Consider the following 144,179-nt stretch of genomic DNA (forward strand, 5'->3'; position numbering starts at 1 on the left):
TTGTGACTGAGGGAAGATATCTCTGTGAGGTGGTAGCTTTTACTTTACATTTGAAGCTGTCAACTCATCAGCTGATTCAATGGCCACTGAACTCCTGCCTCAGCCTAACAGACGTGATCCTCAAGCAGTGAGGACCTTATGGACGAGCACTGAGGACCCTATGGACGAGCGCGTAAAATCAAAAGGTGAGCTCAAATATATTCTTAATGATCTCTAAATAAGGTCATAATTACTTGAATTGGGTCCCCCGCCGCTGAGTGTCAGGTCTGCTCAGCGCTGACGGACCCAACATCGGGGAAAGGTGCGTGGCGGCGGGTTCACAGCGGGGTCCCGACCCGCTGGGGGGAAAAAAACACTTTCTCACCCGACCCGCCACCGATTGTGCCCGCTGAACCCCTTGAAAAATCTCAGCCTGTGATATGGCAATCCTGCATGCTATGACCCAGTTGCTTCTAAGATCGTAGTCCTCGACAAAGGACTAATGATCTGGCTTGGCAGCACTCCTGTAGTTTGTGATTTTTAAATATATACATAAAGGCTGGTAATGCCTGTGAATTACAAAGAAGACAGCGTGGTGATGGAATTCTGGCTTGTGAAAAGGCAAACTGGAGAACATTGTGGAGTGCAGTAATTCTATTCTTTAACCTGGCAGTTTATTTAAACAATCCAAATTTTTTTTTTTTTTTTTTTTGTCACCACACAAGGTTCCTTTGTTAAACAAGACGATTGTGGTACATAAGACACCTCCAGACAATTTGAATTACCTGAAATAACTTCAGTGGATACATTTTCTTGCCTAGAAATGGGCCTTGAAATTTGATGGTGCTGTGTACCTTTTTAGGTGCAAAGCGGGTGCCTAAGCATCCAATATGGCGGGCAGAGCATGCACGGTATTATGCGCTGCCCACCATAATGATTACGGCGGAAAAAAGGTGTCGGGGCCTTTTAAAATAAGAAAATCTGATGCCTTGTACTGTGTACTTGTCGCTCTCCGAACTGAATTCATAAGTAACCATTTAGTGTCAGATTCTGAATATGCTACTAGAATTTTGATTTCACAATCCAGTGATGTACAATCCAGATCATCTGCCTTGTAAACAATAGTATTTTTGCATGAGGTTCCAATGCAGGGATGTCAAATGCAATTGATATGGTGGGCCTGATGAGATATCCTGGCACTTGGAGTGGGCCACATTCAGCAAATGTTACTAAAATAGAAATACCTGGCACCTCTTAACCATTGCATCAACATTTGGAGCCAATGGCCTAGAAATTCAGTTGGTAGCGCCAGCGATTAACGCCTAAAGAGCCCGAGAATTGGGGCATTACCCAATTTTCGGGCGGGCGCAGTGAATATAGTGCCACCTCCCATATTGAGTATCCTTTTAGCGCCGGTGCTAACTCTTTGCGCGCGCCCGCGGGCGCAGGCAGATCATGACGTCATTTCAGTGTGCAACGCCTTTTTGGCGCCCCGGACCGGATATTTGGTGGCGCCCGCAACCTTTCCGCCTGGCGCTATTCGTGACAGTTGGATGGAGCGTTCCCAGGCCCTTCTCGGACTCGGGGGGGGGGGGGGGGGCGCTATTTAAAGGGGACAGCACTAGTATAAAAGCTGCAGCCATTTGGGCTGGCCATTCTGATCGTTGCTGGAGAGAGTTGCTGACCTTCTGTTGGACAGTACTTTTCTCATTGAGACTTTGGAGGCACTGGCACTGGCAGCTTGAGGGCCCGTCTCCCGAGCTGGTGATGCAGTATCTGAAAGCAGGGATGTGGAAGAGTGGCTTTAGCAAAAGGACAGCTTGGCAGCAAGGGATGCCAGATTGCGGCAAGGCTATGACATGGGTCCACAGTGAGAAAGCATGCTGGCGGGGGGAACAAGTGGAAGGAGACAGTTGTAAAAGGTGAGAACCTTACCATCGCTGTCGACAATGGGGTCGGCAGCTGCAGTGACTACAGGACCACTCGGACGTCCTCCAAGAATCTGGTGGACTTTCTCCTCGAGATCCGTGAGAGTGACCACTTGTGGAGGTCCTCCACCAGTGCGAAGCTGGTCTTTGCCAATCCTCGCCAGCTTGGACTGCAGGGGAAAGGAGGGGAAGTTATGTTACCTGATGCCCTGAGTGATCATCTCATGCCCCCCATGGTGGAAGAGCCCTTACATGATGCCCTGAGTGATCATCTCATGCCCCCCATGGTGCAAGAGCCCTTACATGACACCTTGAGTCAAATGTGCATGTGTGTGCCCAGAAAGGGCCATGGGTGCTTGCTGGCAGATGGCCAATGGGGCACAGGCCACCCTGTAGCCATAAAGTCAGGTGCAAATGAAGGGATGCTGAAGTTTGCAGAAACAACACCCACCCTCACAACCCGAGTGAGGTCGTTGAATTTCTTTCTGCATTGGACAGGGCTACTGGTCACCATGCTGCTGGAGTTGACCCTCTGGCATACATCCCTCCAAGCTCGTCGGTAGTCCTTATGATTTGGCCTCCTGCCATTGTCTGGGTAGAGAACATCTCGCCGGAGCTCCACTGCGGCCACCAATTGCTCCAGAGCCTCATTGGTGAAGCGCTCTGCTCTCTGTCTCACCTTCTCCATCTGGTCCAAGTTTTTAGCGCCAGAGAAGGGCCTGCGCCGATTCTGAGGCCTGCAAGGCGCAGAGTGTGGATGCTGAAGCTGACTGACCCACCCCTTTAAGAGCTGGCCGGCGCCTGGAAGTCTCGTGGTCATCGGTAATTGAGAGCACCTGCGCTGCGCCCGTCCGCTCCGATATTGGGTTGCGCCGGAAGTTTAGCGCCTTAGGAGTCCCGTGTAACGCCTGAATTCGCGCCTCAATCACCTTTAGGGGCGATGCAACCCAATATCGCGCCAGGTGGCGATAAGTTGCGTCTGGCTATAAACTTTGCGCTGTGCCAATTCTAACGCCCCAAGCGGGGCTATACCCAATTTCTAGGCCAATGACTCTTCTGAGATTATCCTGAGTATCAAGAACATGATTTAGACTTGTTGATATTCATGGTGGAGAAAATTTGTTCACACATGCAAGTGATCACAAACATGGAAAGGATTCATTATTCATTATACAAAGGACTTCAGTTTGGGATAATTTGGTGTCGGATATTGATGAAACTTGCTCACACCAGTATCAGAAAACTCGTCCTTCAAAAGAGTATCGCACGCTGCAGTTCAATAACTTCTATTTGGAGTTTTTCTGGTATATCATGCACATTGCCAAAAAAATGGTGTGCTAAGAATTGAAAACTCTCCTTCATGATCCCTGAAGTCCGAGAATCGTTCGTGAAATTCAACACAAGCACAAAGAGCTGAATAGCCTCGGCAATGCTTAAATATCTATATTACGTAAGTGCACGTGTTCTCAGAACTCTTGTCCATAATAAAGGCATCTTTCAAAAAATATCATAAATATACACTTGTCCTGAGCCACCACATCTGCAATTACTAATAAATTTATGTCATTTTGGAGTGCATAACAAACAGAACCTTCTTGCAGTGCTGTTCCTCACTGAATGGCTTCTGCTTTGTCTTGCACAGATCTTGCATAGTATTCTATTTCTGCTTTTGTGTATTGAATCAGGTCATCTTATATTTTACTTGATGTCTCTGATAAGAATATTTGAGTGGCTTAGTACTCAGTAATTGTAGTTCAGGCTTGTTGTGAAAGATCTGTGACAGCTGATAACTTGGCTATCTGGCACAGACCATATAAAGATTCTGTCTATTAACTGGCTGTGATAGTAAAGGTGTTTTGAGCCACATTGGAAAGAGAAAAACCTGGAAAGAATTATAAAAATAAAAAAGATAGTTATGGCCGTACCTTTGTTGACCGAGTCAAGAAAGACTTGCTATGAGATCAACTCAAATGTAAAAAAAGTTATGTAGGCCTTTTGCATCTCTCTATGATGCACCACATACTGATAAAGCAGAAAAAAGGTCTGTTCTCTAGACACTAACTCAAGAATAAATCTTTGCCTCCAACTTTACATTCCATTGATTGGCACACTCAGCGAGCAAAGTGTGAAACTCTCGTATCAGTCTCTCGCTCCTCAGACACTACTACAGCTGCTGATGTGCAGGTATTCAGCACTTGTTGTTCATGCAGCTACAAAATTCACAGTATGCTATGTATAAATTTGTGTATCTGCATGAGAGGAAAACTCTGGCATAAGGAAGCTGACGCTGAGCCAGTGGGCAAAAGTTAGGAAGAGTGCCCAAAAGCTTGGCCGAACAGATGAATTTTGAGAAGGTTTTTAAAGGAGGTGAGTGAGGTGGAGCGATGGATAAGTTTAGGAAGAGAATTCCAGAGTAGGAGTCCAGGCGGCTGAGGACTACCCAAATGCTGGGGTGAAGGGGAGGGGGAAAATAGACATTAGACCAGAGTCAGAGGAATGGGGTGTTAGCAGTAGATTGAGTCATAGGGCTGGAGTCGTCTGCAGAGATACAGTGAAATAGTGTCATTTTTCAGGACTATAAGTCAAACTGCAGCCATTTCAAGACAAATTGCCTGTTTACTGTAAATAAATTTGAGCTTAGTCACTATCTCAATTTAATCAAACTATCAGTATGTCAGTAATACTCAAGTCATATGACTGCCCATAGATTGATGTTCTGTCAATGCAAGTAAGCTTTCATCATTAAAAAGATCCACTGCAACACTTTATATTCAAGGTGAGGGTCAGGGTTTTCTTCTACGCACTCACGAGCCTGTGATTTTCCTGTCTGTTCAAATGAAGGAGAGGGAAGTTTCGGGCTGTCAAGTGGACAAGCGGAAACCCCAGCCTAAAAATGTACCTGTCCACATACATGTTAGCTTTGTATTCAGAGCTAGATAAATCAAAGATTGTATGATATTAAATGAATGGATATTTAGATATTTTTGGTGCCAGGAAGTCATTATGTAAAAGGGAAACTCCGTCAACAATGACTTCAGACACAACTTTATAGCTTGTTGGGGGAATCCTGCAGGGATCATTAAACACAATGGGCTGGATTTTGATACTGAGGCGGGCTGGGGTCGTGTAATCCTCATTTCGTGTTAGCCACCTGATTCTAAATCGATGTGGGAGAATGATGCCATTTTAACTTAATTGGCCAGTTGAGTTCCAACGTGTGGGAACCCATGGCCAATGAGTTTTTCCAGTCTGAAAGTTGCTTCCGATGACGTCAAAGAGGTGCTCTTCCCTTCTTCAGGGAGGAAGAAGCCTCCCCAGCAAACTAAGGCTGTGTGGATCCAGGTGGCCCAGGAGGTCAACTCTTTGCCAATAACCCGCAGAACCTGGCTTCAGTGCAGGAAGAGATTTCATGACCTTCTGCGCACTGGAAAAGTGAGTGAATTTCCCATCATCCTCAATCTGATCCCCATTGCCTCTCCTCACCAGCACTCAGCTTTAGCAATCTCTTCCTCCACATCCCACTTGACACTGACATCCATGCACCCTTACCCATTCCCTCTCTCTCTCTAAGGTCACATTCACCTAACTATTCGACTATGCAGCCCTCACACTCCCTATCACTGTGATGCAATTACAACTTACAACACACAGGGAGGGCCCTTGATCTTGCCACCTCACTCCATCTTTGTCTCCTTCTAAGCATCGATGCAATGGATTCGCTACACTCACTCCTTCATTCTCACTCAAACTCCACTTGTCTCCCTCATTGCAGGAAAAGAGAGGTCACAATAAAAGGGAAAGAGCGAGGACAGGAGGAGGGCCACCCTCAGCAGCCCACCTCACCCCCTGGGAGGAGGTGGCCCTGGAGATCGTGGGAGTGGAGGAAGATGTGCAAGTGGGGGACGGACAGACGGGTGCATCACAGCAAGCTGGTGACAGAATAGTTTTCCATCTCTCTCATTGACATTGCATGAGTCGCTGATAATGATTCTGAAGCTCTAACAGATGGACTTATGATCATCTGCAATGTGCATGTAACCTTGGCATCACATCTCTGACTCTTTCCTTTACTCCCCCACAGGACCATCACAAGCACCCGTCCCCACTAGCCAGGAGGAAGAGCCTGAGCATCCAGACTCCTCAGAGGAAGCTGCAACCTCTGAGGGCGCAGCGTCAGCAGAATTCAGCTCACCCAGCACCAGCGCAGACACTCACACCTTGGTGGGACCTTGGCAAGATAGAGTAGTGTTGTCACCTGGCGTATCACAGCTCACAAGTGAGCATCAGCAGATTGTGGAGACAGGGACAGCAGTGGAGAGTCCTAGTCGGAGGGCACAGGATTCTGCCAGCTCGGCTCAGCTGCATGTCGACCCTCTGCCTTTGGGTCCATCCATAAGATCAGTGGTGCTGGAACTCCAGGAATGGATGCAGGAGTCTCTGGCAGGTTTTGTCTCCAGGGTCGCTGCGACTGTGGAGCGAATGGAGGAGTCCATTGCGAACATGAGCAGAGCCTTTGTGGAGTCATTGGCTCATGAACGCATCACCATGGAAAGGATGGAAACCTCCATGGAGGTGATAAGTCGCCAGAATGCAGAAAACATGGTGAGTGTTCTGAATAGAATGACATCTCTGGAGGAGCGATGGTCATCTATTGGACAGAGAAGCCAGACCTTCATGGAAGTCCTTCTGAGTAGGACTGCCAGTGCAGATACGGGTCCCCATGGCCCCCCCCCTGATGTGCAGCAAGGTGCTCTCAAGCCACTTGCAAGCGCTGAGGGGGACCTGACCCAAGAGAGGGAAGTTGGTGGCAGACATCAAGGAAGTGGGGGCTCCTCTCCAAGCGCTCACACTTCCATGCCACTGCAGAGCTCTCGGTTAGAGCCCCACCAGAGTCCCCACCCAACTGAGATCGGCGTCTCAACCCCTCCACAGCCGCAGGAGCAGCAGACTGTTGGCGAGCCCTCACAGGTTCGCAACCCCAGAGGATGCCCGCCAAAGGTGTTGAGACAGGAGCAGCAAGAAAGTGAGCAAGGGGCCTCCACATCTGCTGAAGCCACAGGGGAAGCACCACGTAGGAGCACGTGTAAGAGAAAGATACTGCACAAATAGTCACAAGGGTAGTCACTTGGGTGAAATTTGATGTTTAATATTAAAAAGCCATCAGATGAATAATGTAAATAAAAAATCTGATGGCTACTGCTGCAGTTGTGGCATGTGTCATTTCGCTAATGGGACTTCCACATTGAGGGCTTAAGATTAATTGGTATATGCCTCAGTTGAGGAAGCGCCCAGTGAAGGTGGCGAGAGGGGTTTCCCAGGAGGTCACACTGGAGATGGGTGTCAGGCTCCAAACTTCCACAGCTGTGGTTATGCCTTCTAAAAGTTCCCCCAGACCTGAGACAACAAAGTCCTGCCACCTGCAAATGATGGCTGATCAAATCTCCTATTTAATGGTTGAGCTGCAGCTGATAGTCAGTAATCCAATTGTGCTCCCGCCAGGTTTCACTGTCATGCTTCAGAACAGGCGGGCTTCACGTGGGAAAAGGGTTAAAATCACAAAGGCCTATCAAAATGGCATTATAGATGCAATTTAGTGCTTGTTAAGGGCCTTAAAGGCCTATCCCGCCTCTTGGAGGTGGGACGGAGACGGGACCAGTAGACACTATTTAATGAAAATTGTTTGGAGGCGGGATTGGGACTGCCTGCCAGTTTTTGCAATTTTAACCCCCCACACGCCTCCAATCCCGCCTCAACGGCCCGATGAAAATCGAGCCCATCAATGAGTTGCAGCAGTCTATCGATTTAGAACTGCAACAATAAACCGATTCACGGATTTCTGGGGAAATATCTAACATTCGTTAATTATGATTTTGGTTCAAACTGCCAGGAAGACTTTCAACATCAATGCCTGTAAATTATCCTTATAACCCTTATTCCCATTCCTAATCACATTAACTGCTGGGAGTCAATCCCACATGCCCATTATGCTGGAGGGAGGGAACTGCAATAACATTTCACATACTGTTCCATTTCTTTTCTGGTTGTAAGTGTTACCTGAAGCTGACTTTAGACTTTGCAAAAGAGATTGTTAACTTGAGTTTGACGAATACCTATAATTGCATTGAAATTAATCTTTTATTTGGAAGAGTAAGAGATTTTTTGGGTTTTATGAAGAGAAATTTTCAGGCTGATAACAAAGATAAACAAGTTGTAGCCTATTATTTATTTAATAAAGTATTAATGTTCCTGTGTTTAAGCCTTTTCGCTATTGAGAATTTTATTTTTGTTCATGTTGGTATATTTCAATGATCTTTCTCTAATTGAGGTTTTTTAAAAACCATTTCTAACTTCTGTTCGAGTCATAATTTACTCTGATAAATGAGTCCAAAACTAGGGACCATAGATATAAGATAGCTACTATTAAATCAAATATGGAATTCAGGAGGAACTTCTTTACCCAGAGCGTGGTGAGAATGTGGAACTCACTACCACAAGGAGTAGTTGAGGCGAATAGAATCGATGCATTTAAGGGGAAGCTAGATAAACACATGAGGGAGAAAGGAATAGAAGGTTGTGTTGATAGAGTTAGATGAAGAGGGGTGGGAGGAGGCTCGAGTGGAGCATAAACACCACCATAGACCAGTTGGGCTGAATGGCCTGTTTCTGTGCTGTTAATTCTGTTTAAACAATAAAATTTTGATTGGCGGCCCTGTCTCAAGCTGGGGGGGAGTTCTCCCAGTCTCCTGATCAATATGTATCCTTCAGACAACACCTAAAACAGATTATCTGGTCATTATCACATTACTGTTGGGACTTCGCGGTTTGCAAATTGGCTGCTGCGTTTCTTACAGTAGTGACTACACTTCAAACGTGCTTAATTGGCTGTAAATTGCTTTTGGACGTCCTGAGGCGCTATATAAATGCAAGCTCTTTCTTGTTGCTGCTGTTCCATGTTAATCTCCATACCTCTAGCAGTACTCTCAACATCCCCAGCAGTACCAGTCTTCCTGGCCTCTATCAGTATTACTATTTATTGCACGGTGGTTATTTTGACTGTAGGCTTTTTCTCAGTAAACTCCATATTATCTGCTATAGTTATGTTTTCTTATTTTGCGGTTTCGATGGTGTGAGGGTTAATTTTTTCACAGTGACACCAGTAACTCGAGACATTTTTTACGTGGAGTAGAGGTGAATTTCAAAATGGAATTGTGTTTACCTCTTACTGAATTCAAATGTTTTTATCACTACTTGTTTCACACCTTTTAAATCAACATTCAGTTATTCTAACATTTATCAGAAATTATGATTTTTAGTCTTCGTCAAGTTGATTTACCGTAATGAGGTTGGAGCTCATTAATAAGACTAGAGGAGTGATGAAGAACCAAATCAAAAACGTCTTTTCTCCCCTTGCACCAAAGAAGGTGAAAGTGTTCTCCGTTCTTCATTATCTTGTGATGTCTTGGCTCAGTTCTTGTTCTATAATTTTGTTTTAATTTTCTTTCATTTTGCACTTATGTTTCACACTGCACGTTCATCCATTTGCCTTTTGACTATGCTTCCTCTCTCCCCTTTCCTTCATCCCTTCCCTTCCTTTCCTCCTTCATTTCTTCTTCCTCCCCCCCCTCACCCTTTCTTTCCTTCTTCATTTTTCTTCCTCCTCTCCTGCACTTACTACACTCCATAGGAACTGCCTTTGGGAATGATGATTGTAATTTATGTATGCAATGACTTGCATGTTGTTCAAGACTGCTAACTAGTCTTGGCAAACCTGTATTGTGCTGATAGAAAAGTTCATCCTTTCATACAACAATCCTCTGTAACCAAGGGAAAAAAGTCACCAGCTAAACACAAAAATGACAGACATTGTTAGATATGATATGCTGATGCTAAAATGTGCTAATCTAGACACGATTATTTAAATGCCATTTCCTATAGAAATCGTTTGCCAATCCGAGCAATGCTCAAGTGTTTGTGATCATTATTTTCACTGGGTTAAATTTAGTTTGTGTATTAAATGTACATTTTATTTTTCATATTTCAGTATTTCCCATAATCTAGTTACTGGGAATGTAAAAAAAACATTGAGACTGTTTACATTAATATTTCTGACCTGTATTACACAATAATAAAGCAATATTGCTCAGGCAGCCTCAAGCTGATAGCTAAATTTAAATTTATCCAGTCCTAGAGATACCACTGGAGCCAATGCACAATCCATGAAGAAACTTGGCTTCATGCAAGGCTCATGTTTAAATGCATCTTTAAGGTACGAGATAAACAGAAAATATTGTTAAGAACTGAGGAAATACTTTATATTCCACTTACAGTATTTGGGTTTCATGATTTGTGGGTTATCTGTTCATTATGGGTTTTTTCCCCATTCCTTTTTTATTCTAAATTTACACAAAGAAATGCAAACAATAATAAAACCAATCCAGTCTGACTTTAATCACAATATAAACCAAAAAAGATATCGAGTAAAATTACAATGTGTATAAATATACTGTTTGCATACACCTGCTCCTCCCAACGAGCAGAAGAGACAAAAGAAAAGTTAAAAAATATATATATTTAATTTTACATTTTTAAATCTCCAACAACCATTAAAACATGAAGGAATGAGGCTCCACGCTTCTAGTTCATTTTCAGTGCCAGAGAGGTTGTTTGGCGGTAATTAACACTTATCATGTTGTTAAAAGGATATCTAGACTGGAATGGACAAGATTTAATTTTCTGTGGCGAGTTTAGTTCGTATCTACAGTGCATATATAGCAACTTCGTGCCATTTCAGTGGTGAGGCAGTCAGCGAGATGCCGTTTTCATGAAGTTAATGCTGGAGCGGCGCAACTTGGACAGCAATTTTTGGATATTTGAGTTTAACTGTGTGTCTGCCCCTCGCCAGAAGTTGCTGTACCATTTATACATAAATAATGGCGAGCACCATTAGCCTCACTGTTATTTTGACAGGAAAATCTGGGCTTATATATTCCATTGGCCCGGATTTTGTGGTCAGCGGTGAAGAAACGGTGCTCGCCGTGCACTACGCTTATAGCTGCCCACAGACTTTTTTGTGGGTTTTTGAGCGGCAACTTGCTGTCATTGGGTGGCTGATCCAGCGTGGCGCCCTCTACAGGAGATCTGTGGCGTGAGAGAGCTGGGCATGCAACAGGGAGGCTTTTCAACCAATCACATTGAAGAATCCTCAGAGAAACCAGGAAGTATAAATTCAGATATTTAATTCATTGTAAAATCATGTACAGAAAGCAAAATAAAGAAAGATGGGATTAAGAGAGAGGGATAAAAGAGAAAGAAAAAGTAAAAAAAAAACATTTATTTTAATTTTACATTTTTTTAATTATCCAACAATAATTAAATTCTGAAATAAAACCGCACTTACAAAATTAAATTTTCAGGGCCTGAGGGGTTGTTTGGCAGTAATTAAGACTTATCACGCTGTTAAAAATTCACTTAGACCTGAATGTACCAGCATTCTGGTGTGTTTGTTGGGTACGTACAACAACTTCATGCCCTTACGTGGATTTCAATGCCGAGTCTATTGGCGAGGTGGAGGAGCAGAGTAAATCGGACAGCAACTTCCCGATGTCGGCCTTTAACTATTGCATGTGCGGACTCCGGGAGTTGCTGTCCGATTTACTCCATAATAATGACCGTGAGCGCTGTTCGTCTCACCATTATTCTTAACGCAAAATCCGGGCCAGCAGAAGTTTCTATGTCGACATTTATAATGGAAACTGTCTAGGTAAACTTGTGCAAAAATGACGCCCTCCTGCCAGTGGCACAGTACCTCCACTGGTAGGAAGTTATAATAACAAGTTTACATGCTGAGTTTTCCTTATAAGCACTGACATTAAATACAGAAAAGGTCGAGGGAAAATGACGGCAGGCTTAGGATTGTATGTGTATGTGGTGTGTGTTCCACTATAATTCCCCGAATTGTGGTTATACCAGTCGATGTACTGTGTATATATAGATATAATAATGGGACTCGAGCAGCTCATCTCGGCTTCTTTCTTGTAATTTATCTGCGTACTTGCATCTATCTAATGATCGGATCGTGCATCCAGCTCTTTGGGTTTCGCCAGCAGTGAAGAATATAGCGAGAGGTCGGTGCTGAGTGTTACCTGAGCTCTGTGTGTGTGTGGAGCTCTCTGCCAGTGGGAGGCACTTGGATCACAAATACTCACACTCACCCTCACTCGCAAACCCCCCCAGCGCCGGAGACGGCGGGCTGCTCGCCTCTGCCAGACAAGCCCGACCACACTCTGGCGAGCAGAGAAGGCAGCTTGACCGGGTTCTAATTTCATGTCTGCGCTCATGGACTGGGTTAAAGGGTGACGGCGTTAATTGAGAGCTTCTGTGCAACCAGTCGAAATGATTCACTGTTTCAGCAGATCCAGGTATTGGGACTGTCCAGCCTTTTTTTTTTCATTTTCTCATTGCATTATTTTAGAGCTCTATTTTCATATTTCCTCAAACTTTAGTAAAAATAACTAAAGTGCCTCTTAAAGATGGAAAACATGACAAAGGAAATACACTTGAAAGCAAAAATAATTGGATGTAATTAGTTGGTTTATTTGGAAGATGTTTAATTATGCTTGATATGAAAATGGATGATTTACTCTCCCTTACCAACAAGGGTTGTCGATGATGATGTGCCATGTATTTTGGGAATGATGTGCAGGACTTTATGCTTTAGTTTTCTTGGATTCATTGATTACAATTTGGGTCCTGAGTTCTCTCTGTCCTGACAGCTGCACCTCAGTAAAATCAGTGTAGTGCAGAACCACTCTGCTGTGCCAAGTGTCTCCAAACCTGTAATGTCTGCTGTTGTTGGTGTGAAATTACTAATTCTGTTTAAAAAGGCATTTTCTCTCCCCGCCCCCCCTCGAGTGTTTTTGCTTTACAGATTTAAAAGATCGGGATCTCAAAAAGGAAGCTATTGATGGAATGTTTTCAATTTTCCTCCTGGTGTATTAATTTAACCGAAGGCAGACAGGCAATGTAAGCATCACCTAGCCTGAAGATGTCTGACAAAAAGATCCAGCCGTCAACGTGGTCACAGTTTAAAAATAAATAACATATGGGCATGTATTGCACGTCAAACATTACATAAATACCTTGGGAGCCTGTTCCGTGATTGACATTCAATGCGCAAGAACTTCTTGAGGGTCATCTAGGGGATATTTTCCACTGTATTGTGGTTTATCCACAGATAGTTCATTGCCAGGCACATTAACTTGAAGTTTGACAGACAACCTTTTCCCTCCCCGTGTGCTTAAAACCATCTAGTGCCCACAACTGAATCTGTGGCCTTACGCTCTGGAATTCCCTCCCTAAACCCCTCTTCCTCTTTTTTAAGTCGCTCCTTAAAACCTATCTCTTTGACCGAGCTTTTGGCCACCTGTCCCAATATGTCTTTGTGGCTCGGTGTCACATTTTGCCTGATAACGTTCCTGCAAGTTGTTGTTATTGTTGTGGTCAAAATCTAACCTAGTCATAGAAAAGATAAATCAGGAAGCTCACTGAGATGGGTTATGTTAATCGAGTTTGTACAGTTCTTCGCTCACATTGTTTGATCCTGATAATTGTAAACTTGGATTATGTGCAATGCAGATAATGGCTGTGGCACCTGTTAGAATAGAAAATGTTCTCGTGCAGTATTAGAAAAACAGGTTATATTGTAGAAAATGGTCACACTTAGGCTTAAGCACTTCTCTTGTACGTGGCCTGTGATGTATCTTTAAATAAATAGCCTACATCCCTTGTTATTTTTATTGTTCGAATTATAAAAACAAAATGATCTATGCACAATTAATTTCCAACATTCTCAGACAGTTTTGAGTGGTTCTCCTAAAAGAAACAGGTCAGAATAGTAGATTAATTGAGCACGCTTGGGGATTCCTTAATGAAATGAGCTACGGGTATTTTTGGCGGAGTTTTAGATTATGCAGTTGCCATGTATACTGTGCACCAGGAATGAATTAGACACAAATAAGGATTCTTAGAAGTAATTGAATGAATGGCCAAAAGTAATTTTGATGGATATATAATCTCAGCTCACTGCTGTGACATTGACTGACTAAACATCATTAGTCTGTTTTTTATTGTGCAGTATTGGGAAGGTTCAGATTCGTGAGTGCTTCTTTGAGTTTCTTCTAGCGTTAGCCTTTTAAAATGCAAAAAGGGACATTAATAAAGCAAAAAATATTAGTGTAAATATCCAGATTATATTTGATTATTTATATTTGTCATTATTGGTATTGAATTTAATTATCTTTGTAAAATAAAAATGTGCTTTGGATCTGTCCATTAGCTTACATCTCGGTTATAATGGCTGCTGTCTTTTAATATTGGCTGCATTTTATTAATATTATGAATTTCAAAAGTTTATTTGACAGCTTTCCAGACTAAAAAAAATGAATCTGCTGTGAATATGTAGCAAATATTTGAATGTGAGCTCCGTTAGTTTTAGAATTATTTTCAGAAAACTCTACTTTGGAGGACTAACGGAAATAATGGGGGGAATTTTATCAATGGGGGCGCGTTGGAGGCGGGGCTGCTGCTTGTCGGGTTTCAGTCCCGCCTCCATTGACGTCTGGCCAACCCACGCTATTTTCCCTTGATTGACCTTGTTAAGCCCGCCTTGCGGGTTTCGCAGGCCAATTAAGGGAACACCGGTGACAGAACGTCAGTGTATGATGTTTCGTCTGTCAATTTTTGACAGATGAATTGTCATCATTTGATAGCTTTGAGAAGCTGTCAAACATTGACATTCTCTGTTGTTTGGTGAGTTCTTGTACTCGAGGCTCACCAAAGCTATTTCCTGAGCAGAAAGCAGATGGCTGTTGCATCGGAGAATGCAGCAGCCATTCTGTCATCACTGCCGTGGAGATGCCGGAGCCTCTGGTTCCCCAACAATTGAAGCCTGCAGGAAGAAACAAAGGTAAGTAAACTTTTTCTAACACACTTCACTCACCTCACATACTTACCTCTCCACACTTGCACCCATTACTCACCTCCACAGCGCACTTTTCGACCCCCCGCAGACCCACTACTCGCTTCGCTGACCCTGGCGGGGTTTCCCAAGGTCAGGAAGCCCGCACCTCTGCTGGAAAACATAGAAGATAGGAGCAGGAGTAGGCCATTCGGCCCTTCGAGCCTGCTCCGCCGTTCAATGAGATCATGACTGATCATCTAAATTCAGTACCCTGTCCCTACCTTCTCCCCATATCCCTTGATTCCTTTAGCCTTAAGAAATATATCCAACTCTTTCTTGAATATATTTAATGAACTGGCCCCCACCGCCCTCTGTGGCAGAGAATTCCACAGGTTCACCACACTCTGGGTGAAGAAATTCCTCCTCATTTCAGTCCTAAATGGCTTACCCCTTATCCTTAGACTATGACCCCTGGTTCTGGACTCCCCGGCCATCCGAAACATCCTTCCTGCATCTAGTCTGTCCAGGCCTGACAGAATTTTATAAGTTTCGATGAGATCCCCTCTCAATCTTCTAAACTCCAGTGAGTATAAGCCCAATCGACACAATCTCTCCTCATACGTCATTCCTGCCATCCCAGGTATCAGCCTGGTGAATCTTCGCTGCACTCCTTCCATGGCAAGAACGTCCTTTCTCAGGGAAGGCGACCAAAACTGCACACAATACTCAAGGTGCGGTCTCACCAAGGCCCTGTACAACTGTAGCAAGACATCCTTGTTCCTGTACTCGAACCCTCTTGCTACGAAGGCCAACATACCATTTGCCTTCTCACCTGCATGCTTACCTTCAGCGACTGGTGCACAAGAACACCCAGGTCTCTTTGCACTTCCCCTTCTCCCAATCTATTGCCATTCAAATAATCTGCCTTCCTGTTTTTGCCACCAAAGTGGATAACCTCACATTTATCCACGTTATAGTGCATTTGCCATGTTTCTGCCCAATCACCCAACCTGTCCAAATCGTACTGGAGTTTCACGACATCCTCCTCACAGCATACCCTCCCACCCTGCAAATTTGGAGATATCACATCCAATTCCCTCGTCTAGATCATTAATATATATTGTGAAGAGCTGGGGTCCTAGGACCGATCCTTGCGGTACCCCACTAGTCACTGCCTGCCACTCGGAAAACGACCCGTTTATTCCAACTCTTTGCTTTCTGTCTGCCAACCAGTTCTCTATCCAAGTCAATACCTTGCCCCCAATCCCATGTGCCTTAATTTTGCACGCTAATCTCTTATGTGGGACCTTATCAAAAGCCTTCTGAAAGTCCAAATACACTACATCCACTGGTTCTCCCTTATCTATTTTACCAGTTACATCCTCAAAAAATTCCAGTAGATTAGTCAAGCATGATTTACCTTTTGTAAATCCATGTTGACTTTGTCCGATCCTGTCACTGCTTTCCAAGTGCTCTGCTATTATATCTTTTATAATGGACTCTAGCATTTTCCCCACTACCGACGTCGGGCTTACCGGTCTATACTTCCCCGCTTTTTCTCTACCACCTTTTTTGAATAGTGGGGTAACATTAGCTACCCTCCAATCCATGGGTACTGTTCCAGAGTCTATCGAGTTCTGGAAGATGACCAGCAATGCATCTACTATTTCTAGGGCCACTTCCTTAAGTATCCTGGGATGTAGATTATCAGGCCCTGGGGATTTATTGGCCTTCAGTCCCATCAATTTTCCTAACACCATTTCCCTACAAATACTGATTTCTTTCAGTTCCACCCTTTCATCAGACCCTATGTTCCCCGGCATCTCTAGGAGGTTATTTGTGTCCTCCTTTGTGAAGACAGAACCAAAATATGTATTTAGTTGGTCTGCCATTTCTTTGTTCCCCATTATAAATTCCCCTGATTCTGACTGCAAGGGACCTACGCTTGACTTCACCAATCTTTTTCTCTTCACATATCTAAAAAAAACTTTTACAGTCAGTTTTTATGTTCTCTGCAAGCTTACTCATATTCTATTTTCCCTTTCTTAATTAATCCCTTTGTCCTCTGTTGAATCCTAAACTGCTCCCAATCCTCAGGATTATTGCTTTTTCTGGCCAATTTATATGTCCTCTCCTTGGATCTTATGCTATCCCTAATTTCCCTTGTTAGCCACGGTTGAGTCACCTTTTTTGTTTTTTTTATGCCAAACTGGGATGAACAAATTCTGTAGTTCATCCATTCGGTCTTTGAATGTTTGCCATTGCCTATCCACCGTCAACCCTCTGAGTGACATTCCCCAATCAATCCTACCCAACTCGCTCCTCAGACCATCGTAGTTTCCTTCATTTAAATTGAGGACCCTAGTCTCTGATTCAACTACTTCATTCTCCATCTTAATGAAGAATTCGATCATCTTATGATCGCTCCGACCCAAGGGGCCTCGTACAACAAGATTGCTAATTAATCCTTTCTCGTTATATAATACCCAGTCTAAGATGGCCTGATCTCTGGTTGGTTCCTCGACATATTGGTCCAGGAAACCGTCCCGTATGCACTCCAGGAATTAGTATTGTTACTAATTTGGTTGGCCCAATCTATATGTAGGTTAAAGTTGCCCATGATGACTGCTGTGCCCTTATTGCACGCTTCTTTAATTTCCCTTTTAATGCCATCCCCAACCTCCGCCTTACTGTTTGGAGGTCTATATACCACTTCCACTAACGTTTTTTTCCCCTTAGTATTCCTCAATTCTACCCATACAGATTCCACATCATCAGAGCTAATATCCTTCATTACAATTGTGTTAGTCCCTTCTTTAACCAGTAATGCTACCCCACCTCCCTTTCCTTTCTGCCTATCTTTCCTGAATATCGAATACCCCTTGATGTTGAGTTCCCAGCCTTGGCCACCCTGGAGCCACGTTTCCGTAATCCCAACCAAATCACATTCATTTACCTCTATTTGCGCAGCCAATTCATCCACCTTATTACAAATGCTCCTCGCATTAAGACACAAAGCCTTCAGGCTTGTTTTTTTAATGCTCTTAGACCTATTAGAATTATTATTTACTGTGGCCATGTTTGATTTAAACCGTTGATTTCTCTGACTGCCACTTTTGTTTTTCTCCTTCCTATCTTTTGCTTTTATCCTTGTTTCCCTTTCCTCTGTCTCCCTCCTCTTAACTGCCTGTTAACTACCTGTAATCCCCTTACCACCTCGAGGAGACGGGACCCGCCTCCTAGGAAGATACCATGGAGGCGGGTTGGGGGCGCAATGGGTACCCGCTCCCGGTTTCTGCCATTTTCCCGGCAGTCCCGCCTCCAAACCTGCCTCCCCAGGGCTGGCAAAATCGCCCCCAATAAAACCAGAAGTTAGAATGTACAGTTTCTGAATGGATGGAATGCTCTTTTGCAGTGTTTACTGTATTGTAACATAATGGCCCGTAATTTCCGATCCCTACGACTGTGTAGGCGCTGTGTACACACCCGTCGGGACCTTGCAAGTGCCAGTTTCAGGCATGCGAAGCACATGCGCTGAAAACCGGCACTTCCGATCTGTCAAGAATCCTCTTGAGAGATCGCATGCCTGCCCTGGAGAAGGGCCTCTGCAGGTGGAGAGTTCCGCTTTCTGCAGAACCTCCGCCCGCTGAAATCCCTTAAAAATCTTACGCCTGGTAAAAGCAGGCGTAAGGCCTGCTTTTACCAGCATAAGTGTTTAAAAAAGTAAAAAATATTTTTTTCCACTAATTTATAATGTAAAAATACTTTGAAAAGAGGTAAGTTTATTTTTAGCCCTGTAAAAAACTTTAATTTTTTCAAAAAATTAAATTTTTGTTTATATGTAACTGATTTAAAAACGTAATTAAAAAAAAATTAATTAATGTTTTGATGTCTTTTTTCAGTGATCCCCATTCATACTTTACCTGTCAAAAGTATGAAGGGGGATTCCCTTCTCCCATTGGCTTGCCTGGCCCACATGATCCCAGGGGTGCTTGCGAACTGCCTGGGATACCTGGGCCTCTGTCTGTGTGTGTGTGTGTGTGTGTGTGTGTGTAGACCTCGGGGGTCCTCAGGTAAGGGCGTAAATTTTTTCCTGATGGGAGGCATCCGCACGCAGGAAGCCTCCTATCGGAAATTACAGGCCAATACATGTAGCCCTGAAACCAGTAGTTTATGTTAAAGGTAAGCCAAAATAAGTTGGTTCCTGAGGCACTCATGCAATCAGCATCATTCAAGAGGTTTATTTTTCTGTAAACCATCAATCCCTGACATGCATCTTTCATAGGTCCAATTAGCTTTTATCTTCCATTTTGACTTGTGTAGCAATCAGCGTACTACAAATGGTCAGCTGACTGACCTAGAATTACAGATTGGTTTTACCATAATGATTTTACCACAAGTTGGAATTAACCAATCAAAATAAAATATTTATTAACTGTTTCAAACCACAATAAAGCTGTGACTCAGAGACTAGCTTCACCAGATTAGGATTATTATTATGCAAAATTGTCCTTTTAATATTTATCATGTTACTGCATTTTCTGTCTTGTATTTGCACATATAATTCCATCTGAAAGAAAACAATGGGATAGAAATTCGGGTCGGAGGTTTCCCGCAGGCGCAAGCCCCCGACCTGCACTTACATAGCGCGCCAGCCGTTGTGCTGTGGGCCCGTGTGGGATTCCGATCCTGGGCCTCCTCCAGCTGCCGGTGTGCAGTGCTTGCGTATCCCAGCGGCGGAGTTAGTTCGCAGCGTCCCCTGGGATCACGTGGGCCATGGGGAACCAATCGGAGCAGGGAATCTCTATTCATAGATTTGACAGGAAGACCTGTCAAATCTATGAAGAGATTGGCCCCAAAACCCAAGTAAAACTTCAAATAATTTTTTTTTTTAAATCACATTTTAAAAATAACTATAAATTACATAAATTAACTATTTTAAACAAAAATTTAAATTTTTGAAAAAATTAATTTAATGTTTTTAATGGGGCTAAAAATAAACTTACGTTTCTTTAAAGTATTTTAAAATGATAAACCTGTGGAAAAAATGTTTTAATTTTACTTAATTAATCTCTTACCTTGTTAAAAGCAGGCCTTGCGACTGCTTTTTTCACGCGCAGCTGCTAGGGACTTACCCGCACGGCGCAACCTGTATATTAAAAAAAAAAAAAAAAATCGGACGCGTTTGACCTCCGAACTCCTTCTTTCTAGGGAACGGAAATTCCGGTTTCCAGTGCATGCACAAAACCGGCACTTTCGTTGGCCCTACGCGTGAGTACACAGCGCGTACTCGCCCGTGGGGACCCGAATTTCTGGCCCTATATTTGCCAAATCATTTTTTTTACATTCCTGTCAAAAATTAAGATTCATAAGATCAAAAGAACAAAGACTAAGACAATAAAAACAAACTTTAAAAAAAAATCATCCATTTATTCAGGGACCTAGGTATGGTAGAGTCAACTTGGCTAGTATTCATTCATTATGTGGAATGTTTGCTACCTTGTAATTTCAGCATCTCTACAAATCCTTCAGGGCTGCCAAAACTAAGGCTGGCAGTCTGAGGCCATGTTGCTTCTTGTCTGACACTGCCTGCCTGACGTGAATGGGCCACTGTGAATTATGGGGAAGGGGGGGGGAAACATTCTACATATGTGGTGGTTTACAGCATGTCCCATTTTCAGAAAATTTTCAGTTGTTCCCAAGTGAGAATACAGAAGCCAAGTTGTATCATGTGCAGTGTGGAGCTTTGCATGTGTAAGAAAGCTGTAACAGTTCTTGTTTGGCAAAGACATGTGCGCAAGATATTTTGGGAATCTAGGCAGAGGTTTCTTATTGTGCGTTTTACATAGAATGACTTGGAATTTGCAGCACAGAAACAGATCATCTGGCCCAACAGGTCTGTGCTCCACATAAACCTTACTTCACCTCACCCTATCAACTTATCCTATTCCGTTCTCCCTCATGCACTTACCTAATTTTCCCTTAAATGCATCTATGTTATTTGTCTCAACCAGTCCATGTGGTAGCAAGTTCCACATTCTAACCACTTTCTGAATAAAGAAGTTTTGCCTGAATTTCTTAATTTATTAGTGACTATCTTATATCTATGGCCCCTAGTTTTTGTCCTTGCTCATAATGGCTGGTTGTATTCTCTATAATGTATAATTGCCCCACATACTGTAATGCACTACACTCTCTATCGGTGGCTTTAAAAGTAGAGGAGAAAACTATAAATTTAGTAGAAGAGGGTAAACAGCTACAGCTTGGAAACAGGAGTGGAGAGTGCAGTAAAATAGTCTGTGGCATGACCTTTTCGGATGTACCTCCTAGGGTTTTTATATTACTTAACATAATAATGCTCTATAAACTAAGACACATACTGTGTTGTCTGACAGGCTGACATGATTACAAGTTGTACATATAAAAGCCTTTCTTTCCTACTTCAGCATCAATTGTGATGAAAATACCTGGTTAACATCTTTCTACCCTCTCTTGCATAGTGGACATGGTTAATCAAGCTAACACATTTTTAATAAATATTTTAAAGGCTGGTGGTAAACAGTCTTGTGCTTCAATAAGGTTGACAGGGAATATGGGCTTGCCACCTCCACTTCCCCATTGCCCAATTGACCATTAATCATTTCTGTATTTAAACTACCTTCAGCACTGTGGCTCCTGCCACCAACCATTATACTGTAATGACAAAGAGCTTTCAGCCTGATGCTCGAGTTAGATCAGCATTAGATCTTTTGGAATAGTCAAACTGGCTCCAGTTTGCCATTTATCCCCCTCATTTGGTTAGAAGACCAATCTCTGGCATCTTCTCAATGTATTAAATTCAATTTTTTTTGTTAATCTTTTGTGCATACATTTACAAATCAAAATCGAGCATTTAAAGAGAGACTTTCAGTGGAGGTGTTATGCATAGGAAATCCATCATTGGAAATGGTAAAAAAGTAGTATATCCAGGCATGCCCAGTAAACAGTAATTGGCACTAAATTATTTTACTGTCAGTGACAAATGCATTTTAGTGCATTCTATTTTATAAATGACAAAATAATTGTAAAGCGCTATACATGTGTCCTTTTGCCAATACAAGCATATATATTTCAGCAAAATAACTTGTCACCTGTTTATATCACGTCTCCTTTCTTGCCGAGAAATATTTACATTAGTAAATTGTAGTAGATAAAATGTTAAAATTTGAAACAATACTTTTATTACAAGAAAATAATTATAATCTATAGATGAAGTACTGTAATATAAAATGTATTTTATTTCAGAATTAATTTATATTTCCATGGCAGTTTGAAGTCATTAAGAAGTTGTTTCATAGAGGATTCTTGTTAATTCTTATACTGATAAAAAACATGTAAAAGCAATCTCTTCCCCATTTAAAAGTTTTCTCCTCTTAGTGCTCCTGCACCATCCCCTGGCCAAAAGGCTGGGCAGGTACTTTGCTACCGGACCTTTGCCAGTGTTGTTTTGTAACTGACTGCTAGGATCTCACATGAGCAGCTTGAGTGAGTCATTCACTATTTTTTCCCCTCTTCTGACTGTGAGGAAGTGCCTGGCATCTGCTTGCTTTGCCGAGTTGAGGCTGGGAACTCATTGTGTGGAGAATCACAGGTGCAAATCTGTCATTCTGTGACAGTGCATTGATAAAAAGTTTGTGGGAATCAGCTTAATTAACTAACTGAAACAGAGTGCGTGTGCATAAAGCTCAGATTGCTGTCCCTCCATCAGATACACTTCAGCACTTATTTAGGTGAATAGCACTAATGAGCTAAACATAACAAGCTACAACCACTGTGATTATGTATCTATTTTTAGAGTTCCTCTGCACATTTAGAATCAGTTGCAGCATTTTGATTAGATTTTGCCTACCTGCAACCACATTATGAACAAAGTGATGCAGTCAGAAACCATGCCATTACTACCCTTTATTGTATTTTTTAAAGTCTTTTATCTTACAACTTTTCTATACTCTAACTGAGCTATCTTCCACTGTAACTTGATCCACATTGTTTGAGTGGTTGGTAGAAAATACTGATGGTTGGCCATGTTAAGATCTATCAAGATCACTGGGACATCCCAGTTGGTAGTCTGGTGAGTGAGCTGGTATCTTTATTCTAATTATCTGTAGGGCAGGATTTTAGGTTACATCCTGAAGATGTTTAGAATTGTCGCACCTCTCCAACACGCCCCTAGGACTTAAGGGTTCTACTTGTACTTGCTCCCATTGGGTCTGCTGTTTAGACTGATTTATCTCAATCTGTTTTTTAGCTTGATGTAGATGGGGACTGTTTATGTTGCTTTATAGATACATCCAACTTGTCATCAGATAGTTATTTTTTTGGCCTCTTCCACATGTGTTGTGTTTGCATTTTCTAGATACACAGGCCCAGAAATTCGGGTCGCAGGCTTCCCACGGGTGCAAGCCTCCGACCTGCACTTATCTAGCGCGCCAGCCGTTGTGCTGTGGGCCCGCGTGGGATTCCGATCCTGGGCCTCCTCCAACTGCCGGTGCGCAGTGCTTGCGTATCCCAGGGCGCAGTTAGTTCGAAGCGTCCCCTGGGATCACGTGGGCCATGGAGAGCCAATGGTAGCAGGGAAATGCCCATTCATAAAATTTACAGGAAGAGTTGTCAAAACTATAATTACTATAAGCCCCAAAACATTACTAAAACTTCAAATAAATTTTTTTTAAATCACATTTTTATAAAATAACTATAAATTACATAAATTTAAATTATTGTTTAAGTTATTTTTTGAAAAAATTAATTACATTTTCTAACAGGGCTAAAAAATAAACTTACCTTTCTTTAAAGTATTTAAAAATAATAAACCTGTGGAAAAAATGTTTTAATTTTAATTAATTCACCACTTACCTTGTTAAAAGCAGGCCTTGTGCCTGCTTTTTAAAAGGGTAACTGCTAGAGACTTACCCTCCCGGAGAAACCTGGAAAAAAATGTAAGTTCCAGGCCACGCGCTGCCTCTCCGGCGTACGCGTTCGATCTCTGAACCCCTTCCTTTAAGGGAACGGAAGTTCCGGTTTCCCGCGCAAGCGCAGTGCATGCACGAAACCGGCACTTTCGTTGGGCCTACGGGTGAGTACCCAGCGCGTACTCACCCGTGGAGACCCGAATTTCTGGGCCACAGTAGTAAATACTGCATACCCTAATTAAAACAAGCATGTTTTGTGCTATTTTGTTGGGAGGGATTGAGCTTGGGGAGATCTCTAGCACAATGAGCAATTAGCGGCTCTGTTCCAGTTGGGTTGATGTGACAGGAATATTTGATTTGTACGTAGTAGAAGTTCTGGATTTGGTTTTCAGCTTTGAGGATCTCACTGGGTTTTCTCAGTGATATTTCAGGTAAAAATGTAGGGTAAGTATCAGTGGATACAGGTTAACAGATGTGCTTTATTGCCTGCCCATGGCATCATGGGCATTAGTCTGTGCTGCATTTGCTGTGGATTTCATGCTATTTTATATCAAATTCTATTCAACATAAATGGATACCAGGAGTTACAGCAGAGGGAACTTTGATTTCCTTTTACATTTCTAGAGAATAAAGATGAGTGTCATAATTTATATCTGCTCCCTGTGTAAACGTATTTGAATTACAACGTCTGATCTGCAGCAGCTTATTAGAGTTGCTTTGGGAACAAGCAACAGCGTGTCTCTTCAACCAATCAGATCGAAAAATCCTTACTGAGTCACGCAGGGGGTGATTTTATCAATGGGGACGTGATGGAGGCGGGAAAGCTGCTTGTCAGGTTTTAGTCCCGCCTCCATCGACGTCTGGCCAACCCACGCTATTTTCCCTTGATTGGCCTTGTTAAGCCCGCCCAATTAAGGGAAAGCCGGTGACAGATGACGTCAGTGAATGACGTTTCATCTGCCAAGATTATTTGACAGATGAATTGGCATCGTTTGACAGCTCTGTGAAGCTGTCACACATGACAATCTGTCATCTAAGTTGAGACCTTGGACACAGGCTCACTTAGAAAGCTTTTCTGAGCAGAAAGCAGAAGACTGCTGCATTTAAGAATGCAGTGGCCATTCTGCTTTCTCTGCCAGTGAGATGAGGCAGCTCCACAACCTAAAGGGATGAAGCCTGGAGGAAGAAGCAAAGGTAAGTAATCTTATTAAAACACTTTAGACTCACCTCACACATTTACCTCTGCACACTGGACATTTTGGCCCCTCTGACCCCTGCAGTCCCATGGCTTGCCTCGCTGACCCTGGCGAGGTTCGGAGCCGTCGGGAAGCCCACACTTTAGGGCTCAAAATAGGGATTAGCCAAAAAACTGCCAATTAACTACCTGTTAGCAGGCAGTTAATTGGCACTAATCTCCATCCTGCCTTGAGATGGGACCCGACGTGGGTCGGGTACCCGCCTCCTGGGAAGATGACACAGAGGCGGGTTAGGGGTGGGATGGGTACCCGCTCCCAGATTCTGCCATTTTCCCAGAGTCCCGCCTCCCCAGGGCTGGGGAAATCACCCCCGCAGAGTCTGAACCAGGAAGTGTAAGTTAGAATAGTTAATTCAATGTAAAATCATGTACAGAAAGCAAAATAAAGAGAGGGAAAGAAAGATGGGATTAAGAGAGAGAGATTAAAGAGACAGAAAGTAAAAAAAAAAAAAAATTTAATTTTTAAGTTTTTAAAATCTCCAACAATAATTAAAATCTGAAGGAATGAAACTCTTCACTTGTAAAAGTAAATTTTCAGTGTGAGAGGTTGTTTGGCAGTTATTAAGACTTAGCACGCTGTTTTAAAAAAAAAAAAAAAAAAAAATCACACACTTGAATGGACATGCCCTAACTTTTTCTGACATGTTTAGTGGGTCTCTAGTGGGTAAGTACCGCAGCTTCACGCCCTTCATGTGTTTGAATGACGAATCCCTCGGCGAGATGCCGGTGTAGCGAAGCTTGTGGGGGAGCAGGACAGCAACTTCCTGATTTCCGCGTTTAGCTGCGCATATGCGGAAGCCGGAAGTTGATTTACTCCTTAATAACGGTGAGCACTGATAGCCTCACTGTTATTCCTACTACAAAATCTGGGCTAATGTGTTGAGCAACCCCTTTATTTTTGGGGGGAGGGAGGAGCCAAAAATGTGCCATTCTTGGAAGTGATATGCATAAGCGAAGTGTTGGTGCTTTTCAGTGTAATGCTCCGAAACAAAAGAATAACAGGTTTGTCAAACATTTACTCATGAAGGCACTGCTCCCTTTAACGTGTTGAAGGTAGTTGATGATATTGTGGAAGAAATTAAATTTCAACTGAACACTGTTCTGAGGTGAGGACAAGGTATTAAAATTGGAAAACTTCAGGCAAAATTAAATTTCTTCTCACAAAGGTGTAAACTACTACCTACCTACATCAGTGAATGCTGGGTTCATGGATTCCTTTGAAAAGCAGCTTCATAGATTTCTGTTGGAGGTGGAGGCAGAGGAGTATAAGCTTAAAATAAGGGCGAGACAATGATAATTGGGTTGATTGTTAGCAACAGCTGGAGACTACCTGGAGTACAGCGCTACAGGCTCTGGGGTACAGCGCTACAGGCTCTGGGGTACAGCGCTACAGGCTCTGGGGTACAGCGCTACAGGCTCTGGGGTACAGCGCTACAGGCTCTGGGGTACAGCGCTACAGGCTCTGGGGTACAGCGCTACAGGCTCTGGGGTACAGCGCTACAGGCTCTGGGGTACAGCGCTACAGGCTCTGGGGTACAGCGCTACAGGCTCTGGGGTACAGCGCTACAGGCTCTGGGGTACAGCGCTACAGGCTCTGGGGTACAGCGCTACAGGCTCTGGGGTACAGCGCTACAGGCTCTGGAGTACTTTGAGAGTAGTCTGTCACTCTCCAGTGTCTCTGTTTGCTCATTTACAGATCTCTGAAGCTGGATTTTGACAGCTTGTTTAACACAGACACTAGTTGTGTTGCTTCTAAAAATCGGATGCCAGCGACTGAAATGTTTAGAAATGTGAAGAATATGCATCATCATCTCAGAAATAAGAGAATTTGCTATCCTATATTTAACAGTAGCTGTTCACCCTCAACATTCTGGCATGTTCCTGTTAAAGAGAGCTTCATAATTAAAATAAGCTTCAGAATGTAATATACTATAACAGCAATGATCATAAAATGATTATTATAATTTCTCTTGGGACATTTAAAACAATTCTGTGAAACAAATGTCCTGCATTATGAAAGCAAGAAGTACATTCAAAATACATTGGAATTCATTGGGTAGAAAGTGGGCCATGTTCCCCTTTTACAGGTGGAAGCAGTTAGTATTGATTCATTCAATTGTAAATTAGGTAAGACTTCTTTCCGAAAAATACATTTTGGGATACAGTATAGGAGTAATTTGAGACATGAGATGCAGTAAGTGTAACATGCGTGGGAGGAATCGGTGACTTTGGAACTAGAGTTCCCAAATCTCTCCTCCACTGGGGGGTTTCTTCACGGCCTGCTGGGTCTGTTGTCGACTAACTGATAATTAGTCAACAACTCCATTATTGTTGTATCATACAACTACCAGGATGGTAGAAGGCAAACTAGATGGACCTGGGTCTTTTTCCGCCTAGCTGTTCCTACGTTGCTATGGTCTTGGTTGGGCGCACGCTGCCTGCACAGTGCCGGGTCCAGACCAAAAACTAAGTAGAAATGGAGAAGTATTTTAAAGTTTTTTCATCTAAGAATTTGTACAACAGCAACAGTTAAAGATAGCTTTTCTACAATACTGAGTCCTTTGCTGACACTATTATTGATAACCAGTCTCTCAACTACAGTCTAAAGCCAGTAGTGTTAATTGATCTGTTGTATTTTAAAATTTAATTATGCAGTGACATTTATATAGACAATTAGGGATGAATAAGTAGGTTAGTTAAAATGGTGAAGAGTAATCTCAGTGCTTAAAAAAAAGTGCTTATATTAACTATTTCAGTGTTGCAATTTTGGTTAAATGCCAAATTTTAATCAGTATGTTAGTAACATTATTATTTAGATTAAGAGTACTTTTCTGACCATCCTACATAATAAATATACATATAATGTGTTTTGATGAGACCAAGGACTCAATTACTTGAAATCATAAATAGCTCTTGCTAATCTACATTGAATGAGAGTGAGTGAATTATAAGTACTTTGTGGTTTCTAAGAATCTTTGTTAATATGCTGTACAAATAGGCAAGTGTGTTAAAGCATGTTCTATCAGTTTAAATCCAGCCACGCACAAGGAAGTGTTCCAGGACCAAACTTTGCACTTCAGTACTGAGTCAATGGCCAGAATTTTCCAGAGGGGTCAGTGGGCACGATCGGTGGCGGGTCGGGTAGGAAAGTGTGTTTTTTTTGACAACGGGTCGGGAACCCACTATCAACCCGCCGCCACGCACCTTTCCCAATGTCGGGTCTGTCAACGCTGAGCAGACCTGACCGGCAGCGGCCCTAATTAAAATGATTAGCATCCAGATGCTTAACTGCCTTTTTTCAATTACCTTTTGTCTTTAACTTCATGACCACGGGATCCCCGCTGTGCGCAGACCATGGCTGTCTAGCTGAGGCATGAGTTCAGTGGCCATTGCTCCAGCTGATTACTTGACAGCTTCAAATGTACAGTAACAGCTCCCACCTGACTGATATTCACTTTTCTCAGGCAGAAGCTTTTTCTCACTCCATTTCCAGCACACATTCTGCAGGCTTTCCACTTTCCACTCTCCAACCACTCTCACCTCATTGGAAGAACTCTTTCACCATTGACAATGTTTCTGTCATCTCTACTTCACCTGCCATCTATTCCATCAACATGGGTGCCCTTTATACTGTCTCACCTTGGTCCTCAGAATCCCACCACTATGAGCCCCAACACCAGCAGCACCAACAACAACACCAACCTTCTCTGCAATCAACTGATTCTGCACAGAACACAGGGCATCAGCACCTAAGCACATTGCTGCCCGGGAGACCATGGCCAGATTTACTTCACTTGACGCTGTACACCCTGGCTGCCACATGATGTGCCAGGTTGGCAGCACCCCGCACCAACACCATAAAGCAACCCTACAATGACTAAGCTAGTACTTTCACACTCGCCACCATTGCTGGAAGTACTGTTATATCTCACCATTCACACAAATTTGTCCAAGAATGCAGAGTGTTGAAAATAAAGGTTTCAATGTTTGACACCACATTAACAGAAACTTTACATGAACATTGCATAAAACACCCAAGAGCCTACCGTGAGGTGTTAGTTGGTATGATTGCACTAGGATGAGGGTGAGTGTGAGGGGTGGCTAGTGATAGGGGTAAGCCATTTAGGACTGAGATGAGGAGGAATTTCTTCACCCAGAGTGTGGAGAACCTATGGAATTCTCTACCACAGAAGGCAGTTGAGGCCAATTCATTAAATATATTCAAGAAGGAGTTAGATATATTTCTTAAGGCTAAAGGGATCAAGGGATATGGGGAGAAGGCAGGGACAGGGTACTGAATTTGGATGATCAGCCATGATCTCATTAAATGGCGGAACAGGCTCGAGGGGCCAAATGGCCTACTCCTGCTCCTAGCTTCTATGTTTCTATGTGAGATGGGGATGTGATAATATAGATAGAGAGGGATGGGTGGAGGTGCAAGGTAAGTTGGTGTGAGTAAGGATGTGCAGGAGTAGGGTAGGGAAGGCAGAGTGACGTGATGAGAGGCACAGCAGGATGAGGTTGAGTGTGGCTTTGTACTAATGTTTTGTGATCTACTGAGAACATTGAAAGGTTTGCAGCACTGCACCCAGGTCCTCCTGACTACATCCCTGCTTGTGCCCTCCTCTGCAATGTGCTACCAGGCTGTGTTGATGTCCTGGGTAGGTATCTTCCACCCATGGGAAGGTAAGAGGACTTCCCTGCGTGCATTGGAGAGCCTGGGTGCAGCCCTCTGCCTTTGCACAGTGATTGTCAGTGTCTGCAGCACCTCGATGCTGTAGAACACTGATAGCACAAATGTTAAAATTAATTTGGACATGGTCCTTTTAAGGAAACCGACTGATGACGCGTCATCAAATAACGTCACCAGACCTGCTTCCTCTAATTGGCTGGGAAATGCGCTGGGCGGGCTTAACGAGCCCAATCAAGGGAAATTCATTTCACAGAGCGGGATGGAGCCAGCAGGGTTGGGACCCGCCATGGAGCTGCCGAGGTGAGCAAACTCCCGGCCAATGCTGCTTTGTCAGAGGTGCTCAATTTCCTTTCTGCCTGTTTCGGTGGATGTAAAAGATCCCAAGGTACCATTCAAAGAAGAGCAGTGGCATTCTCCTGGTGTCCTGACCAATATTTAATTCCAACCAACTACATCAAAAACAGATTAAGTGGTCATTTATTTCATGACTGTTTGTGGGATCTCCCTGTGCACAGATTGGTCTAATTGATGGTAACAAATCATCTAAGGCAGCACAGGCTGTTTTCACAAGGAAGGAAACAATTCTGTATCATCACTAATTAATTGAGCAACTAGCTACCCCAAAGCAGTCCAATGGTTTCAAGTATTACTGTGTTTTACAATTACTTGTTTAATGTTACACAGAATATAAATCTATGTGATTCATGGGGTAGGACATTGATCTTTATCCTCATAGATTGAGCTCCCAATTACGGCAGGGTCGTTAAGGACAGGACTTGATTGGAGGCTAATGCATTTTTCTACAAAAAGGGTGAGTCGAACTGGACTCCTCTTGCCTATGTATACAATCACTGATAAACTTCAGTATCATTGGCAGGGAGGAGGATGCCTACTTGCCCAGCCACTCACTAATTGCAACAGTACTTAAGAGGAGGAGAAAATGTATTTTAAAACCACAATGTGCATTTATAAATTGAAATTTCAGTACAATAATGAAATAAAAAATCTCTTTATTTAGGATAGGATTAAGAAAGAAAGAATGTAGCTTGAAACATCCAGTGAAAATCTTGATTTCTGAAATTACACGGAACTTCTAGATCTTTATCTAAAATTTGAATGTTTACCTCTTTGAATTTTGTACCTATGTTATGTTATTTATGATCAGGTTTGGAGACATTTGCAGATGCATGGTGGTTTGACGTATCTATAGGATCAAAAATGCATTTAAATAAATGTGTGAATTCAAGCAAAAAAATCTCTTGACTGGTCAGAGGTGCTGTGTTTATCTGTATCTCCTGCACTCGGGAGCTGTTCTTTCAGAACCAGCTGAAGTCAAAAATGGTGCATTCAATTTGCTTATCAGCTGTTTTCTCAAAGTTTAGGAGCATAATTCAGCACACTAAACGCTGGTGGAAAGATCCTTTGAAAAGCATTCAAGAAAAATAGTTCCATATCAATGGTTAGGCACTTATGGTGATGAGTAAATAATGTTCAATGTTGATCAGTTGTTTGATTTTATTCTTGTGCAAAATATGTGTCTGAACTGGTATAGTCTTAAATGCAGTACATCATAAAAAACCTTGCTTGAATGGATTATTCTGAATGACCAGTGACATACCATTTTTGTGATTCATTATCTATTTTTGACTCAATTAAGGTGTTGACTAATAATTGTTAGCTCTGTGACATTCGAACACACATTGAGAATATCACTCACATTCCACGTTTTTAAGAATTTCTATTTTTTCCCCTTGTTAATTCTTGAGAGTGACGCCCCCTCCGCCCTCCACCACCACCATCATCCGCGAATAAAGAAGTGATAAGTGATGTGCCGCCAGACCTGTAGCGCACTATAACTAGTCACTAGGGGATGCACGAGCAGTCCAAAGTGATTTGTGTACCCACATAAAATATGATTCCCTCCTTCCCTGTGGTGTCTCTATTTGCCATTTTGCTAGACAGCCTGGCCAGGATCAAAACCGTATTCTCCCACTCCATGGCCGAGGGTGTTGCATATGGTCCAGTTGTAGAGCTGATATATTTACTCTTGTTAACTTTCTTTTATAGTATTATTGCAAATGTGTAAGCTTGAATATGCTTAATAGATAACCACGTAAAACATGTTGAACTTTGCTGAAATACCATCAGGAATTCTGCATTAATTTCACCCAATATTTAGGCATTTAGCATACCGGACTGTTGAAAATTGAATTCTTCTCGAGCTTGTTCAATTATATTCCAGCTGTGAATTGACTTGAGGTTGGAACAAAAGCAGCATTTATCTATTTTTAGGAAGCCTTTATATAATATGCAGAACCCAGAGAGATGAATTACTGCCATTTACAGTAAGTACTCCAGGCTCTTTTCTCTCTTTCTTTATTATATTAGTGACAAACACATATTTTGCATTGTTTTCATCAGGAGAAGCCACTTAATAAATTAATCGGATGAATGCAAGCCACGCTTTAAAACGGAACATTTAGAATAGTAAATGTGTTCACTGGATGAGATATTTAAATTCAGATGCATAATTTCTTTCAAAGCATTTCTCTGACCACTAAATTTGAGATTTTTACCACTTGAGGTTAGTCTGTTTTTGGATTTCAACAATGCAGATTTTTTTCAAGCTCACATATGTTCCTGAGAAAGACTTAACTATTAGCCAAGACACCAGGAAATGAACTATTCTGATAATTATTTTTAGCAGTGTAATAAAGAATTATGTTTTCTTCAATCAATTCATGAACGCAGGTATTGACTTAAATACTCCCTCCCCCCCCATTATTCCATCTGTGACTAGTCACAGAATATGGAGCATAAGAAGCAGTAATGTTATATTGGTGCAGTGGAAGATTATTTCTCTCTCTCTCTTTAGAGGTTGATAATGAGGTGTGCCAACAGAACAATGTGGCTTATTTCCAGCTCTACTTGGCACCTTTCATTGCACTACATTGCTAACAGTAGGCATACTTGATGCAAATTAAAAAAAATATATTCCTTGCCCTGGCAATACTAAGTACAACAAATGCAGATGTTTCCCTTTTCATATCAGCAGAATGAGAAATAATGAATGAACTCCCTATGCAGTATGAATAAACTATCTTTAAAAGTGCAGCCTTACATGTTAAAATGTAAGGACTTGGTGCAGGAGGCAGAAATGACCTGCATAGTGATTAATTCAGATTTAGAGTTTATATTTTTCTTTCCTTTGAATCTGCTTCTAAAAATTACCAACCCACTTACTTTATAAAGTAAAACAAATACAAGGCCAACCAGTAACTCAGTTGAATAGAAGGCCGATTTCAGGATAAATTACATTTTGTACTGCTAAACAATTGTAAATCAAATGAATTGACAATATTTAATCTTTGAGTGCCAAAGGAGAGCAAACATCAAAACTGCACAAATTTTACTTTGTATCCTACAGCTCATGAAGGCCCCTCACAGCATCAAGCAGTATTTGTATTCTATGTACCGTACTGAGGAAACTGACTGAAACGGCCCTGGATTTCGAATACTGGGCAGCATAATAGGTTGGCACAAACTTCTTTCACCTCTGGGACTTAGCCCAGACTGATGTGGTGAAACGAACAAAAGGGTAGATGTGATAGGGTAGAAGACAAGAGTGACTAAATGACAAAAGGGATGATGGTGTACGGCAAAATGAGGTGATGATGAGGCAAGTATAGAAACAAAAGATGAGTCCAGAGGACCTTAATATTCCTCACCTAGATAAGCCAAAAATTCAACAATTATAAATTTTGAAACTGCCCTGGAGTTTTTTCCTCAATTATTTAGTCTTCCTGCAGTACGCCATTACAGTACTACACAGCTATGAATACTGTGTTTTGAGGATATTCTCTTAATGCCATTTTCCTGCAACACTTAGTGCTTCATTTCTGAAAGAATTCACTTGACAATTCTAATCTTCTCCTTTCAAATGGGCTTTCACACGAGCTGGTGACCCTAACATCCAAAAAAGACAGAGAGCTACTGTCTTTTCACTTTAGAAAAGAAAAGAACAGAACTTAGTTCCCAGAAATGAAGTGACTGATTAAACTTGCGCCATATGTAGTTCTGCTCTACTCCACATCTTGTTAGTATAATGTGGAGGTTATTTTAATTTGAATGCAGAATGTATGCAGCATAATGTTTTCTATTGTTTCACTGTCTTTGGCACTCGGGCGGTTAAGAGATGGTGAGACTGCACAGTGGAGGCATGTGGCCTATTTAGATTGTATACATGCAATAATGCTGAATGGCTTTCTCCATGACAACTCCTTTGAACTTCCTTTTAATTCGTTTCATTTTTGGGTACACTGTTAATTTTAAGATGCATTAACATTTTGTTGGGATTCCAAGTGTTACTTCTGCTCAGTGTAATTAGCAGAACAATTCTCATCCAGCTTATGTACACAAAGGTTTAGGCATTTTTAAGGAGGACAATCTGTAAATTCTGATATGAAGATATTATTGGTTTTGGATCTAACAGCATGTTCAATATAAATAGAATAATAATATGAAGAGGCGAATGTGCTTGACAAACCTCACAGAATTCTTTGAGGAGGTAACAGCCATGGTAGATGGGGAGAATACTGTGGATGTAATGCGCTTAGGAGTTAGCCTTGGCCCAGTCACATTACAACAGTGACTACACTTCAAAAGTACTTAATTGGCTGTAAACCACATTATGACCTGAGGTTGTGAAAGATGCTTCATAAATGCAAGTTCTTTCTTTTACATGGACTTTAGGAAAGTGTCTGACCAGGTACCACATGGGATATTACCAGAGAAGATTAGGGGGTATGAAATTAGAGGGAGGATAGCAAATTGGACTAAAAACTTGTCAGAAGGGTGAAAACAGAGTAGGATTTAAGGACAGTTTTTCACGAGGTATAGAATATAAGAGCCAAGAGGTAATGAAGAGCCTATATAAAACGTTAATAAGACATCCCAATAAATATACCTCACAGCAAACACATTTACCAGTTAGAGTAGTGTGTGCAGTACAGAGAAGGATATTGAGGTTTTAGAAAGAGTAGAATTTAAATTCACTAGGATGCTGCTTAGTACAAGGAAATACAAATACAAAAAGACTTAAGAATGTTTTTTCCCCCATTTAGAGCAACACTGATTACAGGGCGTTGTAATAGAAGTGTTTAAAATTTTGAAAGGTTGGGACAGGGTAGATAGAAGCAGACTGTTTCCAGTAGTTGAGGTGTCAAGAATGAGAGGCCGTAGGTACAAGATTAAATGTGAGGGCAGGAGAAACTTCTTCACCCAGAGAGTTGTGACACTCTGGAATTCACTTCCAGGGGTAGTAGTTGAGCCAGAAACTATGTCAACATTCAAGATTAGATTGGATAGGTGGATGGTGGAAAAGGGATTGAAGGGATATGGGAACAGGGTGGGTAAATGTGAGGATGCTATTTGCTCGTGTGGCGGATATACATTGACATGGATTGGTTGCTGTTTCTGTGTTGTAATTTCTATATACCAAGTTGTTTCCATTTTCTCAGCCATGTTAAAGTTGCAGTATCATCCCACAGTTGCCTCCTGCTTGACTGAGGAGAGAAGCGGTGTGAGACCTCCCAGAGGAAGCAGCCCCACACCATTTGAGTTTGACACTCTCTCAAATTAGTTCTGGTTATCGAACTGCTAACATTTCTTGTTGGATTCCGTATTGTGATGATAGGGCTGTCCTATGAGGTGAGATTGAGTAGAATGGGCCTATATTCTCTGGAGTTTAGAAGAATGAGAGGTGATCTCATTGAAACATATAAAATTCTTGGAAGGCTTGTCCGTGTAGATACAGAGAGTCTAGAACTAGGGGTCATAGTCTCAGGAGAAGGAGTCGGCCATTATGGACTGAGATGAGGAGAAATTTCTTCACTCAAAGGGTGGTGAATCTTTGGAGTTCTCTACCCCAGAGGGCTGTAGATGCTCAGTCATTGAGTATATTCAAGACAGAGATTGATAGATTTTTGGAGACTAAGGCTGGAATTTTCCGGGGGCGGAGGGGCGGAGGGGCGGGTGGTCAGCGGGCGGGATTGGTGGCGGGCCGGGTGGGAAATTTGATATTTTTGACAGCGGGGTCAGGAACCCACTGTCAACTCGCTCCCACATGTCTTTTCCGATGTCGGGTCTGTCAGTGCTGAGCAGACCTGACAGGCAGCGGTGGGCGACCCAATTCAGGTAATTAGTGGCTTGTTTAGAGCCACTTATGAATGATTTTCAGCTTACCTTTTGCATTTGACAGCTTGCCCACGGTGTCCACGCTGGTCAAGTTGAGGCGGGGGTTCAGTGGCCATTGAATCAGCTGATGAGTTGACGGCTTCAAATGTAAAGTAAAAGCTCCCACCTTAGAGATATTTTCCCTCAGCCACAAGCTGTTCCTCACTGCATTTTCACAATAGATTCAGCATGCTGCATGTCTTTACACAAGTCTCCATCCAGTCTGACCTCATTACCTCTCTCACCATTGATAGATCGCTTCTGTCATCTCTACTTCACGTGCCATCTATTCCATCAGCATGGGTGCCCTTTATACTCTCTCACCTTGGTCCTCAGAATCCCACCATGATCAGCCCTAACACCAGCAGCACCAGGCACACCAGCAGCACCAACAACAACACCAACCTTCGCCGCAATCACCTGATGCTGCACAGGACAGAGGGCATCAGCACCCGAGCACATAGTTGCCAGGGATGGCCTCACCATGGCCAGATTTACTTCACTTGACGCTGTACACCCTGGCTGCCACATGATGCGCCAGGTTGGCACCACCACACACCAACATCATAAAGCATCCCTACAATGCCCAAGCCATCCCTTTCACACTCATCTCCATTGCGGGGGGTACCGTTATGTCTCACCATTCACTGCAACTCACTAAGCCACTTCCAAAGGTGCACACAAATCTGTCCAAGAAGGCAAAGTGTTGAAAATAAAGGTTTCAATGTTTGACACCACATTAACAGAAACTTTACATGAACATTGCATAAAACACCCAAATGCCTACCCTTATGTGTTGTTAGTTGGTATGATTGCACTAGGATGAGGGTGAGTGTGAGGGGTGGCTAGTGAGATGGGGATGTGATAATATAGATAGAGAGGGATAGGTGGAGGTGCAAGGTAAGTTGGTGTGAGTGATGTGCAGGAGTAGGGTAGGGAAGGCAGTGTGATGGGGATGTGATGAGAGGCACAGCATGTGGCTTTGTACTAACGTTTCGTGATCTACTGAGATCATTGAAACGTTTGCGGCACTGGGAAGGTCTCTTCCGCCCATGGGAAGGGACGAGGACCTCCTTGACTGCTGTGACTCCATAAGCATATGGAGGGAGTCATTTGCGAGCCTGGGTGCAGCCCTGTGCCTCTGTGCAGTGATTGTCAGTGTTTGCAGCACCTCAATGCTGTAGAACACTGATGGCACAAATGTCAAAATAAATTTGGACATGGTCCCTTTAAGGAAACTGGCTGATGACGCGTCATGAAATTACGTCACCAGACCCGCTCCCTCTAATTGGCCGGGAAATGCGTTGGACGGGCTTACCAAGCCCTATTAATGGAAATTCATTTCACAGAACGGGATGGAGCCAGCAGTGGGGTCAGGACCCGCCACTGATGTCGCCTGCCACGGACTGTCAAGATGAGCAAAATCCAGGCCTAAGGGAATCGAGAGATATGGGGATAGTGCAGGAAGGTGGGGTTGAGGTGGAAGATCAGCCATGGTCTCATTGAATGGCGGAGCAGGCTCGAGGGGCTGTATGGCCTACTGCTCCTATTTCTTATGTTCTTAATTCTTTAGTTTTTTAAAAATTCTTTGTTGGCTTAGTTTGAACTATTTATAATTCCTGTTGGATTAGATTGTTGACCTTTTCATTTACATTAACATCAATAAATAAAACTTCTAAGTTTATGCCTGTAAGCCGGTTAGTGCAGTATCAAACCTTGTACAGTAATTGCAAGAGCAATAATATTTTTCAGTCATACAGCTGCACAGCATCACCCTGGAGTAGGGAGAGCAGTAAGAGGAGGTGGACTCGGCAAACAGACAGTCACCCTAATCCGTCGAGTAACCGCTCACTCCCCTGGCACCCAGTAAGCCTTTCAGCCAGCTGCTCTCCTGCTCTGTTAAATCGTTTCCTCAGGACCGGAAATGTTGGACTCCAGATGCTGGTCTGAATGCAGTCTCCTTTTAGATATTTGTAATCCATAGGGAAAGGCAGCGATTGCCACTATTCCCTCTGCATCCCTCATTATTGCCCCACATGACATCCTAGAAATTTCTTCTGCCAGAGATGGAAATAAAAAAAACCACGAGATTTTCATTTGAAATGATGTTTAATTTGGATAAGTGCAGTGTTATGCATGTGGGCAGGGCGAATGCTCAACATTCATACACCCTTCAGGGAAAAGCATTAAAGAAGGTGGAGAAAGAGAGCGATCCAGGCGTTCTAGTGCATAGATTTCTAAAGGTACATGAGCAATGCCGTGAAGCAATAGCTAACAAATAGTGTTGGGGTACATTCATAGGACAGTTGAGTATCAGACGAGGCATACTATTTTGTCCTTGTACAAGACCTTGGTCAGGCCTCAGTTGGAATACTGTGTCCAGTTTTGGTCTCCTCACATGGTGGGTGATATTGAGGCTTTGGAAAAGGTGCAGAGGAGGAGCCACTGGACTAATTCCCAGTCTAAAGCATCTTAGTTATCAAGATAGGCTAAAAGAGTTGGGACTCTATACTTTAGAGAAGCGTAGACTTAGAGGTGATCTGATTGAGATTTATAAGATAAGGGAATAGATTGTGTTCCAGTTGACAGTTTGTTTCAATTAAGATAGGCTAGGGAGGACCAGGAGTCACAATTTTAAGTTGTATAAGGCCAGATCTAGGTTAGATGTCAGGAGGCGGTTCTTTTCCCAGAGAATAGTGGACCTCTGGAACAGGCTGCCGTCTCGTGCGGTGGATGCTGATTCGCTGAAGTCCTTCAAGTGAGAGCTGGACCTGTTACTTGTTGGGGCGGAGATCACCTCTTACAAATATAGGTACTGCAGGGAATGCAGGGCCAGTGTGAGCTCCTGGACTAGTTTTGATCGCCTCGATGGGTCGGAGAGGAATTTCCCAGGTTTTATTTCCCCCAAATTGGCCTGGATTTTTATGTGGTTTTTCGCCTCTCCCAGGAGATCACCTGGCTTCGCGTGGGGCGGGGTGGAGGGCGGGGGGCGGAGCGGGGCGGAGAGCGGGGCGGAGAGCGGGGTGCGGGGCGGGGGGGAGCGCGGGGCGGGGTGGAGAGCGGGGAGCGGGAGCGGGGCGGGGAGTGGGGTGCTGAGTGTACATATTGTGATACACAAGGTATCATTGTGTGGGTCAGGCTGGATGGACCAGAGGGTCTTTTACCTGTCCATCATTATTCGTATAATAAACTCATACATAGTCTAACGAGCATGTGCAATTATATCTCTAATATAAGTGAATTGATCATAAACAACTTGTAACTTCATTGCTCTTAAGGAGCCTAAAATCCTAATCTGGAGTCCTGTGTCATTAATTTATGTACCTGCCCATGCTAAAATGTTTATAACTTCAATCAAACAGTAATAACATTGGCCCAGATTTTGCAGTCAGCGGTGAATGCCCACAGACTTTCTACGGGCTTTTGTACTGGAAGTTGCGGTGATTCGAAAGCCATTTCAACGCAATGCCCTCTACAGGAGATCTGGGACCTGTGTGAACAGAGCAAGCAACTGTGTACCTTCTTAACCAATCAGGCGCATGGGAACACCACCACCTCCAAGTTCCCCTCCAAGTCACGCACCATCCTGACTTGGAAGTATATCGCCGATCCTTCATCGTCGCTGGGTCAAAATCCTGGAACTCCCTACCTAACAGCACTGTGGGAGTACCTTCACCACACGGACTGCAGCGGTTCAAGAAGGCGGCTCACCACCACCTTCTCGAGGGCAACTAGGGATGGGCAATAAATGCTGGTCTTGCCAGCGACGCCCGCATCCCATAAACTAAATATTATTTAAATTGTAGAATGGTTAATGACACGTGCAGAGCCTAAACCAGGAAGTGTCAGTTAGAATATTTAATTCAATGTCAAACCAGGTACAGTAAGCAACATCAGGAGAGGGAAAGAAAAATGAGATTAAGAGAGAGGGATAAAGAGACCGAAAGAAAAAGTAAAAAAAAGTATTTAAATTTTTTATTTTTTAAACTCTCCAATAATAATAAAAATCTGAAGGAATGATACTCGACACATGTAAAAGTTAGTTTTCAGTGCCAGAGAGATTGTTTGGCAGTAATTAAGACTTATCACAACATTAAAAATTCACTTACTTTTGAATGGACAAGCCTTAACTTTTTCTGACAAATTTAGTGGGTATCTCATGGGTAAGTAGAGCAACTTCTTGCGTTTCATGTGTTTTCATATATTTAGTGAAGGCTCTAGCGGAAAAAGTTTGTCTCCTTAGCGCCACCCATTAGCGACAGCCCGTTAATACGGTGTTGGGAGCTGTAATGACAGCTCCTGTCGAATCCAGCAGCGCATGCCAAATTGCCGGGGACTTCAATGCCAGAGAGATCATGACGTCAGTGAGTGTGCAATGCTCACTGAATGCCCGATCTGCCAAATTGCTTCTCGCCACTTACCTCACCGCCTGCAGTAAACACTGACCGGGAGAGCTGGCGTGCAGCACCAGGAAGCCGGCTCCGGGGACGTTATTTAAAGGGATCAGCCCCGATTACTTACACCTGACAGGCTAGTGAAGTTTCAGTGCCTGTGTGTTGGTTCCTGATACTGCAACAGTTTTATTTAGTGATTTGAAGGTTCTTTGGTATCAGGAGTGTTGTGGCAAGTAGAAAAGTGCAAAATTTATTCTTGAAAGATTCAACCTACAACACTTGCTAAAAGTCATGGGGGCTGTACTGGCAGTCCACCTTGCCCTCCAGGATCTACGGCGGAGGGAGCGGAGGCAACGAGGAAGACGGGAACATGCGCGCAGAGGGAGAAGGAAGAAGACGAGGAACAGGAGGGAGGGAGGAGGCAGCGAGACAATTGGCCTTCTGGATGGGCTGTCCATGACCGGCTCATCAGACTCAGATTCACATGAATGAAACCCCAGATCCCCGTAGCTCACCACATCCCCATCATACAATCCCTGTCTCATGGCATATCACAGCATCCTCCTGGGCACAAAGGTGAAATGAGAGAGACCACAAAATATTCCAAACACCATTAATAAATTTATCTATAATATCACATGAATTCTAATAGCTAATGACCCTTGTGCCTGCCATAGTTGAATAGCTGTCATTGTGTGCAAGGTGTGAGATGTGGGTGTGAGTGTTGCTAGGTAGAGATTGTTGGTGGGTGAGTGCTGTGGGTGTGGTACATTGAGCAGTGTGTGAAGCCTGTGGTACAGATGGTGGTATGTAGCATTTGTTGAAGCCTTCACTCACCCTGACCACCCATGTAAGCGCGTTAAACTTCCTCCTGCACTGAGTGTGGGACCTGGGGAGCACAGTGCTGCCTGTGACGTGGTGTGCCACCTTCCTCCACATAGTCCGGCAGACTTGTGGCGAGGGCCTCCTACCAGTTGGTACAGGACAGCCCGCCTTCGCTCCACTGCTAAAATCAATGCCTCCAAAGCTTCCTCGGAAAACCCCAGGGCTCTCTCCCTGGGGCGGCGATCTGCCATCAGCATTTGTAAATAAGTGCTCCTTCTCTTTGTTCTCCTTCTTATGGTTGTTGAGGCAGCTGTATACCCAACAATTCTGAGAATGAGGTGCTGCAGCATCAATGGACCTCCTTTAAGCAGTGAAAAAAACCTCTGTCAATCATTACTTGCGTTTAGACTATACCTGATATTGGTCCATCTTTTCAGTGTAACAGCAATGAGCTTGGGTTTTTAGACCAGATTTATGGCTGCAATCTTTTTAATGAGGAGTGGGGACGAATTTTGCGTGCAGTCTAGACCATTTTCACCTGGTGCTAATTCACCATTTTTAGTCTAAACATTGCCCATTCCTTGGCTATAGCGAATTTCTAGCCAACATATCCTTCCACATTTCCAGCTCCTTGTTTGGATGCTTCAGATTTAGAGAACGTGCCTCGACGACTCGTTGTTTAGTAGCTTTTCATTATATTTTGTGTGAATTCTTCGGCACAATTTTGATTTCTATTAGTATTCGTTTCAAGCTATATTTGGAACCAAGTGCCTGTTTCCCTGTAATAATGTGAGGTACCTGTTTTCATTTCTTCTTCCGTATTTCTATAGACTGGACAGACTGCTCCTTTTCTTGTTGCTGGCACTGAGAACCTAGTGGTTTTGCAGCAACTGGAATCGTTTGAATCAGTGCCAGTTTGATACTGTATTTTAATCTCCATAAAAAAACCACCAATAAATACAGAACAAAAACTCAGAAAATCAGACATTCGGGTATGTGTGGAAGTAATTAAGGGGGTTGGAGTGAGGAGTTGCAGGGCAGTAAATAATTGGAAGGCTAGTATTGCGGATTTTTGGAAATTAGTTGGCACTTAGGGTATAATAGTGAAGAGGAAGGGGTAATGAGTAGTTGAAGGGTAGAGAACGTAATGGAGTAGTGCGTATTTGAGGAAAATCGAGTAGTAAGGAGTTGGATGTGTGGAGCGGGATGCTAAGAACTTGTTCTGGTGTCTGGAGAAAAAGACTGACGAATGGGAGTTAAAGAATGAAAAGGATATTGGGGAAAAGATATTCAAAAAAAGACAGTGGGGAATAGGCCTTTTTTAAAAAAAAAAAAAAAAAAAAAAATATTCTGTAGGACATTGCCGTTTAAAAAAATGGGGGAAAGGCCTTAAAAATGAAGTGCGGTGAACAAGCCTTTAAAAAACAGACAGGGAAGGGAAGAAAACAATGCAACGGGGTTTGAAGAAATAGAGTGGAAAAGAAAATAAGCTTACAATGGAACTTTGAGAAAAAAAGCAGAGACAGAGAAAGAAAAAAAGTTGAAAACATAGCTTAAAAACAGCGCACAACAGTGCTTGAATTAAGAGAACGTGCATTAGGAATGAATTCAACTTCCAGAATTTCATTATTAACTGTCCACCTCCTGGCATTATATATATTTTGGCTAGCTGGGCATTTACATGTAGCTTCACACAAAATGTTAGGAGAACCGGATAGCCAGCACATAAATTAAACAGGCAAGAGTCGATGAATCAGTTGATTCCTGCAGCACAACCCTTTGTTTATTTAATTTTCAGCCTTCGGAGCTTGTGGTTGGACACGATTAATTATTTATTTACATTTCGGCTTCACGTGGTTGAGACTTCAATTCATTTAATACTCACTGAATTGAAAGGTCTGTGTGGGACCATGTAGCCACCACATAAACTGAACTTGTGAGAGTTGACAAATCAATTGATAACCTGCAACACAATCATTTATTTGTTTAATTTTCAGCCAACAAGTCAGGCTTATGTTCAGTTTTCAGCCACTTTTTTTTTAAGGAACTATGTCTGATCAGAAAAAAGAAATAGAGCAGCAGGAGTTTGAAAAATCCCTGGTATTTTGAACTTCCTGTCTTGTTGAGTACAGATAAGGATTCAGTTCATTGAAAATAAACTGACCTGGGAGACGTATTTGGGAGGACCAACCTGGGTGGAATCATCCAATCGCAAGTCCTGCAATGGCAAGAGAACTGTCAGACAAGAGGCGAGACCATTAAAATATGCAAACAGGCTTGAAACTGAAGATGAGCTCAAGATAGCAAATATTCTGAATAATTACTTCCTTCAAGTATTCACAAGGGAGTACATTAACAACATGCCCTCCCCAAAAAAAGAGCAGTGAAGCATAATCCAGGACTTCAATGTAAATATGATGGAAGTCCCAGATAAGTGAAAGGACTTAAAGCAAATAATTCCCCAGAGTTAGATGGTATTTGTCCCAGTGTTGAGACTAGGAAGGAGATTTGAGGCACTGACAATTACTATGAGGGTGTCCGTGGACTGTGGGAGGTACCAGTAGATTGGAAACAGGCTAATATGGCGCACATATTCAAAAAGGATGACAAAACAGACACAGGCAACTACAGACTTATTAGTCTTCAATTCTGTGTAAGATAATGGAATTGATGAGAACTCTTCTTTTTCTAGTAGTATAATGAGGCCTATTATGTTCCACCTGAACAGACGGGTGGCGCACACCTACAACATTCTGACTCACAGGAGAGTGCTACCAACTGAGCCAAGCTGACACTAACATCATTACATGTCCAGTGATTAGACACACAGTATCAAAGCTAGAGTTGGCAAATTTCAAAAGTAAATTTCAGCGAGTTTGAGTTCTGCCCTTTATTAATGTAAGATCTCATTTAATTATTAACCTTATATGGGTGAAGAGGGAGAGTCCATTTAATAAGTATATAATACATAATACAGTAGACATCTAACTCCAAGGGTCATTTCATAGTTATTATTCCATTTATTATTAAGCAACTGCTTTTTATCCTTAAAAAATACTTCTGATCATTATCACCTTTGAGCATTATGACGGGTTCATAGAAAAGCAATATTATGCAGCTTTCAGCTTTGCCTGGGCCTTGGTTTCTGTTCTGTTGCCTGTGTTTCTGTCTCCACTCCTGTCCTTTATTTACATTCTGTCCACACTCCTGATCTCCAGTCTTCAGCCTTGGATTCTGACTGTATGTTTGATCATTTATGACTAACTTCCACACAGTGAACTTGAACCACAGAATTCTGTTCGGTTGAAATTTGGAAAGTTATTCCGTAGGAGATACTGAGTGATTTATTTAGGAGATACTGAGTGATTTATTTTAGTTGAGGTTTAGTATGGTGATATGATCCACTGGAGTTCTAAATCCCTGTGTCATGGCAGGATCCGGATTTGATTCTCCATATGGTGAATTGCCAATCTCGGCTGCACTGTCATAGGGAGGTGTTGAATAGCTACCAGAGAGTTTCTCAATGGGAGTAAAAGAAAATTGGAAAGTCACTCAGCCCTTTGTACATTTTCTACTCACTGTCCATAGTGGTATAGGAAGCAGTTTACATGCCCAACATCTTTGCTTCGGATTGTGCATGGTGGTTGAACAACAGCAGGTAAAAGACAAAACTGTTTTTAAAATAATAGCTTTAGCTGATCTACTGGAAGTCAGTTTGGATCGAGACCTCAAGTATAATGACCGAACCGTTCTAGTACATTTCTCTGATTACACTTCACAGCAATCCCTTTCACCAGAGGAACTAGTAAACCTCGGGGAAATAAGAGGACCCCTAGCTCTTCCTATTTTACTTATAGACTGGGTTGAGTTTGCTGAAAACCTACATCACAACCTCTTCCCCCAACATCACCGTGATTTCCACTCTGCCTACAGGTTTAATCATTTTGAATTCTCAATATTCACATTTTTGTGCAGAAAAACTGGCTCCACCGAAACATTAAAAAAAACAATATTGACTTGCCTTTTGTTGGTGAATTAGGAGTCCTTCAACAGGTGTTAGGTCCTAATTAACATAATTAAGGGGCCTATTGCCTGGGATGCCTTAAAAAGGGCCCCATAAAATTAGCAGTGGGACCAAAGCCTGCCTAGCAGTCCCACGGCTAAATTGGTATGCTTTGCCCCCCCTGTTTTACGCCCAAAAGCTGGCGCAATCTATTCCAATTTCTACCCCAATATTGGAAAACTTTTTCAAAATGAAAGCTCACAACAAACCTGTGCACCAGAAGGAGCACTGAATGTGCCGCTAGCTTCCAGCTGATCAGGTGATGGCAGTTTCCATAATAATGATTTAATCTGTTATTTTCAAGTGGATTTACACAGTGAAATTACATTCTCCGACCAGAAAACTGTTTGCATTCGAGGCTTGATAAGAACAGTATACTGTTTTGTGTAGTGTGTACTAATAGGTTAGGCTGGTACATGATTTCTGGAGTAATTGACTTTGATCAGACTGATTGTAAGCCAAAGCATCTTTTGCATTTGTTGTCTGACTGACTGTAATTTTGTGGTAGACTAACCTCAGAGCATTCTGAGCAATGGGAGTTCCAAATTTGGCAGCTAATTGTTTTCAGTTCCAATAATGAGGAAGTCATCTGCCATGTTGTTTTGTCAGATTGCTGGCCAAAACCCAGTTAGCGAATAATTCATAACACAGCAAGTATGAACCAAAGCCTGTTTTATTTCTTAGGCTGGAATGTTAAAGCATCACTATTCATAAATTAATGGTTTTACAGTCCAAGTAAAGATTAATTAAGCATGCAACTGTACTGAGTGTGGTGCAAGCCACGAGCAAAGGGTTTACTGTGGTGCAGCACACATTGCTTTGCCAGTGACTCTTTTGGCCGTTTTATAGCAGAAGCTGCCTGCGAAAGTGGGAACTATATGAATAATTTATCAACCTGACACTAATGGATCTACAGTTTCAATCTCCTGAGCCAATTTAACTGCAATTAAGAAACTTCCTTAATTAAAGCTGCTTTTGACTACATATATTACCGTTAATAGAGTGCTTTGTGGTTGTGCTTTGCACAAATAATTATACATTTCACCAAAAATATTTTAATGTAAAATGTAGCAGTTACTGAAAGTGCAATTACTGTTTATTCAACCATTTTGGTTAAAATGAATTCCCATGAATTTAGGCTTTAATTGGATATAATTGAGTTGAATTTAAACAGTTTAATGGAATATCAGGCAAAATAATTGTGAGGCCATCTAGGGGTTGATGTTCCTTCTCCCACCTCCCCCATTGCTCAGGTACTGTACAGGGGCAATGCACCCAAAGTGAGCTGCACCAGACCCCTCTGCACCTGAATCTGGTAACCCGAGTTATTTCCATGGCATGGTCGCACTCCTGATGCAGAGCTGCTCTTGGCTGCACTAGTGGAGCAGGAAAGTCAGCTGTTGCTTTGGCAGAACTGCTGTAGTCGGGCCCTTCCGCTGTCCAAAAACAGCAACGAGATGGTCTCCAGCTGATTCTAGCCCGAGTCCTGAAAAAGCGCAGAAGGGATTTACCTGGTGCCAGCCCCTTGCTGATCTTCCAATTGGAGAGGAGCTTGGGGGTAGGGTTCCAAGACCTGCTTCTTCTGATACCCCTCCAAAGGGGTACCTGGGTGGCAAAAGTAAAAGAAAATTGGTGTGGGGTGACGATGCTCCCTCCTGCCTTATTTACATGGTTGAGTAATCCATGGGTCTATTGCACGTGCAGGCACTCTGCCCCCAGCCTTCTTGAAGCTCTGGAAACCCTGGGCCCCCATAAAGGGGGCAGAGACCCAGGGTCATGGATTTTTGTCCACAATTTCTGTCATTAATTCCTGAGGAATAAGCATTCCTCAGGTGCTAGTGACAGGAAATCGGCCCCATAGTTTTAAGTACTGTAGGAATGTCTAATTCCTATCAGAAGACTGAGGTCGACTCAGGCGATCAATAAAAAGATGTTTAATGTAAAACTAACTGAGTTTAACAAACAAATGCACGAGAACTACGAATACAAGTCTAGTCAGTTCGGAGGCTCCACGAGGATTGATAGGGCGGTCCCATGGACGGCGTCATGACGTCATCACGTTTTTCCTGCCGTTGGAGGATCACGTGATTAACGGCATGACGTCATCGCGTTTGCCCGCGCTCTTAAAGGGACCGCGCTCTGTACATGCAAACAACACATACAAAGATACAGGTTCAGGCTGTAGCTGACAGATTGTCAAAGGGAATTATGTACAGTTGTTCAGAGTCCCTTAGTGGCTCTGCCACAGTACCATGATAAATTGGTAGAATTGTAATCTTTTTTTATTAAATATTGGTATGATGCTTGGTAAAACTTGCTTTCCTAATCTTTTTATATTTGTTGTTGATTTTCCGATTGTTAGAATGAAAAGCAACAGAGAATAAAATTACTCATGAATTCAACTTGACAGAAGATTTTTCATTCAGATCACGGCCCATCTGTCACCTCATATTTTGCCTGGGGAGCTGCTTGCCCAGACATTAATAATCGTCAAGAAATCAGTGACACAAACACCTTGATTTATTTCTGTGTTCTTGCTTCATGACCTTTGTGTTGATGTTCTTTACTATTTATAAAGCTGTAAATAGCACCGAAGGTGTGTTTTTTGTCAGGGACAGCTTCTGACTTCTAAAGTAGTTTTATTTATTGTAAGCAAAGCCTAGGTACGTCTATGATTATTACCAGCCCACATTAACACCCATCATCCAGTCATGCTTTCTGACCTACAACCTCTCTCTATTAATTCCTATAGCTTTCTAATGCTGTAGATTGCAAAGTACATCTTGAGCAAAACACACAACAGCATTTTTAAATTTCATTATTATTCCGAGTGAATTGAAGTTTAATGAGACTTCCTTTTAAAATAAAGATATTTTCTCCTGTTTCCTTTTCGAGAGACTCCAGTTACACCACGCAGCATCACTGGCAGGTGACCACGACCCAAATGCCCAGCAGTGCCACTCTGAAATGGCTACTAGCAGATGTACAACAGAGGCTTTCCCTTATTCTTTGTGCCTTGGAGCTCTAATCTGTAACAATTTCAAAATGCCTTCTTGTGGTTAAAATTTTATTTTGTGGTTTAAAAAAAAAATCAGTAATTTAGAGAGCAGTGTCTGCTTTGTGCATTAGAACAATAACAATCCCAGTGCTTACTGCTAAATGAATACTGGATGGCATCTATTTATTTAATATTTCATTTTATTTTCAATTAATTTTGTTTCATGCCCTTCCCCTTTAAGGTTCCCTAAATGGGAGACTAAACAATCTGGTTTTCCCCTTTGAAAATATTTTAAGGCCAGGTAATAGGATGAGAGAGTAAGTGGGCCATAGTAACTCGTGCTACAAATGTTCCTTGTGGAATCAAACCTGAGGCTGCACACTGAGGGGGGCGGGGGGGGGTAATTTTGACTTTAAACAATAGTGTAAAGCCGGCGATATCAGCCGCCCGTTACACATCTCTCCTGATTTTCAATTTCTTTGACATCAGTTGAATTGAAAATCGGGAGAGATACAACTTGAATTTATATAGCACCTTTCATGACATCAGGATATCCCAAAGCGCTTCATGACCAATGAAGTATTTTGAAGTTGCAGTGTACGGTAAAGTGCAAACCAATTTTCAAGGTCCCACAAACGGCACTGAAATAAATGAGCAGAAAACATTTTATTGATAGCATTGGTTGAGGGATAAATGTTGGCCAGGACACCAGGAGAACTCCCTGCTCATCTTTGAATAGTGCCATGGGATCTTCTACGTCCACCTGAGAGGACGGGACCTCTGTTAAATGTCTTATCCCTCCGATAGTGCAGCACTCCCTCAGTACTGCACTGAAGTTTGAGTACTGCATGCTCAAATATCTGGAGTGGGACTTGAACCCATGACTTTCTGATTCAGAGATGAGTGTGCTCCTACTGAGCCAAGGCTGAGTGCTTCATCACTGTTCAGTATCTTCCTTCCACAATGTTTTCCTTCACCAATGGATTTTCTAGTATCAAAGATTTAACATGCAGGACCTCTGAACCAGTCAACCAGAGAGAGAGCACACGAAAAGTGGAGGTAAGTGGCCCAAAGCAGGAGACGCTTTTATACTGTGTGAGATCCGTGCTTATGATACCAGTTACTGATGTATTGATCTTGTGTAGCCTGTGATAATAAAAATGTAAACTTGTGGGATTTGCCATGGCCAATGGCTAGGAGCACTTTTACCATTACGGATTTACTAAAGTAGGTTCAATGCCCTACAGCTACATCTAAAGGTGACTAACTGCCAGTTAGAAACATAGAAGATAGGAGCAGGAGTAGGCCATTCGGCCCCTCGAGCCTGCTCCGCCATTCAATGAGACCATGGCTGATCATCCAAACTCAGTACCCTGTCCCCGCCTTCTCCCCATATCCCTTGATCCCTTTAGCCTTAAGAAATATATCCAACTCCTTCTTGAATATATTTAACGTATTGGCCTCCACTGCCTTCTGTGGTAGAGAATTCTACAGGCTCACCACTCTCTGGGTGAAGTAATTCCTCCTCATCTCTGTCCTAAATGGCTTACCCCTTATCCTTAGCCAGTGACCCCTGGTTCTGGACTTCCCGGCCATCGGGAACATCCTTCCTGCACCTAGTCTGTCTAGTCCTGTTAGAATTTTATAAGTTTCAATGAGATCCCCTCTCATTCTTCTAAACTCCAGCAAGTATAAGCCCAATCGACCCAATCTCTCCTCATACGTCATTCCTGCTATCCCAGGTATCAGTCTGGTGAATCTTCGCTGCACTCCCTCCATGGCAAGAACATCCTTCCTCAGGTAAGGCGACCAAAACTGCACACAATACTCAAGATGTGGTCTCACCAAGGCCCTGTACAACTGCAGCAAGACATCCTTGTTCCTGTACACGAACCCTCTCGCTACGAAGGCCAACATACCATTTGCTTTCTTAACTGCCTGCTGCACCTGCATGCTTATCCTCAGCGACTGGTGCACAAGGACACCCAGGTCTCGTTGCACTTCCCCTTCTCCCAATCTATTGCCGTTCAGATAATCTGCCTTCCTGTTTTTGCCACCAAAGTGGATAACCTCGCATTTATCCACATTATACTGCATCTGCCATGCTTCTGTCCAATCACCCAACCTGAAAACCATATCCTTTCTCAAGGGGTAGTGAAAATTACTTCCTTGTAATAGTTTCATTACCTCTTTCTCCCTTACACATTTTTCAAAAATGTTTCTGTTCTATTTTATGTATATATTTTCTAATTGCCCATATGAGTGTGCTGTACAGTAAGAACATAAGAAATAGACCATTCAGCCCTTCTAGCCTGCTCTGCCATTCAATAAGACCATGGCCGATCTTCTACCTCAACTCCACTTTCCCGCATTATCCCCATATCCCTTGATTCCCTTAGTATCCAAAAATCTAGTGATCTATGTCTTGAATATACTCAACAACTGAGCATCTACAGCCCCCTGGGGCAGAGAATTCCAAAGATTCACAACCCTTTGAATGAAGAAATTTCTCCTCATCTCAGTCCTAAATAGCTGACCCCTTATTCTGAGACTAGACTCCCCTGCCAGGGGAAAAGTCCTCCCAGCATCTAACTTGTCAAGCCCCTTAAAAATGTTATATGTTTCAATGCTATCACCTCTCATTCCTCTAAACTCGGGGGAATATGGGCCTAGTCTACTCAATTTCTCCTCGTAGGACAATCCCTCATCATAATCCTCTCATTCTATTTTCTCTCTCTCTTCCTCAATTTCCTGGTCATCCTTTGCTGAATTGTAAAATCCTCCCAATCCTCAGGTTTACTGCTCTTTTTGGCAACATTATAAACCTCTTCCTTTAATCTAATACTATCTTTAACTTCTCCTGTTAGCCACGGTTGGACCACTTTTCCCGTGGGGTTTTTACTCCTTAAGGGAATGTATATTGGTTGCGAATTATGAATTATTTCTTTAAATATTTGCCATTGTAATTTTGTAACAACAGGAGCCTTTTTCACACAACATCTTCCCTCCTCGGGCCACTTTTTAAAATAGCGGTCGGAGCCTGATGATGTTATCTGAGAACAAGCTGCGTAATTAAAGAAGGACCCCCCTGGTTTCCAGCAGCCTGCTCAAAATTGAAGACTGTAGGAAGGGATGTCGGCGGGTAATGCTGCAAGCCGATTTTAACTGGCCGCCCGCCCGGTTTCCTCTGGATGGCTAAAATTGCCCCTATTCTTTGCTCACTGAAACGAGATAACAGCTCTTTGAGGAGTGCTGCTTTACCATTGACAAAATAATGTGGCAAGTATAACCTTGGATTCAAACAAAACTATAAAAAGAGACTTTGAAAAGTTGTGATACATTGGCCCCGATATTTATGGGGCCGCATGTTCGGAGCAGGGGATGATGTGTTATGGACGGGAAACCCGGAAGTATGGATTTTCCGAATGTTTTTAACTGCAGGATGCCTTTTAAATATAAAGCATAGTTGGTTGGTGGGGTGGGGGAGGGTGGTGGGCGAGATGGCGGTTGCGGTGGGGGGGGACGGTGGGTCGGTGGGTAGAGTGTGGTCGGGGAAGCAACGGGGAGGAGATTTCACGGGGGGGTAGGTGATCGTGGGGGGGAGATTGGAGGTGAGTTGGTGATCGTGGGGGGGGGAGGCGGTAGAGCGTGGTCGAGAAAGCAAGATGGTAGTCACGGGGAGGAGATTGCGTAGGGGTGGTCTGTGATTGCAGTGGGTGGGGGGGTGAGACTGGAGGCGAGTCGATGGGGGGGTGTTGGGCATCAGACAGATCGTGAGGAGGTTTACAGGGTAGCTTGCTGGGCTGGCAGGAAACATGCCTCCTACTTCTGGCCCACAAGCAGTGCTGTAAAAGCACTTATGGATCCAGCCCGTCTCACCTCGTTTTACCTGCCGGGTTTCCCGAGGACAGGGAAACCCGGCCGACTTCAGTTAAAAAATAAAAAGCATGTTAAAATGGAGGCACGCAGCCGCCTTAAAAGCTTTCCATGACCGACCCGCCTCCTGAGAGCGGATTGGTTGCCTCCCCAACACTCCCCCTCCCCTATCCTGCCTCCGATAAAACCAGAAATGGGTGGGTTTGAGGTGGGTTGGGTTCAGGTTTGAAACTTTTAAAATTTTAACTCTCTACCCAACCCAAACCCATCTGTTTTTGGGGGTTAAAATTATCCCCAGTGTGACCACTGACATGAATCTAGAGAGTGACTTATGAGCCTGCTGTGAGCATGTGCCATTGACCAGCAGCAGTAGGAACAGGCTTCACCAGCATGATTATTTATCATTGCATTGCTGAACTGTAGATGCTACGTGAATACTATGATCTTACTTTTATTGTCACTTTCCAAGATGGAACAGATAAAGAAATGGTATAGAGCTTTCGAGCAACATGTGTAGGATAATGGACATCGGGCATACTTCATTTTGTTACAGGTATCCCAGCAAGGGAGCTGATTGTTTACACAGCAGGTCAAGCAGCATCTGTGGAGAGAGAAATAGAGTTAACGTTTCAGATCGATGTCCCTTCGTCAGAACTGAACGTCTGCGCTCTTCCAGTTCTGACGAAGGGTCATCGACCTGAAACGTTAACTCTGTTTCTCTCTCCACAGATGCTGCCTGACCTGCTGAGTATTTCCAGCATTTTCTGTTTTTATTTCAGATTTCCAGCATCCGCAGTATTTTGCTTTTATGTTGTTGTAGCTGGTTGTTTACGGCTGTTTTTAATACCACGCGAGTCCCACTGAATGGGTCTAGTGCAGCCCACTGCAACCCGAAGATAAGCCTGCAAGATTTCTTGGTTGTCAGTCTTAGCAAATTTCAGCAGGTTTACCGTTGGGTTGCAGCTGGCTGTGCGAAACTCATGCATTGAGTTAAAAACCAGTTTAATTACTCTAAAAATTCCAGATCGAGGTTCATTATGATGGTAAAAAAAAATGCATTCTGCTTGTTGGCGGATTGGTTGATGTTTCTGTGTTTTTCAAATCCCTCTATGGCCTCGCCCCCTCCGACTTCTCTGCTCCCCACCAGTTCTGGCGCCTTGCGCATCCCCGATTTCCATCGGCCCATCATTGGCCTTCAGCTGCCTCAACCCTAAGTTCTGGAATTCCCTTCCTAAACCTCTCCGTCTCTCTACCTCTCTGAAAAGACGCTCCTTAAAACCCAGCTCTTTGACCAAGCTGTCCTAATATCTCTATGTGGCTCAGTGTCAAATCATGTTTGATAACGCTCCTGTGAAACACATTGGGACGTTTTACTATGTTAAAGGCGCTATATAAATGCAAGTTGTTGTTATGGAGAGAGCAGACAGTTGGCATTTCGGGGGCCGTATCTTAGAAGCGCACCAGCCTGATACATTGACAGCCTGTTCTCTCCGCAGATGCTGACTGACCACCTTCATGTTTCTAGTTTTTTGCGTGTTGGATTTCTAGCGTTTGCACTATTTTGCTTTTTATTCGGTTGGTATTTCTGATGGACCCAGTCTTTTGAAACAAACATTGTTTTTGAGCTCACCCTAGCCAACATTTTAAACAGTTGCAATTATTCATGTATTTGGGGAGTTGGTCAGAGATGCTAGGTGGGATATATCGCACTTTCAAAAAAAAATATTCTCCTCCTCCCCACCTAAGTAGCAGCAAGCTGTTTAAAATTGCTGAAAGCTGCCCCGAGACTCGTTCCTATATTGTTTTTGAGACAAATGTTGGCTCTATTATTTTTAATGTAATTTTCCCCACTGCCTTACAAAGTCACACTTGCTTCGTTGAACAGGAGAGTGGGCGTATGAATCACGTCTCCCACCTCAGCTTTCAGTGGCTGTGTATTTCTCAACCTGCAGAAGGCATGCCATCATTTCCCTGCAGGGTGAGAAAGTGTCAAAACATTGCTCCAAGAGGTGCAAAGATCCAGCCCAGCTTCGATCTGACAGTACGCATCAGAGTTTAATATTCATTTTCCAAGACATTTTTATTAAATATGAAACATCTTTTCATTCTTATTACTTGACATGACTTTTGCGATCTAGATCTCCAATACAATTATCCTTGTTTATTTGCCCTTAAGGAAAGTGAAGATTGTTCCAAAATAAAAGGGAAGAGCAGTAAGTGAAGTGTAAGGCTTGATAACTGACAAAGATTATGTCAGATACTAGTTAATGCTTTTAATACCAATCCTTTATTTAAACTGTAGTATTTTGCTAGGCAAACATTAAAGAATAAGACGTTGGATTAAAAGAATACAATTTCCAACAAAGTTCATTGAAGGTCCTACAGGGTAATAAATCTTTGTTAACACAACAATGAATTCTGTCCCCTCCATTTCCTTCTTCCCCTATCCCTCTTTTCTTGATGGTAGTGACCGACACTGGACTTTAGTTCAATGCAGTAGCTGGCTGGTGGTGGAAGCAGAATCTTGGGCGTCAGGAGGCCTGAAGGAACAGTCACGGGCACTCGGGTAAGTGGTTGGGAGGAGGGTTGGAAGGGCCTTGCAGTCAGGATCGGGGAGGGTGGGCCTTGGAAGAGGAGGTTAAAATTGCAGTTGAGCCCCAATGTCCTCATCGTAGCTCGATCTGCATATTTAAAGAAGGACCCCACCGCCTTCCAGCGGGTGACCACCTTGTCTGGTCAGAAGAGCAGGTTAAGATCACAACCCTGCGAGAAGGGAGCGGGATTGGTGCAGATAAGTTGCACAGGCCATTCCGCCGGCCGGGCAGGGTTAAAATCGGCTCTCTTATTATGGATTAAAAAAAATGGAATACTGGAAATCTGTAATAAAAACAAAATGCTGAAAATGTTCAAGCTTGATCGACATCTGAGAAAGACTGGTCATCGTTTTAAGATGTAATCAGAACTTAATGTTCAGATGCCTCCTGTTCATTGCCAGCATTTTCTGTTTTTAACTCTGAATCTTTGTCACACCACTTTATTTTTTCTTTTTGCCAATCTTGGCCTAAATATAGCAGGTATTGGAACTGAAAGCAGGAGAATATTTGGTGCCTGGTTTAAAATGACGTATTGTTGCCTTGGCTATTATTTCTGCCTTAAAGTTACTCGTCTATAGCAGGTAATTTGGTGTACAGTTTGGTGCCGAATGCCAGCTGTATGTGTCAACCTTGCCTCAGTGATAATACCTCTGACTCAGAATGTCATGGGTTCAATCCCCATTCCAGAGATTTGAACATATAATCTAGGCTGACACTTCAGCGCAGTGCTGAGTGAGTGCTGCTGTGTCAGGCATCTTGTCCTTTGGATGAAACATTAAACCAAACCCCCATCTACCTCCTCAGGTGGATGCAAAAGATCCCATGGCACTATTTAAGGAAGAGCAGTGGAGTTCTCCTGGTATCCTGGCTAATATTTCTCCCTCAACCAATCACAAAAAATATCATTATCTCTTCATTTATTTCATTGCTGTTGTCAGACCTTGTTGTGCATTGACTAGCTTCCGCATTTACCTACATTACAACAGTGATTATACTTCAAAATACTTCATTGGCTGTGAAATGCTTTGGGCCATCGTGAGGATGTGAAAGGCATTATATAAATGCTGGTTCTGTCTTTATCTTTCTTGTATCTCTTACTGAGGCAATTCCTATTAAAAGTCTTCTGCTGAGTTACCGAACTGGCACCATGAACTGTGAATCTACACACTGAAGCACTCTGTTGTAAAGGAGCTCTTCAATTCCATTTCACTTTGATTGTTACAAAGTGCAATCATGTATTCTCAGTCTGTAGTATATCACCATTATGTGAATAGCAAATCCAGAGGATTCATTTAAACAAGAACTGATGTTTACTACAATACTCACTGGAACCTGTGCTACTTAAAATTATATTAACAATTATTCTGAAGAATTTCAAGCCTTACACTTGGGAGTATTCGCAATTTTTCAGCTCAGTTGCCATCATGCATAAAATTATACTTTTGTTGATAAGGACTCTTTTAGCAGCATGACTATTTCCCAGTAAATATGCAACAATAATGTTTAACACATCGTCGGTGCTTATCACCAGTGAACTTAAAACACGTATCGAGTCAATTATTACAAAGCAGATCACATTAATTTTAGTCCATCATTTCCAATACTTTTAAACCTCCTACACCACCAACAGAAGTCACATTTGAGCCAGGATCTGCCAATTTATGTCAATTTAAAAAATTTGACAGAGCTTCTGATGTGACTCTTGAAACCTTACTAATGCATGATGATTCATCATAAACCCACATAAATTATGTTTTTGCACATTGGTATGTAGTTCACAATGTCCAATACACTTATTAATGTTATGTTATATAAGTGTACTGTTCCGAATGGATAATTAGATAAGTTTGTAATTGCAGCATTTTTTGAGAAGATACTTCATATGTCCAAACTTCTTACGAAAGGACACCAAGAATGGAGTATCACACCTGATAGAAAATGACAGAAACTGTGGGAAAAGACCGCAGCATGGTGAACAGACATCACGCTGTATGAATTAACAACCAGCAGGGAGCAGAAAGTTAGGCACTGGCAGGAGACACGAGATAAGACACCATTTGGTCAAATAACCATATAAAATTTCATGGTGACATGGTCATTACTATACTTTCAACAAAGCAAATTATATAACTGTAATAAATAAAGTATTTATTTGAATCATGTGAAATAAACAATCATTCTGATCACTACAATAACTGCATGCAAAAATTAAAGCATGAACATAAAGGTGCTTTTAAATACATTTTAACAATAACATTCTGTCTGTTACACTCTAATTATTTTCTGTTTGCAGCAGCTGAAGAGAATGTATGCCATTATGTCATTTTTCAACGAGTATATGTAGAACTCCTATAGCATTGCTCACATTGAGTCAGGATTTGCTGTTTTATAACATTATGCCATGTAGGAGACTCCATCTGGGCCACTGATTTACAGTGACCGGATAAGTCGAATTCCATTTTTATTATAAGTGTATTCTGGGATTTTTACTGGTGCTTTTGGGATTCAGTTTCACAATCCTGTCCATTATTCTGTGAATACTGTAAATGAGTCGTCTTGGGGCATTCCTGGGCTTTGGGTGTAATGGGGGCAGTCCTGGGCTTTGGGTGTAATGGGGGCAGTCCTGGGCTTTGGGTGTAATGGGGGCAGTCCCGGGCTTTGGGCGTAATGGGGGCAGTCCTGGGCTTTGGGTGTAATGGGGCATTCCTGGGCTTTGGGTGTAATGGGGGCAGTCCCGGGCTTTGGGCGTAATGGGGGCAGTCCTGGGCTTTGGGTGTAATGGGGGCAGTCCCGGGCTTTGGGGGTAATGGGGGCAGTCCTGGGCTTTGGGTGTAATGGGGGCAGTCCTGGGCTTTGGGTGTAATGGGGGCAGTCCTGGGCTTTGGGTGTAATGGGGGCAGTCCCGGGCTTTGGGCGTAATGGGGGCATTCCTGGGCTTTGGGCGTAATGGGGGCAGTCCCGGGCTTTGGGCATAATGGGGGCAGTCCCGGGCTTTGGGGGTAATGGGTGCAGTCCTGGGCTTTGGGTGTAATGGGGCAGTCCTGGGGTATGATTCGAAGTTTTGGCAGAACTGGGGTTCTGGAGTTTGATAGTACTGCAGTGGGCCGCTGGCAGAGCTGAGCTTTTACACACTGGGGGGTTAAATGTGAATTTTGACTTACCAGTGGATTCCTTAGGAGAGAAGTTCAACTTATTGTCAACTATGTTTCTGGTGTAAAATCAGCTTTAAACCTATGAATTTTGTGTTGTGCTCTGCTGTGCCCAAACTGTGCTGAATGCCATATTGACTCACATGACTTTTAGTCGTCCAGGTTGCCTGCCTGAAAGCAGCAGGGGGCCATAAAAATATTTGTAAAGTAGGATCTTGGGCCTGGTTAACGACCCTTCTGCCAAACTGAACATTAGGAGCCCAGCATTCGTTTAGTCTAAAACCTGCCAATAAATTCTTGGCGGCAAGTTGCAAAAGAGGCTGTACCAGCATTATTTAAAGGGATCCTCAGCTGCATTCAGGTAAATCTCTGGTTAGTAGTTCGTGATAAGCAAGGACAAAAACTAGGGGCCATAAATATAAGATGGTCACTAATAAATCCATAAAGGAATCAGGAGAAACTTCTTTACCCAGAGAGCGTTTTACTAATATAAGGACAAGTTGTTGTTGAGAGTGGTTAGAATGTGGAACTCGCTACCACATTGAGTGGTTGAGGCGACTAGCATAGATGCATTTAAGCGGAAGCGCGATAAGTACATGAGGGAGAAAGGAATAGAAGGATATGCTGATAGGGTGAGATGAAGTAGGGTGGGAGGAGGCTCGTGTGGAGCATAAACACCAGCAATGGTCTGTTTCTGTGCTGTAAATTCTGTATCACTCTATGTAGCTTAATGCACTCTTACACCCTCTCTTTGAAATTTTTTTTAATTTTTTTTTTTATTGTACAGACCAGGGATCAAACCTGGGGCCTTCCTGGTCTGTACCAACAAAATGTGTTTACCAACTGAGCCATTCAGGAAACAGTTATAAAACGTTAGTCAGAGTGCATGCCAGAACTTTGTTTAGACAAATATTTGCATGAAATATCAACATTGAGAGCCAGTCTAACCATCTCTGCCAAACCTTTGCAGCATATGGAAAAAATATATATTTGTATATGTTTTTAAACTGTTAAGTGACAATAGCTAATTTGATACTTAATAAATGATGACAGTTATTGTGCTTTGCTAGAATTATTTTCAAAGCCAAAAATCCCTAGGGAATCCAATTACGTAAAATTATACGGTCTTAAAATGTAATCAATTTATCACAACCAATTATGTTTGGGCACTCTGCTTCCTTTCCCATTAAAGAACACCATTTATAGTTTACCACAGAATTGTTTGCTTCTTGAATAAAAGCTACCAGTGCTTGTGCAGTATAGTATAGAAAACATGGAGTGAGAATAGGCCATTTGGGCCATTAAGCTGTTCCTTTCACAAACCATGAACAGTCTACTATATCCGAGTCACTTAATCTTCTTAAGAGGAAATAAAAGAATAATGGAAAGGGAGAGCCACGGAAGAAAACAGCATAAGAGGAGAAAGAGACTGACAGTGAAGAGAACTGCAGAAGTGACAAAAAAGCAACAAAGGAACATGAAAAGGGAAAACCGAGAAGATAAACAGAATCATAAAAGAGAAACAGCAAGGAAAATGAGTAGGTAGGGAAATAAACTAAGAGTAGACAATGTGTTGATATATTTTAGAAGTTTTATAGCATTGCTCACAGTGAGTGAAGGGATAGTCACGCTGGAGAAGGGGAGATAAAGCAGGGTAGCAGGATAATGAGTCACAGATTCAGGGTAGTGAAGGACAAAACTTAGGACAAATGTCAGGAAGTATCTGCTTATACAAGGGGCGATTAACAGTTGAGATAAGCAGCCAAAGAGAGTAGTTGAAGCCAAGACACTTGATCCCCTGCCCTGCTTTGCTTTACTATTGAATCTGTGTGAGGAATTGTTCGCGCATAAGTCGCCAGACCTGCTGTGAGTATAGCCTCCCACACAGTGCTTCTTGTTTCCCAGCTGCTCCTGCTCTTGCCAATCTTCTTGGCTGTGCTCCCTCTTGTCCTCCAGCCCCCAAGGCAGCCCTGCCAGACCATCCATGACTGCAGTGAAACTGTTCGAAAGCAGCCAAAAGCAGTGTCGTGTTATTATGTTCATAAATAAATAGACGTTTTCATTATGAACAGCTAGCTTGAGCTAGTCATTTATTCAGCCATGTGGACTAGTGTACAGGCATCCATCTTGACTACTGCCTTGTGGGTAGCCCACTATTAAACATATAGCTCCACCTAGTGTACCATTCTAGAATGACAGGTTACTGATCATTACAGTGTAGCAGCAGCAAAAACTTCTTCGCAAAATTTAGAATTAGGTTTTACAAGTCAGAAAATAGTGTTACTGGTGGGGTTAGGGTTAGGGTTTAGTCTTCCCAATGTTTAACTGGAGGAAACTGCAGCTCATCCAAGACTAAAGGCTCGATTTTCATTGTGCCGTGGAGTCGGGTTTGGAGGCGTACGGGGGTTAAAAACCCCAAAATCGGGGGTCCCGACCCCATTCCGCCTCCATGCCAGTTTCAAAGGAGGCGGGTACCTGCCCCGCACTGGGACCCGCCTCCCCAAGGCGGGAAGGGATTAGTGCCAATTAACTGCCTGTTAACAGGCAGTTTTTAGCCTAATCCCTATTTTGAAGGTTGAACTGTGGGATTACCGACGGCTCCAAACCACGCCAAGTTAGAGTCGTCGGGTTGGAGGGGTCGAGATGTCTGTGTTCAGTTGAGTGATGTGTGCATGAGTGCAAAGGTAAGTGTGTTTGGTGTGTCTAAAATGATTAAAGAAGTTTAAATGACCTTTTCTTACCTTTTCAGCCTTCCTTCCTTTAGGTCTCGGGAGTCCCTTATCTCACCGGCACAGAAAGCAGAATGGCTGCGAACTGTCAAAAGTGACAGCCTGCAGCTTTCTGTGCAGGAGAGATTTCTAACTGAGTCTGTGGAGAAGGACTCAGGTTAAAAGTAAGACTGTCAGTGTTTGACAGCTTCAAACAGCTGTGAAACGCTGATATTTCATCTGTCAAAATCTCTTGACAGATGAAATTTCAGCCTGTGACGTCACCTGTTGCCGGGTGGCCCTTAATTGGCCTGCTGAGCCCGCTGGGTGGGCTCAACAAGGTCAATCAAGTTAAAATCGCGCGGATTGGCCGCATCTCGATGGAGGCAGGACTACAACCCCGAAAGTTGTAGTCACGCCTCCAACCCGACTTCTGAATGAAAATCCTGCCCTAAATGTCCAACAAAGCAGTCTGACAACACAGAGGCAGTGGGGTAATTGAGACACTTGGCAAAGCTGAGGGTCATCAGTTCACATGTGGCAGCTGACTTCACGGGGTAGAAATTGGTTTGCGTTACACCTGTTTTTCGGGCATTAAATGGACGTAACGCATACCAATTTAGCAGTGGGACAGCCTGTGCTCAAATTGTGCAGATGTTGGTCCCATTGCTAAATTCATGGGGAGCTTTTTTTGGAGTTGTGGGTGGGTGCTTAAAACAGGAGTAAGGCCACTTGAATGTGGGGCCGAATGCCCGTTGAAGGACCTCATCCAGAAGTTAGTTGGTGATGAGTGGGGCCTCAGGAATTTTCAGTGGCCTCGGCGACTAAAGATAGATAGTGAAAACATTAAAAAATTTTAAAGAAACATTCCTCTGGAGCCGGAAGAGCAACAGTGCTCCCCAAAATCCACAGGAGTCACAATTGCCACGCCTCCCCCATAGCCCGCTCCAAATCCTCCTCCTAGGACTTACCTGAGGGCCACTGCCGGCGAGACAGGTGACCCGAACTGAAGTCTTCACTCGGACAAGTTACCTATGGAGGTGCAACCAGTGCCGCCAGCTCGCGTTGAGTATGTTGACGAGGCCCAAGGATCAATTTGCTTCGATCCTCGGGCCTCTTGAGTCAGGCGTGCGCTGCTTGAAAATCGGCCCAGATGAAAAGCTACTGTGCTATGCAAAAACTGCTGCCACTTCTCACATATGTGGACGATTATTTTCAGTATAAATTGATGTTGAGAGACACATCAGAGAGTACAGAAAATTGAACAAAGCTTCTTAACCACTATGCTGTTGGATTGGCTAAACATACTTTGGATTTATTTTAAGGTCATCCCTGGGGCACCCAAGAACATCTGTATAACAATAAACAGTAACAGACAGACTGTCCGGAATGCAAAAGAGTATTCGCTGGTGAATGGCTGCTCAGTTCTCTGAATGGAACGTGATGAGGCCCCTGTAAGAGGCCTTGAGGTAACAACCTCAGGACCAGCCCAGTAAACTTACCAGTTTTGCCACAGAACCTGTGAAATATCTAATGAAGTGTGATTTCCCTCCTGAAAGGGAAAGCAATTGAATCGTAGTCCTGCAAACAGTACAGCCACACATGAATTGACCAACACACAACGTAACTGAAATAAAAGCAGAAAAATCTGGAAACGCACAGCAGCTCAATCAACATCCATGGAGAGAACAAGATTACTGGCCCGTCAATTAAGTTTCTCAATTAGAGTAAAACAGTATCTTGCGGGATATCCCACCCCCACCATCACTCTGGTTCTGCTGTGATTAGCACCACAGGGTTCTCCATCATCATCATCATCATCAAGTCTCCTTCATCTCCGCTGCACTCCTCATAATGACCAGTGATAGAGCAGCATTGACAGAGGCTTGGGAGAAGGTGGCCTGGCCACCGTCTTGGCGAGGAAGATTGATGGGTTCTGAAGGCACAGTCAAAGAAGTGGGGTTTTAAGGGCTATCAAAGGCAGGAAGAGAGACCGTAAGATGAACTGCTTTACGGACAGATTTACAAACGGCAGGAATGCAGTGGCTGAAAGAGCAGCCTCAGTGTTGGAGCAGAGGCAGCAGTCAATTAGCAGTAAGCCAGATTTGAAGGAGTAGAAAGGTGCAGGCTTGGATCTGTGATTGCTCAGATAGCTGGAGTGAGGAGTAGAGGTGTATGAAGGAATGACCATTAAAGTTTGATTGCCGCGACTTAAAAGACAAAAATGCAATTTTGGGACATGGGGAATTAGTAACTTTCATTGTATGAAGAGGCAACATTCTTTTCTACTGTGATCTCATGCAGAGAACAATGGTAGGCACATCTGTTGTCTCTTAATATCACTTCTCAAGAATGCAATAAAACTATCTTCACTGAATCCTAAGGCACGGGTGAAAATTATTTTTATCATACATTTTAGACAATTACATGTGTTATATTTGTCAAAACACAGCAATGTAAAATTGTTAATATTACAATAACATAGTGACAAATAATAGAATTGTTTACCTCTGTAACTTAAAAATTGTTTCGTAAACCAATAGAAATCCACTAGGGTGCAAACTGCAGCTAATATATATGAAAACAAATTTTGCAGAAAGAACTATGATGGTTTCCATTCTTTCTACTGTCAAATGCTTAGAAATACAGCAGCAATAACAATATTAGTTGCTTGACGCCAATAAGTTGCTGAGTCCGGGTGATGAATATTGAAATACTACACGTTCAATCCAATCCCGATTCAAAGAAAGAAAGAATTTGCATTTATGTGGCATATTTCATGATCCTGGGTCTTCCCAAAGCACCGTACAGCAAATGAAATATTTTTCAAGTATTCTCGCTGTTTAATGTATATAAATGTCACAGCTAATTTTCGCACAGAAAGGCCCCACAAACAGCAATGAGACAAATGTCCAGCTAATCTGTTTGTGATGCTGATTGATTTGTTTTAAATTGTGACCACAGCTGTTTTTAAGCACAATTGAAAGTTGTAAACACATTTTGCATATTTCATTTGATATACTAGGTAATAAATATCCTAATGATATTTAATGGGATAGCCCATTAAATAAGAATTCAATGAGATTTTAATGATGATGGAATGAACGGAACATAATTTGTACCTGAATTCAACTAACTGAGTTGCTCTTCTGTTCCAGTTAAATATTGGGGCATGTTTAACAGCAGTGCAAGTGGGCAGCTGTGAACAGTATGGCTGGTAGATTAAATTAGCCTCCAGACCTAACTTGGTATCCCCACTATCTGCATCTGCCAGTTCCATACTGAAACTGCATATCCCAGATTGCAGTGTAAATGCTGCAGCTTGGGTCTTAAAAGGGAAAATGTTAGCAGGGCTGGAAAAAAAAATAAGTTGTTCGGGAAAAGAATGCTTTGTTCCTCCTGAGGATGAAAGAGCAAATAGTTGTAAGCAAAAAAAAAATTAACTGAAATATTTAGCGTGCGTGTGTCGTGATATCAGTTGAATCGCTACGAGCTCAGAGTGTGCTTGGAGGTGCCAGCGTAAACAGGGCCTTCAAACCAAAAGCAATCTTGGGAGCGGTTTGCTCCGAATTCCGCCAACGGAGTATGAATATATTCTATAATACGTGCATGGAGATTTACTTCCTGGCTTCTAACTGCCAGAGAAATTTCCAATAATCAGAAAGAGCTGATGTGCCAGGCAGCTATTTTTGGTACGCAGAAATGGCAAGCTTGAAACCCCTAGGTCTAGAAATCGCATTGCAACGCCCGATTTTCGGACACCAAAATGGCAAGCCGGGAGCGCGCGCACACTTGCGGCCAGGAGTGCGCCCCCTGTCATATTGGGTAAAGACAAAAAATGAGGCATCCTTTACCCATGCCTGAAAAAGGCTTTAGGACCTTTGCTTATATGTAAATAAAAGGGGCCTGTTTGAGGTCCCCCACTCCAAGATTGGTTTGCCCTGAGGCAGCCAGCGCCATAAGTAACTTAACCTAAATGTGGAGCCAGGAGGAGCAGGAGTTGGAATTCAGCTGGTACATATTATTAGCGGTGTGGCGAACCATTTTCTCAAGTGGTATCCATAATTGACTCCAATGCCATAACAGCAGTGCTATACAAGGGGTCTTGTGTTGGAGTGGTCTCCAATGCGAGACTTTTCAATGTAGCTGCGGAATTAAATAATATTGCTTGGATATCAAATTATTTTGTTGATCGTGTTGGAAATTTGGATTAAAAAGTAGAAATGTGGGCCTGATTAGAACTTCATGGAAATCTCACTACAATCGTGATCAATAATTGTTGAAATTCCTTGACAAGAATTTGGCAAAATTGCAGCACACTGATCGGCAATAATTTTCATGGCCTCTTAGTATTTTCAGATAGGAGTCCCAAGTGGCTTTATGGCTATTTTGCCAGATACTAAAAGTATAAGCAAATATTTTTATAGGTAAATTTGATATGTTCAAGTTACTGATGGAAGTAATTTTTGAAATCCCTGTTGGTTGCTAACCTATTCCAATCATATGGAAAATTTTTCATTTGATATATACTGGGGAAGATGAGAACAATTGTTGTATTTGATTTTCTGTCCGGTGTAGTTTAAATAGGACATAATCTTCATTACTCCTTTCTCCCCCTCCTACATTTTCGTCTTCTATACCTCTCCTAAAAGCTCCATCGACAAAACGCACAGTGACAAAGCACTGTAATTGTAGATCATTTCTTATCTGTTAACTGTCAGTTAAGGAATGATAAATAGTAATGTTTTTGCAAAAGTAAAAGCACGATCTGAGCCCCCATCAGCCGGGCTGTCATGGAAACCTTTGTGTGCAAGATAGAGTCTGATAGATTACTTCTGCATACTTTTGCCCCCTAGTTTCTCTAAAAGCTCTCATCAGGAAGTATGACAGGGTGACTATGATTCAAGGTGAACAACAGATCACAGTTAAAGAATATTTCTGAGAATGAGAAATAGCATCAATGTAAATGTGTCTTTTAAATAACTTCAAGGGTTCTGTAGGTGATTTAGAAATCATGAATTTTGTTTATGTAACAAGCCATTAATCATGTAGTATTTCTGCTTCTGCAAGGGCTCGTGTTCTTTTAAATGTGGGGGTGAGAGGAGCACTCCTGCTCCTCCCAGCTCCATGTTTAGGTGAGTTACAGGAAACTTTGGTTTATCCAGAGGTTAACTGTCCGGAATGCTCGAGCCACCGGCAAAATTCAGGAGTCGGTTCAGTAAGTTTTTTTTTCTTTTCGTTGCTTTTTTTTCACCAGTCAGGCTCTGCAAGGTCTAGCTAAAACTGTTGCTTAGCTACAGAGACGCTTGCAAGCTACGGCTGACTGTTTAGAAGCTGTTGCTAAGCAACAGGGTTTGTTGCTAGATATGGAGCTCAAAAGCTTCCTTATGTTTTAACATTAGCGCTGGTTTGTCCGGCAGTTTTGATGGGACGGCACCAACTCGGTCCCGTCGGTGCCGGATAGCACAAAGTTTCCTCTACTTACCTTTGTTGCAGGTAATCCCTAGGAGTGGTCTCCCTGAGTTTGCCCTGAGTGCAACGACGGTGCTGCCTGCCTCAGGGCAAGCAATCTTGGAATGGGGACCTCAAACATGCATTAGGTCCCTTATTTGCATATGCAAAGGACTGGAAATGTTTGACGTGAACGGGATTCAGCTCAAATGCTCATGTTAAGAGCTGATGTGCCATTTTATTAGGATTACCTCAGAAACTCCAGGACTAGCCGCGCCTCCAGCCAAGCTGTTCCAGTGCAGCTACAACACTGGCATCTATCCGACCATGTGGAAAACTGCCCAGGTATATCCTGTCCACAAAAAGCAGGACAAATCCAATCTGGCCATTTACCGCCCCATCAGTCTACTCTCAATCATCAGCAAAGTGATGGAAGCTGTCGTCGACAGTGCTATCAAGCAGCACTTACTCACCAATAACCTGCTCACCCAGTTTGGATTCCGCCAGGACCACTCGGCTCCCGACCTCATTACAGCCTTGGTCCAAACATGGACAAAATAGCTGAATTCCAGAGGTGAGGTGAGAGTGACTGCCCTTGACATCAAGGTAGCATTTGACCGAGTGTGGCATCAAGGAGCCCTAGTAAAACTGAAGTTAATGGGAATCGGGAGGAAAACCCTCCACTGGCTGGAGTCATACCTAGCACAAAGGAAGATGGTTGTGGTGGTTGGAGGTCAATCATCACAGTCCCAGGACATCACTGCAGGAGTTCCTCAGGGCAGTTTCCTAGGCCCAACCATCTTCAGCTGCTTCATCAATGACCTTCCCTCCATCGTAAGGTCAGAAGTGGGGATGATCGCTGATGACTGCACAGTGTTCAGTGCCATTCACAACTCCTCCGATAATGAAGCAGTCCATGCTCGTATGCAGCAAGACCTGGACGACATTGAGGCTGATAAGTGACAGATAACATTCGCGCCACACAAGAGCCAGGCAATGACCATCTCCAAAAAGCGAGCTTCTAACCACCGCCCCCTTGACATTCAACAGCATTACCATCGCCAAATCTCCCCAGCATCAATATCCTGGGGGTCACCATTGACCAGAAACTTAACTGGACTAGCCACATGGCAACAAGAGCAGGTCAGAGGCTGGGTATTCTGTGGCGAGTGTCTCACCTTCTGACTCCCCAAAGCCTTTCCACTATCTACAAGGCACAAGTAAGGAAAACTCTCCACTTGCCTGGATGAGTGCAGCTCCAACAACACTCAAGAAGCTCGACATCATTCAAGACAAAGCAGCCCGCTTGATTGGCACCCCATCCACCACCTTAAACATTAACTCCCTCCACCACCAGCGTACCGTGGCTGCAGTGTGTACCATCTACAAGATGCACTGCAGCAACTCGCCAAGGCTTCTTCGGCAGCACCTCTCAAACCCGTGACCTCTTCCACCTAGAAGGACAAGGGCAGCAGGCGCATGGGAACACCACCACCTCCAAGTTCCCCTCCAAGTCACACACTATCCTGACTTGGAAATATATAGGGCGTTCCTTCATCATCGCTGGGTCAAAATCCTGGAACTCCCTCCCTAACAGCACTGTGGGAGCACCTTCACCACACGGATTGCAGCGGTTCAAAAACGCGGCTCACCACCACCTTCCCAAGGGCAGCTAGGGATGGGCAATAAATGCTGGCCTTGCCAGCGACGCCCACATCCCATGAATGAGAAAAAAAAGAAAAGCAAATTTATTACAAAAATGTAATTTTGTAAAATCTGCTAAAAAGGATTATATTTGAGCAACAAACACGCAGAGCTCCGGTCACACACTCCACCACATTATTCCACATTCTAATTTCAGTAGATCAGCTTATTAATTATTAAATCTACTTTGCTCTATAAATATATAATTCCAATTCCTTCTGATCACAAGAAGCAACCCAAAAGCACTTGTTATAGACCTGCACATCATGGGGTAGAAATTTGACTCGGGCAGTAGTGCAAAACGGGCGATATTGTTTTGGCCGCCTGTTACATACCCTTTCACCAGAACTGAATATCAAGCAGGCGTATAACTGGCGCCCAAAGCGCTATCGCCCATTTAGCGCTAACGACAAACACGAATTTCTACTCCCTTTGTTTCTGTAATGACCCCCAGTATATACGTATTACAGAATTATTGGAGGATATGTGACTCTTCATCCCAGCTTTTCTTTTGTCCGTTTAGATGCAACTGATGGAAAGAAAAAGAAACCAAGTTGTATCAAGCTAATTAGAATCGTCTCTGCTTTCTTTTCAGAAGCTGAAAAACACCTGTTTACGTTGCTAGAATTGCTCACTTTACAGTCTCGAGCAATACACTGAACACAATAAAAATGGAATTGTTTGCTCGTCCAACAGAAGTATATTTATGAATGTAAATAATGTCAGTTCAGTACTGGTGGTCTGAACCATGTAATGTGTCTCGTAAAAGTCTAGCTTCAAAAACCGAAAAGGTTGTATTTTAGTAATACCTCAACAAAGAAACATATTTCAGCAGCTGTTAACACAGGAGTTATTTTATTTGCTTTAAAATGTTGAAGTTCAACAAGTTCTCCAACATCGGACAAGAAAATCTGTATTTCCACTAATGTTGCGTTTAAATATCTATTACCTTACCCTCATTATGATGCCCTCAACTACACTGTTAGCTGTTTTATTATGTCCGATTTGTATTAACTGCAGTAGTGCACCTGTCTGGTCCTTGCTCGTTCAGTAACAGTGGTGGATTTATGTCTGTACAATCTCTGGCAGTCTTGTAAGAGGGTGGTAGAGAGCCTTGTGGCCATTGTGTTTCAGTCCATTCCCCGTGAGGCAGCAGGCAGCCATGTATTGGTTGTATGCTAATATGAACCATGGCATGTTACTCAAGAAGGCAGTGACTTATACCCATGCTCCTCAGCACTGGTGTGACAATTCGACATCCTTTCATTTATACAGAGGGTTGCGAGTAAGAAAAGCCATTATTCTCAATTGTATTTTTTTACATTCGCCCATTGTATTTGACTTTGGTCAAAGTTGAACCCGAAATGTACAAAAATTTGAATTCTTGAGACTGAGTCTGTGCACATCACTTGTGATTTGTTTAAATATTTCTGCATTGAAACCATCCAGGAGATTTGTTTATCATCTACATTCTAGAAAAACACAAGTTACCGTCTAATAATATACAATTGATTAGACTAGTGGTAAGAGAAGTTCACTCCATATATACATTGAACTCTGGAGTACAGTTAAAATGTTATAATAACAACAGCTTGCATTTATATAGCGCCTTTAATGTAGTAAAACGTCCCAAAGCGCGTCACACAATTCATCTGAAGTGCACTACCTCTGTCAAAGGATAAAGAGCATGCTGTGAAAAATGACTGTTCCCCGGCATTATAACAGCTCGCTTTAATGAGAACAAGCTTATAAATGTTAGGAAAAGATCAACAGGGAAAATTAAATTTCATGTCCTTTAGCAAATAACTTTATTATCTTGAAATTATTCTCTGTACATTCAGTATCTCTGTTGGGAATGATATACAGAATTATTTGCTGAGGATAATTAAGAACATTTCATATTTCTGTGTTTCCCCACTGTGTAATAATTGATTTGATTGATTCCGTGGTTCATAGGAACCAATTTGTCCTGCATTTAATAATTTGTCTCCGTAGTAAAAAGGTTACCATTGCAAGTAATGAGGTTACTGGTTGAAGCCGACTTCCAATATAAATATGAAGGGTAAGACTTTTCAAATGAAACGTCTGTCCTCAGCTGGCATTTTACTCAGTTTTTAGGACAAGAATAAAGAATATGAGACAACCTTGGAGAGAAAAGCTAATGGGACCTTTGTACCAGTTCACAAGGCAGTGCTGCACAGAAAAAAAGGGGTGGCGATGTGTTAATCAAGGTCTCTTCCCCTTTTGCTCATGATGCACATTGCTGGTTGGCAGGGTCAAGTGAGGGGAGCTTCATTATAATATTCAAATGATTCGGGATCTCTGTTAAAACACCTTTTTCTTGGTTTTTACACTGAGCCCGTGCCATTTCCAGAGGCCACCCATATAAATGGATGACCAACTTTGCTAGGCAGTACACAGATGTAAGTAAGGACCAGGAGAAAGAGTTTTTAGTCCGTTTCTGGTTTGTTCTTTTTTTTTCCTGCTAGCAATTAGGTTCTCATGAGCCTTTATGCCAAGTGACTTGTGTCCACCTGCTGGTATCTGTACACTCTCATCTACAGGGAAACGTGACGAGACCTCAGTCTGGCAGACAATTAATGCATGCAGAGGCTGCGCATTTGAAGGTAGGTTATTACAGCAAATTTGATGGCACAGGTATGTGTGAAAGCCTACTTAACAGTTATGCAGGATGATTCTTCCGAAGCAGGAATGAAGACATGCTAGCGTGATCATCGGTCAGCAAAGCCTGATTGGCCACACTCGCCAAGATGTTCCCAGTCACATTTTCAGGCATTGTTGCACCTACCTGAATTGTTTTCGCAGGGTCCACGTCAGCAGAGAGCCAGGTGCAGAGTTGTGCCATCTGCTGTAAGAACACCTGGTGCTCCCGTGCATAGGGTTGATACAGCTCATGATGGTACCTGTCAGCTGCAGCCTCAAACCTATCTCCACCCCATTCCAAGCAAGCTTTAGTGCAGATTTTATGGGGATGGTGCTGTAGAGAAGCACAAAGGGTGACCTTCTTTGCAACCACCTGATGCAGCACCACCTAGACTTCAGCTATCAAACTGGGGGGTTGAATGCCGCTGCTCCATCGCTTGCCTGCAGACCTTTGCATCTACATGGGGTTTCCTTTCCCCCATTTTTATCAGTCACTTCTTAATATTTGCCCCTTCAGCCTTGTCAAAGGCTGCTAATGGGTTGATATCCAATTTGAGCCTTCCTAAAGGATTTTAAAATGTTTGTCACCCTATTTTGATACTGACCTTTGATTGACCCCATCCATAAGTTTCACTTGCATACGGTGTTCTGCTCCCAGCGGTGCTGTGCTCCATACACCTGCCAAATCTACAACTACATCGGCTAATAATTCTGTAAATGAGCTGACCAAGGAAATTAGCACGTTCCCATTCCGATTGGATTTGTGCCAGTTCTTAACATTTATACATGATTTACACCATTAGAGGAAAATCAAGCCCAACTTATCAAAGGTATTGAATCTCTCTCTTAAATTTATTTCCCTTTAACTCACCTAGAAATCAAACTGTAAAATAGTTGTTTTTCACGTACAGGAGAGTGAATAACCAGTTATGCCACAATTAACTGAATTTCTTTGATATTTTTATTGTGTTACACTTTAGTAACTTCAGCACTGTATATTTTTTTATCATTGTGAAATAAATGTTATAAAACAAGTTAACATATGTATTTTTACCCTTCATTTATATATCCTTTATATATGCTAGTTTGTTGCGCAGTTTTAGATACTGAACGTTGCGCCTATTTTGGGTACTATTCTATAGGTGTTTCTTTTACCCAGTAATACTGGATGCTGGATAATCCGCTATTTGAGAGTGTCGCAGCTCATGGGTTTATATATCCAGTCTCCAATCTTTTATTTGCGATTCAGATTTGGATTCTAGAATAGGAACCATTGTTTAATAGAATGTGATCTTAGTCCATTAAGGACAGCTGCTGGGAAAAAAAATCTAATTCACAACAGCTGTTTTGCTAGATTTCTGGAAAGGAATAGAGAGGGTTGAGTTATGAAAGAGGCACAAGCTGTTTGTATTTGTGCTTTGGACTGTTTTATGTTTTTTGCTTATGTGCAAAGATACAAGTGTTATGCAAAGTCCTAGAACATGAGAAAAGGTTGGTGTGCTGAGCTGCTATGTAAACCGTTGTTAGCAACCGCCCTCTTTCCTTGGAATAATGCAGTTGGTCTGTACTACTATTTGGAACTTAGTGGAAACAGTATCCAGCATAAACTGCTAAAAACCAAGTTATTTTCAGCTACCAGTTTATCTGCCCATTACGGGGTTATCTTATACCAGTTTCATGCTCTGGAACTCTTGGAAAACATCCAGAAAGTCTTGGCTGCTTATCCTGGCTCCTTACACAGAAATGGGGGACATACTCTCTCCCAGTCTGAAATGCCACTCTTGTCTATATGTTCCAAATTTAATTAAATGGATTTGGGGACACTATTAGTAAACTAAAACATCTTGTGATCTCAACGCTCAAATCAGAAGCAGTTTGGAAGTGCCTGTGGAAGTTTAAGGTGGTGTTGAGGTGCAATATTTAAGAGCTGTTTTGATAGTGGCACCAAATGCTGCATGCAGTAAGACCTGGACAACAGCCAGGCTTGGGCTGATACGTGGCGAGTAACATTCGCACCACACATGTGCCAGGCAATGACCATCTCCAACAAGAGAGAGTCTAACCACCTACCCTTGACATTCAGTGGCATTACCGCAACTGAATTCCCTCACTTTCAATATCCTGGGGGTCGCCATTGACCAGAAAATCAATATGACCAGCCACATAAATGCCCTGGCTACTTAAGCAGGTCAGAGGCTAGGTACAAGTCAGGAGTGTGATGGAATACTCTCCCTTTGCCTGGATGTGTGCATCTGCAACAACACTCAAGATGCTCAACACCATCCAGGACAAAATAGTCTGCTTGATCAGCAGCCCATCCACCACCTTAAACATCCTTTCTAATTTAAAAACTCAGAGGTTAATTGCACACAATGCAAATACTTAGATCTATAAATCAATTTTTAAAAATCTGGAGATGACCATGTCAGTGAATCGGGCTGTATAGATTATTTGCTTAATTCTCCAATGTCCTGCTCTCTGGAGCTAGTTTAACGTCCTTGGCTATTAGGCTATTATGTAACTGGCTAAGTGGCTGTTAAGCCACTTGAGCGGTGCAAAATTAACATTGTAGTTTGGTCCCAATGGGATATGTTTCTGCAGTAAAGCTGATAATTCCGTTGAACAAACTCACTATCAGAAAACTGAAATGATCAACAAAGCTTCATTCTCTGTCATTGATGTTCTTAAAGCAAACAGCATGTACTAGAGTTAGCAGATAATACCTGCATGATTAAAATACAACAGCATCAACAGATATTTTATTTTCCTTAACAGTTCTGCTGAAAGGTAAATTCACTGTGAGCATAATTGATATCACTTAAAGCAGGAGAAGGAGCAGTTTGTAACATAACTGCAATTGTACTGATGTTACAGTAGCATTATACCACCTAATAGAGGTCTTTAAAATAATGAAGCAGTTTGATAGACTTAGAGAAGATATTTCCTCTTGTGAGGGAGTTTAAAACTAGGGGCCATAAATACAAGATAGTCACCAATAAAGAATGCAGGAGAAACTTCTTTACCCAGAGAGAATGTGACACTCGCTACCACATGGAGCAGTTGAGGTGAATTGCATAGATGCCTTTAAGGGGAAGCTAGATAAGTACACGAGGGAGAAAGGGATTAGATGAAGTAGGGTGCGAAGGAGGCTAGTGTGGAGCATAAACACCGTTTTTATTCACTACCATTAAAAGAAACGAAAAATGGAGAGATCAACGTCCCATTCTAAAAGTGGAAAATATACCCCATAGTTGTCTTTTTGATTTAGTTGCTGGTCCTGTGTTTGAGAAGCACAGACTGTCTTTGATGTAAAGCAGAACAGTAACATTTAAGCATGATTGATATTTGATTGGCAACGCGTGTGTGGAATTGCAATGAAAAGGAGAAACATAAGGGTAGATTTTTGCCGGACCTGTTGGGAAGAAGGCGGGACTTCCCCTTTCGGGTTTTTGACCCGCCTACTTCGACGTCTGGCCAATCGCGCGATTTTCCCTTGATTTACCTTGTTGAGCCCGCCCAGCGGGCTCAGCAGGCCAATTAAGGGCCACCCGGCAACAGGTGACGTCACAGACTGAAATTTCATTTGTCAAGCGTCCTTGACAGATGAAATATCAGCGTTTGACAGCTGTTTGAAGCTGTCAAACACTGACACTCTGAGTTCTGACATGAGTCATTCTGCACAGACTCAGTTAGAACTCGCACCGGCACTCAAAGCTGAAGGCTGTCACTTTTGACAGATCGCAGCCATTCAGCTTTAAGTTCCGGCTGCGTGCTGCGCTCCCGACGGCTACAGGAAGAAAGGCTGTTAAGGTAAGTACAAGTAAGTAAAACTTCTTTATACACTTTAGACACACCAAACACACTTACCTTTGCACTCATGCACCCATCACTCACCTGAGCGCCGACATCGCGACCCCTCCAACTCCTTCAACCTGACGGCCTGCCTGCTCTACCTGGCGTGGTTTGGAGCCGTCGGGAAACCCACACGAAACCCCTCAAAATAGGGATTAGGCTAAAAACTGCCTGTTAACTACCTGTTAACAGGCAGTTAATTGGCACTAATCCCTTCCCGCCTGGTTTCGGCGGGTCCCAGTGCGAGGCGGGTACCCGCCGCCCCTGAAACTTACGTAGGGCGGGGTTTTGGGCGGGATGGTGTCGGGACCCCCAAATTCGGAATTCCGCCCCCCCCCCCCCCACACGCCTGAAACCCCGCCTGACGGCTCCCCGAAAATCTAGCCCATAGACCAAGAGTGAGTGTAAATGGAATCTGTTAAAATGGACCTCACTTAAAAAGTGGTGCTGCTCCAGCAGATCATTTTCCATGGATGTTTTTTTAAGCATTGTCAATTTTGCCCCACCCGTATTTCAGATTAAGTTAGATACATTTTACCAGTTTTTGTCTTGCTGATGAACTGTAGGAGTCGAGTTAAAATGTTTGATGGCTGCGCTTTCTTGTTATGCAGAATTTGCCAGTGACTAGATGAAAGGTTTTGGTTAAAAATAATTTTAAGTCAATTTTTGTGGCACATTATGTACCAAAGAAAGTGGCCCAAATGATGACTATAGTTGCCAGAAAATATCTTCACTGATTATGGAACTCCACAATCGGTTTGCAGACATGGCAAAGCTATCTGCAAATGCATGTAATAGTGGTCTTCGCAGGGTTTCTAGAGGGGGAAAAAAAGGTTCAGTAGTTAACCAGAATAACAAGGTTTTTCTCACTAAGATTTCAACATACGATAAACAGCTCTCCTCTGATGGAACAAATAAAAGACTGAAAAATATACTGGAGAGGATAGACTGCGTAATTAAAAAATCAACATAAAATCATTTAAAATGACCCGAAAGAACAGTAAAGGATTAGTGGTTTAAGGCTTTATAAACTCACCCATCACCCCTTTTGTCTCTCCCAAAAGAAAATGGCTGTTCAGCAGAAAATAACCAAGTCAATCTGCAGCTATGGTACTTTTGAACCGTACATGATTGCACAACTCGGTCTGGTTGAAGAGTAACCGATTCATTTTGATATGGAGTGAGTTGAGCACTGACAGTCAACCTCTTCATGTTTCCAGTTTAAGCATTTTGAAGCCTCATGGGAAATATTTCGTTTAATTTGAATGATTCCAGAAATACTGAAGAGCTTGTTCATGCGCTACTGAGAAGATAAGAACCATGAATGTGGGTCTCAAGAGAGCGTCGCAGTAGAGTGATAATGTGCAAACTGTATAGAGTACACAACATGTAGCAGCTGTTTGTCTTTGTCATGCTTGTGAAATACAGATTTCAGTGCCTTAGTGAGAAGTTAATGTTATTTTCACTAAGGAAACAAAATAAGATAGCTACCCAAATCCAAGTTGGCTGAGGTATATTTATTATTTAACATAAAACCCTCTCCAACCTAACGTGTGTTAATATACAGTTGCCTGCAATTTTTATTCTGTAGATAATTGAGATGCTAATGAACTAACCTTTATCTTGTTTCTTCATAGACTGCAAATAATAAGCTTGTCTAGGTATTCAAAAATCACTTCTTGCCCACTGTGTTGGAAAGCCCTTTGATCTCTGTCTGTGAGAAGCTGATAAGAGGAACACAGCGAGGGAAACAGAATAGCTGAACGCACAGTTAGTTTTGTTGAAAAGCTGCGAGGGTTTTCACTGAAGTGGAGGGGTTAGAGAATAGTTAGACTACCTTTTGTTTAAGTCAAGTAAGATGTCCCACTGATGTGGAAAATGTGGTCCATTATCTTCTATCATAATGCGAATATGGGTTGTACTGATTGAACCACATAACTCTGACCATAACTGTTAAGTTGTACGTTTACCTCACTGAAATAAAACAGCTTCATGATTTAAACCAAGGCTCACCTTATCCAGTGTTAACTTGGTCTGCCTTCAGAGAAATTCAAGAATTACATCTGAAAAAGACACAGATATCCAGTTCAGGTTGCAAGGGATTTTCATTGTTACACCCCCTGGGTCCCACTATCACACAAGTAGGTAAATCATAGAATCATCGAATAGTACAGCACACTAGGAGGCCATTCGGCCCATCGAGTTTGCGCCGGCTCTTTCGAAGAGCAATCCAGTAAGTCTCACTCCCCCGCTCTTTCCCCATATCCCTGAAATGTTTTCTCCTTCAAGTATTTATCCAATTCCCTTTTAAAGGCTACTATTGAATTTGTGTCCACCACCCTATCAGGCAGTGCATTCCAAATCCTAACCACTCGTTGCATAAAAAAGTTTCCCCTCATTTCACCTCTGGTTGTTTTGCTTAAATCTGTGCCCTCTCGTTATCGACCCTTCAGCCATTGGAAACAGTTTCTGTTTATTTACTCTATCTAAACCCTTCATGATTTTAAACACCTGTATCAAATCTCCTCTTCGCCTTCTCTGCTCTAAGAAGAACAACCCCAGCTTCTCCAGTCTATCCACGTAACTGAAGTCCCCCATCCCTGGAACCATTCTAGTAAATCTCTTCTGCACCCTCTCCAAAGCCTTCACGTCCTTCCTAAAGTGCGGTGCCCAGAATTGGACACAATACTGCAGCTGGGGCCGAACCAGTGCATTCTATTAGGTTTAGCATAACTTCCTGGCTTTTGTACTCTGTGCCTCTATTTATAAAGCCCAGGATCCCATATGCTTTATTAACTGCTTTTTTAACCTGTCCTGCCACCTTCAAAGTTTTGTGCAGTAACACCCCCAGGTCTCTCTGTTCTTGCACCCCTTTTAAAATTGTACCATTTAGTGTGTATGGTCTCTCCTCATTCTTCCTATCAAAATGTATCACCTCACACTTTTCTGTGTTGAATTTCATCTGCCTTGTGTCTGCCCATTCCACCAGCCTGTCTATGTCCTCTTGAAGTCTATTACTATCTTCCAGTAGTGTTGAGAATCATCAAATGTCACAGCGTGGTGATGAATTGGACTACAACTTTGTCCTTCAAAGGCTCGGCTCTAACCCATTCGGCATCATTTGTTATCTTCCGAGACGGAGTGCTCAAAGAGCAGTGTGAGTCAACTCCTAAAAAAGTAAGATGCTTAAACTATTTCTGGGAGTGACTGAATCTGAACCACTGAATCTGAGAAGGCATCGATAACAGATCTAATTTTTTAACAGTAATACTTTTTGAAGTAACCAGCTTTGAAGAAAGTCATCCTGCTGCAACTGAATTGCGGCGACAGATTTATCTGACTGGAGTACTTGACATGTGATTTGCACCCAAGCAGACCATAAAGGGAAGTCCAGCTGGCACCACAGTGACCAGAATACTTGGATGCACAATGTAAAGCAAAATGTTAATTAGATGATCTATTCCATGGCCAAGTAGAGTCTGAAAAGAAAGCCATAATAAGAAATGTAGGAAATAAGGATGTAATCAAGTTGATAAAGATCACAGTAATAGTCTTGATTCTTTTACAATGAAAGCCCAATCCAGAAATTATTTTAGATAATGTTTTATTACCACTAGGAAATATTGTTTAATGTGAATCTTTTTTTTCTGGACTGAACTTTTTGCAGCCAATAACATGATTTCTTATCCTGTGTGTATTCCTTTCTACATGTAACTATCTTGCAAAAACCACAAAAAAGGCTTAACACTTTTTCTTCCCCTTTTAGAATGCTGTATCTGTTCAATGACGTGTTTGATTGAGAACTTTACTGATTGCAGCAGCAGAAGTGTTTTGAGACCATTGGGAACTTGAGCAACCAGCTAACATATAAAATCACTCTCTCTCCACCTCCCCCTCCTCACCCCAGTGATTCCCAATGAAGCAGTGTGCACAGCATTCATTTAAAATGTATAGGTAATGGCCCATATTCTGTACATGAGCAAATGCGTACACATTCTGCCTTAATGTCTACGTTTCCTCATTAATACCACCATGGAAGACTGTGCAATGTTTTGTGATCATGTTTGTAATGAGACTTTAGAATCTGCATCATTGATCCTAGTGGTTGTCAAGGATACGCCACATTTTCTCATGATTCTTCTATTTACTGGATAACTCACGAATGATGAATTTGTACAATTGTTGCAGTCAATCTTGTTACTACAGTACAATGAAAGATCATGGAGAGAGAATTTCTGTGGAGTTCTCCCAATCTCCCACCGTAACTTCAATGGAAGATTGGCAGCATTTTTAACTGTTTCTCTGGCGGTTCCACACAACACCCGACAGAGAATCCCCTGGAAAGCCCAGGTGCGTTCAAAAGGATGTAATGAGTATCCTCGTGTGTACCACACTTGCTGTGTTTTATGTCATATCTAAAAATAACATTCAGTATATAACTTGACATTAAAATCCACATAAATTATTACAGATCACATTTGAGCAAAAGCACAAGCTACATCTGCAGGCAGATATTTCCTTTAGGCTTTATTCAAGGCTTTATTGTGTGTGGTTTTAACAAATATCTGTTACTGTTGAGATGATACGGAGGGCAAACAAAGCAGATCGATGTGGAGTTAGTTTCAAATGCTCTGATCATTGTTACTACACAATACCTCCTTTTGGAATCACCCGGGCTTTCTAAGGGATTCTCTGTCGGGTGTGCAGTGGAACCCAGAGAAACAGTTAATAATTGCTGTTTACACCATTTCTCCAGGGCTTCTGCTAATCTTCCATTGAAGTTCCGGTGGGAGATTGGGAGAACTCCACAGAAATTCTCCCTCCGTGATCTTTCATTCTACTAACGAGTTTGACTGCAACAATTGTACAAATTAATCTTTTGGCATTTCTTTAATTATGTTGAGGAACTGAGAACTTGCAGAACTATAGGTCAAGTATCATTGAAAATTAACGGGTTGTTGAAATCAGGAGACTGAAATCAGATCACGACATAGTTTTGGAATTCCCAAAAGATGTATTCTTGTTCTATTATCCAGTCTTATTTACTCCTATTCAGGAGTATTCTGCACTATCTGAAGATAGAACCTTCATGGAATATTTCTTTTTATTGGAGACAAATTCAGTTGGAAACCATATTATATTAGTCATATTATTAGGAGTGCCAGACAAGGAATGTATTTAAAATATTTGGGCTAATTGTAGTAGATAGGTGATGTCAAAGTTGACTTTTTTTCTGGATAAGGAAAATGCAAGTTGTTGAAAATACTTTTTTCCTTTTTAATATTTACCTTTTTAAAATAATTTAAATTATAACAGGAGTAGTCAGAGCAGGTTCATTTCTATAAATGAAACATGTCATTGTTAACTCGTAGCCACATTAATAATTGTTAAACTTTCCTGGGAAAATGTTAAAAAATTTCACCTGTGGGAGAAGGTGATTTTGATCAGGATTGTTGATTTTTTTCTTTGGCCTGGAAATACATCAGTTTTATTCAGGAGGTTAGTGGGACACAGCACTAAATAAGGGGTGATTTTTAAGCAGCTATTGTCATGTGGCCTTGGCCTGATGTTGCATCTTGCTCTTGGCAGCCTCTGGGAGGCACCACAGGTTAGCATTACACTGTGGTTCGGTAAAGATACATATTTAGAACGATAATAATTTACAGTAGCCTAGTGGATAAAAGCTGACCGTTCGCTCACAACTCATGAATCTCACTGCCACCTCCTGTACGTGAATACAATGAACTGAATCAGCAATATTCAAAGGAGACAATCTTTGGGGAGGACTATCTGTGCTGGTGATAGTGGAATCAGTATTTAGCATATTGAACAAATACAGTAGCCATATAGGGGGAAAAATGGGGGGTGCTACCTTTACCAGGGCACTAATTTTAGCATCCTGAAAAAGTTAGCGGCCCGCGGCCGGTTTTCCCAGGTAGCGCCCCGAGAGGGAGGAGGGGCACTACTGGAAGCGCCCCACGTCCCTCTTGGGGCGCTGTGGCACGTCGCGCCGCGGTACTGCAGGCCTTCCTCCCCTTATTAAAAGGGAGGGGCCTGGTGCAGCGTGCCTGGCGCCCAGCTGAGCCACCAGAGATCGGGAGTGCCGGCAAACGAGCCCAGCACTCGAGAGGAGTGCCGGGCTCACAGAGAGCAGCCGGCACCCCGCAGGGGGGCTTCACGGGGGCCGGGGACAGCAACGGGGGCAGGTGTTGGCAGGCGGCCAGCAACAAAAATGGCCGCCTGCCACCTCCCCTTTAACTAGCGCCACCCTGGCCGCAGGTAGGCCCCCCCTGACCCCGGCAGACATAGCGTCTGGCGGTAAGTCGGGGGGGTGCCACCTAATATTAGAGCCGGGGCGCTGCGCACGGCGATGACGTCATCGCGGCGCTGCCGCTGAATTTTGTGGGAGGCGTTAGCGGCATCGCGCCAAGGCGCTAGTTGATTTGCGCCTCCCGTCAGCCCCCATAGACTGCAGACCTCTACCTTAGAAATGATTTATGTATTCTGTACAAATGGCACTCAACTCCAATGTATTCATGAAAACAAGTCCCATTGCATTCTGAGATGGAAAGATTTGAAAAAAGAGACATAGAAAGAACACATGGACAATGCATTAACCATGAATTTTCTGTAATCTGGAAAGTTTTGTGCATAAAAACACACTGTCAAGAGTTTTAAAATTACCATTCGGTCAAAATTTATTTGCATTTCACCACTGCATTTGTGAAAGGCCCAAAGTATAATAATTATAATTATATAAATAATAAGCGTGAGTAGCTCTCTTTCATTGACCTTCATGTTCTGTTCAGGTCATAATTCACATGGGATTTATTTATGTGCACTCAAATTAATTCAGAGGTGATGCCATGGGATTACATTGACTAGTAGTGTTGTATTAATGTGGCGCAAGGGAGTTTATTATTATTGAGCTGTTAACGTGAGCGCGCTTCAGAACGTTATAGCTCATTATCATAAACCTTCACGAGCTGCACTGGAATTCATTGGATCACATTTTCTTCACGTGGACTTGCCATTGAGCTCTTGCACTGCTGAGTGCTCCAGGTTAAAAAGAAAACCTGGAAATCTGGAATAAAAGCAGAAAATACTGGAAATTCACAGCAAGCATTTGAAAAGAGTGCAGACCTGTGTGGGAAGCAGCGGCGGTGGCAGTATTTAAACGCGACTCCGAGGCGGCAGAGGACCAGGTAGGCTTACCAATCTCCGCTCCGATAGCGGGAGAGAGAAGTAAAAAGTAATCGAACTGTGACGTCACCAGAAAGCAGGTAAGTGATTGGTTGGTGAGTATTTCTCTTTCTCCTTTTTTACAAGCTTAAATTTTGTGTTTTATAGTTTCTAGGGTCTCTGTGGTGTAGCGGGGACAGTTGGTAAACAAGGGCCATTAAGTATATCATTTAATTGGTGGTATTGATTTGATTTAATTTAAATTAATTAAAGGGTAAGTCATGTCAGGACAGCCCGGCCCCGTAGTTTGCTCTTCCTGTGGGAAATCAGGGCCACTTCCTGTGTCCCTGACTACCATGTGTGCGGGAAGTGTATCCAGCTGCAGCTACTGGCAGACCGCATTGCGGCGCTGGAGCTGCGGATGGATGCATACTGGCGCATTCGCGAGGCTGAGGACGTCATGGATAGCACATTTAACCAGTTGGTCACACCGCAGGTAAAGGTTGCAAAGGCAGAAAGGGAATGGGTGACCACCAGGCAGAGTAGTAGGCACAGGCAGGTAGTGCAGGAGTCCCCTGGGGTCATCCCCCTCTCAGACAGATATACTGCTTTGGATACTGTTGGGGGGATGGCTTATCAGAGGAAGGCAGCAGCAGCCAACTTCCTGGCACCAGGGGTGGTTCTGCTGCACAGGACGGGAGGAAAAAGAGGGGTAGAGCTATAGTGATGGGGGATTCTATTGTAAGGGGAATAGATAGGCGTTTCTGCGGCCGCAAACGAGACTCCAGGATGGTGTGTTGCCTCCCTGGTGCAAGGGTCAAGGATGTCTGAGTGGCTGCAGAACATTTTGGAAGGGGAGGGTGAACAGCCAGTTGTCGTGGTGCATATAGGTACCAACGATATAGGTAAAAAATGGGATGAGGTCCTAAAAGCTGAATACAGGGAGTTAGGAGGTAAATTAAAAAATAGGATCTCAAACGTAGTAATCTCAGGATTGCTACCAGTGCCACGTGCTAGTCAGAGTAGAAATAGAAGGATATTTTAGATGAATACGTGGCTAGAGGAATGATGCAACGGGGAGGGATTCAAATTCCTGGGACATTGGAACTGGTTCTGGGGGAGGTGGGACCAGTACAAACCGGACGGTCTGCACCTGAGCAGGACCGGGACCGATGTCCTTGGGGGAGTGTTTGCTAGTGCTCTGGGGGAGGGTTTAAACTAAAATGGCAGGGGGTTGGGAACCTGAGCAGGGAGACAGAGGAAAGGGAAACAAGGATAGAAGCAAAAGACAGGAAGGAGAAAAACAAAGGTGGCAGTCAGAGAAATCAAGGGTTTAAATCAAGCATGGCCACAGTAAATAATAATTCTAAAAGGTCTAAGAGCATTAAAAAAACAAGCCTAAGGCTTTGTGTCTTAATGCGAGGAGCATTCGTAATAAGGTGGATGAATTAACAGCACAAATAGAGGTAAATGAATATATATGATTGGGATTACGGAAACATGGCTCCAGGGTGACCAAGGCTGGGAACTCAACATCCAGGGGTATTGAATATTCAGGAAAGATAGGCAAAAAGGAATAGGAGGTGGGGTAGCATTGCTGGTTAAAGAAGGGATTAACACGATTGTAAGGAAAGATATTGGCTCTGATGTGGAATCTGTATGGGTAGAACTGAGAAATACCAAGGGGCAGAAAACTTTAGTGGGAGTGGTGTATAGACCCCCAAACAGTAATGCGGTGGTTGGGGATGGCATTAAAAGGGAAATTAGAGATGCGTGCAATAAGGGCACAGCAGTTATCATGGGTGACTTTAATCTACATATAGATTGGGCTAACCAAATTAATAACAATACTGTGGAGGAGGAATTCCTGGAGTGTATACGGGATGGTTTCCTGGACCAATATGTCGAGGAACCAACTGGAGATCAGGCCATCTTAGACTGGGTATTATGTAATGAGAAAGGATTAATTAACAATCTTGTTGTGCGAGGCCCCTTGGGTCGGAGCGATCATAATATGATAGAATTCTTCATTAAGATGGAGAGTGAAGTAATTGACTCAGAGACTAGGGTCCTGAATTTAAATAAAGGAAGCTATGATGGTATGAGGCGAGAGTTGGGTAGGATTGATTGGGGAATGTCACTCAAAGGGTTGATGGTGGATAGGCAATGGCAAACATTCAAAGATCGCATGAATGAACTACAGAATCTGTTCATCCCAGTTTGGCATAAAAATAAAACAAAAAAGGTGACTCAACCGTGGCTAACAAGGGAAATTAGGGATAGCATAAGATCCAAGGAGACGACATATAAATTGGCCAGAAAAAGCAGTAAACCTGAGGATTGGGAGCAGTTTAGGATTCAACAAAGGAGGACAAAGGGATTAATTAAGAGGGGGAAAATAGAGTATGAGAGTAAGCTTGCAGAGAACATAAAAACTGACTGTAAAAGCTTTTTTAGATATGTGAAGAGAAAAAGATTGGTGAAGTCAAGCGTAGGTCCCTTGCAGTCAGAATCAGGGGAATTTATAATGGGGAGCAAAGAAATGGCAGACCAATTCAATACATACTTTGGTTCTGTCTTCACAAAGGAGGACACAAATAACCTTCCAGAGATTTTGGGGAACATAGGGTCTAATGAGAGGGAGGAATTGAATGAAATCAGTATTTGTAGGGAAATGGTGTTAGGGAAATTGATGGGATTGAAGGCCGATAAATCCCCAGGGCCTGATAATCTACATCCTAGGGTACTTAAGGAAGTGGCCCTAGAGATAGTAGATGCATTGCTGGTCATATTCCAAAATTCGATAGACTCTGGAACAGTACCCATGGATTGGAGGGTAGCTAATGTTACCCCACTATTCAAAAAAGGTGGTAGAGAGAAAACAGGGAATTATAGACCGGTAAGCCTGACATCGGTAGTGGGGAAAATGCTAGAGTCCATTGTAAAAGATGTAATAGCAGAGCACTTGGAAAACAGTGACAGGATCGGACAAAGTCAACGTGGATTTACAAAAGGTAAATCGTGCTTGACTAATCTACTGGAATTTTTTGAGGATGTAACTGGTAAAATTGATAAGGGAGAACCAGTTGATGTGGTGTATTTGGACTTTCAGAAGGCGTTCGATAAGGTCCCGCATAAGAGGTTAGCGTGTAAAGTTAAGGCACATGGGATTGGGGGCAAGGTATTGACTTGGATAGAGAACTGGTTGGCAGACAGAAAGCTAAGAGTTGGAATAAACGGGACTTTTTCCGAGTGGCGGGCAGTGACTAGTTGGGTACTGCAGGGATCGGTCCTGGGACCCCAGCTATTCACAATATATATTAATGATCTAGACGAGGGAATTGGATGTAATATTTTCAAGTTTGCAGACGACACAAAGCTGGGTGGGAGTGTGTGCTGTGAGGAGGATGCTGAGAAACTCCAGTATGATTTGGACAGGTTGGGTGATTGGGCAGAAGCATGGCAGATGCAATATAATGTGGATAAATGCGAGGTTATCCACTTTGGTGTCAAAAACAGGAAGGCAGATTATTATCTAAATGGCAATAGATTGGGAGAAGGGGAAGTGCAACGAGACCTGGGTGTCCTTGTGCACCAGTCGCTGAAGGTAAGCATGCAGGTACAGCAGGCGGTTAAGGCGGCAAATGGTATGTTGGTCTTCGTAGCGAGAGGGTTCGAGTACAGGAACAAGGATGTCTTGATGCAGTTGTACAGGGCCTTGGTGCGACGACACCTGGAATATTGTGTGCAGCTTTGGTCGCATTCACCAGCGAAGATTCACCAGGCTGATACCTGGGATGGCAGGAATGACGTATGAGGAGAGATTGGGTCGATTGGGCTTATACTCGCTGGAGTTTAGAAGAATGAGAGGGGATCTCATTGAAACATATAAAATACTAACAGGACTAGATAGACTGGATGCAGGAAGGATGTTCCCGATGGCCGGGGAGTCCAGAACCAGGGGTCACAGTCTAAGGATAAGGGGTAAGCCATTTAGGACAGAGATGAGGAGGAATTTCTTCACCCAGAGAGTGGTGAACCTGTGGAATTCTCTACCACAGAAGGCAGTAGAAGCCAATTCATTAAATATATTCAAGAAGGAGTTAGATATATTTCTTAAGACTAAAGGGATCAAGGGCTATGGAGAGAAGGCAGGGACAGGGTACTGAATGTGGATGATCAGCCATGATCGCATTGAATGGCGGAGCAGGCTCGAGGGGCCGAATGGCCTTCTCCTGCTCCTATCTTCTATGTTTCTAAGAGAAATATCAGTGATTTAGGTTAGGAGCCTTTGTCAACCTGTCTTTTTTAGATGATAATGTGCTTACTATGCATCGCTACCAGTTTCTATTTTTTTATTTTTACAGCGAGTTTAGTTGATTGACAAGTGAAAGGTATGTGTTTGCTGAGGAGAGTTGCATTTAGCGTCCGTGTCTTGCTCGTTATCTTTTCATTTCATCTTTCTTTTGTACTTTTTTTTTGTGGCCTTTGAACAGTATCTCATGGGAATAAAAGAAAATCCAAAGAAACTTTGATCAAAGTGTAAATTATTTTAAAGAACTGAATACAAGTGATATGGGAAAAAAAGATTAATTCATGAAAGTAATGATTTCTTATAAGAAAGTATATTTTCGCTCTTATAAAGGTGAACAGGTGAATCAATTTTATACTCAACTCTCTAATTCTGAGCTTAGTCCAAGCTTGCTTGCTTTAACCTTATCCACTGAGTATTATGTTGTTGTGCCTGCAGTGTTTTTCATATCCATTATTGTTCAGTGCTGACAACCCATCACCTTTGCAGTTAGAAGGAAAGAATTTACATTTATATAACTTTTGAAGTGTAATCACAGTTATGTTGTCAAACACAGCAGTCGATTTGCGCACAGCAAGATCCTACAAACAGAAAATGAGATTAATGACCAGAGATGAATAATGTTGGTATGAACACCAGGAGGGCACCCTTTTCTTCTTTACTGTGGGATCTTTTATATCCACCTGAACAGGCTTTGGTTTAATGTCTCATTCAAAAGTCCGCAAAGCTGAATAGTGTCAACCAGACTTGATTAGAAAGATTCTTTCCCCCCTAAAATAGTTGACATGGAGAACCAATTCACACCTTTAAAAAAAAGAGCTGGATTTACATCCGGTAAAGAATATAAGGATAAGTAAGTGGACTAAATGTTCCGTGAAACATGATGCCACTTCTGTCACTGGGACCATGAAAATGTCATTGCAAGGAAGGCAACTTTCAAGGTTGTAAGGTTAGACAGCCATGTGAATTTTGCTGGACTTAACTTTGGGGAACGAGTAGTGGCTCAGAGACACACTGGAGGTAGATTGAGTCCATGATGGAGTTGAAGCTAGGTGGAGGGAGCAGGCCTGAATGATCTTGTTCTGTGCTTATACTGTTCTTATTTGTAACAGTATTTTACATTTTTTTTAACAGCAGTTAGCCATCCTATAAATACAACAGTGTATGAATCGCAACCCAGTACGATGTTTAAACAAATCATGGAGATTGATTAGAGATAATACACTTGCTCCTTTGTCTTTTATGTTACACGGTTGTTTCCGTTCATTACTTGAACACTATGGCACAGGTGGGATACCCATTGAGATATCAAAGGAAAAATACTGGAAATACACAGCAGCTGCACCAGCGTCTGAAAGAGGTTAACATTTTCACTTAAACCTGACCTATTTCTCCTGCTTTATCTTTCATAAATGCAATGGGGTAGAAATTGGACCTCATTACGGCAGTTTGAAGGCTAATTTCGTGCCCAAAATACGTTTGAAAGCCGACCAACCCGATATTGGGTCGGGCGATTTTTCCACAGGATTTTCTGGTGGTGGGTAAGTTTTTTTTTTAATGTAAAAACTCTTGCTGTGAAGCTAGAAGGAGCAGGAGTCCTCCCCCGAATCGACAGTATCCCGATTGGCTGCTCCTTGTTGCCGCTCCTGGTCTTACTTCTGGGCTGTAGTGGCCCAATATTCATTTTCTTAAAATGGGCGAGCTGCCTGTGGAAGTGCGACGGGTGCCAGCAGCTCGCCCAAATAATATTAATGAGGCCCCAGTTGGGGGCATGCTCCATGCGTGGCGTCCATCTCGGGTCCGAACACAGGCCCAAAGGAATTTCAACCCCAATGTTCCAATGTAGTATCAAAGCATAGTGACTTCAGTAAATCATTATCTATAATACTTGGTGTATAAGATCCATAATAATGATTAATTCCAGACAACCAAAGTAAATTGCATTTAATTAGATTTCATGCTGTCTATAATAATTATGCCATTGTGATTTTTAACTTAAGGACTGGCCTTATAAAGGATGCATATGTTGAAAATTACACTGATTGATTATAAAATCCTGTGGGAGGGTAGAACCATCATCATACTTTGGTAATTGTTTTTCAGATCATGTCGAACTGAAAAATCTGCTGTAAAATAATTGTCTTGAATTAGTTACAAATATCAATTTGGAATTAATTGGATCTCTGCCACATTTACTTAGTATTGCTGTTATCACTCTGAAGCAATCAGTTTTTAATGGCTTCCCTTTTATATGTAATTAAAAATAGTTGAACTCGCACTTATGTACGTACGTAATTACATTTCTTCAAAATATGCTTAATGTAATTGTTCCTACTCATTCATTTTAAAATCCAAAGTCAAGTTAGTTCTAGTATTTTAAGATCAGCTGAGTTCTCTAACAAAGTGGCAATCTTATTTGGCTAATTATTTCTAGCACGGTTATATATAACTTGGATTCAACTGTGCCTTGTTTTCAGTCGGTAATTAGGTTCTTTAAACCTATTTCATTTAATATATTTAGATGCTGACTCAACCGTGGAGATTTATGATGTGTTTGAAGTGTGTTACTGTCCTACTTATTATTTGAAATACAATTTTGATCAATTTTTAAGGTTTTGTTTTTTCACTATCCCCTTTGTTGATGTCCCGAAAACACAGCCCATGCTGAGTGGCTGCATAGAGGCCTGTTCTCAGAATCTGCCAGTGATACACTTGATCTACCTCGCTATTGATGCCCCTCCTAATTTTCCCGACTACTTTGTCGAGAAATGTCCATCTTTTTGCCACCTTATCCCAAACACCATCACGGTTGAGATTAGCAACTCACTGTACGGAGGGTAGTGAGTGTGAACCTGCACCCTACCAGTCTGTGGTGGATTTCATTGGACCGCCAGTGTGCTTCCTCACCCACTGATTACTGATCAGTTTTGTGAAAATAGAAAAGGATTTACGATAGCAATTGATGATTTTTTTAAATTTGTTTGTGGGATGTGGGCGTCGCTGGCAATGCCAGCATTTATTGCCCATCCCTAATTGCCCTTGAGAAGGTGGTGGTGAGCCGCCTTCTTGAACTGCTGCAGTCCGTGTGGTGAAGGTACTCCCACAGTACTGTTAGGTAGGGAGTTCCAGGATTTTGACCCAGCGATGATGAAGGATCGGCCGATATACTTCCAAGTCAGGATGGTGTGTGACTTGGAGGGGAACTTGGAGGTGGTGGTGTTCCCATGCACCTGCTGCCCTTGTCCTTCTAGGTGGAAGAGGTCCCGGGTTTGGGAGGTGCTGCCGAAGAAGTAATGGCGAGATGCTGCAGTGCATCTTGTAGATGGTACACACTGCAGCCACGGTACGCTGGTGGTGGAGGGAGTGAATGTTTAAGGTGGTGGATGGGGTGCCAATCAAGCGGGCTGCTTTGTCCTGGATGGTGTCGAGCTTCTTGAGTGTTGTTGGAGCTGCACTCATCCAGGCAAGTGGAGAGTGTTCCATCACACTCCTTACTTGTGACTTGTGGATGGTGGAAAGGCTTTGGGGAGTCAGGAGGTGAGATACTCGCCGCAGAATACCTGCAAGGGTCTAGTACAATGTCAGACTATCGATCCCTTTGTGTTCTTATTTTTTTTGGAGGAAAAAACGATTAATTCCTGCCTTATATATTTCCCCCCCGCTCTCTTCCCCCCCCCCCCCCCCCCCGCCAACACCTGCCCCTTGTAATGCAACATTACCCAATATAAAGAACCTTCTATCATGACTCAGTTAATAGCACTCCAACCAGCTGCTGGAAAAGGCCTCTAAAATGGTTAACTCTTGAGTATTTCTTTCCTCTCATTGTAGCTGAGAAAGATGGCTTTGCCTTACTTTCTAGAAGGTATTTTATTGATGGCCATCTAAATGCATCTCAAAATGGAGTAGAAATGAAATTCTTGGTCGTGAAAGCAGACCAATGACCTGGTCCTGAACCCTGTCCCCTGTTGAGTCTGTGTTTTCCAAATGTAGTTATGCTGAATAACTGGACACAGACAACAGAATACTTAAACAGGTCTTTAGTAATTGAGGGTCAGGGCTGAACTGAAATACAAACTGCTCCACAGAGTTTATATACCGGTGTGGTCACCACCGGTACTACAATATACAGGAGCCATCAGAAAGTAGTTCATCACCTTAAGGTAGTCTCTTAAGGTGGTACAGGTTACATACACTACAATTCCTCCCCTTTTAGCTTAACAGTGTACACCCCAATTTAAACATAACATGGATAACATATATACAACTTTCATACAAAACTGTTAAAAGATTCAGTCTCTGAGGAGGCCTCCTGATCCGGGCCAGATAACGCCTTTCAGGGGTCTCTGGTTCTTGTTGCTGGGGTGACTCATCCATTTGATCTCTTATGGATTGAACATCATCATGTACGTTCGAGTCTGAGGTAGATGCTACAGGCTCAATAACTTCTTCAACTAGTGTCTCTGCCGTAGACATGGGGTCGACCCTTGTTCTCGATTCCACAAGTTGGTCAGCATGACGTCATATTACGTTCTCACCAACGTCTACCGTATACATCAAGGGTCCTTGTCGGGCACGAATTGTTCCGGATTGCCATTTATCATTCCTATAGTCCCTGGCCAACACTGGTTGTCCTATTTCGAAACTCCGAGTGCCCTTGTTATTTACGTGCTGGAATTGTTTGTTTTCGACTTCCCTACGCACATTGGGTTTTAACAAATCCAATCGGGACCGCAACCTCCTGTTATAGAACATTATGGCAGGGCTTTGATTTGTCACTGCATGCGTGGCGTTTCGATATGCCATCAGGAAATTGTCCACCTTGTGTTGTAGTGGAATATGGTCTTCGCTCATGGCCTTTATCGCCTTTGTGAACGTTTGTACAAATCTCTCGGCCAACCCATTTGTAGCCGGATGATATGGGGCAGATGTAGTGTTTCACCCCATTCTTCTTCATGAATTTCTGGAATTCTTCTGACACGAACTGTGGTCCGTTGTCTGAACATATTTGTTCCGGCAGCCCATTCCTTGCAAATATGGTTCTTAGAACTGCGATCGTCTTTTCAGAGGTAGTGGTCGACATCTTAATCACTTCTGGCCATTTAGAATGTGCGTCTACCGCTATCAAAAACATGGAATCCATGAATGGACCTGCAAAGTCGATATGCACACGTTGCCATGGGGTTGAAGGCCATTCCCACGGATGCAGCGGTGCAATTGGAGGTGCATTTTGAACTTTTTGGCACCCTGAGCAGCTTTTAGTCAGATCCTCTATTTGTTTGTCGATACCTGGCCACCACACAAGCCCTAGCAAGGCCTTTCATCTTGACTCCCCCCCAGATGACCTTCATGCAGTTCCTTCAGAACTCTCTCCCTTAATTTAGGAGGAATAATCACCCTTGTTCCATACATCAATGTTCCTTGACAGACAGACAGCTGCTCTCGTCTGGCTGAGAATGCCGGTAACAGTGGTTCGCCATGTGTTGGCCATCCCTTCACTGTCAAATCGTAGACCCGAGACAGTGTCGGGTCGTTTCTGGTCTCTCTCTCAATACTCTCATTGGTGACTGGCAAGCATTCGATGATGGTCGAGTGAAATATCTCGACAGGGCCAACTGCCGGTGCCTCTTCCGCTGTAGGTAGTGGCAGGCGCGACAGCCCATCAGCATTACCATGTTGCTTTGTACCTTTGAATTCGATATCATATTGATGTGCCCCTAGGAAAAGGGACCATCTCTGAAGCCTCTGCGCCGTCATAACCGGAACACCCTTCTTAGGGTTAAAGATGGAAACCAACGGCTGGTGATCTGTCAGCAGCGTAAACCTTTGGCCTTGCAGGTAATGGTTAAATTTCTTAACTCCCCACACGAGGCTGAGAGCCTCCCTATCTATCTGAGCATAGTTGCGCTCTGCGGAGGTCAATGATCTGGATGCGAATGCGACTGGCCTTTCCAAGCCATTTGGAAACTTATGTGAGAGCACTGCTCCGATACCATATGGAGAAGCATCACAAGCTAAGCGAATAGGCAGCGTTGGGTTAAAGTGAGCCAACACTTCCTTAGAGGTGATCAGTGCCTTGCTTTTTTGAAAAGCCCGCTTACAGTCCTCGCTCCACTTCCATGGTACTCCCATTTGCAAAAGAGTGTTCAGCGGGTGTAACACCATGGATAAATTTGGAAGAAACTTGTGGTAATAGTTAATCAACCCAAGGAACGACCTCAACTGGGATACATTTTCCGGAGCGGGAGCTTTCACAACAGCTTCGATCTTGTCAGGTGACTTATGAAGCCCCTCCTGGTCAATGACGTGACCGCAGTACGAGATTCGCTTCTGAAAGAACTCACATTTCTGGCGATTAACTCCGAGTCCATATTCTTTCAATCTGGTGAGCACCTGCTCCAAATTCGCGAGGTGTTTCTTATCATCATCTCCTGTAATCAGAATGTCGTCCAGGTAGCATTGTGTGCCTGGAATTCCCTGTAATACCTGCTCCATGGCCCTTTGCCAAATCGCTGGAGCCGATGCCACTCCAAAAACCAGTCTATTATACCGATATAAGCCCTTATGTGTGTTGATCGTGAGATACTGGCGTGACGCTTCATCCACTTCCATCTGTAAGTACGCCTGCGCCAGGTCTATCTTGGTGAAGTGTGTGAAGTGTTTCCCGCCAGACAGCGAAGCGAAGATATCCTCAATCCGCGGAAGCGGATATTGCACCGTGTGAAGAACCGGATTAACAGTGATCTTGAAATCGCCACAGATGCGAACCTTCCCAGGTTCCCCCGGCTTGTTGCTCAACGAACGCTTCATGACGGGAACAATGGGCGTGGCCCATTCGCTCCAGTCCACCTTTGACAGTACCCCTGAACGTTCTAGCCCTTCCAGCTCTGCTTCCACAGCAGGTCGTATCGCATAAGGTACCGGTCTGGCTTTGAAAAATTTTGGGTTTGCATGTTCTTCAACCTTGATGTTTGCCGTAATTCCTTTCAGTGTTCCCAGTCCCTGTTGGAACACCTCCTTAGCATCGTCCAATATTTTGGACAGTCGTTTAGGTTTGACATCGTCCTCTTTACAGGAATCTACAGTTAGTGCTTGTAAGGAATGCCAGTCCATATTTATTCTCCGGATCCATTCCCGTCCCAGTAGTGGTGGACCTCCCTCAGGTAACACATACAAGTCCATTCCCTGACTTTCTTTACCATTGTAGACCACCTTTACCTTTATCTTTCCGATGGGGTATACTCTTTGCCCCGTGTATGTTTTCAATACAATCTCCGTATCCCTCGGGAATGTGTGAGAATAACCTTTTGTTGTACTCTTGCTTATTCATGACCGTCAATGCTGATCCAGTGTCCAATTCCATCTTCACTTGGACTCCTGCTATCCGAAGCATGACCCAGATAGTTTGATGGTCTGCTGTGTTACCCACATTATGTATTTTTAGACAACCCAGTTCCTTACTGCTGGAGTCTGAATCCGTCTTTTGTTCATCCGAACTGTTCTGTCACCTTGTGTACTTTCTTGTACTTCTCCTGCGGCAACTTTTTGTTGCTGGTCTTCTTTCCTGACCGGCATACTTTCGCTATGTGACCAAGTCTGCCACATTTCCTGCATTCTTTATCTTTGAACCAGCACTGGTTCTGATCATGCGTTGTCCTTCCGCAACGATAACACTTTGCTGCACCCAATGCCATTTCATTGGTGCTGAATTCCGATGGTCTTTGCTGCATTTCCGCAGTGCCTTGTGCTGCTGCCTCGTGCGATGCTGCAATGCTGAAAGCTTTGTCCAGCGTAAGATCCTTTTCCTCTAGCAGTCGCTTCTGGGTTCCTTCCTTTAGTAGCCCACACACGAACTTATCTCTCAGAGCGCCTGCTAGTCCTGTACCGAACTGACAGTACTTTGATAACTTGCGCAGTTCGATTAAGAATTCAGCGTTGCTTTCCTCTTTAAGCTGAATTCTTTTGTAAAATTTAAATCGTTCCGCTATCAGCAGCGGCGTGGGGTTTAAATGCTCTTGCAGGATAGTAACAATCTCAGCGAAACTCTTTCCTACCGGTTTATCTGGTGTTACAAGGTGCCTTAATAACCCGTACGTCTTCGCACCCATCGAGTTTAATATGGTTAGTGCTTTCTTATCCGCCGGTACCTCATTCGCTGTACAGTAAACTTCAACGCGTTCCACATAAGTGGCCCAATCTTCTACATTGCTATCAAAAGCAGTGATGTTACCCGTTTTTGGCATCTTGTTGAGTTTCCTTTATCTTATTTATTTTTCCAAAATGGCGGCTTTTCCCGCGCTTATCTTCCCCCGCCGACTAAAATGGCGATTATCGCGCTGTTGCCGTTCTCGCCTCCCAGCGGTCCTTATTTCCCCCGACGCTGCTGCTCTTGTTCCCCGCCGCTCCCGCGGTCCTCGTGGACATTAACGCTTTTCTGGCTGCTGCATGTCTCTGCCCGATTGCAGTCCGGCCCTTTTCACCGGCTGCGGTCGTGTTCTCCGCCCTTTTCTTCGGTTTCCCTCCCCTTCTCCCACTGACAACTCGGCCGACTTTCTCTCCGTGTCGCTAGATCGGGCTTACCCGCCGCTGTCGTAGAAGGGATGATCACTGCCTGTTGCTGATGGTGGACTTCGTGGCCAGCAAATCCAAACCGGGTTCTCGATGCCTCCCGTGCGATGCGGTGCTCAGCAGGATGATGAGGGCGGATGCCCCTTTTCGACGCCCGTTCTGAGGACGAAGCTTCCTTGGATGCAAAACTGCCGCTAGGTACGATCAGACTCGTCGCCACTGTTGAGTTTGTGTTTTCCAAATGTAGTTATGCTGAATAACTGGACACAGACAACAGAATACTTAAACAGGTCTTTAGTAATTGAGGGTCAGGGCTGAACTGAAATACAAACTGCTCCACAGGGTTTATATACCGGTGTGGTCACCACCGGTACTACAATATACAGGAGCCATCAGAAAGTAGTTCATCACCTTAAGGTAGTCTCTTAAGGTGGTACAGGTTACATACACTACATCCCCAAAAACATTCTGGATCAGCAACTTAGATCTACAAGAGCAGTAGGCATGACTCTCCCTCTGACTCCCTCCCACTTAGTGACGTCCCGAGAGCCCAGCAGAGATTGGGAAGTCACCATGTGGAGAACAGTTCCATGCACAGCTTGCCAGTGTACTGCACCACTTCCTTCCCTCCCCTTGCCTGCCGTGACTGATGGTGTTTTTATTTTGGATTTCCAGCGTTTGTAGTTTATTTATGATGATGATGACTGACTGTGTACTTGACATCATAAAAGTGGGGTCATTCTGCAGGACTGAGGGTTCTGTATTCTGTTGTCGGATTCTCAGTATCCCCAGCAGGTAGTGAGTCTCAGAAAAAAGGTGTGCATTTTTCTGTATACTTTATTTGCAAACAGGACCTTTTAAAAGCATTTAAAAAGCAAACCAGTTTCCTTTTTTCACTTCTCATTAGTCCTGGACTAGCCAGATTAATGAATTCTACTGCGAGTGAGGCAGCTGAGAAAGATGGCTTTGCCGTACTTTCTATAAGGTATTTTATTGATGGCCATCTAAATGCATCTCAAAATTTTTTGTAATAATTCCCAGCTGAGCAAGTGGGGGAAATGACACAGGTTCTGAGAACGGATAGAGAAATACATGAAAAACGTCACAAAGTCTGTTTGCTTTTCTTGGATATGTTAGTTTCCTCTTATTTTTCTTCTTTCGGTAGATCGCTTGCCATTAGGTTTCCTCCACATAGAAGGGAGCGATTGTCGGGGTCATGGCCCTCTCCTTGACTGCTGTTAATGTGGCTGGGAAAAAAAGTGCTATTCAATTCAGACACATGAAATTTAGGTTTTCCTCTGTCCGCCTGGCTTCTGCATGACGCACCTCAGAATCACAGAAACCCCACAGTGCAGATAGAGGCCATTTCGGCCCATCGAGCCTGCACCGACACATATCCCACCCGATCCCCGTAACCCCTACACCAACACATATCCCACCCTATCCCCGTAACCCCACGTATTTAATCCTCCTAACACTAAGGGTCAATTTATCACAGCCAATCAACCTAACCCGCACATCTTTGGACTGTGGGAGGAAACCGGAGCACCCGGAGGAAACCCACGCAAACACGGAGAGAATGTGCAAACTCCACACAGACAGTTGCCTGAGGCCGGATTTGAACCCGGGTCCCTGGCGCTGTGAGGCAACAGTGCTAACCACTGTGCCCGAGAACTGCTGCAACACTTCAGGGATTCCGGGCCCTCGTGGAATGGAATGAGGAGCAAGAGTTTCTAGGCCTTGCAGAATTGCAGTTACACCACAATCAGTGATGCAAATGCAATTTTGAGGTCTGTGAGCAATGTGTCACAACAACAACAACTTACATAAAGCCTTCAATGTAATAAAATGTCCCAAGGCACTTCACAGGACCGTTACCGAACAAAATTTGACACTGAGCCACACAAGGAGAAATTAGGGCAGGTGACCAAAAGCTTGGTCAAAGAGGTAGGTTTTAAGCAGCATCTTAAAGGAGGAAAGAGAGGCAGAGAGGTTTAGGGAGGGAATTCCAGAACTTAGGGCCTTGGCAGCACGGCCACCAATGGTTGAGCAATTATAATCAGGGATGCTCAAGAGGGCAGAATTAGAGGAGCGAGATATCTCGTGGGGCGGGGTGGGGTTGTGGGGCTGGAGGAGATTACAGAGATCGGAAGGGGCGAGGCCATGGAAGGAGTTGAAAACAAGGATATGAATTTTAAAATGAAGGCGTTGCTTAACCGGCAGCCACTGTAGGTCAGCGAGCACTGGGGTGATGGGTGAATGGGACTTGGTGTGAGTTAGGACACGGGAAGCAGAGTTTTGGATGACCTCAAGTTTACGTTGTTCTTCTCTTCGCCTTCCCTCCTTGATGAGCAGATATATTTGCAGTATATTGGTATGCAGAAGATACCAATATTATTACAGTGGCTGAGGTGCTGCTAGAGTTTATTTGTACGAAAGCCATGCCCTGCAATACCCATCCTACTGCTCTTGCACAATTGAATGGCGAACAAGTGGTGAAGTGTTGCCGTGACATTAAAAGCTCTAATTCTGAAAAACATATCACTCAACATACTTGGTATCATTTCATTTATCTTCCTGTCACAGGGTAGGAAGCATATGTGTTTGTTTTGTTTAGCCAGAATGGACTGCAGGAAACTGCAGGCTGGTTTTAGCTTGAGAGTTTCTGTCCAAAATGTGTCACTAGTATGTAATTTTGCATGACATTTGGGAACAGATTCCATGTGGCAAAAAGGAAAAGGCAGAGCCAATATAACTGGTCTGAAGTACAAAGCTTCCAGGCATCAGGAACCCACTATAAATGCAGCATGCGTTCCCTAATCCGTGAACTGCCTTGTAATGACTCCAGTTCCCATGTTCTACTACAGCACAAACATTGGCCCGTATTTTCCGATGCCTATGGGTATGTACGAGCTGTGAACACACTCATAGGGACATCGGAAATGCCGATTTCAGGCATGTGAAGTGCATACGCTGAAAACCGGCATTTCCGATCTGAAGAATTCTCTTGACAGATCAGACGCCTGCCCTGGAGAAGGGCCTCTGCGGGGGGGGGGAGTTCCGCTTTCTGCAGAACCTCTGCCCGCTGAAATCCCTTAATCGTACGCCTGGTAAAAGCAGACGTAAGGCCTGCTTTTACCAGCATAAGAGTTTAAAAAAGTAAAAAAATATATATTTTTTTCACTCATTTATAAATTTTAAAATACTTTTTAAAAAAAGGTAAGTTTATTTTTAGCCCCGTAAAAAACTTTAATTTTTTTCAAAAAATTAAATTTTTGTTTAAAATATTTAATTTAACGTAATTTTAACTCATTTTAAAAATGTGATGGTTTTTTAAACATTTATTTAATGTTTTAGTGTCTTTTTTTCAGTGATCCCCATTCATACTTTTGACAGGTCTATCTGTCAAGTGTATGAAGGGAGATTCCCTTCTTTGATTGGCTCCACATGGCCCACGTGATCCCAGGGACACTTGCGAACCTCCTGTGCCCCTGGGATACATGGGCCCTGCGCATTTCGACTGTGGAGAAGCCCAGGATCGGAAGTGTCTGGACCTCGGGAGCCCTCAGGTAACAGCGTAGATTTTTTCCCAAAAGGAGGCATCCGCGCGCAGGAAGCCTCCTATCGGAAATTACAGGCCATTGTATTTTTTGGGGGGATGTTTCTCATTGTATTACAACAGTGATTACACTTCAAAAGTACCTCACTGGCCGTGAAGTACTTTGGGACGTCCTGAGGATGTGAAAGGTACTATATAAATGAAATGCAAGTTATTTATTTTCTTTTATTCTGCTTTATTGTCCACTTAGCAAACGCCTATAGGGACATTGTCATTTGGTAAAGTGTTTTGCAAGACCAATTGCCAGATTTACACAAGTTGGTGATGCAGTTGTGTTATGATTGGGCCTAACACTAAACTTTCACTAAGAAGCAATCTAAAAATGTGAACGAGCAAACATTACGTTTTGCTAATTCAGGCACAACCTTACCAATGTGGTCGAGTGCGCAGAATTTTGGGAGCAGGCTGTCCTGATTGTTATAGGAAATGCGCTTCCCCCAAAACTTTCTGATGCAGCAACAGTGGCCCTTCAAATGAAATATGTCTTACCGTTACATGCTTCAGGTTTAGTTTAAAGAAACAGTTATTTGCGATGAAATGACTTAGGGATTTTATGGAAACCATGATATTAAAGGGAAATTTTGGGCTCCAGACAAATACTAACCAGACAGGAGACATCAGCAATATCCATCTCTTAAATCAAATCTTTTTTCAGCACTTCACTTGCATAATCAATTTCAGAGTGGATTTTTTTTTATCTGACTGAAGCATAGCATTGAAGAGAGTTCATTGCCTTTTGTCACAAGATCATTCTGTCACAGTATTTGCGGCTGGCTGAAATTTGTTTGAAAGTCTCAAGTTTATTGGGTTTTAAAAGAGAAAGCAAGTGTAGGAAAACATAGGTTCACTCGGAGGTTCGCCCACCGATGTCTAACTATGCCAAGAGTCATTTTCAAATTCTTCTACTGTGTTGCAAATTATTTTTTTTTTAAATGGTAGATATATTTTCTCTTCTACCCTTTTCTGTTTGTTTCTCTGTGCTGCATGACCTACCATGCTGACAGATGAATTGGCATCCTGCTGCAGAACTCTACCAATGCAACTATGGAACTGGTTGCTGGGAGCTGTGTGAGAGTGACAAGAATGGCTATACTTTTGAATTTTCCTTTCTTCTGGAGAACTGGCCGACCACCGCCTGACATTCACTATGACAGTGTGGCTGAAATCAATAACTCAACATTTGGGGGAATCATGGGTGCTGTAATTAATAAATCGCACAGGACAGACTCTTGGAAATAAATCACATATTTGGTGCGCGATGTTCATTAAACCATCTTTCTCGGCTATGTGCTCTTGGCTTAAAGCCTCTGTGTGCTCTTTCTTCCCTCAATTCATTTATTGCACTGCAGCTATGAGCTTCGTAGACCTTTGATGCTCCTGATGTCCTGGCCAATATTGATTCCTCAACCAAACCAGATTATCAAGTCATTTATCTCCGTGTTGTTTGTGGAACCTTGCTGAGCTCAAACTGGCTGCCCCGTTTGCCTACTTAACAACAGCGACTTTTTTCCAAAAGTAATTTATTGGCTGTGAAGCACTTTGAGGCATCCTGAAGATTTGCAAGGCATTATATGAATTCAGTCTCTCTTTTTCTTTAGAAGTATTTGTTGACTGGGCCCATAGATGCCATCCAATGACCATCTTTATGATTAGCCTGAGGATCTGAACGGGCAAGTCTCAAATGAGCTGGTGAAATTCTATTACATTTAACTCCATCACACAGAATCACAGAATCCCCACAGTGCAGATAGAGGCCATTTCGGCCCATCGAGCCTGCACTGACACATATCCCACCCTATCCCCGTAACCCCACGTATTTAATCCCCTAACACTAAGGGTCAATTTATCATAGCCAAATCAACCTTCACTTACAAGGAAGGTTATTTTACCGACTTTTTTTTTATTAGCGCAGATTAAAAGAGGGCTGGGTGTATGAGGTGACGGGGTACTTTACATTGCCAGTAACTGCCCAACATCTACCTTTTTGTTTAAATTCCTTTCTTTCCTTTCATTAAAATGCAAGGTTTCAAAAATATACGCAATGTTGTTTTTAGTTTAATCACTACACTTTTGCGTCTGATAAGTCGAGTACAATAATGCTCTACCCTGGAACCTTGATCTGGTGTTCAGTGTATATCGTTGATGGTGGAAGCATCAGCAGGATGTTTGTTTAAGAGTTGATTTTGGTTCAGGCTAACTACGGAGTTCTTGCTGATTTTTTTCCTATACTCATTTTTTTCTACAATTTTTTCCATTTTAAATAAGCCTGCCCTATAATGGAATTTATAGTTGGTCGGTAAATCTTAGATTGCAGTAGCAAACCATAATGTTCTTGTGATCTCTCCAAAGCAGTAAATGGTTGTCTTCCGCAAATGGAGCTCCTTTTTCAATTGCTTTTCTCCGGAGTGTTCTGTGTATTAAATGCTATTTGCTCAATGCCTGGAGTTTCTTATTATTTTCTATGGCATGTTTATTTCTCATAACCATTTGCTGCTGTACCAGCTGCGCAGTAACCTCACATTATAGAGGAAACTCAGCAAGACTCCCCTCTGGGTTTGGGGCCTTTGCACAACCTGTGTGTCCGTGTTCGAGAACGAAAATCGGCATGCACCAGGCCTCCTCCTCGTCTGCAGCGCCCTCCCCCGCCCCTGCCATCCTCAGCAATGGTCTTAAATAATTCCTGTTGCTGCTGTAAGTGAATTTTGCTGTTGCATTCTGTGGGCAGCAATTCTCACTAAATCAGGAATTCTGGTTCACAGTGTACAATGGCCAAATCAGTTGTCAAATATAAATGTTTTTTAACGAACAAAAATACAGCACTTGAATATAAAAATTCAATGTTTTTTTCTAGGGGAGCATCCCCCAAAAATGCAGCACTGGTTGGCTGAGGAGGGGAAGGAAGTATTTGGAAGGAGTGCGCACAATTTAAATGTGCAGCTTGCAGCCCTGACTGGAATGATGCCATGGCCAGCAAGACTGGGGGAAGTGGATTCCCGACTTCTTGTTAGGCAATTTTTCAAAGATGAAGAATGTAAACATTTTTCTTCCAGTGATGAGATAATATGCTGCAGCTAAATGTTGAAATATTTTTTTTGAATTCAAAAAGGGAATAGAATAGTTTTGAATAAAATTGCACAATGACCTACTTTAGATGAAAAATTGCAATGCCCACACACATTCGCAATCAGCTTTGGTGCCATCATAGCCTTCATCCTGTCTTATCAACCCTTCCACCTGCTAACCTTTCCAGTAAGCTGCGCCATTTAGAGTCTCTTCTCACAGGGTATAGCTATGTTGTCCCTGTTGCTGGCACTTGTGATTATTTGCATTATGAAACACGAAGTTAGCCTTGTGCCCTCCTTAGTGTCAAGTTTTGTTTGTTTATTTTTACAGATTTGCATGGAGGGGAAACCAGCCTTTAATGGGAAATGAAACTTGTCTGTTTTCAGCTAGGGATCTATTTTTTAATAAAAGCACTAATCCTGATTTATTTTATGTTTTTGAAATGGGGAAAGATGGTGATTCAAGGCATTTTGAGCCACAGCAGGGATCTGTGGTCAGTCAGAAGCGATGCTGGTAAACATGAGCATTTGATGGGTCAGGCTGACTCTTATTTGCTCAGATCCTTCATGTTGATGTTATGGATCGTTCTTGGGTGCTGTTAAGCCATCCCCCCACGATGGGTGGGTAGAGCAGGGAATAGGGGAGCTGTTGGGCAAACCTGGTCTAAAAATCGAATTTTGAGGAAAGAGAGAGTTTGTCCCCAGTCTCCATGCTATCATTTCTTTGTCCTTGGTTAGTGCATTCCTAGGTTTCATGCCTTTTTGGAATTTTCTGCCAATTCTCCTTTATGGCAGTGTCCACATCTCCTTTCAGCTACAGTGAGTTCAGTTTGTGGCATGATAAAAGCCTAACATGTTTGTACCAGATTCTAGAACAGGTACTGATTATTACAACATGATTTTCATCTTCAAAGCACCAATTTTGTTCTGATTCCTAGCACTTTTTGGCAGCACTTTTTATCATTAACCTCCTCCATGGACAAGTTTTCTTTACCTCTGACATTATTATAGTTAAATCTAGTGAACACCAACCCAGTCTAAAATAACAACAGAAAATGCTGGAAAAACTCAGCAGGCCAGGCAACATCCGTGGAGAGAGAAATAGAGTCAATGTTTCAGGTCGAAACCCTTCGTCAGGACCCAGTCTAGCCTGCATGGGGTAAGGATAGCACACATCATTTGAAAGAAACAGAGTGAGTGAGAATATGCCTTGCAGTAAATATTGTTACCGTAAGCAATATGCTTCATAGAAATAACTGAAGATTTTGCACGACAACAATTTCAAAATGGTGCTATCCATCAGTTCCTCAAAACCCATTGGCGAGAATGTGGAGGAGCTGGTGAATTCTTTCATATCTTTTGAACTTATTCTGTGATCAAGAACTACCAGATTATGACCCTCAGAGATTAAATCGATTAACGAGCAATCTATTTAAATCAGACCGTAACTTGCATTTGCGTATGTCAGTTATTCTGGACCTAGGTGTAGCAGTTGTCTGCATCCAAAGACTGGTAGATTTGATTTATATATTTGCTCCATTTCAATAAGGGAAAGATATAGCCTCCATTCTTAAAATATGGTTCCAAACATGGTAGACAAAGTGGAGTTTCACCTGGGGGGGTGGGGGGATGCTGTTCACCGTGGGGGAGTTTCACCCGGAAGGTAGCTACCAGTTACATAAGCATGTGTGCTATGTAGGGACTGTAGTTTTAAAAAAATTATTTCATGGGATGTGGGTGTCGCTGGCAAGGCCAGCATTTATTGCCCATCCATAATTGCCCTTAAGGTGGCGGTGAGCCGCCTTTTTGAACCGCTGCAGTCCGTGTGGTGAAGGTACTCCCACAGTGCTATTAGGGAGGGAGTTCCAGGATTTTGACCCAGCGACGATGAAGGAACAGCGATATACTTCCAAGTCAGGATGGTGTGTGACTTGGAGGGGAACTTGGAGGTGGTGGTGTTCCCATGCGCCTGCTGCCCTTGTCCTTCTAGGTGGAAGTGGTCATGGGTTTGGGAGGTGCTGCCGAAGAAGCCTTGGCGAGTTGCTGCAGTGCATCTTGTAGATGGTACACACTGCAGCCATGGTACGCCAGTGGTGGCGGGAGTGAATGTTTAAGGTGGTGGATAGGGTGCCAATCAAATGGGCTGCTTTGTCCTGGATGGTGTCGCGCTTCTTGAGTGATGTTAGAGCTGCACTCATCAGACAAGTGGAGAGTATTCCATCACACTCCTTACTTGTGCCTTGAAGAGGGTGGGTCGTAATCTTTCTGGAACTGCTTTTCTCCTTTCTTTCCTCAACTCTAATCTCTTTCCTTGTGTGGCTTTAGGGGCTGATGCCTCAGATATAATCATCTCTGGCTGCGACTGTTGTGCAATGGAGTGAGGCATTGCAATGGATTTCATTTTCTTTTTCAATGCAAATAATAAATAATGTGCATGTGAACCTTGTGGGTGCAGTTGTTCCTCTGTGGACATTGTATTGGGATTTCAACTAAAACCCTGAAAATAAAAAAGGGGCCTGCAGAAACTTGTCTGAATTATTTAGAACTACATCACCCTAATACCCACAAAATCCTCAGCTCCGGAGCATTGCGTTTATACCAAGGGGATAATTACAGGCAATCTTTGATGATTCTTTTTTATTTTTAAATATGGTTCCGTGCAGATAAAGCTGGAATTACAGCTGTCAGATGAAATTTAATGGGAAGCAATGTGTGATGATACATTTTGAGAAGAAAAATCAGGAGATGAAATTTACAATAGATTATCAAATTTAAATGAATAGAAGAGCACAAAGACAAGGGTTCAGATACACAAATCTTTAAAAGTGGCAGAACAAATTGATAAAGCTGTAAAAATAAATGTACAAGAGATCCTAGATTTTATAAGGAGGGACATCAAATACAATAGCAAAGTGGCAATGTTAAACCTTTACAAATCTCTCATTCGGCCAGAATTAGAATATGACGTCCCGTTCTTGGCATCATACTTTAGGAAGGATGTCAAGGCCATTGAGAGTACAGAAGAGACATACTCACAATACCAGGAATGAAAGGCTTTAGTTATGGCAAGAGACGAGAGAAACTGGCAATCCTTACACCAGCATAGAGTAGGTTAGGAGATCTGATAGATGTGCTCAAAATTATGAGGGATTTTTTATAACGTAGAGTAAAACTATTTCCATTGGTAAAAGAATCAAAGGACATAAATTTAAGATCACCAAGAGAATAAAGTGAGAGGTTATGGGGAATTTTTTTTTATATGATAGGAGTTGTTAAGACATGGAATGCTCTACCAGAAACAAAATCCATAATAGCTTTTAAAAGATAAGTGGATAAATACAATAATTGTGAAAGAAAAATTTAAAAGGCTATTGGAGAAAGGGCAGGAGAATGGGATTAAAAGGAGAACCGGAGCAAGTGCGATGGGCTAAATGGTATCGCTCTGCACGTTAAACCTCTGCGGCTTTGAAATTTGGCTGTGCAGTGCCTGTTTCAGGCACCAATATGATGGGCAGGAAACGCACACTCATTATAAGCCTGCAGTGCGCCCCCTGCCATATTGGTAAAGCTCAAACATTTGGCATGCAGTGCCCATGCCCGAAACCGGCATTAGGCCCTTTGCTTATACAAAATAAAGGGCCTAATGCCTGTTTCAGGCCCCCACTGCAGGATTAGTTTGCTCTTGAGGTCTACAGGCGGTCTGATAGGTGGTCCTTAAAGTGACCACTGTAGGCCGCAACCAACAAAGGTAAGGTTTTAAAACCTACTTACCGGAATGAGCAGGTGTGATCCTCCCGTTCCCTCATTCAAAGAACATGTGCTGCTGCTGGACACCAATTCCCCTCCCGCCCCCCGATCGCCCCCCCCTTCTCGGCCGTCCCTCATTCTCACTCACCTGCTGGCCCTCATTCTCACTCACCTGCTGGCCCCCGCGACCCCAGCAGCGGCCCAATCTTCAATCGCGCTTCGCTGGCGCAGCTCGATGGAAATGAGGCCCGGGGCCCCACCGTTTCCGGCGCGGGGCTTGTTCCCTGCGCCCCCCCCCCCCCCCGCCCCCCCACAAACCATGCACTCACATATGGACGTGGCTGAAATTCTAGCCCTAAGATTCAAAGTGCAGCTTTGCCTAGCAATTTCTAATTCCGTGCAGTGCTTATACAGAACTGATTTTTCAACTGAAAGAATTCTATTTGTGTACATGTAAAATCAGAAGGTGAGGTTATATCTATTAGCCATTCTGTGCAGTAGCTTTCTGTCTGTTCCCAGAAGTGCCTGGGTCATTCCTATTTTTACATTTGAAGCCTGTAGCTTGCATGCCATTCTCCACTGATAAACACCAGGATTATGATAGCTTTCATGTTGTATTTGTGGTAGTAATCAAGATAGGTAAAAGATCAAATTGTGTTTGGCTGATGATGCGGTCACAAGTCTGGCTTAAGGGGAGACGCATGTGATGCTTGAACCGCAGGAATTACATTAATGCCTACATGATTGGTTTTCGTTTAACGAAAGTATTGCAGAGACTGGAGTGTTTAGGAAATATGTGTTTAATCTACAATTTCCTCCCCACACACAGCACATTGTGCTTTTGTTAAAAATAAATGAACTAAAATCATTAGCTCATGAAATTAAAGCTTAAGCATTGTGAATGTTTCTTTGGTGCATTACAGCTACTAAAATCCTGAAGAATTTGGAATTTATTTTGCAGGATTTGTCCTAAAAAAATAAAGAACTCATAAGCTTGTTGGTAACTAATATATAGGGGGATAAATTGGGAAGAGTCGTGCCCTTTTTTTTAGGCCCTACGCGCGGTCTCTTAAGACACCACAATGGCGGGCAGAAAGTGTATGCACACTTCCGACCAGAAGTGCGCCGCCCGCTGTATTGGGAAAGGACTAACGAGGTGTCTGAAGCAGGCGTTAGTCTATTTGCATATGCAAATAAGGGGCCTAATGCATACTTCTGGTCCCTGCTGCAACTTTGGTTTACCCTGAGGCAGCCAGTGCCAGTACTGGTCGCCTCCAGGAAAACCAACTCTACACATCATGTAAGTTTAAAAAAAAAAGTTAAGTACTTACCATAATCACCACTGTTCCTGGTACCGAAAGCGCCAAACTCCAGGTTCCCCCCACCCCCCGACCCTGATCTCCATCCAGAGCCCCCCCAACAGGACTCCCGAGGCCTGCAATCTTCCTACCCGACCCTGTTCCTCCTCGAGACCCCCGCGATCCAACCTGATCACTTACCTGGGATTTGGCATGAACCTGTGTGGGCTCCTACCGCAGCACCATCTACATTATGATGAGATCCGAGGCCCAAAATCCAAGGCGCCTTGGTCCTTACCACTTGAGTGCAGACTGTTAACACTGAGGTAACCAAACATGGGCCCTCCTGAATTTATGCCCCCACAAAGTTTATTTCACAAGTTTATGAATAGTCTGAGTGAGTTGTAGTTTTACAAAAAGTTCCACTTCTCTTTATTCCCTGTTATGTTTGCGTGCCATGTATTGGTTGAGAAGCAATTGTTTATTTCCAACCTCAAAATGATGTTGATGAGATTACCTGATTTTGGGTCACCAGCCTTGCTACTAGAATTTTTAAAAGGAGTTCATTTTTGTGAAAAATCTTCTGTTGAAACTTTTTATTTTGACGAGAGAGAAAAGCCAAAAGAACAAAGTGCCATGTGTTTATAGGCCAGAGTTGGAGGAACACAGAGTTCTTCAAGTGTTATAAGGCTGGAGGAGGTTACAGAGATAGGGAGGGGCAAGGCCATGGAGGGACTTGAACACGAGGATGAGAATTTTAAAATTAAGTTGTTGATGGACCAAGAGAGACAGTGTTGTCAGCGAACACAGGAGTGATGGGTGAATGCGACAAGTTAGGATACAGGGAGCAGATTTTTGGATAATCTCAAGTTTATGGAGGATGGAAGATGGGAGGCGACAACACGTTCAAGGACTTTGGAAAGGAAAGGTAATTTGGAGATGGGACGGTAGTTTGCAAGAACAGAGGGGTTAAGGATAGTTAATTTGAGGAGGGGATGATGATGGAAGATTTGAAAGGGTGAGGGATAGGACCTGAGGAGTGGGAACCGTTTACAATATCAGCTGGCATGGGGGTTGGGAAGGGAAGTTGGGTGTTCAACAGTTTAGTGGGAATAAGGTCGAGAGAGCGGGTGGCGGCCATTTAAGTAAGGGATTGTGTGATGCAGTGGGTTAGCATATGGTGCTGTCAACTTTACAGCTGAGTTTGAATCTAGTCAGATGCATGAATTGGAAATCTCTCTCTGCGAGTTGTCCGAGTCCTTAAATATCTTGAATGACAATATGAGCTCCCAGATCCTAGTGTGGAATTGTAGGCAGTATTGTCCAGGTTGGTAGCCTTGCTTGTAGAGGCCATAAGGATAGCTGGTGTGTGAATTGGAAATATCACACTGGTGTAATGGGGCTGCTTTCCTGAGACTGCAGCCATGAAGCACTTTTGGGGCAATAAGGAAATTTTTATCATACATCTAACTTATGCTGTACCTGACCTTGAAATCTTTGATTGTAACACTAGGTGCAGATAGTAGGAACATTATGGGGGAAACATTTGTGTTCGCCAGCAAAGTTGCCGGTGTCATCGGCAACTGCAGTTTATGGCCGCAACGCTAACCGAGTGAAATTGGTCTGAGGGGGAGCATGGAGATAGGTGGTGCAGCGCTCATCTGCTGTGCATTGCTGTCGGGGTGGCGTTGCTTGAGGGATCCGGGACAAAATTTCTGTCCAGGTCCAGTGTTGCAGCTTCCCACAGCCTCTGAGCGAAGCTGTGGAGCCCACAAGGAATTGTGGGCAATGAAGAGGTTTGAGAATTAAAGGGGCCATGCACACTGAAGCAATATACAAAATAAAATGCAGTGAATCAATACATTTTCAGCCATTTCTGCCTTTTAAGAAATATTCAATATTTAAAAAGTTCCAAATGTGAATATTCAGCTGTTAATGCTGAATTACCTTCCTAACCTCAACAAATGGGAAAACTGCCTCAGCACTAACATAAATGGCTCAGCAAGCCAGCAAATGGACACCAAGGGTCTCACACGCAGCACTCCAGCTTTGTGCAGGGGGTCAACACTGCAAGAGTGGCCCTCTACCCACAGGGGCTAGGAAGCCCTCCAGAAAGAACGATGTGGGAGTACATCACTAAGGCCATCACTGCCAGTAGTGTCGCCCCCACCACCTGGTTCCATTGGTCAAGGTCAGTGAATGCATCTTCAAAAGCCATCTCCTACCAACTGCACTACTAGCCTCGCACACTGCTCAATACACAACCCCCAATCACTCACCTACCGACATTCTGCACCAATGACGAGGCACATCTCCCATTCCTGGCCTCCCCTCACCCCCTTGGAGGAGACAGTGCAGGCCATTCTTGGCAGGGGCATGCTTGAGCCCTTGGCCAGCGGCGGGGCTGAAAGGATACAAGATGCGGGTATCCTTGTACGTTATCCTCCTTCTGGCATGCACCTCTTGCTTTCCCGCCCTCCCGTCAGCACAACTCCATCCTTGTCCCTTCCTCATTTCACATACCCAAGAAATGCAGCCTGCCCAGCCAGTGGGACCTCAGGCAGATGATTCCATCTCCGATATCCCGGCCACAAAGGGGCTGTCTGGGATGCATCCTTCCATCTGATTCCTCCTCTTCGGCGTCTTCCTCTTCCCTCTGTAAATGTGAAATGACAACATAAAATACTGGAAATACTCAGTTGGTCAGGCAGTACGTCGACCTGAGACGTGAACTCTCTTTTTCTCCACGGATGTTACATCACCTGCTGAGTATTCGCAGCATGTTCTGTCTTCTCAGAGGCCTTCATTTACTATCCGAGCCCTTTCAAGTGTCCAGCAGCACTCCCTACACACTTTATTAAAAAAAAAACTTTTCACATCTGTTGCAGCAAGCCACCACTTCAATAAAAATCAAAAAAAGTTACAAACCCTTAAATTCAGACTTACCTGAAGGATGTGTGTGTCCCTTTAAGAGGTGCTGACATCACCACTGTCAGCTTGCTTGCCCGCCAAGTTAACCTGGCATGTTTAGGACCCAGCTAAGATCAAAGTTCGCGTTGGTGACATTAAGATGCCGATTGACGTCACCAAGCTGCCATTTCTTTTTAACAAGACACTGCTAGTTACCGGCAGTGCAAAGGGGCAGAGGAATATGGCGGCCGTTGCGGGACCCACCACCAGCTGGTGAAAGAGCGGCGGCTGCCATTTTATCGCCATTTCATGGCGCTACGGAGTGCTGGTAAGTACATGAATTGCTAGCCCCTAATCCCTAAACTTGATGAGCACAAACAATTACCTTTCCATTTCTCACCAGAACCATGTTTACGCTTCATTTATTTTACCTCAGATTAGATTTCTCTGAATTTCCCCCACCAATTAGTTAGGAGCAGGTTTGTCCCTTTTGTATATGTCCTCTTATCATTCATAATGAGTGTGTGTGTGTGGTGCACGTGCATGTTGGGGAGCAGAAGAACCCCTACCAGTGTAAATGCACCTTAATAATGCTAATTCATTATCTAAAAAGTCAGCAGCTTCCTGCTAAACCATCCCACAGGGTAAGTGATTCCACACAATCAAAACTAGAGCATGGGAGTGAAATTGAACATGGGCGGGAATGTAAAACAGGTGGTATGGCATCTGTCGTCCGTTATACACCTCCTGCCATATTCAGTTCCATTGACTTCAATAGCACTGAATTTCAGGTGTATTGTCTGTTTTGTGCCCCGCCCATGTCCAGTTACACCTCCCATCATTTAAATTTTTAAGGTTATCCTGGTTGGTCAATCTGAAGAACCAGAATCATACCAGTGGGTGTATTGAGCCAGTATTACATACCGAGTACCTGTATTGGAACCTGTATTACATGTCGAGCATTGAGCCTGTACTTCATGTTGAGTACTTATATTGAACTTGCACTATGTGCTGGTACTTGTATGGAACCTGTACCAGATGCTGAGCACTATAGCAAATGTACAATTGAGTTTGAACTTGCGAGGTACAGGTACAGGTACTGAAGCTTTACTCCATACACCCCCTCCAGAACACAGTTGTGTATAGGCCACCAAACAGCAGTGGTAATGTAGGGCCCAGTATCAATCAAAAAATTAGAAGTGCATGTAACAAGGGCAATACGGTAATCATGGGGGACTTTAATCTACATATTGACTGGGCAAATCAAATTACCACTTGACGTAAGAAAACTACTAGGCACTTGGTCAGAGCATTAAACAAGGCTTTAATCGACTGTTTCACAACATGGAAATCTAGTTATCCTTCACTAGTTCCTGTTTACAAAATATCCCTTGCAAGCTGGGCCCGTGCCCGACTATACTCTCCCCGGACAGCGCCACCTGCAGGCCACCCAGTATATTTCATAAGTCCTTTCTACATAAATGGCATGATTTATGTCACCACTAATGGTGTGGAAGACAAATTTTTGGAATGCATGCGAGATGGTTTCCTGGTATGTGGAGGAACCAACCAGGGAACAGGCTATTCTGGATCTGGTACTGTGTAATGAGAAAGGGCTAATCAATAATCTTGTGGTAAAGGGGCCTTTAGGGACAAGTGACCATAATATGATTGAATTTTACATTAAGTTTGAGAGTGATGTAGTCCAATCTGAAACCAAGGTCTTCAATCTAAACAGAGGAAACTACAAGGGTATGAGGAACAAGTTGGCCATGGTAGATTGGGGGACTACACTAAAAGGTATGAAGGTGGACATACAATGGCTAACATTCAAGGAAATAATGCATAATTTGCAACAAACAAATATTCCTCTAGGGCATAAAAACCCAAACGGAAAAGTGATCCAACCATGGCTAACAAAAGAAATTAAAGCTAGTATTAAGTCAAAGGCGGAAATTTATAAAGTTGCCAGATAAAGCGGTCAGCCTGAGGATTGGGATCTTATTAGAAATCAGCAAAGGGGGACCAAGAAATTGATAAAGAAAGGGAAAATGGAATATGAGCACAAACTAGCAAAAAATATAAAAACAGATTGTAAAAGCTTCTATAGGTATGTGAAAAGGAAAAGACTGGCGAAGGTAAATGTAGGTCCTTTACAGTCAAAGACGGGAGAGTTTATAATGGGGAATGAGGAAATGGCAGAGAAATTAAATCAATACTTTGTTTCTGTCTTCCCGGAGGAAGGCACAAAAAACCTCCCAGAAATACGAGAAAACCAAGGGTGTGGCGCGAATGAGGAACTTAAAGAAATTATTATTAGTAAAAAAACAGTACTAGCAAAATTAATGGAACTAAAAGTTGATAAATCCCAAGGACCGGAGGACCTACATCCTAAGGTTTTGAAACAGGTGGCCATTGGCATAGTTGACGCATTGGTTGTCATCTTCCAGAATTCTATAGATTCTGGAACGGTTCCTGCAGATTGGAGGATAGCAAATGTAACCCCGCTATTTAAGAAAGGAGGGAGAGAGAAAACGGGGAACTACAGGGCTGTTAGTCTCACATCAGTAGTTGGGAAAATGCTGGAATCTATTATAAAGGATGCAATATCTGGGCACTTAGAAACTAATAGTAAAATTGGGCAGAGTCAACATGGATTTATGAAAGGGAAATCCTGTTTGACAAATCTATTGGAGTTCTTTGAGGATATAACTAGTGGAGTAGACAAGGGGGAACCGGTAGATGTGGTGTATTCGGATTTTCAGAAGGCCTTCGATAAGGTCCCACACAAGAGGTTGGTGAACAAAATTACGGGGTAATATACTAGCATAGATTGAGAATTGGTTAACAGACAGAAAACAAAGAGTAGGGATAAACGGGTCTTTTTCAGGATGGCAGGCTGTGACTAGTGGGGTACCGCAAGGATCAGTGCTTGGGCCCCAGCTATTCACAATCTATATCAATGATTTGGATGAGGAGACTAAATGTAACATTTCCAAATTTGCTGATGGTACAAAGCTAGGTGGCAGTGCCAGTTGCGAAGAGGATGTGAAGAGGCTTCAAGGGGATCTCAGCAGGCTCAGTGAGTGGGCGAGAACTTGGCAGATGGAATATAATGTGGATAAATGTGAAGTTATCCACTTTGGTAGAAAAAAACAGAAAGGCAAAGTATTTCCTAAATGATGAAAGATTGGGGAATGCAGATGCTCAAAGGGACCTGGATGTCCTTGTACATGAGTCACTGAAAGTGAATGTGCAGGTGCAGCAAGCCATTAGGAAGGCAAATGGTATGCTGGCCTTCATTACAAGAGGATTTGAGTACAGGAGTAAAGAAGTCTTACTCCAATTATATAGGGCCTTGGTGAGACCACACCTGGAGTACTGTGTACAATTTTGGTCTCCTTACCTAAGGAAGGATATACTTGCCATAGAGGGAGTGCAACGAAGGTTCACGAGTTTGATTCCTGGGATGGCGGGACTGTCGTATGAGAAGAGACTAAGTAAACTAGGCCTGTATTCTCTTGAATTCAGAAGAATGAGAGGGGATCTCATTGAAGCATACAAAATTATTACAGGGCTTGATAGGATGGATGTTGGGAGAATGTTTCCCTTGGCTGGGGAGTCTAGAACCAGGGGCCACAGCCTCAGGATAAAGGATAGGCCATTCAGGACTGAGATGAGAAGAAATTTCTTCACACAGAGGGTGGTGAATCTTTGGAATTCTCTACCCCAGAGGGCTGTGGAGGCTCAGTCATTGGGTATATTCAAAACAGAAGTCGATAGATTTCTGACTAGTCAGGGCATCAAGGGATATGCCGATAGGGCCGGTGAATGGAGTTGAGGCAGAAGATCAGCCATGATCTCATTGAATGGCGGAGCAGGCTCGAAGGGCCGAACGGCCTACTTCTGTTCCTATTTCTTATGTTCTTAGGCATGATATTAGTACTAGAACTCCCACATTAGCTATTACACAACCAAACTAAATCTTGGCAGGTCAGCCACTGTCTCAGTCACATCAATGGCATATTTTTGTATGTGTCCCAAAGCCAACATTACAGAGCAGGCCCTACTGCATTAGTAAGATGACCACACCAACTTCTCTCGCCTTTTATAAATAGGCTGTTAAGACATTCTGAAGCTTTTGAAACACAACTCTATGACGCTGACTACAGGAAGGCCGGAAAGTCACTTTAGTGGAACGTTGATGCACAACAGCTGGGAAACGAATCAACTTTTAAAGAAGTAAATCCTCTTCACCAGATTAGTTGGTTGCGGTTAATTCCAACATCTTTAATGTTGGTAAGTGACTCTACAACCTTCACGGCACAAAGATGGTTAAGTAAAGGTATTGTCTTGCTCTAACGTTTTAGCAATGACTTAATGTTGTAGCAATGACTTGATGATGCAGTGAATCCAATTTATTTTTTGTTTAGGCACACACATATGGCAAACAGAATGTTACAGAGCCAATTTATCTTCGTCCTTTGTATATTAGCCATTTACAACATTTTTCAGATAATGAGCACTTGCAATCATTGCAAGTACAGAAATTACTTGCACTGTTAATATCAAAAATCCTTTTCTTTGAGAAGGGGGGAGAAGACTGCCCCGTGTAATCATCGTGGGCCCAATGTACGCTGAAACATTATTGCTGCACCCACGAGTCATTATCTCGATTTCAATTCTGACTATCAGTAAGAGTGCCATGATCTTCTCTTTGTGACATCTTTAAAGGGAATTTCCATTTAATAAATTGAACATTCCTCCAACATTTACCACCAAGCACTAATCGATTTCTAAGAAGTAATTTCATCAACACAGGAAAAGCAAGTTTCCAAGTGGATGTTTCCCACTCACTGACAGAAGCAACTGATGCTGTGGAAACACTGTTAGCAGCTTGTTATCACCAGATCATCACCCTACAATGATTTGCGACCTGAAGTTAATGGAAGCCTGACGTTCTGTGCATTTAAAGTTCTTCTTCATCAAAGTGCACTCTAGTTATACTGATTACTCTTCTTCTGTTTAATCACCATTTTTTTAAAAACTGCAGCAATTAATCTCCTAATTGGGAAAAATAATTCTCCTGTTGACAAATCACAGTGGAATTTGCCAGATTTCTTTTTACCCTGAATTGGCCGAGGGTTTTGTTCTCATCTGTTTCTTTTTCCTCTCGGGAGTTTACATGGTTGCTGGTAGAAAGGGGTGTCTGTATAGGACAGGCTCAATGGACCAGCTTGTCTTTTCCTGTCCATCATTTTTATATGTTCTTGTGTTTCTAGCTACAGTTTCCCGGTGTATTTTAAACACAACTTGACAGGCAGTGTGACAATATTAAAGTAATTCTGATGCCAAATGCAGCATAAAAATTAACTTTAGGCCTGCAAAATCAGTATTCTTAACTGAATAAGGCCCGTTGTGCATCTCCACCATGACCATTTAAAAAAAAAGTTAGTGTTGCCATGGAAGCGGCAGCTGTGCATTTTAAATGTTGAGTTAGTCGGTGAGATTTTTTCTGTGAAAAAGGGAAATAAAAACTACTTATCAATGGGAGCAACAAGACTAGGAAGGGATATCGAGCAATTTTTCCTTTCATTTTATATTAAAAAAATAGAAGTGAAAGATGTTATTTATTTTAACAAGAGCATGAAATGACAACTTACATTCATTCCTATAAAGCCCCCTCACACACACACATGTTCTTTATTTGCTTGTCCAATCATTTTTTTTTCATTACCTTTAGAGTAATGGTAGAAATGGTGCCATCAACCTCCCCATGAGTTTCAAGAAATTGCTGCAATTGCGCTGTTAAAATGAATTAAACTCACCGCAGCAAGTTAGGGCTGGTATTTAACGACGTAAGGACCCTTCTAATGACGAGATTTATGTTCCTGCAATGCCACTCAACCTTGGAGGCCCAAAAAGGGAACAATTGAAACTGTGGCATCTCACTTCTGCAGGTAGTAAATTGTTCCTAGAGGTTTTTTAAATTATTTTTTTCCTTTTCCTTTCTGTCTCTTTCTCTCTTAACCCAATCTATCTTTCCCTCTCTGTGTCTAATTTGACTAATTCACCCTATTTCCTTCGCCATTGTTCCTCTGTTTCTCTATGCTTAAATTTAATTTGTTAAATAGATTGGTCCTGTCGTCACCAAGGTCCCAGATATCCCATTGACATCAATGCGCCCTTATCAACTCGCACTTCCAGCAATTTGCGGCATAACATTTTTTCAAGCTGAAGGGTGAGGAAAAAGCCAATAACTCACGGGGGCACACAGAGATGCCCCACTCCAGCAAATTCTGGCCCAGTGTTGTTCTAATCCTTCCTTTCTCAGAAACTTCATCAGTTCTGTTGTGTCTGTGTATAATAAGACACCGACTGCAGGAGAACGGTACAACAGGTGTTTACTCAACGTGGCTCACACGGGAACTGATCTGTACAGATTACTACTCAGTGCTATATACAGGTGTGGTCACTGCCGGTACTGCAGTATACATGAGCTGTAAAAGATAGTTCCCCCCTTAAAGGTATATACATTACAATTCCTCCCCTTTTAGATTAACAGTACCATAACATTCATTTAACAATTAAATATCAAACTAATTACAATTAACACTTTTAACATGCAACATTAGCTGAAAATAGTCTATTTATATATTCAGTCTTTGGGGAGGCTTCCTGATCCTTTCTGGATAGCGCCTTTCCCGAGTGTCTTGCTCTTGGTGCGGAGGCGATTCTGGCCCCCTGTCGTCGGTTGGTTCATCAGCTTCCGATGCTACTGTTTCTGGGGTAGATGCAACCTGTACGTCGGGTTCATCACCAGGTACGTACGGGCGAGGCATGGGGTTGACTTGTTCCTGTGACTCTAGGATCTGGTCAGCATGGCGTCTCACGATGCTCTCCCCAACGTCCACTGTGTACATTAGTGGGCCCTGCCATGTGCATATCGTTCCTGGCTGCCAGTTTTCTGTTCGGTAGTCGCGGGCCAAGACTGGTTGCCCTACATTGAAGCTCCTTGTTGGCTTCTCATGGATGTGCTGGAATTGCTTACTCTCAACATCTCTTCGTACGTTTGGTCTGAGCAAATCCAGGCAAGATCTTAACCTTTGGTTAAAGAACATCATGGCTGGGGCCTGGTTGGTGACTGCATGTGTCGCATTCTGGTAGGCGAACAGGAAATTGTCCACCTTGTGCTGCAGCGGAATGTTGTCATTGTACATAGCCTTTATTGCCTTCTTAAAAGTTTGTACGAACCTCTCAGCCAATCCATTTGTGGCTGGATGATACGGGGCGGATGTGTAATGCCTTACCCCATTCTTTTTCAAGAACCTCCGGAACTCTTCGGACACAAACTGTGGTCCGTTGTCGGAGCAAATCTGTTCTGGCAAGCCATTCCTGGCAAAAATGGTCCGTAGGACTGCAGTAGTTTTCTCCGTGGTGGTGGAGGACATTTTGATGACCTCAGGCCATTTCGAGTGCGCATCCACGGCTATTAAAAACATTGAGTCCATGAATGGACCAGCAAAATCAATATGCACCCGTTGCCATGGAGATGAGGGCCACTCCCATGGGTGTAGAGGGGCCTGTGGTGGTGCATTTTGGACTTTCTGGCATCCTGAGCAGCTCTTGGTCAGGTCCTCGATTTGTTTATCGATTCCTGGCCACCACACATAAGCCCTGGCTAGGCTTTTCATTTTTACCCCTCCCAGAAGACCCTCATGAAGCTCATTGAGCACTCTCTCCCTTAACTTGGGTGGAATTACCACTCGGGATCCACACATCAAGGTCCCCCGGCACACTGACAGCTGTTCTCTCCTTGTTTAGAATGCTGGCAACAGTGAGTCGCCATGTGCTGGCCATCCCTTCACCGTCAAATCATATACCCGAGACAGTGTCGGGTCATTTCGGGTTTCCTTTTTGATACAAGCATTAGTAGGTATTCAACTATAGTCGAATGGAATATTTCGACAGGATCCACTGCTGGTGCTTCCTCTGCAGCAGGCAGTGGCAGGCGTGATAGCCCATCAGCATTTCCATGCTGTTTCGTGCCCTTCTATTCAATCTCATAGTGGTGCGCCCCTAGAAAAAGTGACCATCTTTGTAGTCGTTGCGCAGTCATCACCGGACAAGAGGCTGGTGATCAGTCAGCAAGGTGAATTTCTGCCCGTGCAGATAGTGATTGAACTTTTTCACTCCCCACACTAGGCTGAGGGCCTCCCTGTCAATCTGGGCGTAGTTACGCTTGGCTGAGGTTAGTGATCGTGACGCGAAGGCTATTGGCCTCTGAGCCGTCCGAGAATTTGTGCGACAGCACCGCTCCAATGCCGTAGGGTGACGCATCACATGCCAACCGAATTGGTAATGCTGGGTTGTAATGGGCCAATACCTCTTTCGATGTGATTAGTGTTTTGCTCTTCTGGAAAGCTCGTCTACATTCGTCACTCCACTTCCATGGCACCCCAGTTTGCAGTAGGGTGTTCAGTGGGTGTAGTATTGTAGACAAATTTGACAAGAACTTATGGTAGTAGTTTACCAGCCCGAGGAACGACCTCAGTTGTGACACATTTTCCGGTGCTGGAGCCTTGACTACTGCCTCAATCTTCTCTGGGGACTTATGTAACCCCTCTTTATCGATAACGTGGCCACAATACGAGATCTGTTTTCTAAAAAACTCGCATTTGGGGCGGTTAGCTCGGAGCCCATATTCCTGTAATCTAGTGAGCACCTGCTCCAGGTTGGCAAGGTGATCACTGTCATTTTCGCCCGTGACCAGGATGTCGTCCAAATAACACTGGGTCCCTGGGATCCCTTGCAGGACTTGTTCCATTGCCCTCTGCCAAATAGCCGGAGCTCATGCTACCCCGAATACCAGCCGGTTGTATTGGTAGAGACCTTTTATGGGTGTTGATTGTGAGGTATTTTTTTGATGCTTCTTCTACCTCCATTTGCAGATACGCCTGGGCCAGATCAATCTTAGTGAAGCGTTTCCCTCCAGATAGCGAGGCGAAAATATCTTCAATCTGCGGAAGTGGATATTGTACGGTGTGAAGGACCGGGTTCACTGTTACCCTAACGTCCCCACAGATGCGAATCTTCCTTGGTTCCCCAGGCGTGCTGCTCAATGACTTTTTCATCACAGGGACGATGGGTGTAGCCCACTCGCTCCAGTCTACCTTGGACAGTACACCTGAACGTTCCAGACTCTCCAGCTCTGCTTTGACGGCTGGGCGGATCGCATAAGGTACCGGTCTGGCCTTAAAAAAATTTTGGGCTTGCGTTTTCTTCAATTTTAATCATCGCTGTCATGCCTTTTAGTGTTCCGAGTCCTTGCTGGAACACTTCTTTCCCGTCAGTTAGGATCTTTGACAGTCGCCCAGGTCTGATGTCGTCATCCTTTTTGTCAGCCACAGTCAGTGCCTGTATGGCATGCCAATCCAGTTGTATTTTCCGGATCCATTCACGTCCCAGTAATGGTGGTCCTCCATCTTGCAATACATACAGGTCTAGTTTTGGTGTTTCCTTACCGTTATATATAACGGTCACCCTTATTTTTCCTTTGGGGTAGACTTTTTGCCCCGTGTACGTCTTCAAAATAATTTTTGTGTCTCTCAAGGGTATGTGTGAGAATAGCCGCTCGTAGTCCCGTCGGTTTATGACTGTTAGGGCTGATCCTGTGTCCAATTCCATCTTTACCTGGACTCCTGCTATCTTGAGAGTGACCCAAATGGTTCGGTGATCCTCCATTGTGATCACATTATGTAGTTTCAGACAACTCAGTTCCCTGCTTTCGGAGTCGTTATCACTCTTTTGTTCGTCTGAACTATTCTCCGTCATCTTATGTACCTTCTTGTACTTTTCTTTGGTAGGTTTCTTATTGCTGGTTTTCTTTCCCGACCTGCAGACTCGTGCTATGTGTCCTACTTTTCCACACTGCACACTTTGTCTTTGAACCAGCAATCATTCTGGTCGTGTGTTGTTCTGCTGCAGCGATAGCACTTCTCTATTCCATATGACATTTCGTTTGTGCCATGTTCTTGTGGTCTCTGTTGTATCTCTGCAGCGCCCCGTGCTGCTGCTTCATATGATACCGCAATGCTGAAAGCCTTTTCCAGCGTAAGGTCCTTTTCAGATAAAAGCCATTTCTGGGTTCCTTCACTTTGAAGCCCACACACAAACTTGTCCCTTAAGGTATCTGCCAGTCCCGCTCCAAACTGGCAGTGTTTCGATAGTTTGCGCAGTTCTGTTAAATAATCAGCATTGCTTTCATCCTTATGCTGGTTCCGTTTGTGAAACTTGAATCTTTCTGCTATCAGCAGCGGTGTGGGGTTTAAATGTTCCTGTAGTATCGTTACTATGTCTTCAAAACTCTTTTCCATTGGCTTCGTTGGGGTTACTAGATTTCGTAATAACCCATACGTCTTTGCACCCATTAAATTTAACAATACCGACACTTTCTTGTCATCTGACACCTCATTTGCCTTGCAGTATACCTCTATTCGTTCGACATATGTAGTCCAATCTTCGACTTCATTGTCAAACGCGGTGATACTGCCACTCTTCGGCATTTTGGGTGTGGTTTAAAATGGCGTCTCCCGCGCTTTCCTTCCTCCCCCGCTGCTGCCAACGCCGCTCCCGGCGGTTCTCGTGGCAATGGCGGCGCCCTGTAGGTTTCGCGCGCTTCTCTTGCGCTGCTGCCAACGCCGCTCTCGGCGGTCCTCGTGGCAATGGCGGCGCCTCGCGGGTTTCTGCGCATCTCTCTCTCCCTCTCTTCGACGCTGCTCGGCCCCTGAACACCGGCTGCGCCCTGTGCGCTCTGCCCTCTCTCTCCCCCGTCGACGTTGCTCGGCCCTGTGCTGTGCCGCTCGGTCGGGCTCTAGCCCGCCACTGTCCGGGAAGGGTCTGCGCACTACCTGTTGCCAGCCCATTTCGCTGGACCACCTCGACTGGAAAGCCAAGCCTGGCTCTCGACAGCCTCCCCCGCAATTCTCGAGTCTCTTCTGGATGGCTGGGTGGTTGCCCGTGGTCGACGCCCGAGTCTCTGGCCTTGACCTCCAATCCACTGATCTCCAGGAACGAATCCCCGGGAGGTGATGCAGAGTTGCAGGTAGGTTCGAACTTGCCTTGTCGCCAATGTTGTGTCTGTGTATAATAAGACACAGACTGCAGGAGAACGGTACAACAGGTGTTTACTCAACGTGGCTCACACGGGAACTGATCTGTACAGATTACTACTCAGTGCTGTATACAGGTGTGGTCACTGCCGGTACTACAGTATACATGAGCTGTAAAAGATAGTTCCCCCCCTTAAAGGTATATACATTACAAGTTCCTCCTTAAAACATTGCACAGACTATGCATGAATCACGTGGTGACATTTAAAAGTTCTATAACCTGTTTACAAAGTGATTTAGACAAAAAAATGAACTGTCAAGAAATGTGGGTTACAAATAATGATGAAAAGACAATGTTGGAAATGTACAGCAAGGCTAACAGTCTGAAAGAAAATAAACTCGTTAATGTTCTTGGTAGGTAGCCTCATTAGAATTGATCTTTTTTCTTTCAGTTGCTGATGGTACAATTGCGAATTAACCAGCATTTTGAATATTTTTCTTTCACCAATACATATTTGCCTGAATCAACCAACTATTTTGGCAACTGTGTATGCAAAGAACCATTGAAATAATGACTAAATATGTAGACATGGTCAGTGCAAAAATATATTCCGTTTCCAGAGAACTCCTGGTTAACATAAACAGTTTTCCAATATTTAGTCTGTATTAGAAATATAAACATGCTTCAAAGTGAACTGTCGCTAGCAGCTGTTAACTGCTTTTTGGAAGATCATAAGCAGTTTTTTGACACGAGAGGAGCACTTAATAATATTTGTTATGACTGGATAAAACAAATAGGGAATTAGAACTCAATGTCAATCTCGACTATGTCTTCCTATCTTTGAGACTTGAATTCAAGGCCAGCCCAACTGATGCAATAAAATACTCTGTTCTCTATCAACTACTGTATAATCTTTCTATGTGAGATAAATTTGGTAGCTTTAATCTAATTCCTTGTGATTGCAGGTTCACAGGACAAAACTGCACATAAATCAGCAATTGCCTTAATCAGGGAGTACGTGAGGATAGGCGGTGTGGAAAGTGAAAATGCTGTACTGCTGCAGTAGTGGATGCTGTAATGAGGTTGAGGTTAAGGAATATTATTGAGTCAGTGCGAAGAGAGCTTTATTCTAGCCTATGCCATACCTGACTTTGGAGTCTTTGACACACAAGTGTTAGATTTAGAAATGTTACAGGTGATGGCAATCTGAAGAGTGGTACACAGCCAATAATTTGGTTTAAAGCTGCAGTGCCTCAGCCATCTTATAATAAAACTTCCATTACTAATAGCCAGGTGCTAAAGGCACATACCGCAGTCTGTCATTTATTTGTGTGTCAGTTTGGCCCAATTGGTAGAATTGTCACCTTTTGGGTCAATGCATAATCTAGGCTGACACTTAAGTATTACTACTTTCGTATGACAGGAAAGTTTCTAATGGGATGTCTAGTTTGGCTATCCATCCGATGGTCTGCTGAGATGTCGAGTGGAGAAATGAGGTGCCTCCCGCAACAGATCTCAGTGGGCAGGTTGGTGTGATGTGTTCCATGGTCTGGGATTCATGGCCACAGTCACACTTCAGTGTCACAGCATTGTCAGACGTGCTGGTCTTTGGATGAGGTGTTAAACGAGGGACCATCTCTGGTGTTTCAGGCACTCTTTAAAGATCTCATGGCACTATTTGAAGAAGAGATGCAAATTCTTCCCACAATTTCCTAATATTCTTCCTTAACCAGTATAACAAAAACACATTAATTATTTGTTCATCTTATTGCCTCTTTGTGAGATGTTGCAGATGCAGAATAGTTCCACCTCAAAAATGTATTTTCAAAAATAACAGGAGAGCTTAACCTTTTCCTGGTTGCATGCTGTTTACCCTGGGAAGAAAGTTTAATTTGAGACTTTATAGTAACGAATGCTTGGACAAATAACAGCCAATGAATTTGCTTGTTGCGAGAGATTAGTGCAAAATGAAGATTTTTAGCATGGCTATTACTTGCGGCTTTGTTACACCTGTAACTTGGTTCTTGCATATAATTAAGCATTTTACCCATATATGCATACAAGAACACAGATCATCCCAGATGTTTGGAGCATCTGTTGGAATCATCACTTTGTAGTGAGTCGAATCAGTGCCAACATCTGGACACCAATCTGATGTGCTATGGTGAAGTCAGTCAGGAGCCAGTGCACTGACATATTTGAGATGATTCTAAAAAACGAGGTGGAGGGTAAGCCTGCAATTTGTCTAACAGCCTGATTGGAACCACAGCATTTACCATTATGACAGCGTCCTTTGTATTTGTTGCACAGATAGTGTATTTTTGAAGGACGAAATATATGTTTGTGTAAAACCAGCATTTTCTTAGCTTGCGAGCTGGAAATATAACTGGCAGAATTTAGCAATGCTGCTGGTGCACTGCTGAAATTCTCTAAATCCCCTTTTTCGCCCGTAAAAAAAAACCGTAAATCGGAACATAGGAAGGAATAAGTAGATTATGATAAAGCTCCTTGCCCGTGCTGGAGCAGGGCTTTTTTTTCCTGGTTGCATGTTGCATGGTGTTTACCCTGCTTGCTGATAGGCTGCTCGCAGTGGTCTGCTACATTTTGACACAGACCATGTGAGTTGCACTGTATCCAACGGGACAGTGTGGGCCCTGCCCCCGGCCCGCACTGATTGGTGCAGCGGTGCCACGGGTCACAGGATTCGGGCCCCCTGATTGGTCAGTGCAACTGTCAATCACAACCTCTGGGCTCCCCACTCTGTCCCTCCTGGTGGAGCTGGACTGAATGGAGGCAGCTACTCTATTGGGGAGGGGGTGATTCATCAGGATTACACATTTTAACTTGCACAACTAGTAGAAATCGAACTTCGTGCTTGTGCATATCTGACAAGTTACCAGTTGCAACGTCAGCCTGTAGTATTTTATGGTTGAGAAAGTTGAGCAACTTGTGTTTGGCGAGTCAGAGGCTCCCCCCCACCCCCCAGCCGGCGAATGCTTGCTGCATTTGACAGGAAATCTTAAAGCGGTGAGAACAAGAAATCTCGAAAGCAGAGGAAGCTGGTGTCCCTGTTGTTAAACACCTCCGAGCCAGAGCAGCAGATCATATCCTCCACCCTGTGCTGAAAGTGTAAGGTAAGTGAATTGTGTGGAGAGGGGTTGCTGGAGCTTTGAGTGCTTGTCGAATGACAGCTCCGAGCCTGACAACGTGTGTCCGCGGAAAGTTACTGCAACTTCCAGGGAGGACAGTTATTCCGAGAATTAAAGAGCCGTCCCAAGCACCTCTTTCCAAGGTAGGACATCCCCACAGGAGCTCCCTGGCATTCTACCTGCCAGTGCTGTGAGCTGGCAGATACTGAGCTCACTTGAAACTGCATCTGTTGAAACAAAAGGCTATATTTGCCAGAGTACCATCTGGAAGTAATAGTTGCTTTGAATCACTGAAATTGAATTTTTTGAGAGGGGACTCAGTAGACCTGTGGGAGAATGTTCATTGGTATTGTTCAGCTAATGTTATAGCACAATTAACTTTTTGTTACTTTGTAGTAACAATACAGGACCTCAGCAATATTACCTTTTGGTATAGGTGCCATTGTTCCTAATGGTACAGACTTTCATAAAAGTGTTATTACTCAGATTTAGCATGATATAGCTGTTTCCTAATTATAATTATTTATATAGTGTTTCAGTACATTTCCTTGTGTATTCACCTCTGCTCCCGGTTAAGCAACGCCTCGATTTCAAAATTCTTGTCCTTGTTTTCAAATCCCCTTCCTATCTCTGTAATCTCCTCCAACCCCACAACCCCCCCCCCCCCCCCCGAGATATCTGCACTCCTCTAATTCTGCCCTCTTGAACATCCCTGGTTATAATCGCTCAACCATTGGTGGCCGTGCCTTCTGTTGCCTAGGCCCTAAGCTCTGGAATTCCCTCCTTAAACCTCTCTGCCTCTCTTTCCTCCTTTTTAAGATGCTCCTTAAAACCTACCTCTTTGACCAAGCTTTTGGTCACCTGCCCTAATATCTCCTTATGTGGCTCGGTGTCAAATTTTTTGTCTTATAATACTTCTGTGAAGCACCTTGGGACGTTTTACTATGTTAAAGGCGCTATATAAATACAAGTTGTTGTTGAAGAGGAGGAGGAGCATACACAGGCCCTGGTACAGCATTAGCATAGTATGATGCCATGTACTTTTGGTTCCTGCACTACTGCTACCGTGAAACTTTTGAATATATGGTATTGTAAAGCATACACAAGGCTGGCCGTGAATTTTGGACAAATGCTTGTTCACTAGACTCTGCTGTTAACCATTTCAATTTCACTTTCACGGCTTATGGTGTCATTGGAACCTCATAATTACAATACTGTCATTCAAGTCAATGCCAAGAGCTTGTTTCCTGTATGTGTCTATTGGGATTGCTATGTATTAAACTTTAGTTATGTAAAGCCTATGTTGTAAACATTGTATTTCAATCATTGTAAGCATTCAAAGATTGCTCATCATAACTGAGGTTAAAAATAGACTCATTGTGGAAAGCACAACTTGAGTGACGTTATATTTACACTAATAAAGATAGCAAAAGTTGGAATTGGAAACAAAGATGACCTGGACAAATTATTCACATGGTGAAGGGTTCAAACAATAAAGGACACACGTTTATTTAATATTTGCAAATTAGGAGTAAGAAAGGAAGACGGGCAGTACTGTTTTTTATTGTGGAGTTAGGTACCAGGGAAGATCTTTGATCCAAGAGGTAACTAGATGCATTTCTGGTGGGAGAAGGTATTGACAAGTGTAGTGAGAAAGTGGGTAACTGGGATTAAGATCAAAATAATGGGTTTGTGAACTTTTCTGCTCCCAGAATGTCTTCAATGTGTATCAGTTATGCACAGTGCGGTTTTATTGTATGATACACACCGACATAATAAATGTAGCGCATATAAATCAGTAAACTGCCACAGAAGAAAATGACTATACTGTTGTATCTTTTGCATGACACCAATTTCCTTTAGGTCAAATGTCATTAGTGGCTAGTAATGTGGTGTAATGGCTTGTGTTTTCTATCCCGGTCTGTAAAACAATAAACTTTGCTGCTCCCTTCTGGGTATCTTGCATTTGAATTTTTAAAAAAAACGAGTTTTGTTTTCATCAAATTGACGGCTGTCAGTTGGAGAAAGGAACTTTTTCCAATTTTTGCATCCACTGTCGAGCTCGAGTTGTCCCAGATCATGTATAGAAAGAAAGACTTGCATTTATACAGTGCCTTTCACGACCACCGGACGTCTCAAAGCGCTTTACAGTCACTGAATTACTTTTGAAGTGGAGTCACTGTTGTATAGCGTGGGATTGAAGCAGGATATAGCTGTTGCTACACTAACCAAGTATATGCATTAACCCAGCTAAAGGAAAACATCTTACTGTATTGATGTGCCATTTTAATTTCCCCACACCATTCATCCTTATTGCCTCTGAGTCATTGAGTTAGACTGCAATTTAATGCCAATTACAGTCACACCAAATAATGGGCAGTTTTGTGCAATGACCATCAGAGAGGAGGCGTTCAACCCACCAGTCTGGGCTGTGCTCACATCCAGGGCTTAAAGGAGACTTGGTGGTGTTTACCAGACAGTTCCCACCTCAAGGTAAATTTTATCAAGTTTTATGGCTACTTCTAACTCTACAGGAAAATTTGCTTTCTATAGCCTTCAGCAGACTTTCCTAGGCTTTTCTTAAAAAATGTTTTACCTAGTACTTGCTCTTGCTGACCATTTCTATTTGGTTGATGAAAGACTTATTCCCCATGACTATATTTTGTACAAATAACAACCTAGTTGAGGGATGTAGGTGCAAATTATTCAAGATTGTTCTGATGATGTTAAACACAATAGTGATCCCTGTTTACATTGTTCATTGCTGTCGTGTGATGCTGCAGCAGTAGGCTGCTTTGCTATTGTTTTATTTCGAGCAACACAGCGGAGAGGAGGCGGTAAATACCCAGGAGACTGAAAAACTTGCATAAAATGGTTAATTCATAGGAACATACTCTAGGGACGGTTTCCTGTTGATGTTTGGGTTTTCTCATTCAAACATCCTGGTGTTTTCTAGAAACAGAGCATGTGTTTTATGATCTGAAATGTGAGCTTCAGCTTGCTCTCCTTGTAGAGATAATTCCATAGAATTTACAGCTCAGAAACAGGACATTTTGGCCCAACAGGTCTATGCCGGTATTTATGCTCCACACCATCCTACTTCATCTAACCCTATCTTAATGATTAACCCTGATTTAATGTAAATTGTGCAATAGAGTTTAAATTGGATTGTCGTCTCAGTCTATTGTATGGTGGAAAATACCCCACACTAAACTTGATCATACAGGCTAAAGCAATTCATGCCATTTATTTATACAGAAACTAAGGACTGGATTTTGCGGGGGTCAGCGGGCGCGATCGGTAGCGAGTCGGGTGAGAATTTTTTTTTTCCCCCAGCGGTTTGGGACCCCGCAGTGAACCCGCCACTACGCGCCGTTCCCTGATGTCTGATCTGTCAGCGTTGATTGGACCCGACACGCAGCGGTGGGGGTGGGGGGGGCAATTAAAATCATTAGTGGCTTGTTTACAGCCACTTATCAATGGTTTTTTCCCAGCTTTTTGGATTTGACAGGTCGCCTGCTGTGCCCAGACCTTGTCTGTGAAGCTGAGGCGGGAGGTCAGTGGCCATTGAATCAGCTGATGTATTGACAGCTTCAAATGCCAAGTAAAAGCTCCCAGCTGATTGAGATATGTTCCCTTAACCACTAGCTTCTCTAAACTGCATTTCCACTACAGATTCAGGATGCTGCAAGTCATTACACAAGTCTCCATCCAGTCTGACCTCATTACCTCTCCCACCATTGACAGATCGCTTCTATCATCTCTACTTCACCTGCCAACTATTCCATCGGCATGGGTGCCATTCATACTGTCTCACCATGGTCCTCGGAATCCCACCACGATCAGCCCCAGCACCAGGTGCACCTGCAGCACCAACAACAACACCAACCTTCTCTGCAATATCAACTTGACGCTGTACACCCTAGCTGCCACATGATGCGCCAGGTTGGCACCACCCCACACCAACACCATAAAGCATCCCTACAATGCCCAAGCCATTCCTTTCACACTCACCACCATTGCGGGGGGTACCGTTATGTCTCACCATTCACTGCAACTCACTAAACCACTTCCAAAGGTGCACACAAATCTGTCCAAGACCAGAAAGTTGAAAATAAAGGTTTCAGTTTTTGACACCACATTAACAGAAACTTAATGTGAACATTGGATAAAATACCCAACTGCCTACCCTTGTGTGTTGTTAGTTGGTAGGATGCACAAGGATGAGGGTGAGTGTGAGGGGTGGCTAGCGAGATGGGGATATTATAATATAGATAGAGGGATGGGTGGAGGTCCAAGATAAGTTGGTGTGAGTAAGGATGTGCAGGAGTAGGGTAGGGAAGGCAGAGTGATGGAGATGTGATGAGAGGCATAGCAGGATGAGGTTGAGTGTGGCTTTGTACTAACGTTTCGTGATCTACTGAGATCATTGAAACGTTTGCGGCACTGCACCCAGGTCCTCCTGACCACATTCCTGCTTGTGCCCGCCTCTGCAATGTGCAACCAGGCTGTGTTGATCTCCTGGGGAGGTCTCTTCCACCCATGGGAAGGGAAGAAGACCTCCCTGTGTGCTGTGACTCTCTCCATAAGCCTGGGTGCAGCGCTTGTCTGTGTTTGCAGCACATCAGTGCTGTAAAACACTGACAGCACAAATATCAAAATAAAGTTGGCCATGGTCCTTTTAAGGAAACCGGCTGATGACTCGTCAGCAAATGACGTCACCAGACACGCTTCCTCGAGTTGGCCGGCAAACGCGCTTGGCGGGCATAACGAGCCCAATGAGTATCTGTCATTGCGTTTGGGTGTGTTGACATGCTACCGCTTTGTTGCTATATTTCAGATGCTGGCATGGTGATGTGAGGCGGGAAGTTGTGCAGTTATGTTTATAATTGCCACTTTAAATGTAATATTGAATTATGCATAAGATTTGTTTCCAAATTAATATAATTGTTTGGAAGATTTATGCAGCAATATCAATTAACAGGTATAAGTTGTTTAACAAATGTGAGAAGTCGCACAACACCAGGTTATAGTCCAACAGCTTTATTTGAAATCACAAGCTTTCGGAGCAGCGCTCCGAAAGCTTGTGATTTCAAATAAAGCTGTTGGACTATAACCTGGTGTTGTGCGACTTCTCACATTTGTCCACCCCAGTCCAACACCAGCATCTCCACATCTTGTTTAACATATATTTGGGTATTTTATGAGCACACTTTAAAAAAAGTTATTTACCTATTACATGAAAGGTGCTGTTTCCTTTTGCCCCTATAACATTTTAACGTGCAACAAGCTGTATTATATAACCTTCATGGTACCAAGGATGAGTTATCTGATCTGAGTATAGCCTGGTTGCCAGTGCTTTGGGTAAGATAACAACTCCTCCGCTGGTGAGTTTTTAAATTGATGCCAGTGAAAAATGTTATCAGAGTTTAACCGTGATACTTTCCATAGCGTGCCCTCGCCTCCAAAATATGGGGTGTTGGTCAAAAGGATCAGAGGAATAAATGCAATTAAAGGGTTGAAACTTTTCTTTAAGAAAAAGGAGCATTTCAAAGATACAATAGAGTATTCTGGGTAAATGAAGTAAAAGTGAATACAGGAAGCTTTCTGGTATCCGGCACGGACGGGACCGACGTGGTGCCGGTTCATCAACAATTCCGGATAACCGAACGCTATAGTAAAAGATACGGAGCTCAGAGCTCCGTATAAAGCAACAAACCCAGCTTCAAAACAATCGGCACAAGTTGCAAGCGTCTCTGTAGCTTAGCAACAGCTTCAGCTACACCCTTGCACAGCAACAAATGGAGTTTAAAAAGGTAATAAAAGTAATAAAAGTTACCGGAACCGACTCCTGAATTTTGCCGGTGGATAGAGCGTTCCGGTTATTTAGGGGCTGGTTAATCAAAAGTTTCCTGTCGAAGAGCGAAGGAAGGGAAGATAGGAAAAATACCATTGAAGTGTTTATTTTGATTTAAAGTTTTTTAGTGTTGGTTTTATCTGTGGAGGATTAATATTTTGGCAATAAAGCTTTTGATGTTTGAGTAGCTTTATTACTGTAATGTTAGAGTTTGGTTCAGTCTCACAGTGAATGAGCAAAAAACTTTATGGAAAGAAAGTTGGAATGCATAGTGAGCCTGGAATCTTCCTGGACCTGTCGGCAATCTCAGGGTTGCTTTATAAAAAAGGTTTCACCTTACATCATACATCATTTCTACATGGATAGAGCAGAGCTGCACCCAGACCTCTGCCATTGCTGCTCTGTAACGTGTCAGTAAGAGCTGTGTGAGACTGATCTGGGTAAGTAGTACTCTTGAGTTCCATTCTCCTCCCTGCCGTGGGGTCTTTACTCAATCACCTTAATACGACATTGAACTTACTGATTGGTATATTTAGGTTTGCAATGCACTGTGCCAGCCGATCAATTTTGATTTCCATTTTTATTGTTACAATCATGTTGTCTTATTTATAAATTTTATGTATATATTTTCAAAAAAAATGCACTCTTCTAAATGTGTGAGTAGATCACATTTTTATATAGTTGAGGAATCTGATGAAGTGTACTACAGTACAAAAACACATTTGGGAAAATGAAACGTTGTAATAGCCCATTTACGACTGTTTGAAGCGCTCAGCATATGCTGTTCACATTGACTACATTCAAGTAGGCACGTACACAATTAACAGACGAGCATTTTCAGTGGTGGAAGTTCATGGTAAAGCTGTCACTTCAAATAAGACCAAATGGTCTGTTGCAGAGTTGGCACTGATGAAATGGCATGGAGAACATTAGACAATTGAAAAATGATAGGGGTACACTCGAGTGAAATAGAATTGATTTATTTAACTCCAGCAGTGATTTCTGTTGGACTTCAGGTTCTCAGCTTTGAATTATTCATTGCAGCACAGGCGAGGAACTTGTTCTTTCTGATCTCCAAAATTGTTTATATTTGTTGTATTTGGACAGCAACCATATTTTATTTAGCACAGGACTTAATTTACACCAGAAATTGATTGCAATGCAAGCCAGTTTTTAATTTTTTTGGTGCATTTAGTATTCATCAGTGTGAGGGATGTGAGCACTGGCGATTATAACACTTTGCATTCTGAACACCCTGTATTAGCATAATAAAGGACTCTCCAGTCCTGTATAGCACAGTTAGATGCAGAGTAAAGCTCCTTTCACTCCATGCATCAGGAATGTGTCCTGGTTGCAATCTAAGAGTGCCCTTTACCATACGAGTGTATTGTTTTTCCATTTCCTACACCAGCCTGTCCAATTGCCATGGTAGTGCCAATTACTTGTGTGCCGTGGGCTGATTTTCCAACTCGTTACAAATCGGATCCTCACCAGCCCATCAGTTTGGGCTGGATTCGAATCAAAGGCCATTATCCTGCCTTGGCACCATCCAGTACTCCTCTAAAATGCATTTGTTAGGTTTAAGGCACTGGAAATCTTTAGCGTAACATGTTCTCCCAATGGGTCAGTGGGTAAAGCACTGTACAGTGTGGAAGTTAGTGAAATAAACTTCAAAGTTCATGAGTGCAATCCCAGAGTGAACTGGTTGGCAGTGAGGACTATATTGGGGGAGGGGGGACTCAGCGGGGGGCTCCCGTGGACAATTGTTGACTTGGCTCTGATGTTCCCCATGTCTCGGAGCTGGCCAACACATTCTATCTAGGCTTGCATGTGAAAATAGGAGCTGCTTTTTGTAAATGTATGCTACCAATAACAGCAGCCAAATAAATATGTGACCTTATGGGCACATGATTTTATTTGAATGAGTACTGTTTTAAGCTAATGGGTGTGGTGCAGAGTGTGGGCGATCCAATGTTGTAAGGCAAGGGTTTGTGTCTGCTATTCCTCCGTCAGCTGAGCTCTCGTCTGTCAGTAGAGGTGCTGAGCAGGGAAACATAGAAACAGAAAAATAGGAGCAGGAGCAGGCCATTCGGCCCTTCGAGCCTGCTCCGCCATTCAATATGATCATGGCTGATCCTCTATCTCAATACCATATTCCCGCTCTCTCCCCATACCCCTTGATACCTTTTGTGTCTAGAAATCTATCTATCTCCTTCTTAAATATATTCAGTGACTTGGCCTCCCCAGCCTTCTGTGGTAGAGAATTCCACAGGTTCACCACCCTCTGAGTGAAGAAATTTCTCCTCATCTCAGTCCTAAATGTCCTACCCTGTATCCTGAGACTGACCCCTCGTTCTAGAACCCCCAGCCAGGGGAAACATCCTCCCTGCATCCAGTCTGTCTAGCCCTGTCAGAATTTTATACGTTTCAATGAGATCCCCTCTCATTCTTCTAAACTCTAGTGAATACAGGCCTAGTCGACCCAATCTCTCCTCATACGACAGTCCTGCCATCCCAGAAATCAGTCTGGTGAACCTTCGCTGCACTCCCTCTATGGCAAGTATATCCTTTCTTAGGTAAGGAGACCAAAACTGCACACAGTACTCCAGGTGTGGTCTCACCAAGGCCCTGTATAACTGTAGTAAGACATCCTTGCTCCTGTACTCAAATCCTCTTACAATGAAGGCCAACATACCATTTGCCTTCCTAACTGCTTGCTGCACCTGCATGTTTGCTTTCAGTGACTGGTGTACAAGAACACCCAGGTTCCTTTGTACATCAACATTTCCCAATCTCTCACCATTTAAATAATACTCTGCCTCTCTGTTTTTCCTGTTTGGAGCCATCCACTTTCCTGATAGAGGGAGAAAAAATGAATAGGAAGTCAACTTGGTTTCATTTTTAAAAAGCGAGATACTGTGGATGCTGGAAATCTGAAATAAAAAGAGGAAATGCTGGAAATACTCAGCAGGTCAGGTGGCATCTGTGGAGAGACTCTCTCCACGGATGCTGCCTGACCTGCTTGAGTACTGCCAGCATTTTCTCCTGGTTTACTTTTAATCACTTAAACACGGAATTGGAGGTAACCTTGTGACGTTGGGAGGTAGGAGACAGAGTAGGAATAAAGCTTTCATTCTCTGATTGTCGGGATGTGACAAGTGGTATTCCCCAGGAATCTATACTGGGGCCTCCGCTTTTCATCATATCTATTAATGACTTGGATGAAGGAATAGAGAGAGTTGTATATCCAAATTTGCAGATGACACTAAGTTAGGAGATGCAACAAGTTCTGTGGATGGGAGCAGGGAATTGCAAAGGGACATAGACAGACTAAGTAAGTGGCCAAAACTATGGCAGGTAGAGTTCATTGTGGGGAAGTGTGAGTTCATCCATTTGGGTCTGAGAAAGACAAATCGGAATATATTCTCAATGGTGAGAGACTAGGAGCAATGGGATTTAGGTGTCCACATAAACAAATCACTAAAAGCTAGTGCACGGGTACAAAAAGTAATCAAAAAGACCGATGGAATGTTGGCCTTTATCTCAAGAGGGTTGGAATTCAAAAGTGAGGAAGTGATGCTTCAGTTGTACAGAGCTGTGGTCAGACCTCATCTGAAGTACTTCATTCAGTTTTGGGCAGGACACCTCAGGAAAGATGTATTGGCCATGGAAGGGGTGTATATATCTTGCAGATTAACCAGAATGATACTAGGGCTTAAAGATGACTTGTCTGGTGCAATCCACAACCCTTCTTTTCCCCTTACTAGTATCTTCGGCTGATTTATGCGGAGGATGATATACAAAAGGGTTGAATTACGAAGAGAGTTGGGGCCTGACCTAATTGAAGTGGTTAAAATGATAACGGAATTTGATATACCCTCTACAGAGAAATTATTTCCTCTGGTGGGGAAATCCAGAACAAGAGGGTGAAATTTTAAAATTAGCGATCAGCCATTCAGGAGTGAAACCAGAAAGCTTTTTTTTACACCAAAGTATAGTGGAAATCTAGAACTCTCTCTCCCAAAAGTCTGTGGATGCTGAGACTGAGATCCATATATTTTTATTGGGTAAGGATATATGCTCATAGTCATAATGGCACAGAAGGAGGCCATTTGGCCCATCGAGTCTGTGCTGGCTCTCTGTAGAGCAATCCAGTCAGTCCCTTCCCCCGCTCTGTCCCCGTAGCCCTGCAAGTTTATTTCCCTCAAGTGCCTATCCAGTCTCCCCTTGAAAACATTGAGTGTCTCCGCTTCCAGCACTTCCGTCGGCAGCAAGTTCCAGCTCCTCGCCACTTACTGCGTAAAAAAGTTTTTCCTCACATCCCCCCTGTATCTCTTGCCCAAAACCTTAAACCTGTGTCCCCTAGTCCTTGTACCATCAACTAGTGGGAACAACCTTTCCCCATCTAGCCTATCCAAACCTGTCATAATCTTGTACACATCTATCAAATCGCCCCTCAACCTCCTTTGCTCTAATGAAAACAAATCCAGCTTCTCCAACCTGTCCTTGTAGCTAAGATCCCCCATCCCCGGAACCATTCTGGTAAATCTCCTCTGCACCCTCTCAAGGGCCTTCACATCCTTCCTAAAGTGTGGTGATCAGAACTGGACGCAATACTCCAGTTGTGGCCTAACCAGCACTTTATAAAGGTTCAGCACAACATCTCTACTTTTGTACTCAATATCTCTATTTATGAAGCCCAAGATCCCATATGCTTTGCTAACTCTCTCTCAATATGTCCTGCCACCTTCAGGAACCTATGCACATTAACTCCCAGGTCCCTCTGTCCCTGCACACTCTTTAAAACTGTGCCATTAAGTGTATATTGCCTCTCCCTGTTCCTTCTGCCAAAATGCATCTCTTCACGCTTCTCTATTAAATTCCATCTGCCACTTGTCTGCCCATTCTGTTAGCCTTTCTATGACCTGCTGCAGTTGATTGGTATCATCCTCACTATTTGCCACACCCCCTGTCATGAATCTTATCATGACTCATGAAGTAACACTGGGCGGCCAGCTGGTGGCGCCGTCCAAGGGGTTTAAATACTCGGGCGTGGGCCCAGCTTGCTCAGGATGTTTCTGTAACCAGGAACTAGTGATGTAACTAGAAATCCCATGGTTTGAAACAGTTGATTAAAGTCTTGTTTTATACTCAAACCAAGCGCTCAGTAGTCTTTTTACATCACCCCCAAGTTTGGTGCCCTCGGCAAATTTAGAACTTCTACTCTCTATTCCAATATCCAGGTGTATGTATATGTGTTGTGTATATATGTACTAGCAGGGGGTGCCCGGCGTTGCCAGGGCAATTTTGGGACGCACAGTCTCCCTGCCCCTGTTTGTCCCCTCTGTCAGGCCCGGTGCCGCTGTGATACCGGCGGTGCGGGGCCTAGCGCTTCAGGCCCGGCCGGGCTGTGGGGTCGAGATGGACCCCAGCTGAGCTCCCCCGCGGATCGCGCGGTTGACGGCCGGCCGCTGCCGATGACCCGCCCGCTGTGTGTAAACTCACCTGCCGCTCCCGGAGTCGTAATGTGGGGGTTTGTTTGGCTGGTGCTGTCCCTGTGGGGATGAAAAAAATGGCGGCGAAGTTTAGGGAGACTGGAGGATTAGGTCCCGCCCATGACGCACCGATTGGTGAACCATCAAGTCACTGAACTGTAGGATTGGTCAAGCAGCACGTCACTCAACGCTAATGAGAGGTAGGATTGGTCAACCGCTAATGAGTGGAGTTTTGAGGATTTTTGAACGATTTTTGTATACTGTCCGAACAATTTTTGTGTGACCAAAAAGTAAATACGCCTATGAGAGTCCCCTAATGATAAGCTTTCTTTTGATATAAGATATGTGTAGGTACGCTCCATAACTTTTGATTGTATAGCCGGACAGACGGACGGAAAGACAGACGGAAAGAGGGAAGATGGAAAGAGAGATGGACCGTTTTATATTTATACTAGCTGGGGGAGCCCGGCTTTGCCAGGGCTGTTTTGGGCCGGGCGGTTTAAATGGAGTCCCAGGCTTTGGGGCCTCTCTGTGTCCCTCTGTGAATCTGGTGCCGGGCAACATTTTAAATCGAGTCCCAGGCTTTCGGGCCCTGTCTCTGTGAATCTGCTGCCGGGCAACATTTTAAATCGAGTCCCAGGCTTTTGGGCCCTGTCTGTGTACTTGTCTTAATCTGCTGCCGGGCAACATTTCTACCTTTTTAATACCTTGAAAGATAAAAGTGAAAGTACTTACAAAACGTTTTTGGTAAATCTTATGTTATTTTTAAAAGAGATACTAACTTTTTCAAAGCTGGATGATCAAAGTAGTTTGAGCTGGAAGCTGAAGTAATGGCAGTGAAACAATGGCTGCCAGATCCCTGAGATGAAAACGATTAGTCCCGCCCACACACACACACACCGATTGGCCAACCATCAGGGGACCGTACTGTAGGATTGGTCAATCGTGACGGCACAGGATTGGTCGAACCTTGACGTCAGTCAATCAATGCTAAGTAGCAGATAATGAGTTTAATTTTGAAGGTTTTTTGCATAAGGCGCGAACAATTTTCGTCCGACCGAAAAGTAAATACGCTTACGACTGTCCCGGAAGCGTAAGCTTTCTTTGGAGGTAACGGGCGCGTAGGTAGGCTCTATAACTTTCGAGCGCATAGCCGGACAGACGCACACGTGAAGACCGATAGACAGACAGACAGATCGATTCCTTTATATATATATAGATAGATATTTATATACATATAGATGTATGTATGCATGTATGCATGCATGCATGCATGCAGTGGCCCCAGCACTGACCCTTGGGGTACACCACTGTCTACTATCCTCTGAAAAACAGCCATTTACCACAACTCGCTGTTTTCTATCCTTAAGCCACTTCCTTATCCAAGCTGCCACTGACCCACCTATTGTATGAGCCTCAGTTTTGTTAACCAGCCTTCTATGTGGTACTTTGTCAAATGTCTTCCTAAAATCCATGCAGACAACATCCATTACATTCCCTTCATCAATCCTCCATGTTACTTAGTCAAAAAATTCAATTAGATTAGTCAAACACGATCTGCCTTTTACAAATCCGTGATAGCTCTCAATTAGCTTAAACCTCTCCCAAGTGCCTATTCATTTTTCCTTGATTATTGTTTCTAAAACTTTACCCACCACTGATGTTAAATTGACCAGCCTGTAGTTACTAGGATTGTTCTTGCACATTTGCCACTTTCCAATCCTCGGACACCTCCCCCGCATCTAGGGAAGATTGGAAAATTTTGGCAAGCGCTTCCGCTATCGCCTCCCCCAATTCCCTTAGCAACCTGGGATGCAAGCCATCTGGACCAGGTGACTTATCCACTCTAAGCATACCCAGCCTTTCCAGTACATCCTGTCTATCAATTTTCACCCCTTCCATTGCTTCTGCCTTTTCCACTTCTACCGATATTTTGTCAGCATCCACCTCCTTAGTAAACACCAATACAAAGTGCTCATTGAGTATTCTAGGCTTGCCCTGCGCCTCTAAGCATATATCACCACCTTTGTCCCTAATAGGCCCCACCCCGCCTCTTACTACCCGCTTACTGTTTACGGTAGAAGATTTTTGGGTTCCCTTTTATGTTAACTGCCATTCTACTCTCATATTCTCGCTTTGCTAATCTTATTTTCATCTTCACTTCCCCTCAACTTATTGTATTTGGTCTGGTTCTCCCTTGAAGAATTCACTTGACATTCATCATACACCCTCTTTTTTTGTTTCAGCATCTTCGCTATCTCCCTCCTCATCCAAGGAGCCCTTGCTTTGGATCCCTTACCCTTCCCTCTTGTTGGAATGTACCTAGCCTGTACTTGGAACATCTCCTCCTCAAAGATCACCCATTGTTCTGTTAGTTTTTCCTGTCAGTCTTTGGTTCCATTTTACCCTGATTAGATCCTTTCGCATCCCATTGAAGTTAGCCCTATTCCAGTTTAGATGTTCCACTCTAGATTGTTCCTTGCTCTTCTCCATTGCTAATCTAAATCTTATGATACGATGATCACTCGTACCCAAGTGTTCTCCCACAGACACTTGGTCGACGTGGCCCCACCTCATTCCCCAGCTCCAGATCCAGCAATGCCTCCTTCCTAGTTGGGCCAAGAACATACTGGTCAAGGAAATTTACCTGAACACATTTCAGAAATTCCTCCCCCCTCCTTTCCCTTTACCCTAGCATTATCCCAATCGATATTTGGGTGATTAAAGTCCCCCAGTATCACCACTCTATAGCTCTTGCATATCTCTGTGATTTCTCTGCGGATTTGCTCCTCTACCTCTCACTATTTGGAGGCCTATAGAATACCCCCAATAGTGTGATCATACCCTTTTTGCTCTTCAACTCTAACCAAACGGATTTTGTCCTTGTCCCCTGAAGAACATCCTCCCTTTCCAAGACTGCAATATCTTCCTTAATCAGCACTGCCACCCCACCTCCCTTTTTTCTTTCCCTATCTTTTCTGAACACCTTGTACCCTTGAATATTAAGTGCCCAGACCTCACCGTTTTTAAGCCACGTTTCCGTTATTGTCACAACATCATATTGCCACACGGCTAATTGTGCTTGTAGCTCACCAACCTTACTCACCACACTCTGTGCGTTTACATACATGCATTCTAATCCCATTTTTGAATTTCACGATATCACGAGATTTAGGACGGAGTTGGGTAAATGGAGTTGAGGTACTGATCAGCCATGATCGTAATTGAATGGCGGAGCAGACTTGAGGGGCTGAATGGCCTAATCCTGTTCCTATGTTTCTGGTGATTCATATACTGTAACAGGATTGGCATACATCTGGAAATGAGCTATTTTCCCTTTTGAGTGTTGGTGGTTCATGGGGGCTCAGAGAAGGGAGTTGAAAAACCTATTTTAAAAAGACAAATGATTTTGGTGATACAGAATGCTGGACGTAGGTTTGTGGTTTCTCAATCCGTGGTTGTGGTGTTGGGGACAGGTACTGAGCGCAGGTCAGGTACCTGTCTATGGAAAGGAACATTAACCATTGTCTACTTTCATATATGAACTAAAAGCTTATTTGAGAGAGAAAAATGCATAGAAACTGGCGGAAACCTATTGCTGAAGTATTTTGAGAGACTTTTCTTACCAGTCATAGGATAGCCTTCTTTTGAGAGGTCCGAGATTTAGGAGTTTTTAGAAACTGCCTTCCAGCCTGCCATTTTCAGATGGGTAGCGTCTTCATGGCTGATGTCATGGCAACTGTGCTTGGGCTGGAGTTGAGACACTACAAATTTAGCTGCACTCCGATCAGCATTACCCCATTGATTTTGATTTTGACTGTGCCTACAGGAAGAATTGGTGGAGAAAGTGGAAGCTATGGTTTGAAGAATTATTTTCCTGTTTGAGAGAACAGTAAGGTATGGAAAAAAAAAAGTATAGAGTTTGATCGGATAGATGTCGGTAAAATGGTTTCCACTTGTGGGCGAGACCAGAACTTGGGGCCATCAATATAAGATAGTCGCTAATAAATCCAATAGGGAATTCAGGAGAAACTTCCTTACCCAGAAAGTGGTGCGAATGTGGAACTCGCTACCACAGGGAGTGCTTGAAGCGAATAGTATAGATGCATTTAAGGGGAGGCTAGATAAGCATATGAGGGAGAAGGGAATAGAAGGTTACGCTGATAGAGTTAGATGAGGAAAGATGGGTGGAGGCGCGAGTGGAGCATAAACGCCGGCACGGACTGGTTGGGTCAAATGGCCTGTTTCTGTGCTGTACATCCTATGTAATCCTATGTAAATTAGACTAGCGTAGATGTATTCAAGGGGAAGCTCGATAAGCACATGAGGGAGAAAAGAATAGAAGTTTATGTTGATGGGGTTAGATGAAGAGTGGTGGGAGGAGTCTCGTGTGGAGCATAAACGCCGGCATGGACTTGTTGGGCCAAATGGCTTGTTTCTGTGCTGTAAATACTTTGTAATAGAGCTGCATTAGCCAGGCATGAGGAACTTGGGGATCACTATAGGAATTGTTGATTAGTAGTCGACTCTTGCAGGTATAATTTATACTGTTATTACCATAACTGGTGAGTTTTCCTTTTTGATTACCTCTTGCTGTATATTCAAATGTTTGCTCTGTTTATAAATGTAATTTCTAGTCAAGTGGTATACATTATTGGTCACTTAGCATGCTATTTCTTTTCTATCTTCTGTGCTAATTCTAGTGATGTATCTGTCTGCGATGTATACTGCACATTACAGTGCAGGCAGTTTCAGAAGTGCAGCGTATTTTTTCCCCTGTAATTATATAGCACTCACTAGGAAAAATTCTGAGATTATGCACCTGATCTGCCTTTCATCCAGCATCTTATTTCCCCCGGTTGTGTTGCAGCGTGTCTTGTCTTCAACTTATTTCAATGAGGAAGCCTGAGTCATCATGTTGGAACCATTTATTTATATAGTATTTGTGTGAACTCCGTATCACTTACACCCAGTGCGGACATATTCTGTATATATATCCCTTCCAGCGTTACAGCTTTCAGTAGAAAATCAACCCAACAGCTGCTTGATGCATCTTCTCTCGCTGCTTGTTCTTAACACGGGAACTGGGAGAGATACAGAATCCTGATGCTATCAATCAGAGTTGCTCAGTTCACTTTCTCTGATTGTCATATTGCAGGATTTTTGAATCGCTGCACTTGTTGCAAACAAGAGTTCTTGCGAGTAAGCGACCAGAACCACTCCCATTTCCTCGCGAGTTTAGTGTAATTTAGATTTTTTAAATGCAAATAACCACCTGTTTTAATGATGCTGTGCTTATTAGCTAGTTACATATTGTCCCTTTTTTAAGGAGGAATTATCTTCATAAAGTGTTTTGCTAACTTTTTATTTGGGGAAGGGGGGGGAAAGCCCAGAGAAATGTTGCATGATGATATCACCTGAAAGTGTTTTGCCGTGAACTGTGTCATCACATCATCTGTTTGTAAATTAATGATAAAAGGTAAGGCAAATCATGTTTCCTGGAGATACAGTGCTCTTTTAACTACTGCAGATAAAATAAAGGATCTGTATTTTTATATACTAGAAAATGAAACTTCCACACATATAACAATCTGGTCGAGAGCGAACCTACAATACGGCCTTTATGCTGGGAAAGCAATGATGTCATGTGTCATTTATTATTCAGTTCCCTAGTGTTCCTGAGCAAATAGCTAGTCACTACATGTTGTTAAGAAACCATCATAGTAGCATCTTTGATTGTTTTGCTATAATAGTTTAAAAACTAATGCACGATCCCTGAGAAAAATGTTGATATGTAATCCTGAAATCACAATTGTTTAATTGTAATACTTCACCAAATTCTGTGGGCTTTTAAAGGACTTGGGAGAACAGTACAGATGTGGTCACACTCATCGATAGGGCAGCTCAGCCTTTTCGGGCCTTTGTAATGAAAAGAAAGTGGTGATTGTGTAATGATTTCTCAACTTGGGTTTTACTCATGAAAATGCCAGGATAACTCCTGAGCCATCCAGGCACTGATGACACATGATCTCAATCGGAAATAAACGTTGGGATTCCACGGCAATGTAATTAGTGGAGGCGCCTGACCCTTTGCTAGAAATCCTGGGGTTGGCTTTCACTGCAGCTTACTGATAAAGGGTCCCAGACCTGAAACGTTAACTCTGTTTCCCTCTCCACGGATGCTGCCTGGCCTGCTGAGTTTTTCCAGCGTTTTCTGTTGTTACTGCAGCTTACTTGCCTTGGTTGGGGCAGTTTTGTCAGTTGTTGCCTAAGCTGTGGGATTGAGCGATAATTTTGAAACTGCTAGTGCGCCATGATTTGTATCGGGTGTTTTCTGGTAGACTACAACAAAATGTAGAAGGACTTCTGCTCATTTTAGTTGTAATTTGACATTTACTGATCTGAATGCACTGTACAATAAGATATTTATACACCTCCTGGGCCCAAATTAAGTAAGCACTTTGCTCCTATATTGTGTAGGGTACCCTAACATATGTAGTATTGTGATCATGGCAGTTTCTATGTTTTTAATGATGCTACTATGGATTTAGTTCGTTTTTATAAAAATCTTAGTATTGGTACTCAATTCATTTGTTGTTTGATATATTTATTGATGTGTTCTAGGATTTTTAACCCAGTGTATTTCTTATGATCCTTTAGGAACATAAGAAGGAACATCGGAAGAGGAGTAGGCCATTCAGCCCCTCGAGCTTGTTCCAACATTCAGTTAGATCCTGGCTGATCTGGACCTCAACCCTATTTACCCGCCTTTGCTCCATATCCTCTAATCCCCTTATCTAACAATCTATCTCTCCCAGTTTTTGAATTTTTCATTTGACCTAGCCTCAACAGCTTTTTGAGGGAACGATTTTCAGATTTCCACTAGCCTTTGTGTGAAGAAGTGCTTCCTGACATCACCTCTGAACGACCTAGCTCTAATTTTAAGATTATGTAACGTTGTTTTGGACTCGCCCACCAGAGGAAATGGCTTCTCTCCATCTACCCTATCAAATCCTTCAATCATCTTAAACACCTCAGTTAGATCACCCCTTAATCTTTTCTACTTAATGGAATACAAGCCTAGTCTGCGCAACTTGTGCTCATAATCTAACGCTTTGTTTGTGGGTAATTTTAGGTGGGCGGAGGAGGGTTTTTGTAGGATGGAATATTTGTCAGTGTTTTACAGGTTTTTCTGACTAGTGAGCTTCAAGCTTCAATTGTGCGGAGCAGAGGTTGTGATGCAATTCGTCACAGCAGCAATGTGACAAGGTAGTAGCATCTGTAACAAAGTTAACTGCATAAAAGATGGTTTTAAAATAGCTGACAAATGGAGTTTGGAGGGAAAAAAACCCCCCCAAAGTACTCTAATTCCGGAGTAACTTCCCGTAATGATTTCTTTTTATGGAACGAAACAAAGAAGTGGTGAAGTAAGTTTATACTGAAATAGTGAAGAAAGTCAAGCAAGTGTTTGGTGTCAAGGGGTCACATTAAACATTGTTGGGTCACATTCCAGTGAAACCCCAACAGGCAGACAGACTGATGTGACCTGGATTGAAAACCATGATGCAGTATTTCTTTTGCTGGTCGTCCTTGTAGCACTTTCGCAAACTAACTGTTAGTAAAACCACAAAGTTGAATTATTTAAAATGTTGCTGTTGTCATTGAAAACCCCACATGCACGCAGTTTCTGACTAGACCACATCCTTCTGGTCAGCTGATTGCTCCACATCGAGCCATGGTTTTTCTTTCTGTTCTATTATATAAGTAAACTGCTACAAATAGTCTGTGTCTTGCCTGTATTGTTAACCGTGCCATGAATGTTCAAATTGCTTGTAGTTTACAAAACTTTTGCAGTTCTGAATGTATCATTTAATAGTTCTGAGAAAATAGACAATTTTCAGTGTAGAGGCACACAAATGCAATGACCTTCCAGATTGCTAGTGTGGGATCTCAAGTTCAGGTCAGGCCTTCCAATAAACACAGTAAATTGAAACCAGGCAAAAGTAGTTTGTGAAGGCTGCTCTTCATAGATAACATTATTCAGCCTTCAAAACATGCAACGTTCATTAGTTTTCTGATATAATTAGAGTCTGCGAATAATCTCCGATCAGAATTACACACGGTCAATGGTAGTATTGTCTGGAGATGAGCTATTGTTTTGTTGTGTGTTACTTGCAGAAAGCAACATATTGAAGTGTTTGTTTAGCACAGGCTACGTTTAGAAACCAAAATTTACACCTCGTGTCACTTCTGATTTGTGATGTAGATGGAAAAAGGAAAGTCTGTCTAATTTACATAAGATATACAGCACAGAAACAGGCCATTCGGCCCAACCAGTCCATGCCGGTGTTTATGCTCCACTCGAGTCTCCTTCCGCCTTTCCTCATCTAAATCTATCAGCATAACCCTCTATTCCTTTCTCCCTCAGATGTTTGTCCCGCCTCCTCTTAAATGCATCTATCCTATTTACCTCAAGCACTCCCTGTGGTAATGAGTTCCACATTCTCACCACTCTTTGGGTAAAGAAGTTTCTTCTGAATTCCCTATTGAGTCAATACTTGATTTCATATGTTGGGAAACCAAGAGAGTCCCCAAATTTGTTCCTGGTGTGGTTACTTTCTAATTGGGTAGTCCTTTAAAAAGAAATTTAAAAAACTAAAAAATGTAAAATAAAAAGTTTGGTGCTACAGAAGTGATCAACAACAACAACTTGTATTTCTATAGCACCTTTAACATAGTAAAACTTCCCAAGGCGCTTCACAGGAGTATTATAAGACAAAAAATTTGACACCGAGCCACATAAGGAGAAATTAGGGCAGATGAAGGTAGGTTTTAAGAGCATCTTAAAGGAGGAAAGAGAGGTAGCGAGGCGGAGAGGTTTAGGCAGGGAATTCCAGAGCTTAGGGCCTAGGCAACAGAAGGCACAGCCACCAGTGGTTGAGCGATTATAATCAGGGATGCTCAAGAGGGCAGAATTAGAGGAGCGCAGATATCTCTGTTCGGTGGGTGGGGGGATGTTGTGGGGCTGGAGGAGATTACAGAGATAAAAAGCCTGGTAGTTGTGTGGAACTCTGCAGTAGCCCACCCTATCCTTGGTTCTTGTGTGTGGTGCTCCGCCAACGATCTCAGCGAGTAAGTGATGGGAACAGTGTCTGAATCAATGGAGTGGTGAGGGAGGCATTCTGTTACTATAACTGTTGTGTCTGGCTTGAATTCTCTACTGTACCAGCAACTTAAAGGCCGTGTCGGAGATTGCAAATATATTTTTGATGTAGTGAGGGAAGTGGTGGAGCCCTGCTCCCTGTTCTGAGCATGGCTCCAGCTGCACATCCCATCCCTTCCCATATTATTCTTTCCTCTTTTTTTTTCTCCCTCTTGTGATGCCCATATTACCTTTTACAGAACCCTAAAAATCATGTCCAGTACATGTTTACATATAAATGTCATGATTTGCCGTCTTGATGCCCAGCACCTCTGCTGAAAATGGCACAAGGAAAGAGAAAGAGAAGGACAATGATTGAAATTCCTTTCCCCTCTCCTATTATGGGATACTTCCATCAGTTCTCCTTTGCTAAAGCAGGTAGGGAACATGTGTATA

General features: G+C 43.1%; 1 long non-coding RNA gene across 2 annotated transcripts; it reads left to right on the forward strand.

The window, feature by feature from the left end:
* Positions 1–11,543: 11,543 nt before the first annotated feature.
* Positions 11,544–104,315, forward strand: LOC147100367 (uncharacterized). 2 transcript variants are annotated; one of them, XR_015073722.1, is made up of 3 exons: positions 11,544–12,325; positions 31,941–32,106; positions 100,803–104,315. It is a non-coding gene; the product is annotated as an uncharacterized LOC147100367 (long non-coding RNA). The 2 variants fall into 2 exon arrangements; XR_015073723.1 differs by lacking the exon at positions 100,803–104,315 and adding an exon at positions 33,189–35,452.
* The last annotated feature ends 39,864 nt before the right edge of the window (positions 104,316–144,179 follow it).

The sequence above is a fragment of the Somniosus microcephalus genome, chromosome 26 (assembly GCF_052327205.1).
Source record: "Somniosus microcephalus isolate GS21.2 chromosome 26, FLI_Smic_1.0, whole genome shotgun sequence".
Classification (NCBI taxonomy): Eukaryota; Metazoa; Chordata; class Chondrichthyes; order Squaliformes; family Somniosidae; genus Somniosus; species Somniosus microcephalus.